This window comes from Arvicola amphibius, chromosome 11 (assembly GCF_903992535.2).
Source record: "Arvicola amphibius chromosome 11, mArvAmp1.2, whole genome shotgun sequence".
In the NCBI taxonomy this organism is placed as follows: Eukaryota; Metazoa; Chordata; class Mammalia; order Rodentia; family Cricetidae; genus Arvicola; species Arvicola amphibius.
This window is the reverse complement of record NC_052057.2, coordinates 47,668,178-47,812,356: the sequence shown is the minus strand read 5'-3', so window position 1 is coordinate 47,812,356 and position 144,179 is coordinate 47,668,178. Positions and strand designations below refer to the sequence as shown.

Sequence of the window (144,179 nt, the reverse complement as noted above, 5' to 3'; positions counted from 1 at the left end):
GATCAAGTAGGTTTCATCCCAGAGATGCAGGGATGGTTCCTGACATATGAAAATCTGTCAATGTAATTTACCATATAAACAAACTAAATGGAAAAAAATTCATGATCATCTCACTTGATGCTGGAAAAGCCTTTGATAAACTCCAACTCCCCATCATGATAAAAGCCTTGAATAAGACAACCAAAGAGGATACAAATTAGAAAGGAAGAAATCAAAGCATTAATATCCACAGGTGTTATGATGGTTTACATTAAAAACCCCAAAAACTTTGCCAGGAATATCCTACAGTTAATAAACACCATCAGTGAAATTGTTGGATACACAATTAACTCGATGGCCTGCACTGCCACTCAATGTCATGAGCTACAGCTGAGAGCCAAGAACCTACTGCAGACAGGGTCTGTGCTGATGTTCAAGGCTCCTGTAACCATAGAAGGCCATGCAGACACCTGAGATCCAGGGCCATACTGACGCTGGGGCAATGGTGACATCCAGACCCAGCTGCTGCCAAGAATCACATTGGGATCCATAGTACTACTGTGTCTGGGGTCTGTGTTGAAGGCCGGGTCCTGCATTGCCACCAAAGATCACACAGAGACCCAGGATTAGCCACAACCTGAGGCCTTGGTGGTGTCCAAACTGCTGCCATGGGCCATATCTGGGTCTGAGGTCCTGCTACAGCTGGGGTCTAAGTGAATACCTGTGGTCTGTGTCACCTCAGGAGGCCTTAGGAACCATACCAGATGAAATCAGAGGACCATGCTAGGCCAGCCCGTACTTTGCTGGCCCTGGGAAAGTTGGCCTTGCCTCTCAATGGGCAGTGCAGCAAGAGAGTTGGCCCCTGCAGGATGGAGAGATGGACCCCATCCCTCACCACAGGCGAGGGTGAACCAGCCAGAGGGCATGCATGTAGGGAAGCTGACTCTGCCATCTTCCCAGAAGCTGATGGCCTCAAGACCAAGACTGACCAGATTGGCTACAACCCAGGTCCCACAATTGGCCTTGGGTTGACCCACACTAGCATCTAGGACCTACTGGAGCTAGTGAAGGCACTGGTCTTGTGGAACAATACAGGCAAGATCTCCAAGATTTGTGGCAACCATAGGATGTCCCAGAGGAATCCCAGTGAGGATCCAGTGATGGTGCTGTACCAGAAACCAGAGCCTTGAACCAGACCAGTGACTCATTGTAATGAACATTTGTCAGTCAACCCAATGGGACCAAGAGGTATACATATGACACAAAAAAAGCCTCCAGTGCCACCAGGGCAAATGGAGAGGGTTGGAGAAGCAGGAAAGAAGAAGAAGCAAAAAGGATTTTCTTTTGTTGTTTTTGTTTGTTTGTTTGTTTTTGCTTTTGTTTGCTTGCTTGTTTGATTTGTTTCCTTCTGAGGGAGGGCATGGCAGAGATTGGGGAGAATATGAGGGGGGACCAGGAGGTAAGCAGAATTGGAGTGCATGATGTAAAAAAGTTAAATATAAAAAAGATTAACTAAAAATATAGTAGTTGTTTGTATATTTCTGACTGAAATAACCCAGACCCAGAAAGACAAACACGTTATGTACTCACTTATAAGTGGATATTAACTATAAATGATAACCACGCTACAATCACAGACCCAAAGAGGCTAAGTAACAAGGAGGCCTCAAGGGAGAAACACATTAATCTTCCTGGGAAGGGGACATAGAATAGATTTCACAGGTGGACTAGGGGCAGGTGGGGATGGGTACAGGAGGGATGCAGGGGTGGAGGGAAAGAATATGGGGAGAGATGACTGGAGTTGAGGGGTATTTGGGGGGCAAGATAGAAACCTAGTGCAATGGAGACTCTCTGGAATCTATGAGGATGACCCTAGTGAAGACTCCTACCAAAGAAGAGTACAGAGACTAGAATCAGGCCAGGCTTCCACCGGAGGGGCTGGGACACCAACCCAGCTAATAAATCTTTGCCTTTCAATTTGTCCTGCTTGTAAGATATGCTGGAGCAGTGGTAGCGCAGAACTTATAGGAGTGGTCAACTAACTGGTCCAACTCCATACCCAGGTCAGGAGAGGGAACCCATGCCTGACACTGCCTGAATTTCAGGAACCAGAAGCTGGAGAGCCCACACGACTGGCAAAAGAAAGAGAAAAAGAGTGGGGAGAGAGGGAGGGAGAAAGGAAGGGAGGAAAAAAAGGAAGTCAATGAAATGATTCCTAATAATATCCTACTACAGCTGTAGACCAGAGCCTAGTATAACCATCATCAGAGAGGCTCCATTCAGCAACTGATGAGGGCAGATGCAGAGACCCACAGTCAAACACTGGCTTGGGGAGCTTGGGGAATCCAATGGAAGTGGGAGAGGAAGGATTGTAGGAGCCAGAGGAAGCAAGGACACCACAAGAACATGGCCCACAGAAATCATCTAAACCAGGGCTCATAGGGACTCACAGAGTCTGAACTCAGAGAGTCTGTTCAGGTCTGACCTAGGCCCTCTGCGTATATGTTATGGTTATGCACTTCGATGTTTTTGTGGAACTCCTAACAGAGAGTAGGACTGACTCTGACTCTTTTACCTGCTTTGGGGACCCTTTTCCTCCTGCTGGGTTGCCTCATCCAGCCTTGATATACAATATGTGCCTAGTTTTAGCATAACTTGTTAGGCCATGTTTGGTTGATATCCCTGCTCTTTTCTGAAGGGAAAGAGAGGAGAAGTGGATCTTGGGGAAAGGGGAGGTGGGGTGGGAGGACTGAGAGAGGAGGAGGGAGGGGAAACTTCCTTTCAATTAACCTTTAGTGTACTTATCCGAAGATCATCATGTCAATATTCAGTAGACCAGAGGGAAGGAAGGAGGGCACAGACCAGGACTCTTGGGTGGCACAGGTATGAGTTATATGTAGCTGTGCTAGTTCATGTCTCCATTTGTCTCCTCTAGACAGGGAACAGTCTTTCAATAGATTATCAGTCCCAAGTGGTCAGCCCTGAAATCAAATCATATATATATATATACACATACATGTAGACACACACACACACACACACAAATAACATTATATGTACTGACTGAGATTATATTTCTGTATTCAGAAATATATATTCAGAAGTATATAATATTATTAAATAATATATATATATAATATGCAGGCCAAAGGCCACCAGTCTGAGAGCAAAGTATGTGTAGGGGAAGTATATGGGAGTAGGTAGAGAGAGGAAAGGGAGGAATGATGTAATTATATATTTTTTAAACTTTTAAAAAGAAAATAATTTTAGCTAGTTCCAGAGTTATAGGACACACACACACACACACTCACACACCCCTGATCTAGTTTCCTAAGTGTCCCCACAGCTTCCTCCAGAGCTGCCCTTGGCTCTGTCACTATGGGCAACAGGTGCTTACACTTCTCTCCTCCAGCACCCTTCTTTCACTGGCTCGCCGCCGCCGTGAGTCAGTCCATCACCTAAGTCTTTATAAATCTTCAGGTCTATTGTCATTCTCAGCCTTTACTGCTCTCGGCTTGCAGCTTCAGCTCTGCTGAATCTCACCTGTGTGGCCAGGGAAAGGCCAGAGGAGACAAATAGAGACAAGAACGGGCACAGCTACATATAACTCTCACCGTGCCGCCAAAAGTCCCAGGCCAGGTCTGTGCCCTCCTTCCTTCCCTCTGGTCTACATGATGATCTTCAGAGAAGTACATTAAAGGTTAATTAGATTTTAACATTTCATGCCACTCACAGAGTATAATTGAGCTTACATAAATGTTACGTCTTATTATAGATTTTGGGTAAGAATCCTTTTTTAAATTGACTAAATTTATAACCCACCTGTTCACTCTTCATTCTTCCATGCCATTATATATTTTACATACCTGGAGCAATCCTACAGGACCCTGGTCAGTAGCTGTGCCCATAACATACAGGCCTACTCTAGAAGAGAGACACCACATTTTACTGACCTTAGATATAGCCATTCTTTATGAGAATTCCCAGACAAAGAGAAAGGGTGTTAAGGACAGGAAATGTTTTTCTACTTTGCAGACAGTATGGCTATACATTGAATGTGTCTGCTCCCTTATTCTTAGGCATTGAACAAATTTACATATATGAAACAGATTCAAGAAAGCCAAATGATTCCACAAATATATACATGTAGTAGGAACCTCCAGTTTGGATTTGCAATCCAATGCATAGCCCTATAAGCTTCTCATGGAGGTGACTTTTGAGGCCACGCATTTCCTCTTCTTGCTCTGTTTTCTGAGGTCAGAAAATACACATCTTCAGATCTATCAAGTGAGATAGTTCAAGTCAGTCAGAGTGCTTGCTCCTGGCTTGACACCCTGACTTCAGTCCCTGGGAGCCATGGGGAAGAGAAGTGACTCTCCCAAGGTATGTCCTCTGACCTCCAAACACTTGCTGCAATTCATGGAAGCATGCGTGCACACACGGAAGATAGAAATAATTTAAAAATAAAAACCCATCATGTTTGAATGTTTTTCTCTCTAAACATGTCATATCTGATTAAGAAATCTGCTTGCTAAGCGTGAGAATGCCAAACACATCCACACAGTAACTCAAACATCCCTCCACTTGCAGTTTCTTCTCCTAGCCTCAAGAGGGCAGCCAGTAGAGCTTGTCCCCCGTGGATACTCAAGACTGCATCCCCTGTTCTATTTCTATATTTAATATTTCCATTAAAATTTAAGAATATTGCTTTTTATAATTTTTGAAATTTTTATTTTTATTTTATGTGCATTGGTGCTTTAGCTGCATGTTTATCTATGGGATGGTGTCAGAAGCCCTGGAACTGGAGTCACAGACAGTTGTGAGCTGCCGTGTGAGTGCTGGGAATTGAACCTGGATCTCTGGAAGAGCAGCCAGTGCTTTCAACACTGAGTCATCTCTCCAAGCCCAAGAAGATTGTTTTTTTTAAGTTATTTCTTCTCATCTACATTTCTTTATGCATACATAGGTATTTACACCTTTCTCAAATCTAGATAAAACCAGATTTAATGATTCAACAAAATGCCCATCCATGGACTATCATCATGAACTATCAGAATGGAGCAAGTAATCATCTGTGAAGTAGACAGTGAGTTTTCTCACTGAACACAGCTACTGAAACCACAGGAAAAAGAAGCACACTGGGAAGGGTCAAAAGAGGGCAAGTTACCTGCTCTACTTAATTTAGTTCGTTATCTTTCCAAGAAGGAAAATGACATCTGCCCCACATGCCACTAAGTAATTTAAGTAATAAAATGGGAATGTCAAGTTGAAACATCAGGTAAAGGTGCTTGCTGCCAAGCTTAAAAACCTGCGTTCAATTCCCAGAGCCCATAGTGTGGAAAGAGAAAATCAGCTTGGACGACTGGTGTCCTCTGATGTGCCTTGCCAAGCCAGACTATCTGAGTTCAATCCCTGGGACCCAATATGCTTGAAGGAGCAAAGCAACGCTAGCAAGCTGTCCTCTGACCTCCACAAATTCACATGCAGGTGTCCCTTTCCACCCACCCACACATACAGGCAAATAAACAAATGTAATTAAAATTTAAAACTAAAAGAGTAAATGGCACGCATAAAAACTTGGAAATAGCTAACAATATTCAAGAAACATTTAAAGAAGACTGTCATAGTTAGCTTCAGCTGTCATCTTGACATGAATCTAGACATGCTTGGGAAGTGGGAACCTCAATTGAATTGTTGCCATCAGATTTGCCCTTTGGGCATATGTGTGGAACATAATTTACATTACCAATATAGGAAGTGCCAGCCCAATATGAACAATTCCCTCCTTAGGCAGGTGGGCCTGGGCTGTTTAAGAAAGGTAGAAGAACAAGCCAATAGGAGTAAGCCTGTAAGCAGCATTCCTTCATGGTCTCTGCTTCAGTCCCTACCTCAGGTTCCTGTCTTGGTTTCCCTTGGTGTATTGTAAAGTTTAGGATGAAATAAACCCTTCCTTGCCAAGGTGCTTTTAGCCAGTGTTTTACCATGGCACCAGGTCAGAAGGCCTACAGCACTGACTGCAACTCCATGCCCCATTGCTGTCTTCACAGTGCCTTTACTCCCCCACAGAGTCTGTGAGGGGAGGAACCACCTGTGAAGACCAGAGGCCACTTATATGTGTTTGCTTGAAAGAGACAGTTTTTAAATACAATACCTAGTATCCCACGAGGGCTGGACAGATATCAGCTCTTTTTAGTGTTACATGTTGGGAAAGATCATATAGCTTGGTGAGTGGTAGAGATGAGCCTAGAGAGCGGAGATCAAGTCAAGTAAAACACTGAGCAAACCACTGGAAAATCGAGGCAGAGCCTATTAAACTGAAAGGAAGAAGATATATATATATATATATATATATATATATATATACATACATATATATATATATATACATACATATATATACATATATAGTATGTAGGAAGATTTTATATATATATTTATATATATACATATATGATGTGGGAGGCTCTTCTGTTTTAATAAAGAAACTGCCTTGGCCAGCCCTTAGGTGGGTGGAGTACACAGAACAAGAAGAAGGAAGTGAGGTAGATGGCTCAGTCAGATGCCACGCCTCTCCTAAGTGAGATAAATCACCATGCCTCGCCTCTCTGGGGCAGACTTGCGTGCCTCTCCTCAGGGAGAGAGACCTGATAAAGCCAGCCACCAGGTCAGACGTGCTGAATCTTTCCCGGTAAGACACCATTCGTGGTGTTACACAGATTATTAGATATGGGTTAGTCAAGATGTGAGTAAGAGGCTGAAAATAATGGGCCAGGCAGTGTTTTAAAAGAATACAGTTTGTGAGTTGTTATTTCGGGTTTTAAGCTAGCCGGTGGCTGAGAGCAGGGCGGCGAGAAGCCGTCCACAGCTCCTCACTACACACACACACACACACACACACACACACACACACACACACATGTATATATATATATATATATATATATATATATATATATATATACATATATATATATTAGGCAAAAGAAGATCAGAGGTATCTGAAGAGGCTGGGTGAATAGAAATTGATATGAGAAAGACAAGATAGGAATTAGTTTCAGGAGAAAGGTGAGATTCACCATAATTGAGAATTTAATTATTCAAGGCCAGCCTGGAATACTTGAGACCCTGTCTCATGAAAGAAAGAAAGCAAGAAAGAAAGAAAGCAAGAAGGAGGGAGGGAGGGAGGGAGGGAGGGAGGGAGGGAGGGAGGGGAGGGAGGGAGGGAGGGAGAGAAGGAGGGAGGGGGCAAGGAAGGAGGAAAGAAGAAAAGGAGAAGGAAGAAGAGAAGGAAAAGGGAAGGAAGAATCCTAGAAAGCTTCTCATTGTCTCCTCTGTGTGTGACATAAATCCTGTGGCTATCATATGAGTCCATCCAAATGAATGAACTGACTCCTAGTTTCCACCAACCTGAAAGCTAAGTCAGCCATCAGGACTGACTCAGAAGGCCTCTAAAGAGCCTTTACTGAGACATATACCTGCATCCGTACTTATTTTGAGCTCAAAAGCAAAGCCTACAATTTAGAATCTTTATATTTTTCCATCCAAAATGCCTGACAGAAAATCAAGCACATACTAGACATCCAGTTATTGGTTCAATTGACTTTCCCTCGTAGAGTGGATCTGATACCTCTTTCACCAGGTAGAGAGGACGGTGGACAGATCAGCCATGCTTTGAAAACATCCCCAGGATTTAAGAGATTGATGACTTCTAAATTCAAGATTAAAATAGGTTTGTTGTTATTGTTACTATTGTTGCTATTTCTATTCTTACCTCTTAGGCACTAGTCTATTCAAAGATCCCACAGGAAGAGACCAGAGTCTTTTAGCGACTCAGAATGAAAGCAGCCCGCCTTCCAGCACACAACCAAGAATTAATTGCCTACTTTGGGGGAATGAGCAGCACCGTTCTATCTCGAATGGGAAAACCAGACCCTCGGGACCCAGGGGGCTTCAAAGTTGAGCCTGCTAAGCTGCATCAATTTAAGGAGGATTTAAATGCTTTGCCCTGCGTTCTCTCTGTCAGCAGTGAGTGATCTGAGATGAGGTCTGGCAGGAAGAGCGTCAGCATCAGCACCATATCAGCGTTGCGGTGTGACCGTGTCGCGTGTGGTGGGCCGGCGTGGTCTATCCTGGGCACCTGGAGTTCAAAGACCGTGGCTGTGCCTCTGCTTTTGCGAGCCTTGATATATTACTAGAAACTGGGGTTGGAGGTTAGCAAGAAGCCTTGTAGTTAAAAACGGACGAGCTTCTCTAAATTTCTGGGGAAATTAGGAACCTGCTGCTGTGGCTGGAACTGACTTCTATTAGGTGCTGTGTCTCCTGCTTTATTAAAACCCCAAATTCTTAAGTACTTGAAAAGTAACAAACCAAAAATACAGCCTGAAGAATTCCTTGTCAATGTCCCTCAGCATCTCTGGTTGCCCTTCTGCTCTGTCCTGACACTCAGTGATAGCCACCCATTTAAAAGGCACAGAAAGGGCAAGGTGGGTGGGGCTCTTTCTTCTTCTAATGAAATAGCAAGCTGCTGCTGAACATGCAGCGGTAAAGCTCCTGAGCAAGTTTCCAAAGCAGCAGTCAGTTAAGTCGGTACATGTGTTGAAGTCTCCTGAGCGCCCTGTGCTGTGGATCACAGCTAACGGGCAGCAGAAGGAGTCCATCGCCAAGAATGGAAGACAAAAAGCCCACTGGCCTCGACATCCGGTGAGCAGCCTATGCAGGCCTTCCCAAGGAAGGTGTACAGGATTCGAAGTTGCTCTTCAGTGTCTGAGAGTACACTATGCACACCACACATGTGCTGAAATACATTGTCATCAGTATTGTAATGCCTTGTGAATAGCTTATCGATATTACTCTGGAATATTTAACATTATTAGTTAGGACTCTAGGCAGTGTGCTACTTGGGTCATTTCCATGAGTATGTATTGTTAACATTTTACTCCTCGGCCTCTTGCCCTTCTGTGTCCTCCCGTTCCTCCTTTGCAGTTTTATTTCTCATCCCAAATAGTTTGCACTTTTATGTCCCAGGTGTCATCTTCTCTGTTCCTCCTTCCTCCCCTATGCTCACATCATATCATATATTATGTATATATGTGTGTGTATACATCTTGTATATCATGTATATATAAATTCATTTTATGTGTATTTGTGTGTGTATATGAGGTTGTGTGTGCATGTGTGTGTGTATGTGTGTGTACTTGTGTGTCCCAGTGTGTGGTGCTCACTTTCAGGTGCTCTTCCGGAGTCAGGTCTGTCTCTCCACCATATGTGTCCCCAGAATCAAACTCTGTCACCTGACTCCTCTGAGCCATCTTATAGTCCCACATGTCTACGTATAGTCTGCATATAAGAAAACATGTAATATTAATATTCTGAGTCTGACTTATTCCTATTAAACATCGTGATCTCCAGTCCCATCCATTTCCTGTAAAATAGTTTCTTTCTTTAAAGTTTAATAAAATTCATTGTATATGTACCACATTTTCTTTATCCGTCTGTTTGTTGACAAACCTCTGGGTTAATTCCATGCCTTGGATATTGCTAGTAGGGCAGCTATTCATGGATGTGCAGGGACCTCTATGCTATGCTGACTTGGAATTATTCATCACTCTGTAGTCTTGTGTTGAAGGAATTTATTGATCATATATCAACCGAGAAATACATATTCTAAAATATACATTTCTTTTTTAATGTTTTATTACTTTTTTCATTTTTTGAGATTGTAATACAAAAACATCATTTCCTCCTTCCCCTTTCTCCCTCCAAACCCTCTCATATTCTGAAGAAACCAAAAGGAATCATATTACTAACTAGCTACCTAAAAATATCGCAATGCGTTAAGTGTAATTTAAATGAAATTTTCTTGCTGGGTTGCCAGTGCTCCTCCAGGAGCTGCAGATGATCTCACACCAAGCATGAGAAGACTCTTGAGTTGCTGATCAGAGTTGTCCAAGAGACTCCCAAAATGCTACAGACTATTGCAACTGCTCGGAGTCAACCCCAGAGGTGAAAGATAAATCTCTATTGCTAGAGACACCATGTTCTTCAGAGGCACATGAGCTGGAACTGACCAGAATGCCTGCTCACTGAGGACCGTATTTCACGGTACCAGCAGGCACCACGCAAGCTTCCAAAGGAGGGAAGCAATCAACAGTCTTGCCCATCTATGACCACACCAATGACCAGCATGTCATGATAACTCCAAGGGTGCAGCAGTGGCAGGCAAACCCTGGTGCTGACCAGTAGCCCTTTAAAATGTTTTTAACTGAAACAGAATTGTGTCACTTTCCTCCTTCCATGTCCTAGGTACTCTCCCCTCAACCTTTCCCATGTGCCCCAACCTTCAAGTTGCCTCTTTGTCCTTTGTTATTGATACATACATGTTTAGGTGTGTGTATGCACAAATAGAAAAATACAGCCTGCTGAGTCCATTTTTGGTGTCTGTGCGTGTATGGTCTCAGGGCTGACAACTCTGTATTAGACAACCGTAAGAAGGGTCATCCCAGACAGAGGCTAATTCCCTCTCTCGCAGTAGCCATTAGTTGTCTATAGTTCTTACAGGTGGGGCCCCACAAAATTTCCCTCCTTCTATGGCCCATGTCCATTGCTATTGCCGTCATCCCAGTCTCACTTATAGAGCAGTTTCTAGGAGACACTGCTTCACAGCAGACCTGGCATTCTGTGCTTTACAAGCTTCCTGCCTCCTCTCTATCCATGTTCCCTGAACCAGAGACAAGAGCGGTGATATTAGTGTAACCCTACAGTCCATTGTTCTCTGCATTGTGCCCACTTCTCATTCTCTGTGATGGTCCCTTTTGCTTCTTTGATGAGGGGAATAACTTTATTTATCTGGGAGATAAGATTTAAATTTAGATTTAGAATGTAGTAAGAAATTATGCTGTTCGAGCAAAATGGCAGAGTAGTAGATTCTTTTCTAAAAATGTCTATGACCTCACTGGTCCTAGAAAACCAGCTAGGTTTTCAGTGCCAGGCATAATTGTCTTCCTGTTGTAGGGGCCTTAGGTACAACTGAAAGTTGTTGGCTAGCATCACGTGAGTGTGACTGATAACTGTTCACAGACATCCTATTCTCAATAGCCAGGAAATAGAAACAACGCAATGTTCAATAGAGAACTGAATAATGAAACTGTGGTATGTATATACAATGAACTACTATTCAGTTATAAAGAAAACTAAATTCCGGGCTGGACAGAAGGCTCAGCAGTTAGAGCACTGGCAGCTCTTTAGAGGTCCTGAGTTCAATTCCCAGAAACCACATGGTGGCTCACAGCCATCTGTAATAGAACACCCCATAATATAATACCCTCTTCTAGCATGCAAGTGTACATGCAGAGTACTCATACATAAAAAATATAATTTTATAATTAGAAAAGAAAAAGGAAATCATGAAATGTTTAGGTAAATTGATGAACCTAGAAAAAATTAAATTATCTTGTGTGGGGCAATCCAGACCTAGAAAGACAAATGCCAGATGTTCTCTCTAATCTGTGGTTCCTAGCTCCAAGTCCTCCACATGATTATATAACATAGGGTAACCTCAGAAACTGGAAAAGTATATAGGGACCATAGGTAGGGGTGGGGAGGAAGGCTGGGGAGTGGGGATGGGGAGGTATGTAGGGGGTAGGGGTGGGAGTGAGGGTGGGGAGGTAGGTAGGGAGTAGGGGTAGGGAGGTGGGACGTAGGAAGTGAGGACATGGGGTATGGAGTGGGAATGAGAAAGTAGGGGTGGGGGATGGGCTTGAAAAGGAAATAACATGATTCAGGTGATAGAAGTGTGAAACAGAAAAATAGGAAAGGTGCTCCAGCTGGGGAAAAGGGAGGAAGGTCAACACAGACAAAAGGAGGGACAAGGGACAAAAGACAGAAACCAAGGTTGTTTCATAAAGCTTCAAGAAATCATGTCATATTTCCCTAAAACTACACAATACATGTAAGTGTGTGTACATTCTGCTTATAGTAGGGAAAGTAAAGCCACTTGAGCTGACAATGGTCTACACAAGAACCAGGGGTCAGCAAAAGCCTCCGCAGCAAGTGCAGGAACCTCCGTTTGAAGGTTTGTCAGGGTAGTTCCAATGACTCCCAAAACAATATAATTACCAATATAGTTGTCTCTCAGGGGTTGAGGGTTAGCTTCTGTTGCTGAGGACATGCGTGGGACACAGCACTTACATGGTTTGAGCTGGGTCTGATCTGCATCTGAGAGCCTCTTTCCTACAATCTAGCTTCTGCGGTTCCAGAAAACACTACACAAATGGCCAAGGGAGGGAAGCAACTACCTGTGCTACCCATCCGCAACATCTGTGACCATGACAATGACCAGCAGCATGGCAAGAAGAACACCCGTTTCTATAACACCACAATTCCAATGTGGAAATCATAACATAGTAGTTACTTATTTTTCTAAGTTTTATAACACTTTCTTTAAAATCTTCACAAATTCATGGCAGATTGAAACTGTATTTTTAACCCCATCATTTCTCACTCTGTAAGCTTAGTGGTGTTAAAAAGCCTCCAGGCTTCCCTAGGAGGATAAAATTATAAGGATAATATAAAACAATGTAAATTATTACTTTCTAGTATTTAAGTCATTTCAACAAAGTAACTAATACTATTTTTCAAACCTATAAAATTTCTTTTTTAAAGTAATAATTTTTATTTTATTTTTAAGTGTATGAGTTTTTTGCCTGAATGTGTGTCTGTGTGTAACATCCCTGCCCATACCCTCAGAGACCAGCAGTTACCAGAACTATTGGAATTAGAGTCATTGTGAGCCACCATGTGATTCTTGGAAAGAGCAGTAAATACCCCTAACTGATGAGTCATCTCGCTAGCCCCCTAAATATGTCCTACTTTCTTCCTTTATAACAAAATGATGGTATCTGAAATTGTATTCTGCTGTACTTGTAATATCTCCTTTCTACACCACGATCACTCCATTCATTATGAACATGCTGGTATATAATTAGAAGTGGAGAGAGGAAAGGGGGAAGAGGAGGGAGGAGGGGAGGAGAAGAAAAGAGGAGGAGGAAACGAAGCTTATTAGAAACGTGTCTGTTCACCATGCACATGGTCCTAAGCTCAAGCCCTAATCCAATAGCATAAATCAGAATTAAAATTATATACTGCCACTTACCCTGCCTATCTATCGTTTACAAGGAAGGTAGATAAGGTACTTTTCTCATCACAGTTACTAAGCAAGCATCACACAAAGATAATAAAGCTATTCAAGCAGATCCGTACAGAAAAGACATTTGTGTATGCCCTTCCCCTACCTTGTTGAGTGCCAAGAACCCCTTCTCAGCACATCTACGTCTCTCTGCTCCATGAGCCTGCCTAAAACAGCCATGAATGGAGTCTTTGCCCTGCCAGAGTGTTTTCAGTTACCTGGTCAGCTGATTTCCACATCAACACTGTGACTTCCCATGTGAGCAGTTCCATGCAGAAGGGAAAGGAGCACGGTTTGCCTGTGGGCATACGCAGGACAGGAAATGCTATGTTCATTCTGTTACACCCAAATTCTGAAACCCAAATCACCACCTTGAGATTAACACCGTTGCAAAAACAGAGTCTTTATTCGTGAGTTAACTCAGGTCCGTCAGACTGAAGTGGCAGCTGCGGCGGCAGCAACAACAGCAGCAGTGACAATGACAGCAACAACAGCAACTGGAACAGCACAGAATAAGGACTCAGAGCAGCGAAAAAATGGAGGGTTATATAGGGGCAGAGACTCGGGGAATTCCAAGCCTCAAGGCTTGTGATTGGCTGCTCCCTAGCACTTGAGGGGAAATTCCAGTCTTCCAGGCTTGGGATTGGCTGCCCCCAGGTGATATAATGGGGCTCTCCAGGCCTGAGGAGGATTCTCAACTGCCAGTAACTGCCTGAGGCTCTGATTGGTCCATTTTCCCTGCTCAGGGATTGGCTAGTTTTGAGTCAGGGGCAGAAATGGCTCAGTTTCTGGGGCCAAACTGTGTTTCCTTACCTTTTAACCCTAATCTTGGGGCCAAGACAAATATCTTTGGTATGTCCTGAATCTAGGGACTTAATGCATTCTTTTGGTCCTAGTTTCAGGGTTTGGGAGCTTTTCTCTGACTCTAGGTTTGGGGACAACTTTCAGGTTGAGTTTCTTTCCTTGGGTCAGGACTTGGATCCTAGCTGTTCAGGGTTTATGTGGGGGCTACAGATCAGACCTTTTCTAAGGCCTGGGTCTGCCATGCATGCATTTTTAGTTTTTCTATGGTTGAATTTGCTACCTTTCTTTTCTTGGTGTTCAGAAGCATTCACAGCCTTATAGGACTATTTTTTCATGGGCTAGGGGTTTAGCTGGATGGTAGACACAAACAGGACAGCATACATGGAGGTATCACAAGACCAGCACGCATGAGGCTCCACATATGATTTCCAATAGTTAAAAAAGGAAAACAAAGAAAATCACAAAGTTGCTGGTATCTTAGAATGAACTGTATATTTTTAATGTTAATACATATATACTGTGACCCCCATTAGTGACTGTTGCAACTTAAATGTGAAATGTCCCTTTATAGGTTCACATGCTTAAACCCTTGTTCCCAGCTGGTGGTGTGCTTTGGTGAAGCTGTGCACTTTGAAGAGGTAGATACCCCATGGGCTGTCTAGCAGGCATAGCTTAATCGCTTAATCCCACCTCCTGTTTATTCTCTGCTTCCTGAGTGTGGATACCATGTGACCAGCCAGTCTCCTGTTACCATCACCATGTCTCCCCAGTCATGATGGAGTGCTCCCTACTGGAACTGTAACCAAAAGTAACCCCTTCCCCTTAAGTTGCCTTTGTTGGGGTATTTTATTCCAGCAACAACAACAAAAAAAGTAGCCAAGACAAAGATTGAACTACAGAAAGCATCAAATAATTTCAACAGGGCACAACTTCAGTCTTATTCTAGGTGTTGTCCCCATGCAGAGAGCAAATGCAGTCACTTTCTGCTTGCTCAGAAACAGAACCTCTCTAGGTAACCCATATTGGCCTAGAATTCAACATGTAGCATAGGGTGAACTTGAACTTGACAACCCAGCCTGAGCTCATAAATTCTAAAATTGCAAACCCAGTTTTGGAGGTGTCACAGCTCAGAAGGAAAAGGTATCCTGGCAGTTGGGAGCCAGGGAATACTGTTACACCTCAGGTGGAAGAGTCTCTGGCAGTCAGGACTCAGGGAATAGCATAGGGCACAGTAAGCGTAGCAGCTTACAGCCCCGCTCTAGGGAAGGTCTCCCCACAGTGACAACTCTGCACCTGCAGGAGAGGACTTCCCTGAAAAGTTGTTACAACTCAGCTCTGGTGCTCCAGAGTGTAGCAGCTCTTCTCTGCTAGGAAAAGGCTTCCCCAACTAAAGCCTTATAGCCCTGCTCAGCTTCTGACTTCTCAAGTGAAGTTGTAACAACTCTGCTCTGCTAGGGGAAGACGTCCTTAGGGAAAGTGTTACTGTCCCCGCCGTCTATGCTCCAGGGAAAGAAGGTCTCATCCAAACCTTGTTCAAGAGATTTATTGGAAGGGAAGAATCCAAGAAAGTGGCTGCCTCTGCCAGGGTGGAAGAAGAGCAGCGGCAAACTGAACAGAAACAGGGCTTATATAGGGCTTCTTAGGGGTGGAGTTTTCCAGGGAGAAGAGGGATTGGTTAGTTTTTTTCCCTGCTCAGGGATTGGTCAGTTTAGTTAGCCAGTGGCAGAGATGGCTCTGACTTTATGGCCAAACTGTGTTTCTTTCACTGGTCCTTTTTAGTTTTTTGACTCTAATCTTAGGTCCAGGGCATATTTCTTTCACTGACTCTGGTTCTAGGGACAAAGTGTGTTTCTTTAGCACTGGTTTTAGAGTCAGGGTGCATTTCTTTGGTTCTGGGTTTGGAAAGGAAGCATTTCTTTCACTGGCTCGGGTCTCAGAACCAGGGTGTGCTTCTTTCACTGGCTCTGATTTCAGGGCCAGGGTGGGTTTCATTGGCTGATCTTTTTACCCTACAAATTTCATTGCTATTTTCTTGATTAATTTTTATTTTAAATTTATTTATTTTTATTTTCATATAAGAATAGATTGTACATTGAGTATATTTCTTTCTTTTCTCCACCCTCTCACCCCTCATTGAGCCCCTGGAGCAGTGGTTCTCAACCTTCCTAATGTTGTGACCCTTTAATATAGTTACTCATGTTGTGGTGACCCCTAATGATAAAATATTTTTGTTCCTACTTCATAACTGTAATTTTGCTACTGTTATGAGTTTTAATGTAAATATCTGTTTTCTGATGGTCTTTGGCAACCCCTGTAAAAGGGTTGTTCAACCACCAATGGAGTTACAACCCACAGACTAAGACTCACTGCCCTTGTGTCTCAGATCTTGACAATTTCACTTATCCTTCTATGCAATATAAGCATGATGGGTTTATGTAGATACAATCTACAAATCTAGGGTCTACAAATGAGAGGAAACCTACAATACTTGTTTTTCTGAAACTAGCTTAATTTGCTTAATATGATTGTCTCCATTAGCATCCATTTTCCATCTAGTATATAGTGTTGCTCTTTGTGACTGAGAGAAATTTGATTTCGTATATAGCTCACATTTTCTTTATCTATGCCTCTGATGCTGTTGGGCACCTAAGCTGGTTCTCTAACAGGACCTAACCATAACATTCTATGCCCTGACCTCCATGGGCTTGGAATAATATCACAATGCAAAATGCATTTAGTTCAATTTCAAAAGACCCCATAGCCTATCATAGTCTCAGCATTGTTTGAAGGTCTAAAGTTCAAAGCTTCTTCTGGGATTCACGCAATCTCTTAACTGTAATCCCCTATAAAATCAAAATTAAAAAGAATACATCAAATGCTTCCAACATATAAAAGCACAGGATATACATTACCATTCCAAAACATAGGGAAGGGAGCATAGTGAGGAAATACTGGACAAGAGCAAGAAGGAAAAACAACTGGGAAAACTTCAAACTCTGCATCTCCATGTCCGATATCAAAGTGCTCTTCAGATCTCCAACTCCATTCATCTTTCTTGATTGCAACACACTTCCTTCTCTTGGACTGGTTCCACTCCCTGTTAGCCAGTCTTCTCCACAGGGACCCACGACTCTGGCATCTCTAACATGTTGGGTTCTCTAAGGCAATCCAGGCCGCAACCTCACAGTTTCATGCAATGGCCTCTTTAGGCCTCCATCCTAGGACACCCTGACACATGCCTGGCCTCAGAAACTCTCCTTAGAGGTAGAGGAAGATTCCAATCCCCCTTTCTTCTGTCCTTCACTCTAAATCCAGAACCACATGGCCCAAGCTGCTGGGTTCTGCAAGCAAAGCTGTTTCTGGGGTTGGAACATGGCCCCCTTGTTCAATTACACCTTTACCAGTTTTCTGGTTTGCATGATTACCTTCAATGCCTAAGCTAGGCTGTCCTGGAACTCGCTCTGTAGATCAGGCTGCCTCTGAGATTTTCTTTAATCCCTTTTCACAGGACGGATGTTTACCTGGGTGGGATCTTGCCCTGAGGTCACCATTCCCTTTATCCCATTTCTTAATCTGTTTATCTCCTTGAACACAAAATTTTGTTCCATCTCACTTCCTGAAGCTCCTTTTTCTCCTTAAATTGTACATTTTGTATTTTTCTTGCTCAGCTTTCTCCTTTTCATTATAAATTTTCATTAGAGTTAACACTAATAAACGTAAGACAGAGTCTTATCACAACAATACCACAGTCCCTGGTACCAATTTCTGTCTTAGTTAGGGTTTTATTGCTGTGAGGAGGCACAGTGACCATGGCAACTCATAAAGGAAAACATTGGGGCTGGCTTAAAATTCAAGGGTTTGGTCCATTACAATCATGGTGGGAAGCATGGCAGTATGCAGTAAGATACTCTACATCTTGATCCACAGGCAGTGGGAAGATAATGCCATGCTGAGCATGGCTTGAGCATCTGAGACCTCAAAGGGTACCCCAGTGACACACTTCCTCCAACCAAGTCACACCTACTACAACAAGGCCACACTTCCTAATAGTGCCACTCCCTATGGGCCTATGGGGCCCATTTTTATTCAAACTACCACACTAACTTACTGTAAAAAATGTGTGCTTATGTATACATGCACACACATGCACATAATCAAACTATTTCATAGCATTCTTGTAAAGCTGTTTTTCTCTGATTATACAGCTATAAGAAGTGAGTCTCAGAAAGACTAAATTTGCCCAAGGCTGCACAGATAATGAACACCATTTGGAACTTATGCCCAAGCCTATCTGACCTTAAAAAACATCGTTTTGGCTCCAGACTGGCGTGTGCCTCACCTTTGGTCTGAGATGGAATTTGGCAGCTTAATGATTGACCTCAGACGCCACATGCGCTTCTCTAATAAAAACAATGCTTGCTGATGAAAAGCCCCAAAGAAGAGACTGGAAAACTTAAGAGTAAATGTACAGAAGTCAGAGCTTTGAAATTTTTCCCATCATATTTCCTGAAAGCAATTGTTCATGAAGATAAGGTGGCACTTCCAGTAAAACGGTGACAGCCCCAGAGATGCTGACTCACTTCAAGTGGAGTGTCATTCCTGGAACCGTGTCCTATCTAAAGCGGCCTGTCGGAACTGCTTCACAGACAATGGTCTCTCTGGTCATGGCCCTCTCCTCTGGCTTCCCTTCAGCAGGAGGTTCACAGGAAGCCCTCTGTCTGCCTGGCGCTCCACCATTGCCCTGAACTAGCGAAGTCAGCATTCTACAGTTCTTACCCCACTACACACTGATACAGTAACAAGGCACTTTAAGTAAACTCCCTTTAATTAAATGAGGTTTGAAATGAATCATTTTTAACAATGTCTCCCTTATTATTTTAGCAATTCTTTTGGATTGTTTAACCTGCTTCCTTGCTCAGAAAGCCTCCCCCCTCCTTCCATGTATATGTAGAGAGAAACACATATGTGCACATTCATGTGTGTGCTTCTAAGTGTAGAGGCCACAGCTCAACCTTGGAGATCATTCCTTGGTAACTGTTCAACTTGGTTTTGACTTGATATTTGTTGGGTATGCTGGGCTGGCTGTCCAGTGGAGGTAAGAAGCCATCCCAAGGATCTGCATGGCTCTGCCTTCCCAGTAGAGCAGTGAGCGCAAGGACACACCTTCCCAGCACTGTGTGTGAGTGCAAGGACACACCTTCCCAGCACTGTGAGTGCAAGGACACACCTTCCCAGCACTGTGTATGCAAGGACACACCTTCCCAGCACTGTGAGTGCCAGGACATCCCTTCCCAACACTGTGTGTGCAAGGACACACCTTCCCAGCACTGTGAACACAAGGACACACCTTCCTAGCACTGTGTGTGCATGGACACACCTTCCCAGCACTGTGAGTGCAAGGGCACACCTTCCCAGAACTGTGTGTGCAAGAACACACCTTCCCAGCACCGTGAGTGCAAGGGCACACCTTCCCAGAACTGTGTGTGCAAGAACACACCTTCCCAGCACCGTGAGTGCAAGGACAGACCTGGGCTGTTTTTAGGTAGGTTCTAGGATCAAGCTCATGTCCTTACATTTGTAAGGTGAACACTTACCAAATGAGCCATCTCCCCAACCCATGAAAGTCAGTTTTGCAGTTTTTGCCATAGAAAGCAGAGTGTCGCCAACTCTTTCTCCAGAGCTCTGTATCCAAGTCTCTGCTATCTTTCTATTTATGCTAAGTACTCATTTCTGCTCTGTTCTTTCTTTTCCCCTCCTCATTCCTCATCTTTCAAACTAAAGACTCAATTTATCCACTCAATGTCTCCTGCATATGCCAATGAGTCACCTTAAATAGATGTTTGAATTCCATGTTTTATTTGGTTTGTGCAATATTTGACACCACTAACTGTCCACTCCTCGAAACATCCATATTCACTGACATCTTCATTATCACTATGTCGGCAGAAAAGCGACAGCAGCCCAGCTCCATTCTGTCACCCTCGACAACCTAAAATGTCCCCCTCATCTTTCAAAGACCTCAACGCAAGCCATATCTGGACTATTGCTTTGGCACAGAAAATAATTTCTGTCCCAGACCCTTTGGAGCAGAGCTAGAGAATTTTATTTCATTAGGCGGTTAGAAGGAAAAGAGGCCTCCAGAAGGACACACTGAGTTGTGGAGAGTATGACTTACCCATGTGCAAGTATCATTTCCGAAAGGAAAGTGAGTCTGTGGGGGGGGGGTGGAATTGCAAAGAATAAGACATGTAGGCATGTCTTAGTTAGTGTTTCCATTGCTGTGAAGAAACACCATGACCATAGCAATTTTATAAAGGAAAACATCCAATGGGGTGGCAATTTACAATTCAGAAGTTTAGTCCATTATCGCCAAGGCAGGAAACATAGCAGCAAGTGGGCAGACACAGTGCTGGAGCAGCTCAGAGTTCTTATATCTTGATCCACAGGCAACAGGAAGTGGTCTGAGGCACTGGGCATGGCTTGAGCATATATGAGACCTCAAAGTCTGCCTCCACAGTGACACACTTCCTCCAACAAGGCCACACCTCCCAATAGAGCCACTCCCATTGGAGGCCATTTTCTTTCAAACCACCTAAGGTGCGGTCTCCTCAAGAGAATCACAATCAATTGTCCCAGCATGAACGCCGTATTTGTCTCTATACTGTATTGGTGGTCCCTGAGCTGCATCGTTTTCTGTTCTGCACTATTCTCTGCGTGTGCAAGGGCCATCTTGCTGACCCATTACATCATAAAAGGTGATCAAGAAACCATTTTCTTCTCTCTCTCCCTCTGTGTGTGTGTGTCTGTCTGTCTGTCTGTGTATCTTCCTGTCTCTTTCTCTCTTAATATTCATTTATTTATTTTATGTGCATGTGCCTGTGTGTGTATGTGCACCATGGGGGCAAAAGAGGACACTGGAGCACCCATCACTGTAGTTCCTAGCACTGTGTGGATTCTAAGAACCAAACCCAGGTCTGTAAGAGCAGTAAACGCTCTTAACCACTGAGCCATCTCCCCAATCCCTTTTCCACTTTCTTTTGATGAGTGAGGCTGGAGGGTGGCTCAGCAGATGCCTTGGGTAGAATCATACTCTGATAAAGCATGATTTCTCCATCCAGGAGCCGCGTGGATGGTACAAGGGCTTTAATACGCATCCTTTCCCTGTAAATGGGTTTCTGGTGTGATCTCAAGAACACTGCAGGTTTCCTGCCGGGAAGGGAGAGAGCGGTTGTGATCGTGCTAGAATTTCCTGCCTCTCTTCTGGTGAAAGGCTTCAAACAACCTCCAGGCAGAGGGGCTCCTTTCTCCTCACGTGCCCCCACATTTACCTGCTTTTCTATCCTGCCACAATTCTCCAATTATTTTTTCTAATCTTCCCCATTTTTATCTGTTAGTGATTTCATTTATCCTTCTTCCTCATGCATCCAAGATGTTCGTTATCCACAAGATCCTGCTCCCAAATATGAAATTCTACAACCTCCATAAATGACTCCATCCTCACTACTTCAAATGTTCCCATTAGTCTACATTTGCCAAATACTGAAATCACATTGAAAGCAAGATTTACACTAATCTTGATCTGGAGCATAGAAAATGTCTGGCGTGTTTGCTGAATGCATTAAGTGTATATGTCTAAGTTTCCCTCTTTAGCCCCAGATAGCAAATACATATGTACATGCTTATATGTACATATTGTATTTGTATACATGCTCGTGCATATGTATGTGCCACTTCTTTTTGAATTGTTGTAACAAAACACTATGACCACGGCAGCTTCGCAGAGGGAGAAGAGTCAACCATCTGCACAGGGAAATGCGCTGAAAAAGCCCCAGGCAGTCAGCTAACCAGGTGACCACAGCGCACCTGACCAGGGACTGCCTACCACAGCGCACCTGACCAGGGACCGCCGACCACCACATCGTACCTGACCAGGGACCACTGACCACAGTGTGCCTGGCCAAGGACCGCCAACCATCCCAGCATCAAGCAAAAGAAGAATATTGGAAGGAATGCATGGCTTGTGAAACCTCCAACCCGACCCTAGTGGCACCAGCTAAGGTGACACCAGCTAAACCTACCCAAGCAGTGTGTCACCAACTGGGTACCAAGTATGCAGATGCCCAAGATCAAACCACCACAATGTAATCTTGTTTTTTGCTTTTAATTTTTTGTTTCATTTTTTGAGACAGGTTTTCTCTATATAGCCCTCCCTGGCTGTCCTAAAACTCGCTCTGTAAACCAGGTTGCCCTCAGACTCAGAGATCTGCCTGTCTCTGCCTCTCCAGTGATGGGACTAAAGGCCTGCATCACTACTGCCCAATACTTTACCGTTAAAACCTTTTAACCTTTATTTTTACTAACTGAATATGTGTGTTCTGCCTATGTGTATGTGTGCACGTGGCCATGGAGACCAGCGGAGGGCACGGGGTCCCCTAGGACTAGAGTTACAGACACTTGTGAGCCACTTGTGGGATCAAACCTGGGCCCTATAGAAGAGAAACTGCTGCTCCTAACCACTAAGCCATCTCTCCAGTCAACATCTTTAAATTTTTCAGTTTTATTTTTTTTTTTTTTTCAGAAGAAGCCACAGAAATCTCCAGTCTCCCCCATGGAAACTTCTCCTGCTTGACTGTTCTAGTAAACTGTGAGAATCTAGTTCCTTGGAAGACATTCCCATAGCTCTCCCCCTCAAATGCTTTCTTCCCATGGCCTTACTCTCCGCAGCCATTTCTTCTCCGTTTCTGAAGTTCCCACCATTCACACTGGGTCCCATGAATTATGCTTTCCTTGCCCTTAGGAGTACTGCGGGCACCTGGCATGATAGGCTCACTCAAGGTAAAGGCAATGACATCTCAGTAACAGGATTTGGCTTTTCCTATAAAGACAACAGAATTCTCGGTCAAGAGCATCCTAGATTTTTAGATGCTCATCATGCAAGGCCACTGTTGCCAGATTTCTAGCCAATATATAGCTTATTTGACTAATTTAAAATTATTGCTAGCATCCCTCAGGCTCCTTAATAAACCCTCTAGTGCTAATTGAGATGAGTGAGAGATCTATATTGATAGTAGGTACCTGATTTAGAGTCTTTCAAATGCTAACTAGCCTCCCCTGGAGGATGTGTTTCTGATTAGGGTACTTTAAATATTAGCAAGCTGGCCCTGAAGGTAAGTTAGGCTAGCTACACACACACACACACACACACACACACACACACGTGGATCATACTTTTCATGCTGAATGAGTTTAATCTAAGTTTCAGGCAATATAATGCCCTATTTTGCAAGGCCCCACAAGCATGCCTAATTTGTCTACTGGGTGATTAAGCCGTGCAGAATGGATATATAACAAATGTCCCATCAGCGCACAAATGAGTGGCTTTACTTCTCTATTTGTCATGAGGACAAAGCCTCTTGGCGGAACTCAGAATTCATTTCATCTGTCCAGACTTCAGCCTTCTGTCTGGTCCACAGTGGCCATCATTGGTCTCAGTCTTAGGAAAGTGCCTGCTTTGGAGTACAAAACACACAAATATTGCTAGTTAGCCTTCCTGGAAGCTTCCGTGCAACCTCCGGAAGACTAAGTGAAGCTAGGTGAGAGCGCTCTCAAGACTTGGGTTCTACTCACACACTTCATGGCAAGATCTCCACAGTGAAGCAGATCCCCCCCTCTTAGGGTTGTCAATTGCCTTCAACCTCATTAATATTCTCATTATTCAAGAGGGGCTGTGGTTGCCATGAACTGTCATAGATCAATTAAATCCTGGGAGTCTCTGAGGTGACATTCAGATCGGTGACAAGGTGAAAAGAAATCAATTTTCCCCTCAGTCTGCAGGTGCCTACCGATTTCCTGGGATGAGTGGCGAACTCTCATTTCAGACACAAAGGCAAAGATGGCCTCGCCTTTGGGGCCAGAGGCTGATTGCTGAGGTGCTGCTGGGAAGAATGGGAACCCCAGGGGTCTTACCTTGCCATTAGGGGCTCCGATACAAAAAGACCTCTTTATTCTGGAGTCAGAAAAAAAAATAGAGGAATGGAATTCCTATTTCACCAATCCTTGAAGTAAAATTACCTCGCACATTTGGGCTTCAAACAGGGATAAGAGCAGCAGCCTTCATTACTCAGCCAGTGCATGGTGGGAAGAAATGTTTTCTGAAGAATGCCACTTCGGTGGGAGGAAGGGAAGGAAAGATGAGTCAAGGTGGAGCAAGTGAGCCCACCACTTAATATATAACATCCCTGACCTATCAGACTTGGCTGGGTAATCCCTGAATGGGCGGGTCAAAGCAAAAAAAAAAAAAAGTAGATAATTAAACAAGCCCTAGAGCATTGAGAGGCCTCACGCTTCCAGCTTGCACTGTGAGCAAGCTGGATAGATGGGCCAGACTTTTAATATATTCTGCTTCCTAATTAGCAATCATGGCTGATTTGTCAGTCATTCTACCCATGATGCATACAACCCTGGAACATAGGGCGGGGCAAGGAAAGTTCAGAAAATCAATTATGCTTATGTTGACATTTCCTCAAGGCTGGGGTGTTGCAAAAAACTGCCTAAATATTATCATTCTCCTTACAAAGGCGCCGGAAGGGAGGGTGAGACTGCAATTCAATATAATGAATACATTTCTGGCTGTTTGGGGAAAGGTACAATGGCTGAATATTTATGAGACTGCTGATGGGTAATGCATTTCATGTGATCTGCAACTGTGAAAGTAGAATTCCATTTTTAGAGCTCACAGGAACAAGTACATGTTCAAGAAATGGAGACCGCTTGTACCTATGTGAAGTCCCATGCAAACGGCTCACGGTTTAGCCTTTTCTTCAGTGGCGGATGGAAGAATGGGAATTTACTGTCCGTCTCAGAGAAACTCGTTTTTCAAGGTCACATCAGACTCAGAGAAGAGGCAGCACAAAACATTCTTCTAGACGCTTGACAGTCAGTCTTCAGTCAAGCCCTACCTTCCATCTCAAGCATTCCGGGAAATCCAGACCTACCTATCTCACCAGTACAGCCTTGGGATTTCTAAAGCCATGAATGCCCCCTACAGGAAGCTTCCCAGACATCCTCTCGGCTGCTGGCCATGGTGACCTCTATCATTGAAACCCACTGCTTCCTGTTTCCATGTTCCTTCTTCTTAGTCACCCCACTCTGCCTCCCGTCCTCCCTCCTTTGCAGAGCTGCGCTCTGTTGGCATCTTCCTTACTGTGGATTCACACCTGGCTCAGCACACCTTGATCTCAGACACCTCGCTTATGTGGTTGACCATCAAAGACACTAAGTAGGCTTTATCTCCATAACTCAGCATGAACGGTCACCAGCACTTTTCACCCCGTGTGTCCCATGGACAAATGATTGTCCCCTTGCCCCACCCCACTCGTCCTTGTGCCCTTCCTGTTACTGCTGGAGATTACTGGCTTCAGAGACTGTCTCTGATACCTCACTCTGTGACGCTCATGTCCTTGAGAGTCCCAACCTCTCTGGTGTGAGGTGGGCCTAGTGATTTACTTCTAACAACTAGAACATGGTGACTTGTGACTGCTCAGAGGAGGTTTTTTAAAAGGTATATTATATTATATTATATTATATTATATTATATTATATTATTATATTATGCTTGTTTCTTTCATTTTCTGTGATAAAGTCTCCTGTAGTTCAGGCTGGCCTTGAGCTCACTACGCAGCAGAGCGTGACCTTGAATTTCTGATCCTTCAGCCTCTGCCTTCTGATTGTTTGGATTAAAGTTCTGCATCACTACATACAGTGTGGAATTACACCATGTGTAGAGTTTATTAAATGTTTTCCATAAACCCTCTTTTCACCTGAGAACAATTTACATGATCCCCAGACATACAGGTACAAAAGATTAAGAATATAAATCAAACATTTACTTTTCTTTTAAAAAATCATTTACTTTTAAACAATTCTTTTTAATTTTGTTTTGTTTTTAAGTGGAGGGAGGGCCTATGTGTGTGCAGGTAAGTGTGGGTTCTCAAGGACAGCGGCATCATCCCCCTGGATGTGACCCATAGGCAGTTGTGAGCAGTTGTGAGCATCAAGGACAGATGACATCATCCCCCTGGATGTGACCCATAGGCAATTGTGAGCAGCTGTGAGCATTGAGAACAGGAGACATCATCCCTCTGGATGTGGAGTTAGAGGCAGAGGTGAGCACCTGCCTGGGATACTGGGAAGCAAAGCATTCAAAGCATTCAAGCAGTGCATGCTCTTAGCTGCTGAGCGATATCTCCAGCCCAAACTTTAAAACAATTCTTTCATGAACTCAATTTTACCATTTATTAAAGATCAAACAGGGTCAGAGAGATGTCTCGGCAGTTAAGATCACTCTTGTTGATCTTGCAGAGGACCTAGGTTTGCTGCTCAGTACCATATGGTGCTGTGAGTAACTCGAGTTCCAGGTAATACCCTTTTATGATCTCCAGGGCCTCTTGAGTGCACATGGTGCACATACATACATGCAGGCAAAACATTCATATTCAACAAATAAAATAAGTGACCTTTTAAAGACGTTTAATATGAAAGCAAATGGGTATTCTAATGATATGGGTATGTTCATTGAGTATTTGCTACTGTAGGACATACCACATGTTCACTGAGTGTTCACTACTGCAGGACATACTGCATGATAAGAACATGTTCACTGAGTGTTCACTACTGCAGGACATACTGCATGATAAGAACATGTTCACTGAGTGTTCACTACTGCAGGACATGCTGCATGATAAGAACATGTTTGTTGAGTATTTGCTACTGTGGGACATATAGCATGATATGAACATGTCCATCGAGTATTTGCTACTGCAGGACATATAGCATGATATGAACATGTTCGTTGAGTATTTGCTAGTGCAGGACATACCACATGATATGAACATGTTCATTGAGTATTTGCTACTGTGGAACATAAAGCATGATATTAGACATGTTCACTGAGTGTTCACTACTGCAGACATACTGCATGATAAGAACATGTTTATTAAGTATGTGCTACTGCAGGACATACCTTGTGATATGTACATGTTCACTGAGTATTCACTACTGCAGAGACATACTGCATGATATGAACATGTTCATTGAGTATTTGCTACTATGGAACATAAAACATCGTCATGGTTCTTCAGAGTTGATGAATACTTTGATTTTATAATAGCCAATGCCACTCCACATAAATACATAACATAAAATAACAACAGTATTGAGTCTGAACCAAGGTGTTTTGGGAAGCATGGGGTCTGATGGCATGCATAATGTGAAATGTGCATGGCATGTATTCAGAAGCAAGGCAGCAGTGAATTCATGCAGTGCAGCACCAGCAGGAACTGCCAGAAATGTTTCATTATGAATTTGGTTGCAAATTAATTTTTGGTTGTAGCATGCTCAGAAGATTTTTACTATTGTCAAATTTTTCACAGCCCTCCTTTTATGTCATTACAACTCACGCTTCAATAGACTTTGATATATAATGTGGAGACTTATTATTTTAAATAGAGATTAAGTAGCAAGAGATATTGACTATTTGTCTGTAGAGAAATAAAGAGGATTTGTTCATGCAATTGCGAAATCTGAAGTCCCATGATCGCCTATCTGCAAACTGGAACACAAAAGAGCTAATGGTACAGTTCCAATGTAAGTCCACAAAGAACCAAAGTGGCCTGTGATGGAAAACTTGGTCCAAGGACAGGAGACTAGTGACTCAGCCAGTCTCAGGCAGAAGCAATTACATCCTCCCATCTTTGTGCTCTATTTAGGTTGGATGATGTCCACTTACATCGGGGAAAGCAATGTGTTTTGCTCACCCTCCAAGTCTAAATACTAATCTCTTCTCAGACAAAATCACCCTCCAAAATATTTAGCCAAATATCTGGTATTTTGTGGCCTATTCAACACATAAAGTTAAACCATCATGTTTATAGTTGAGTGCCTACCCATAGTATATTCTTTGAATATATAATACATTTTGAAATAAAAAAAGTAAATGCATAGCACAGGATACATCAAACCATCTTCTGTGCTTCTATCCCAAAGAAATGAAAGTAAGGTCTGAAACTAAACAGCCACTTGTGTTCACCTACCTCCTTGTGGATGTCATGTGACCAGCTGCCTCGAGTCCCTGCCACCTTGACTTCTTGTGCTGAACTGTGTCCTTAAACTGTGACCCACAGCAAACCCCTTTCCCCTCAAGCTTCATTAGCATTTTATCCCAGCAACAGGAAAAGAAGCTAAGATGTGTTTAGTAGGAGCTAGGGAATGGGCTCTGTCTTACTCAGTGTTCTCTTGCTGTGAAGAGACACCACGATCACAGCAACTCTAGTAGAAAAAAACATTTATTGGGGCATGCTTACAGTTTCGAAGGTTTAGTCCATTGTCACCATGGTTGGGAGCATGGTGGCATGCAGACAGAGATAACGCTGGAGAAGTAGTTGAGAGTTGACATCTGGATCCACAGGCAGCAGGAAGAGTGAGCTACTGTCTTGGCTTGGACCCTCAAAGCCTCAGAACCCACTCCCAGTGGTAAAGATACTCCAACAAGGCCACATCTCTGGTCCTTTCAAATAGACCCACTCCCTGGTTACCAAGCATTCAAATCTATGAGTCCCTGGGGGCCATTCTTATTCAAACCAACACAGACCCAACGGGGATTCATTCTTTAACAGGAATAGGATTTCAGTTAGGCAGAATGAAAAAGCTGTTTCACACCAATCCCGTATTCTCCACACAGCTCCACAGACATAGGATGTGTCAGTTCGTGCTGGGCACTCAGAAGACTACAAGGAGCTGAAAATGCCTCTAGTAGTGTCCTAGTCATCATGAGGTCACAGTATGTTCCCCTCACCCCACATCTGTAAGATGCTACCGTGAGCATCTCTACCTGTCACATGGACGTGTGACCTAGAATTCCATTCGGTGATAAAGATGGCAATGTTTGTGGGCAGTGTATTTACTATGCTATACTTTTATTGTCATTTTAGATTCTTACATCTGTTGCAGGTTTACTGTTACCACGTCGTATTTTGCTGGGAGCAGTCCCACACATTGCTCATTTACTGAGTCTCTTGATTGCATCAAAAGTCAGTGTCGCGTCTCTGTAGTTCAGAGAGCTTGCTGCTCTTTCAGAGGACAGGAGTTTGCTTCCTTGTCAGACCTGTAACTCCAGCCCCAGAAGACCCCAACACCCTTTTCTGACCACTGTCGGCACACACTGTTATGATAAGGCACAAGATGGAGCTTGGCAGGTGGGTCTAAATCACAGACTTGTGAGGGACAAACATGCCATGCAGATGGAGCTTACATGAGGAGTTTTGTTGGGGGAAGGGAAGGAAGAGAGGAGAGAGAAAGGGGGCACAGAGTGGCCTGTTGGGGAGAGAAAGAGAGAGAGAAGGAAAGGAGAGAGACAGAGATGTAGAGAGAGGAAGAGGAAGAAGTAGGTGGCGATCCACCTTTTAAAGGGACAGGGTACTGTCTGCCATGCATATGGGGTGATGCACTCTGTCAGTTCCCCAGGGGGTGAGGCAAAGTGTGCCTGGATGCTAACACACACACACACACACACACACAAATTGTTCAAGACAGAGAGAGACTATCTGAAGGCTGGAGTAGCAGCTCAGTGGTAGATTGCTTTCCTAGCATGCATAAGGCCTTAGATTTGATTCATATCATAATAATAAATTAATCAATTAATTAATATCAAAGAGTATTATTAACTTAAAACTATACATATTCATGAGAAGCTGCCAGACACATGGCTGACACTTTGTACAATATTTTTGACTGTATAAAGTGTAACCATGCAGTTTTTAACAAAATTGCTCCCAGCCTGGGCTGTGGTGGAGTTGGTGGACTCTACCATACATGAAGCCCTGAGCTGTGTCTCTAGCACTGAATAGGACCAGGTATGGCGGTACATGCTTGTGAGAGGAGCACAGGTGGAGACAGGAAACTCAGAAGTTCAAGGTCATCCTCAGCTATGCAGTGATTTCTAGGACAGCTTAAAATATAGGACACCTGGCCTTTCCATTTTCAAATAATTTTAGAGATGTTTTAAAAATAGTTCAGAGTGCGTGTTCATGTATACCATTTGCTCAGCTTTCCATAGTGCTAGATATATATGCTAATAACTTGGGTAATTAGCAAAACCAAGGCATTAGCATAGTAACAATGCCATTAAGAAAGCCTTCTTTTCCACCCAACACCCTTCTCTTTTCCGGGGTCCTACCGGGCATCACGAACTGGCTGCTTACTCTTCTTCACACACCGGAGCACTTCCTCACCTTTCCTTGTCTTCACACCGGGAATGTTTTTTATTGTGGACTTATTTTGGTTTTTCTGGCTTATGACATGAGCCTTTGGGACAAGACTACTGCATAAACTCTGTTTGCTTTCCTCAGAGCACATCAAAGGGCAGATGAATTGAGTTCACAGCAATGGTGGTGCTAGCCTTCATCATTGGCTGAGTGGTGCGTGCAAGGGCTCTCCTACATCATTAAGGGCTGTAAATTGAGATTTGACAACACCCACTTGCCCTGTGACTTCAGCCATCCTGACACCAGTGGTTCTTATGGCTGTGTTTGCCTAGTCAGGTCTGAATTTTTAGGGTACCTTCTGTATAGGGATATTTTATTTATGTTTTAACAAACAAAATTTGCCTGAAAATTAGAGGGCAAAACTAAGACACAGAGACCAGGCAGTGGTGTCACATACCTTTAATTCCAAGATTTGTAAGACAGAGTGAGTTCAAGGCCACCCTGAGCTACACAAGATCAATGCAGAAACAGATCTAGGTGGTGGTGGCTCACACCTTTAATCCCAGCACTAAAGGGGAATATAAAACAGGAGGAGACAGAGGCCCAGGGCCCAGTCTGTAGTCACCCAGCGTTGGTAGAGGTAAGACTTCTCCCATGGCTTGGCTGTTTTGCTTCTGATCTTCAACTTGAACCCCAAAATCTGTCTCTGGGTTTTATTTGTGCTACACTTCTCTTTGTTTAGTGGTTGTTTTCTATATGGAAGGCCCGACCTTTCCCCCATTTATTTGTTTATTTGATTATTCATTTAGATCTATGTATATTCTGGGGTATTTATTTAATTTGTTAGAATTTAATAATAGCTTGTATATTTATTATTTGAATCTTTCCATTTCAGGTTTCAGGAGTCCCCTGTCCTAGTAACATGCTCTCCTAGATTTTCCTTATTTTCTGATACCACAAGCTGTTCTAGTCTCATATTTTATTTTATCTCCCTCAGCTCTCAATTCAACCACTTTTCCAAGGGGCTCTGGTTTCCTTTATTGGAAAATAGTGTTCAGAAACAAATATCACAAAGTGTGGTCGTCAATGCTAGGATATTGTTTCTCGTAGGCCCTCTCAGTAAACAAAGCTAGGAAGTGTGTGTGTGTGTGTGTGTGTGTGTGTGTGTGTGTGTGTGTGTGTAAGCACATATCGATTCTTCTGATTGCAAGACAACACAAGGAGGTCCATTCTCTTCTCCCCTCTTTATCTGTAATCTCTTTTTCTAACAGTTGGAGACTCTTCTCTCATCAACAATGATAGATTCAATACTAGTATCCACAAAAAGTAGCAGCATGATTACCAGGCTGCGCCATGAGAAACACACTCACTGTCTGGCTAACAGTGTGTGTATACAGCTCTTTTTCACCATGTATCTCACATTATCTGCGCAGAAGGATGTTTTCCAAACTATATGAGTGGGTCTTTTTGTTCTCTTCTCTCAGTGTGATTATAATACCTAGCCAGTATATTAGTTTGTATCACTATGACCAGAATAATAGCAGAGACATTTTAAGGGTGAAAGGGTTTATTTTGGTTCAGTTTCTAAGCATTTTCGGTCCATTGTGGCAGAGAAGACATGGGAGCGTGAGTGGACACCCCGCACATGGCATTGACTAGGGGAGCATGAGCAGACACTCCGCACATGACATTGAGTAGAGAACAGAGCTCAGGTTTTAGCCTTCAAAGATCCACTTCTACTTACCTGCTCCCCATAGCCAGACCCCACTTTCTTAGGCCCTCTTGACATCAAAATAGCAGCCCAAGCTAGGGGCTGGCAGTGAAAAACATGAGCCTGGGGTATATTTCAGATTCAAACAAGAGCCAGGTTGCTTTTCTACAGATTACATTTCCATTCTGTGTCTCTCCATTGGACTGTGACTGTGTGGAGGGAAAGGAGTGGATGTTAACAATGCCACAGTTCTAACAGGCTACAGTAAGCATTACCACTCAGATGGGAAAGTACCTGCGCAGTTGGCAGGCAAGGAATACCACAAAGTTACACCGCACAACAAACCTTACTATGGAACTGTAAAGATTTGTCATTCATATTAGTTTATAAAATGCTGATTGGCCAATAGCCAGGCAGGATGTATAGGCAGCTAGACCAGACTAAGAGAATTCTGGGAAGAGAAAAGGCAGAGAGTAATGAAGTAAGTCACAAAATAATCCCACACCAAGTTTGGAATTATGATTAATAAAAGGGTTATTTATTTAAAGGGAAAAAACTTACAGATCACCGTCCTAGACAACAGCCTCCTGCACGACCAGGAAAAGTGTGTGTTTGCCAGAAGCAGAATCCGAAGCAAGAAAGCAAGCGGAGGGCTGCTGCCACTTTTTTAAAGTGAAAGATACCACACCCCAGTGGGCTGGTATCTCAAAGGCTATTGGCTGAAGGAGCAAAAGTAGTTCCTGCAGCAAGAGAGACATAGTACAAGCCAGATGTAGAGGAAACAAGATGAGAATGCTTTACTACAAAAAGGTACCGAGCCACATGGCTAAACAAAGACAAGAATTATGGGTAAATTTAAGTTGTAAGAGCTAGTTAATATTAATCCTGAGCTAGTAAGCCAAGAAGTTTATAAATACTGTAATCCTCTGTGTATTTCTTTGGGACTGAACAGCTGCAGGACCAGGTAGGATAGAAGCTTCTGTCTACAAAACCTCACACAAGAGATTTATTAGGAGCAAAGAACCTGGAGGTTGGCTGCCTCTGCTCAGGCAAGAAACAGCAGGACACTGAGCAGAAGACAGGGTTTATGTAGCTTTTCTTGGGGAGTTGGGTGGGGCAGAACTTGCCAGGGTGGTGATTGGTGGAATTTCAAGTCCAGAGCTTGGGCTTCTTACTTTGTAGGGAGAAGGCAGGGTCCAGCCATTAGGGCAGTTCTAGTGCTCTGTAGGCGGAGATCTGTCAGTTGAAGGTCCTCTGAACCACGCTTTGGAGATCCGGAATGAACTGAGAGGAAAGCCCATGGTAAATAGCTAGGGGAGTAGTCAGTTTTGCAGCTCCTGTGCTGACTCCGAAGGTTAAACCCAGGGATGCTAGAGAGGGTCTGACCTGAACCACTCATTTGTCTTACCGTGCTGCTGTAAACCTTGGGATGGGAATTGCCAAGGGTTCTTCATTGGGCACCACCCCTAGTATTGGAAAAAGGAACACCAGGGCATGAGTCCCAGACCACCTAGCAGGTAGGCAGTGATAAACTTGAGTGCCCCAGTGTGAATGTTTGGACATAGGGGCTGGGTACTAGTTCTAAAGGTTAAGGTATTATTGCAGTCTACAGAACCCAGTGTGCCCTCAAAGCATGTTCCTGAGGAGTTAAAATGGCCTGTGACACTAATGAGAGAGGGGTGGGAGAGATAAGAGTTGGTAGCAATATTTGGATTAGAGTAGTTAACAAGCATCCAGGTAAGAGTCTAATAAACCAATGAGTTAGGCCACAAACAGTGGTCATGAGTTTGCCCCAGGAGGGACACACAGCCGGCATTCTCCACAGTGGTCAGGCGAGCGCTGGTGTATGCAGGTTAAGGTCTGTAACGAGACGGTGTGACAGTGATGTGGATCTCTATCACCTAAAGTGGTGATGTTCGGGATGTGAGAGCTTTGGACCACTTCTTCTACCGTGCCTATGCTTGGGGTTTGAGAGACTGGAACGTGTACCCTGTGTTTTGAGAGCATCTGACGGGCAGCTGTGGTAAGTGCTATAAGTTCACCAATGAACCCTGTCTCCCGTCTAGGGTGCCATGGATCATTAATTAGAATAGAAAAGTAAAGAAGGACGCTTAAAAGAAATCCCACACTAGCTCAGAATTGAGAATAATAACGGGTTATATATTTAGGGGTAGACTCAGAGACCACAATCTTCTGCTGGAACAGGGAACAGTTAACTGAATCCCGCAGATGGTAAAAGAGGCCGGGCGTGCACTTTACATCAGCATAAATAGTATAGGAAGCCATGTCCAAGTGGGAGGGTAACTTAAAAGGCTACTGGCGGTATGAATTCCTACAGCACCTCCCCCTTTTGTTTAAATAAGAGAGTTCTATGCCTAACACAAAATTATATACAATAAGAACAAATATATCAAGCAAGAAACATGTGATAAATGTTTCAATAATTATTCTATCCTAATGAGTTTAAGTCTTGTATAATTAATAACTTGGCCAAGTCATGAGAGGAAAGTAACTATGACTATCTAGTCTTCAACCCCATTGAAAATTCGAGAAGGGAAATAATATTACTTGAGTAAGCAGGAAGTGCAATCAAGTAACTTCCAAAATATGCAACAAATGACAGAAACAACTGGCTACCTGAGCAATCACCCAAATTCTCATTTGCAGTGTTGGAGCAACCAACTTTAGTTAAGGCCTAGAGTAACTGACAGACCATTTTCAGAGGCAGGAAATTTTTTAAAACTGTCTTATCCTGTGTTGGCAAGATTTGACAGTCTTTTTTTCTTGTATCCTGCTTGTCCTGTCTGGACATGGTGCATTTTGTCAGTGGTTGATGAATGGGCAGTTCCTTGCCCAAAGGCCAGTTTTGACAAGAAAAATACAAGTTCCAAGTGGAGTGTCTTCAGGCTCAACATTCTCTCTGGAATAGATGGGTGCTCCCAGGAGCAATCGTGTCTCACTTCAACAAAACCCTAAATTATTTAAATGCCATATTCTACAGCTCTTTGAAGTAGTTGAAGATTACTTATCTATGCAGAATACAATGCCTATGTATCTAAAGAACATGATTAGTCTAACTATAAGTATAACAAACATAGATGACTATTGATCTATAATTCTTAATACCTATGTAACTTAAAGACTAAGACTTCATATTAGGATATTATACAATGAACAACTGTGCAACAAATGAGGAAAATGATCTCAAAATGTAAACAATGTACAAGTATCTCAATCAAAGGTAGAAATGCACGTTGCATACAAAAATGTTTTAAGCAGAGGTAGAAGCATACATGCATTAATATGACAAAATAACTTTGCCTAGATATATAAATATTGTAGATGAAAAATAGAAACATATTCAATATAATTTAAATTTGTATCAATATACAAGAATCTATATCAATGTAAATTGCCTATAAATAATAGCTCACAAGTATTCACTCTATTACTCACTATTATTATTAGTGTGAGTTAGCTCACACTAATCTATTATCCCATCCAATTCCCCCATCTATTTTTTAAAAGAGATCCCTGAGCCTACATAATTTCTCCCCAACCCCCAACCTTATACCAATTATAATCAACCCCTTAATGATGTCCCTAACCCTGAGGACAAACTTTGTTGGGAGAGGGGATGTCATCTTTTAGAATTACTTCCAGCTGTCATGGGGGTGATGTTCTTTCTATGAGATCCTATGAAAGTAAAATGATAGTTAAGTTTCAAGATTACTGTCTGATATAATTGCAAATTGTCTCTAAATATTTGGTAGGGTTTTTTTAGGTTTCTATTTAAAGTTCTTGCCAGATGTTGTTAAAAAAAAAAGTGCACCATTTCAGCTAACCAAGTTGGAACCATCATGAGCAGCTGGTACCCAAAACTGTTGATTAGAGGCAGGGGTCTCTCGGACAATAAGCATCCATATGTAAGAGCAACCCTGGACAGATGCAGTTAAAAAGAAATGGAGGAGAGAGAAAGGTGAGATGGCAGAAGCTGCCACCATGGGAAACTGAGCATGGTAGTTTAGGCCATGGAAATGTACTGAGGCCAAGCTGTCTACAGTAACAGGGCCAGCTTCACTACAACCCGAGCACATGGAGGAAGGGAGGATGGTTGGAAAAATGAACTCTGCTCAGGGGAGCTTCTCTAAGCTCTAAATGGAAGCTGACAGGCAAGAGAGAAGCCCAAGAGAGCACAGAGGAGCTGTGACAGGAGGGATAGGTCACAAAGCTTAAGGAAGCTTCAGGCAGCTCCTAGGCGGAGGAGGTAAAAAGAAACAGGGAAGGTTCTAATGGAGGGAAAGGAGTCAATGTCTTAGTAACTAGTGTTGTCCACAGAATGGGGCCCCAGGAGCCAGAGAGAGGACACTTACAGAATAGGAGAGGGGAGATGGATGGACAGAGTTGCCTGTTTGGCACCAAATGTTAAGCATTACAGCTTGGATGGAAAGGTATCCTGGCAGATGGGAGCCAAGGAATACCACAAAGTCACACCACACAACCTACCTCACACAAGAGGTTTTTGGGGAAGTAAAATACATCAGACAAGCAGCAGCAGAGAACTAAGCGGAAGACAGGGTTTATATAGCTTTTCTTGGTAGTGGTTTTGGGGATTCAGAGCTTGCCAGGGTAGAGATTGGTGGGATTTCAAGTCCAGAACTTGGGTTTCTTACTCTGTAGTGCAGGGGCAGAGTCCAGCCATCAGGGCAGTTAGAGTATTCTTCTGTATATGGAACCTGACAGATGAAGGTCCTCACGGGAGGGGCCTGGCCATTAGTGTCTCGAGTGGCTTACACCTGTACTTAAAAAAAAAAACTCAGAGAAGTATTTCTCCCACTGACCCCTCTAACCTGGCCCCATTCTTTCCTTCCCTTCCCTTTCCAACTATGAGCCTCTATGAGTAATTCACGCCTTCTTTCTTGCTTATCTTTGATTTTATTTCTCTCGCATAAATGAGTATTTCTTACATTTTTGGATCCGTCTTTCTCCCATGAAGGGTAACATGCTAGATACATATTTGGTGGCTTTTTGTTAGTTTGTTTGCCACTTAGTAAGTCATAGAAATCACTCATATACACCAAAGGATGTGACCTTGTTCATTCTGCTTGAAGGGAATGTGGCACTCCTTATAAGTTATTCAACCATTGTCCTACGCATGGGAATTTAGGTTGCTCTCAAAGCCTTACAGCTACAAATAACACTGTAACATATAACTTCACTGTAGCTCCATAATAAAAACTCAGAGACAGATGTTGGGGCTCAACCTGAAGATCAGAAAAGCAAAGCAACCAACCACTAGAGGGATATCTTCCCTCTTCCAAATCTTCAGATGGAAAGGGCGAGATACAGTCTCCACAAATCCTCAGACTCCACACTCCACTGAGTTCCTATCTCTTCTCCGTTATAGTCCTCTCTCTGCCCAGCCATATCGCTCCTGTCTCACCTCCCTAGTGTTGGGATTAAAAGTGTGATCCATCACCACCTGGATTTGTTTCTGGATTGATTTTGTGTAGCCCAGGGTAGCCTTGAACTCACAGAGATCCATCTGCTTCTGTCTCCCGAGTCCTGGGATTAAAGGTGTGTGCCACCATCCTCTGGCTTCTAGTGCCTTAGCTTTGCATTCTTAAGCTTGGGCCCCAACATCTGTCTCTAGGTTTTTATTATCTAGCTAAACTTCAGATAACTATTTTGTGTTTTGAGGAAATCTTCAGGGTAGATTCCTAAATTGGCATGCACTGTGGTGAGTCTAGCCAACTGCTTTTCCCTGGTTGTGACAGTCAATCATCCCCACTGCCAGCTTGACTGGATTTGGGGTCATGTGAAGACACCTCTGGGTGTGTCTATAGAGTGTTTTCAGGAAAGTGTGACTATAGATGGAACATGATTCTGAATGTGGACAACACCACATTTAGATAGATACCAAAGGTGTCCTTTGGTTGGGGCACTGACACAAATACAAAGAAAAACAAACTGAGCAACAATATTTATCTCTCTCTGCTTCCTGACAGGACATGAACAACTCTTTCATGCTCTACCAGTTGTATCCCGTCTCAGGGTTTCTATTGCTGCAAAACGATATCATGACCATGGCAACACTTTATATATGTATATTACATATGTAAGCTTTAATATATATATATATATATATCTTTATTATATATATAATAATTCTTTATTGGGAACTTACATCATTCAAACCAATCCTATTCACCTCCCAGTCCCTCCATTCCCACCCTTTACCCCTGCAGCATCCTCCCAAAAGAAAACACCCATAAATAAAAAATTAAAAAGAAACAAGAAAACCACCTCTATCTTCTGTCTTTCCTTTCTCTCCAGCACCTTCTCTTTCCTCCTGGTGGCATTAGGAGCTGCTGCAATGTGTCACAAAGTGTACCCTGTTGCAAGTGTTCATTGCCATGAGTCATTGGTCTGGTTCAAGATGGTGTGGCTTCCGGCACACCATCTTCACTGAACCCTCATAGAAACTCTTCTTGGGTATCCTGCTACTGCCCTGAGTCATGGCAATCCTCTGGCTGCCACTCTGCTGGACCAGTCACAGATGGAGTCACACACTCCAGCAGGTCACACATGGAGTCCATGTTAGGGAGGGCCAACCCAAGGCCCAGGATGTGGTAGCTGAGCTGCTCAGTCAGGCGTGGGGCAAAATCAGCTCCCCTATGCCTATGCTGCCAGGGCTAACTCATCCACACCCATGGTGTGGGAGAGGGAAGCCGTTTCTTCCTAGCGCTAGGGCCAGCTCTTGCATGAGAGGTAGAGCCAGATATCCTGCTACAATGTCCATCAAGGGGCAGGGCCAGCTATCCCAGGGGCAATGAAGGGTGGGGCCAGCTCAGTAGGGCCCTCAGATTTCAAATGGATGGTTGTTATGGCTCCTTGTGGTATCAGGACATCAACACAAACCCAGCTGCAGCAGAACTCAGACACAGCCCTTGGCACAGCTCAAACAAGGACATCACCATGGCCCCAGTGGCAGTCACCCAGATCAGTATGACCTTGGCAACACAATGGCCCTCAGATACCAATATGGGCCCAGGGGCCAGCTGAGATCGCTGGCATTGGCATGACCTTCGATGGTAAGATGAGTCACAAATATCAACAGAGGCCCTGGCTGCAGTAGGGCCACGGATCCAGAAAAGTGGGCTTAGGCAGCATCATGGTCCCTTGTGGCGGCACAGGTGACCATGCCAATTCTTATAAAGGAAAGTATTTAATTGGGATTGTCTTGGTCTATTATTGTCACAGTGGGAAGCATGGCAGCGTGCAGGCTGACAGGCTACAGGAGAGAGCTGAGAGTTCTACATCTGCCCCCGCAGGAAGTAGGAGGAAACAATGAGACATTAGGCCTGGCCTGAGCTTCTGAGACCTCAAAGTCCACTTCCTAGTGATGCACTTCCTCCAACAAAGTCACACTTGCTCCAGTAAGGCCATACTTCCTAATAGTGCAACTCCCTATCAGCCTTTAGGAGCATTTTCTTTCAAACCAGCACAATGCCCCACCACAATGATGGACTACATCTCTCAAAACCGTGAAAAAAACATAGCCTTCATTCGTTGTCTCCTCCTCCCTCCCTTTGCCTTTCTCAGGTATTTTCTCCCAGCCACGAGAGAAGAAGCTAGCCCAGTGATACTGATGCTTACTCCTCCCAGCAACGTGGGAGGAAGTGCTATTCTCGCATCATAACAGAACGTACCGACACGCTTCCTGCCTTCCACCTCTGATGAAGGAGTCCAAGTGAATTTGAACAAATTTCATGCATTGAGGGAGGGAGGCTGTGTATTTTGAGCTTGCTCACAGTCTTCGCCCACCCACAATTGACCATGAAGTCTTGGTCCTTTCTCTCTCTGTTTCTACAAGCCCTGCAGAGATCTCTTTAGAAAATATGCCTGTGACAAATATTCTCTCCTAGTAGATCACTTGTGTTTTTATTCAGTCAGGAATGATTTGTGAATTTTTTTTGTATCTACTTTTCTCATTCTGGGCTTTTGTTGCGCTCGAGTGCCAAGTCAGAGCTAAAGAAGCCTTCCTTACACTTTTCTTCAGGGGGAAGAAGAGACCTATGTTTTCGCTCGTGTTTACAATGCTCTTGCTTTATAAATTTAAACCCCTAACCTTAGGGCTTTATCTTGTGTGTGTACATAGCGAGATGGCATGGGTCTAGCTTAATCCCCTTCCAAATGGCCACCCTGTTGTCTGACATTTATGAAAATGCTCAGGGATCGCAGATAAGATGCTATTTAATAAACTAACTTTTAAAGCTATAAAAATGAAGAAATTATGAAAACCATTAACAGACAAAATTATTTAAAAAATAAATACATTCCAAAAAGTGGACAGACAGAGCTGAACAGCAAAAGCCGCACTCTGGAATTTGTACAGAGAAGGGTGGTTTCACAGGAGCTTCTCCACAGTGCCCAACACATGCACCCTTGTGCATATCAGGTAAGGGCTGTGTCACTGAGCTCAGCCACCAGCCACAGTGATGCTGAGACCTAATTTATCGAGGCGACATAAGATTCTTAAATATGTGCCAACTGCCATACCCCTTGGCTGGTTTTCTAATCTAACAGAAATACAATAACTCTCACCTGGCAAAGGAGCTGGTTTAGAAAAGCGTTTATTTCTTTGTTTTTCTGGGGTTGCTTTGCATTTCATCCTGCAGGGCCAGAGGCAGAATCCAAAGCTTCAGGCCACGTCTAAGTAGCATCCGGACATCCCTGACACAGTTTAGGTTCTTAGGAAAACAGCAGGATAGACCCGAGTCTTCCAGCCGTGACTTTTGATCCTTTGCTTTGGGCCTCTTACATTTTTGCCAGTTCATTTCCATTCTTCCAGAGAAACTTCAGACACTGAAAACAGTTGTTTGCTTTCAAGGGAACAATTCTGAGATAGAACTCTTTTTACTATGAACAGTTATGAGAACCCAGTAAAGTGTTTCCAGGCTACATTCCATGAGCAACTTGATTCCAGTTAGTCCTGGGTGCTTCTCCACCTCCCACCTGCTAAAACATCCAGGGATGAGTCGTTCAATTTCATCAACACTTGGTGTTAATTACAAACTAGATGATGAATCTCTCTATAAGTAGAACCAGTTTGACATTTAGGGAAGGCTCCAGTACCCCGCTTTTAAGGTGTGCACAAAGTATGTGGATTGAGTAGCTAGGATTCCTACCAAGAGACTTATCCACACCTCTCCGCTGCTGGGACTGAGTCAGCCAGGCTCTTCACTCCGTGTTTATGAGAAGCTTTCCCCAGGGAGTTCGCCTCACATTCATTATCTCATTAATCACCCAGCTACTCCCTCGGAGGAAGGAAAGTAGGGAAGCACCTTCTAGCAGCTCTCTGACTCCCAGGAGGAAATACTCAGACTGGGAGAGAAAAAATAATCTCCTTGTCTGTAAAAATGAGTCCTCTGGCTTAGTCCACAGCTTTCGCCCTCGGTGCTTGGAAATGATGAAAGATTTGAGAGGTTCTTCACTCCTTAGGAAAAAGTAATTGCATGTAGCTAGCCATGCAAGCTAGTAGAGATACGCTGCTATGGGAATTTTAATAAAAGCTAAATTACGCTGTGTGGGAGACCATAGTGTCTCCAGATGTGCACATCTGATGGATCACTGTTAGGGTCCCAGTCAACGAGGCTGCTGTAGGCTGTCCTATACTTGAGCGTGTCGACATGCTCGGTATACATTACATGCACAAATAAAAAAATTGACACTTGAGATACTTTTCATACAAAATTTACTTAATCCTATTAGAAATCTTAGTAGAAGAAGTGTACCAGACATTGCACACAATAGATATCAGAGTGAGATTTGAAGCCAGTACATGAGGCACCATGTGTGCACATGTGTGCGTGCGTGTGTGTGTGTGTGTGTGTATGTGTGTGTGTATCAAGTCCAAAGGTTAACGTGAAGTCTTGTTTCTTGAGTGACATTTTCTTAATTTTGTCTGGTTTATTTTCGAAAAAGGGCCTCTTACAGGTCTGGAACCTACCAAGTAGGTTAGGCTGGCTGGCCAGTGATCCCCAGAGATCCACCTATCTCTGCCTCCCCAGAGCCGGGATTTTATGTGCTTGCTATTACACTACCTTTTTGGTTTGGTTTGGTTTGGTTTGGTTTTTTTATGTGAGATCTGAGGCTGGAACTGAGATCTTCCTATTGGCCAGCACTTTACTAGTTCCTCAGTTCCAGGTGTTTTGAATTTTTTTTTTTTTTTTTACGTTTTTATTTATTTATTTATTTATTTATTTTTTTTTATATTTAAAAATTTCCATCTCCTTCCCTCCTCCTCCCCCCTCCCTCCCCTCCTTCTCCCCCTTCTCTTCCCTCCTTCTCCCCCTTCCCTCCCCTCCCCTCCACCCATACCTCCCCTCCCTCCCTCTCACGGCCAAGGAGCCATCAGGGTTCCCCACTCTATGCTAAGACCAAGGTCCTCCCAACTCCCCCCAGGTCCAGGAAGGTGATCGACCAAGCTGAGAAGGCTCCCACAGAGCCCGTCCATGAAGAACAATCAGAGCCCAGAGCCATTGTCCTTTGCTTCTCAGTCAGCCCCCGCTGTTGGCCACACTCAGAGAGACGGGTTTGGTCGCATGATCCATCAGTCCCATTCCAACTGGAGTTGGTGATCTCCCATTAGTTCTGTCCCACCGTTTCCATGAGTGAACGCACCCCTCTCGTTCCTGACTTTCTCCCTCATGTTCTCGCTCCTTCTGCTCCTCATCGGGACCTTGGGAGCTCAGTCCAGTGCTCCAATGTGGGGCTCAGTCATCTTCCCCATCTGTCGCCAGCTGGAGGTTCCCTCACGGTCCTGACTTTCTTTCTCATGTTCTCTCTCCTTCTGCTCCTCATCAGGACCTTGGGAGCTCAGTCCGGTGCTCCAAGGTGGGGCTCTGTCATTTTCTTCATCTATCGTCAGGTGGAGATTCTTCTTATTATCTTCTCAAGGATCCCAAACTTATAGGCTCGATGTCCTTTAATCATGGCTAGAAACCGAATATGAGTGAGTACATCCCATGTTCATCTTTATGGGTCTGGGTTACCTCACTCAGAATAGTGTTTTCTATTTCCATCCATTTGCCTGCAAAATTCAAGATGTCATTGTTTTTTACCGCTGAGTAGTATTCTAGCATGTATATATTCCACAGTTTCTTCATCCATTCTTCCACTGAAGGGCATCTAGGCTGTCTCCAGGATCTGGCTATTACAAATAATGCTGCTATGAACATAGATGAGCATATGCTTTTGTTGTATGATTGGGCATCTCTTGGGTAGATTCCCAATAGTGGAATTGCTGGGTCCTGGGGTAGGTTGATCCCGAATTTCCTGAGAAACCGCCACACTGCTTTCCAAAGTGGTTGCACAAGTTTGCATTCCCACCAGCAATGCATGAGTGTGCCCCTTACCCCACAACCTCTCCAGCAAAGGTTATTATTGGTGTTTTGGATTTTAGCCAATCTGACAGGTGTAAGATGATATCTCAAAGTTGTTTTGATTTGCATTTCCCTGATAGCTAGGGAGGTTGAGCATGACCTTAAGTGTCTTTTGGCCATTCGAACTTCTTCTGTTGAGAATTCTCTGTTCAGTTCAGCGCCCCATTTTTTAATTGGGTTAATTGGCATTTTACCGTCTAGTCTCTTGAGTTCCTTATATATTTTAGAGATCAGACCTTTGTCAGTTGCAGGGTTGGTGAAGATCTTTTCCCAGTCAGTAGGCTGCCTTTGTGTCTTAGTGACAATGTCCTTTGCTTTACAGAAGCTGCTCAACTTCAGGAGGTCCCATTTATTCAATGTTGCCCTTAAAGTCTGTGCAGCTGGGGTTATGCATAGGAAACGGTTCCCTGTGCCCATTTGTTGTAGAGTACTTCCCACTTTCTCCTCTATCAAGCTCAATGTGTTCAAATTAATATTGAGGTCCTTAATCCATTTGGACTTGAGTTTTGTGCATGGTGATAGATATGGATCTACTTTCATTCTTCTACAGGTTGACATCCAGTTATGCCAGCACCATTTGTTGAAGATGCCCTCTTTCTTCCATTGTGTACTTTTGGCTCCTTTATCAAAAATCAGGTGTTCATAGGTTTGTGGTTTAAGATCCGGGTCTTCTATACGATTCCATTGGTCAACTTCTCTGTTATTATGCCAATACCAAGCCGTTTTCAATACTGTAGCTTTGTAATAGAGTTTGAAGTCAGGGATGGTAATGCCTCCAGAAGTACCTTTATTGTATAAGATTTTTTTGGCTATCCTGGGTTTCTTGTTTTTCCATATAAAGTTGATTATTGTCCTCTCAATCTCTGTGAAGAATTTTAATGGGACCTTGATTGGGATTGCATTGAATCTATAGATTGCTTTTGGTAGAATTGCCATTTTTACTATGTTGATCCTCCCAATCCACGAGCAGGGGAGATCCTTCCATTTTCTGGTATCCTCTTCAATTTCTTTCTTCAAAGACTTAAAGTTCTTGTCAAATAAATCCTTCACTTCCTTGGTTAGCGATACTCCCAGATATCTTATGCTATTTGTGGCTATTGTGAAAGGTGATACTTCTCTGATTTCCCTCTCTGCTTCCTTATCCTTTGTGTATAGGAGGGCGACTGATTTTTTGGAGTTGATCTTGTATCCTGCCACGTTACTGAAGGAGTTTATCAGCTGTAGGAGTTCTTTGGTGGAGTTTTTGGGGTCGCTTATGTATACTATCATATCATCTGCAAATAATGAAAGTTTAACTTCTTCCTTTCCAAATTGAATCCCCTTGATTCCCTTATGTTGTCTTATTGCTATTGCTAGAACTTCAAGCACTATATTGAAGAGATAAGGAGAGAGTGGACAGCCTTGTCGTGTTCCTGAATTTAGTGGGATAGCCTTGAGTTTCTCTCCGTTTAATTTGATGTTAGCTGTCGGCTTGCTGTAAATAGCTTTTATTATATTTAGGAATGACCCTTGTATCCCTAATCTCTCCAAGACCTTTATCATAAAAGGGTGCTGAATTTTGTCAAATGCTTTTTCAGCATCTAATGAGATGACCATATGGTTTTTTTCCTTCAGTTTGTTTATATGATGGATTACATTAATAGATTTTCGTATGTTGAACCAGCCCTGCATCTCTGGGATGAAGCCTACTTGATCGTAATGGATAATTTTTCTAATGTGTTCTTGGATTCGGTTTGCCAGTATTTTATTGAGAATTTTTGCGTCAATGTTCATGAGTGAGATTGGCCTGTAATTCTCTTTCTTGGTTGAGTCTTTGTGTGGTTTAGGTATCAGGGTAACTGTAGCTTCATAGAAGGAATTTGGCAGTGACTCTTGTGTTTCTATATTATGAAATACCTTAAGGAGTATAGGTATTAGGTCTTCTTGGAAGTTCTGGTAGAATTCCGCATTGAAACCATCTGGTCCTGGGCTCTTTTTGGTAGGGAGGTTTCTGATAACAGTTTCTAATTCTTCGCGACTGACAGGACGATTTAGAGCATTTACCTGGTCCTGGTTTAACTTTGGTATATGGTATTTATCTAAAAAACTGTCCATTTCTTTTACATTTTCCAATTTTGTGGCATACAGGCTTTTGTAGTAAGATCTAATGATTTTCTGAATTTCCTCTGTGTCTGTGGTTATGTCCCCCTTTTCATTTCTGATCTTGTTAATTTGCGTGTTCTCCCTCTGCCGTTTGATTAGTTTGGCTAAGGGTTTGTCAATCTTGTTGATTTTCTCCAAGAACCAGCTTCTTGTTTCATTGATTCTTTGGATTGTTTTCTGTGTTTCTATTTTGTTGATTTCTGCCCTCAGTTTGATTATTTCCAGTCTTCTACTTCTCCTAGGTGAGTCTGCTTCTTTTTTTTCCAGAGCTTTCAGGTGTGCTGTTAAGTCACCAATGAGTGCTTTCTCCGTTTTCTTTAAGTGGGCACTTAGTGCTATGAACTTTCCTCTTAGCACTGCTTTCATTGTGTCCCATAGGTTTGAGTATGTTGTGTCTTTGTTTTCATTAAATTCAAGAAAGACTTTAATTTCTTTCTTTATTTCTTCCTTGACCCAGGTGTGGGTCAGTAGTTGACTGTTCAGTTTCCATGAGTTTGTGGGCCTTCTGGGGGTAGCATTGTTGTTGAATTCTAATTTTAATCCATGGTGATCCGATAAGACACAGGTGGTTACTAATATTTTTTTGTAACTGTGGAAGTTTGCTTTGTTACCAAGTATATGGTCAATTTTCGAAAAGGTTCCATGAGCCGCAGAGAAGAAGGTATATTCTTTCCTATTTGGGTGGAATGTTCTATAGATGTCTGTTAAGTCCATTTGGTTCGTTACCTCCATTAAGTCTTTCAATTCTCTGTTAGGTTTCTGTCTGATTGACCTGTCCATTGGTGAGAGAGGAGTGTTGAAGTCTCCAACTATTAGTGTGTGTGGTTTGATGGCTGCCTTGAGTTCTAGAAGTGTTTCTTTTACATAAGTGGGAGCTTTTATATTAGGGGCATAGATATTCAGGATTGAGACTTCATTCTGAAGGATTTTTCCTGTTATGAGTATAAAGTGTCCCTTTCCATCTCTTCTGATTGATTTTAGTTTGAAGTCAACTTTGTTGGAAATTAGTATGGCCACACCCGCTTGTTTCTTAGGGCCATTTGCTTGATAAACCTTTTCCCAACCCTTTACTCTGAGTAGATGTCTGTCTTTGTGGTTGAGGTGTGTTTCTTGTAAACAGCAAAATGTTGGATTCTGTTTTCGTATCCAGTCTCTTAGCCTGTGCCTTTTTATAGGTGAATTGAGTCCATTGATATTAAGTGATATTAATGACCAGTGGTTGTTAACTTCAGTCATTTTTAGTAGTAGAGTTTGTGTGTTTCCCTTCTTCTAGTTGTGCTGGTGAAGGGTCGCTAGATGCCTGAGTTATTGTGGGCGTTGTTGGACTCCTTGGTTTGTGATTTTCCTTCTATTACTTTCTGTAAGGCTGGATTTGTGGCTGCGTATTGTTTAAATCTGTTTTTGTCCTGGAATATCTTGATTTCTCCATCAATGGTGAATGCAAGCTTTGCTGGGTATAATAGTCTAGGCTTGCATCCATGTTCCCTAAGTGTCTGTAGCACATCTATCCAAGCTCTTCTGGCTTTCATGGTTTCCATTGAGAAATCAGGTGTAATTCTGATAGGTTTCCCTTTATATGTTACTTGACCTTTTTCCTTTGCAGCTCTTAATATCTGTTCTTTATTCTGTATGTTTTGTGTTTTGATTATTATATGGCGTGGGGATGCTTTCTTTTGATCCAGTCTATTTGGTGTTCTGTAGGCTTCTTGTACCTTCATAGGAACATCCTTCTTTAGGTTGGGGAAGTTTTCTTCTATAATTTTGTTGAATATGTTTTCTGGGCCTTTGAGTTGTAATTCTTCTCCTTCTTCTACCCCAATTATTCTTAGGTTTGGTCTTTTCATGGTGTCCCAGATTTCCTGAATGTTTTGTGTTAAGAATTTGTTAGATTTGTTTAGTTCTTTAATCTGTGAGTTTATTTCCTCTATAGTATCTTCAGAGTCCGAGATTCTTTCTTCCATCTCTTGTATTCGGTTGGAAATACTTGTCTCTGAAGTTTCTGTTCGTTTACTCAGAGTTTCCATTTCCAGTCGTCCCTCAGATTGTGTTTTCTTCAATACCTCCATTTCATTTATCAGGTCTTGTACTGTTTCCCTTACCTGTTTGATTGCTTTTTCTTGTTTTTCTTGTTTTTCTTGGGTATCTTTGAGAGATTTATTTATTTCGTCTACCTTTTTGTTTGTCATCTCCATTTCTTTATGGCAGTTTTTTACCTCCTGTTTAAGGTCCTCTATTATTTTCATAAAGTACTGTTTAATGTCGGTTTCTTCTATATCTTCTGGGGTAGGGTGTTCAATTCTTGTTGTTTCGGGATGTCTGGCTTGTGGTGATGTCATGTTGCCTTTCATGTTGTTGGAGGAGCTCCTGCATTGGCGCCTGCCCATCTCTTCCCCAAAGAACGATGGATCCTCCTGCAGTCTGTCAGGTCCCCTTGCAGGCTAAGCAGCTCTCAGACAAAGGCCTACCTTGCTCCGGGCAGTCAAATGAAGGAGGGGACCTCCCACCGGCCTGGGTGCACTCAATTCCAGGTCCCCAGAGCCCAAACAGGCTGAGCTGTGGGATTTTGTGGCCCCAAAGACGGGAGGATGAGGCAGGGGGAGGGGGGGAGGATTCTGGGTGCAAGCTGGGAAGGGACAGGAAGAGAGAGGCAGTATCCGGGGAGAATAATCCCTGCAGGAAGAGCAGGAAGTGTGCTGGTGGCAGGGGGAGTTGTGGAGAGTCGGTGGTCCCTCTCCGGGCAGCTGCCGCGGTTCGGGCACTCACTCCTCACTCACCCCAAAGAACGATGGATCCTCCTGCAGACTGTCAGGTCCCCTTGCAGGCTAAGCAGCTCTCAGACAAAGGCCTACCTTGCTCCGGGCAGTCAAATGAAGGAGGGGACCTCCCACCGGCCTGGGTGCACTCAATTCCAGGTCCCCAGAGCCCAAACAGGCTGAGCTGTGGGATTTTGTGGCCCCAAAGACGGGAGGATGAGGCAGGGGGAGGGGGGGAGGATTCTGGGTCTGTTTTGAATTTTTAAATCCATGTTCTCTCCAACACGTGGACTTTCTTCCGGTAATGACATGTTCCATCTTAATTCCAATGAATCTCAGCATTCCAATGTAGGAATTCTGAAACTGGAGTGAATCCACACTTGTTGACTGTGCACTTGTTTGGGGAAATGTTGTTTCCAGACAATGCTGGAGCTCCAGAGTCCTACGTGGAAGAGGAAAGGTAGCTCTTCTGCCCAGGAAAGCAGTTCTGGGCAGCTGAAGACGTGCCAGAGTACTTGCAGCCTTAGGGAAGAAGCTACTGTGACTGTCTCTTAAACACTCGACAGGTTAAACTGTGATTACCCTCACTCAGTATCATGAACTTCCAACTTTGTCCTCTAAAAGATGCAACACGTATATATGGGAAACAGTGGTTTTTATGTTTTGTAGCCATGGTGTTGGAGCCCAAGGCTTGCGCATTTCAGGCAAACACTGTGTCACTGAGCTACATCCTCATCTTCCTCTGACAGGGTTGATTCTCTTGCTGTAACAATTCCCAGTCAATCTAAATCTAGGCTAGCGGGGCCTCTTCCAAAGTTAGGAGGGGGCCCTTGGTTATGTAAATTGGCTATAGGGTGAGAAGCAGTGATGGATGGCTATATGTTCACTACTAAATAAAACCGATCCTCATTGGGCCCTAGCACTTCCTCATGAAAGCAAACTTTGTGAAAATTATGAACCATGCAGATTAAGAAATTCCAGACAAGATGCTCATCTGCCCACCTGGTGTATGATGATGCAGGTGTATACAACCTCTTTATTCCAGGTTCTTTTGTATGCAGATACTGTCTCCCCTCCAGACAGTATCTCCACAGCCATAGGTGGCAACCCTGTCTGGTCCAACTTAGGAAAACCTAGGTAGCAATCACATTATCCACTCTTTGGTCACGTGAACATGTCTATGTATTAGTCCATTTGGGCTGCTGTGACCAAACACACGAGGATGATTCATAAAGAAGAGAAATTGCAAGGTGTGGTGGCACATGCCTGTAGTCTTAGCACGCAGGAAGATGAGACAGAAGAAGAGAATTGTAGGTTCTAAGTTAGTTTGTGCTACTTGTTGAGATCCTACAAAACCAAAAGCACAGAGTTTTTGGGCTAGAGAAATGGCACAGCAGTTAAGAGCACTGGCTGTTCTATCAAATGATCCATGTTTGATTCCCAGCACCCACATGGCTGCTTACACCCACCTGTAACTACAGTCCTAGGGGATATAACAACCTATCCTGGCATCTCTGCACACCAGGTACAAACATGATGTACATACTTTCAGGCAAAATGCCCATACACAAAAAAATGCTTGTAGAGCATTCCTGAATCCGAGTTTCATCCCCAGCACCACACAGACATAGCATGGCAGCACATGCGTATAATCCAAGTACTAAAATAGAGGCAGAACATTCAGGAGTTCAATATCCTCAGCTACATAGTGAATTGAAGAAATGAAGGACATTCTGAGCATGTATAAGGCCCTGGGTTTGACCCTCAGTACCACCTAAAGGCTTTTGGCATTTCTGCTAGCCAAGTATTCTCCCCTCTGATCTATATTATTTAGCTCCTAAAAAATAAAGGCATGATTTAATATATATAGATATAGATAGATGATAGATAGATAGATAGATAGATAGATAGATAGATAGATAGATAGATGATAGACAGATACATAGATATAGACACATTTCTATTCTGAAGGGTTGATAGTGCTTAGGATTAGTGTGAGTTGCCATCCTCCCTGACTTGTTAAGCAGCTGTAGAGAGGTCATCTGTCACACACAGGTCATTGACTGGAATGCCCACACATCAATGCTGGAAGAGTCAGAAGTTAAAGTCAAGCCACAGGTGAGCAAAGTCTGGCCCTTCGTCATGACTTGTTTGGCCCACACAACATGGAAAGCACAGCATTTTGTTTAAAAATAAAAATTTTCAGAGCTAGAGAGGTGGCTCAGCAGTTAAAGGCACTTGCTAGTGCTCTTGAGGGCCCAGCTCCAGTTCCCAGCACCCACGCTGGGCAACTCACAAGCACCTGTAATTCCAGTTCCTCAGGATCTGATGCCCTCTTCTAAGCCTCCACAGGAACCCACATACGCATAGAATACACCCACAAAGACACATACACATAAATAAGAATAAAACAAATCTTTTAAAAAAATAGTAAGAATTTCAAGGTTTTATTAAAGCTGTGAAGATATTTCACCACTTATTTTTGTCCTTGGATCACAACAGCTGGCAAAGCTAACTATGGCCTCTTTACAATGAGGCATGCTGTCTCTGCTTTGCCATCTCCAAGGAGAATCCTGGGTTTCCTTACATCTACTGCCTCCAGAAATTGTGCTGCTTACCTGGCCTCTATCAGCTCCTAAGTTTGGAAACTCTGAGTTAAATGCTTCCTTTATGCCAATCATCTGTGGCCAGAAACAAGGAGCCAGGAGCCTGTAAGAGACAGCATCACCCTGCTCCATCAGCAGGGAGCCCTGGACAGGGAGACTTCAGCAGAAAAGCTGTGGGTACACAGCCATGCCAGGGCACAGCTGATCCATTACACAGACAGAGCGAGGGCATATATATATATATATATATATATATATATATATATATATATACACATGCATCATATAAATCAATAAGGTTATATCATACAGGCATTGCCTGCTGTTTGAATCTCATCTAATTAGGAAATATTGCCTTGAAAACAAATTTAGGAAGTGGAAGAATAATCTATACATAGTCTTTTACTGTTTTCAGGATATTTTGGTATTGTTTGAGTATTGGGTTTTGTTGCTGTTGTTCTTTTAAGACAGGTTCTTACTGTAGCCCTAGCTGGCCTGCAACTCATGGCAATCCTCCTGCTTCAGTGCTGGGATCATAGGTGGGTGCCACCAAACCCAACTAGTCTTTGATTTTAAATGTGAAAATGTTATGCTCTGTTTAAGCCCAACCAACCCCCCCAAAAAAATGTTTCAAAATTTAAACACTCTTAAAGACCAAAGAATTTGGGTGAATATGTGCCGTACAGTACATTAAGTACATAATTATTACCTAATGAAAGTTTTAGTGAATATATTTTCGTGTGTGTGTGTGTCCATCCTTGGGACTATTCTGTTTGATACTTGTTACCATGGAGTAATATAGGTATAAATGGTTTGGTTCAGTTAGTAGGGTATTTACCTAGCATTCAAGAGACCCTGGGCTCAACCTCCAGAGCCACATGAAACTGGAAGGGAGAGGCAGAAGACAGGCCTGGACTACACAGGACTACTCTAAGGCACTATCCCCTGGCCATCTTCCACATTTACATGACATCAACTGTGCCTACTTGGGATCTGCCATTAGAGTGTTGTTATCTCCTTCTAGGAGGAGGGGTGGGCAGGGTCATTGAATCCTGACTTGAGTACCTGTCCATTCCTCCAACCATCTGAATGAAATTCTGTCCCAACTGCATCTGGCCTCATGATCTTGGGAAGAAACTGGAAGAATAAGCTAGGAAGGAATGATGGGAGGAGGCCTTCATCCCTGTAGCTATTGGAGAGTCATCATCCGTTCTACTTGAAGGCTTTCTAGTGAGGTGCTTTGGGGTCACAGACACTCCTATCATAACCACTCACCCGTGTTCTGTATTAAAACCCAACAAACTCATTGGCTCCCTCGGGTGACTGAGGTAGATTCATCCTTTGGTTTATCTTTAGGACCTTAGGTGGGAGGAGGCAGACATTGCTCACGTCTCCCCAGGGAAGGAATCTTAAAAGCAGATTTTGTCTCCAAAACAACAAACAAACAAAATACCAAGCCTATGGATCAAATCAAACCAAAGGGAGAATAATTTTTATAAGTATGATTATTTAAGGCCTGTGCTGTTTATGGTCCCTCTTCTTTCTCTTCTGGGGACCTAGAATAAACATCCAATCAAAGAAGTTTCTTACTCATAAATTCTTTGTGTCATGCACCTTACTAACGTTCTCCTAAGATTTAGGATTTTTGCTCTGCATTAATCACCTCCCTGAACCTTGGAAGTCAGCAACAGTTGGCAGGACTAGTTTCTCCTTCGTCCACCCATTGTTTGCTTTGCTATGTGCCAAATCCACTGACAAATGGGGAGACCTTCCGCATGTCCAGACCTTCCCATCAATCCTTTCCTGGCGCATTGCTCCCTGTATCATCAGCCTGTATATCAGTTGATAAGCTCTACAGGCAGCATGAGGATGCCTTGGTGGCTGCGCAGAGACGACAGTCATGACCTGAAACTGAGAGGCAGAGAAACACTGTGCTGGTATCTTCATACCCATCGACACAGACAGACGTCTGGAAGATCCGGCTGTTAATCGAAAGCACCTTGTTTGCAAGGTTGTTTTCCCTGTGTACTGTTTTGATGACAGTAGAGAGCCAGCTCTTCATATAATCACTGATCACTGCCTTGGTCGCCCAGTCTTTTATGACCCAACTATCACCTAACAGGCAATCCCCTCTTCCACAGTCCCTGAAAGCGCAAGGGTCTTTGAAGCCGTAATCAACAGCTTAGCTTCGCATTCACTTCGAAGCCATGCTAGTCTGTCCTGCGAGGCGCTTCTGTCTCCTTTCTGAAACGAGCCTAGGAGAGTGCCATTCCATCAACATTAAAAGATTGCTGTACCTTTCAGGCCCCTTCATCAATAGTCCTCTTTGCTGGCTCATGTACTTTCCTCACAGGCTGCTCAGCACTCTTCGGAGACATTTGCATATAATAACGTGCGGAAACTGACAAGATAACGGGAACATGTTGAGGCTGTGTTCGCACAAGCCTCAGGATGATCGGAAGAAAAGCTGAGACTCCCCTGCAAGGCATTCTCAATTTTCACCTCTGAATACGTGCACGAATCGACAGTTCCGCTGAGATAGTGCAGACCGTTTCCTAAGGAGCTTCCCTGGCACAGTGACTATGGGGCAAAAGCCGTGCAATTTCTCTTAACGCAGATCTTTGTGCAGTAGATTCGGATGGCAAGGCGTGCCAGTTACAATAGCAGGAGAGAACGAAAAGATGTAGTTCAACAGGAATCAAGTTTAGCAATAAGTACCCTCAAAATTGAGACAGAGTAACTTCAGTTTTGGAGGAAGGGGCAGCTATCAATGTTTCTAGTCTATCTCAAAAAAAAATGCCTATTCAATTTGATAAATTAAATGGGCTAAATAGAATCAATAGAATAAAATGCGTCTACCTGGACTAACAGTGTCCACGCTTGAGGCATGTAAGCATTCAGCACATGCCATCTGCTTGCACTCGCTACAAGACTGCATGAAAGCTGTGCCAGAGGCCAGTGCAACGGGTCAGCAGTCAGGCAAGTGTCACCAACTCGGACTTCCATCCCTGGGACCCGCAGGTTGTCCCCTCTCCCCCGACCTTGACACTAGAGCTGTGGCACATGTTCCTACCCTACCCCCCACACACAAATAAGTAAATTTGATTTCTAAAAGTAACAGGATGTTGAGACAAGATCTTTTTTTTTCCCCCCATTTCAATGGAAGCCACCAGAAATGTGAAAGTCAAATACTAAAAGGCACGGGACATTTGCAGAGAAGATAGCAAAACCGCAGTGTTTCAAGATTTACTCACTACGAGATCAAGGATATAGCAAGGCTTTATACCAGAGCTGGCATCGAGTGGGTAAGGAGTTAAATGCGAGGTCCTGAGGAAGACTGCAGTGGTGCTTTGGTTGCTGGGCTCACAGTCAGAACAGCCTTTCCTTACTACAGCGCCTCAAGGTGCAAATGGGTCGTTCCCATTTATACCACAAGCTAAGCCCAAGAGGACATTCCCAGTTGTCACATAGTGCACTACTCTGACCCTGACTACATTTTATGCTAATTACATTGTGATTTTTGACCCAACCTCTTGTAGGCTTTCTAAAGAATCATGGGAAATCTGGTCCACCAAGATTTGGGAAAGAAAGGGGGTCACAGTGATCCGTGAATATGCTACCCACCTCATGAATATTCATAAAACTTGCTTTAAAATCCACAATGCAGAACCACTGAGCTGCTTGCTATGAGACAACCACTCTAATCTTCTTGGCTCTGCTTCACTTCACTGAGCAGACTTCTGCTCAAATTGTATGTCTTGGCTGAGTTTTCCAAGAGATTCCCCATTAGAAAGCCAAGAAAGAAAGCAGGGAAAGCCACTCATGGCAGCACGCACAAGAAATCCCAGCATTCAGAGGGCTAAAGAAGAAGAGAGGACATTTAATGCCAACCTGGGAAGAAACCCTTTCTTACACAAAGAAAAAGGAAATTAGGAGTTTTATTTCCCCACTGGGAAGAAGGAATGTTACTGTCTCCTTACCTTGAATCTTAAGGATGGTTTTCAAGAAAATGTTTAGAAATTTCACATTCTGGAATGAGAACACGCTACCTTGGGCAGATAAATCTAAAGAAAGCTCAGGCCAGGGAGACAGCAACACCACCTGAACAGCCAGCCCCTGGTGTCGCCAGCCTACCAAGATGTCCCGTGGCTTTGCCTTCTCTCTTCCTCACAGGAATATAGAAAGCAGGGGTAAAGAAAGATCCAGTTTTAAGACCTAAAGAAAACAAAATGCCAGACTACTGGACCATGCAACCATGGTAGGAGGTCAGAGTTCAAATGCAGTTCTGCGGGTTGATTATCTCCTTGGTCTGAGCAGTAATGAATAAAACAAGAGCATTCTTGTCACTAGACATAAGTGGGAAGATTTCATTTGCAGAGACTGATAAGAAACCTATCAGTTAAATCTCTCAAAGGAGGGGAAGGCAACGAGGGTGAAATAGTGACTGTCTTAGGGACGAGAAGAAAACAGTGTTGGTGATTCTTCTTTGGTGTAGGAGGGTCTTCTTTCTATGTGTTGCTTTCATTGGTTAAATAAAGAGACTGCCTTGGCCTTTTGATAGGACAGAAGCTTAGATAGGTGGAGTAGACAGAAGAGAATGCTGGGGGAAAGCAGGCAGAGAGAGAGAGAGAGAGAGCTGCCCGCCATGAAGCTGCTGAATCTTTCTCGGTAAGCCACGAGCTTGTGGTGACAGATTATTAGAAGTGGTTTAAATCAAGATTTTAGAGTTAGCCAATAAGAGGCTAGAACTAATGGGCCAGACAGTGTTTAAATGAATACAGTTCTCTTGTAATTATTTCGGGTAAAGGTAGCCGGGTGGGACGAATAGCAGCCCACTCCTTTTACTACACTTCTTTACCAGAATCCATGTGTGGTGAATGAGAAACCGCCTACTCCACCGCGGTAGGCTTTGAACACTTGGTCTCCTGTTGGTGGCGTTATTTGGGAAAGTTATGGAACTTTTCAGAGACTCGCTAGAGGAGGCTCTGGGGATGGAATTGGAGAACCTATGGCCTCACCCCACTTCTAGCTTGTTCCCTGTTTCCTCTCTTCAGTTGACATACAACGCCTCAGCTCTCTGCTCTGGCTGCCTGATACCTCTACCACCCAATGCCCTCTGGAACCAACTCTTCCTTACAGGGCTTTTCAAAACAGCATAATATTGAGTGTGTGGTACGATTATTACTAATGACATTCATGTAGGCCCACAATGAAAAATAGCAGACAGGACAAAAAAAATACAAAAATGAACATTTGGAAATAAAAGGACCCCTAGAAAGCTTAATGTTACATACAACCAAGGCATGTGTTGAGAGAGAGGCTGTAATGTTAAGATTGGTACCATTTAGAAGAGGCCTTTAGTTCCACACTAGAAAAAGGCAAAAGTGCACTCATGACAAGCCCCCATCCATCTGAGTTTCCTCTGAGTTTCCGTCTGAGAAGGGAGAAAGCCAGGGGTTTTCTGCTCCCAGAACTGCTGCGAACAGGCCTCAGCAGGTCAAGAGTCCATTGCGAACTGGCAGTCACACATGGTAGTGCCATTCACGTGGCTTTGGTGACATGAAAAAACGCAAGAGTGAGGGAGCTGTGGCTTCTTCCTGCATGGCTTCCGGCAGCTGCGGAGGCCAGGAAACGTGTTCCAGGAGGTGAAAGACGTCATTGCATGAGGCAGTAAAAGTGGAGCTTGGGTTGTGGTGGAGACCGCACAAGAGGTACCAGCTTCCACGTAAGTCACATAAGTCACGTTCATATTAATGGGGTAAAATGCCATCTCCAAATGCAACTTACAAAGAAGGGTTTGTTCCGACTTAAGGTTCCAGAGGGAGAGCCCATAATGGTGAGGGACGCATGGCAGTAGGCCAGAGCAGAAAGTTGAGAGATCACATATCAACTACACAAAGGAGGAAGAGAGAAAGAGCTTGAAAAGAAGTAAGATCTCCTCCAGGGATATGCTTTGTCCAGCAAGACTCCAGCCTCCCCGAATAGCATCGTTTATTTTACACCCTGGCAGCAGTCCCTCCCTTCCCTGTCCCTTCCCCCACCTAATCCTTTATTCCCACCCCCAATCCTCTCCTCCATTTCTGTTTAGATAAGCATAAATCTCCCATGCGTATCAACAAAACATGGATATCAAGGCACCTCCCCATATATTAGGGCTGGACAAGGTGACCAAGAATGAGGAGTCGGGTCCCAAAAGTCAGCAAAAGGGTCAGAGACAGACCTGTTCCCACTCTTAGGAGTCCTACATAAGGACCACACTACACAACTGTAACATATATGCAGAGGACCGAGGTCAGTCCCATGGACGTTTCCAGGTTAGTTGATTCTGTGAGTTTTCTTGTGGTGTCCATAACACTTCTGACTCCTACAATCCTCTCCCCTCTTGTGCAGGACTCTCTGAACTCCATCTAAAGTTTGGCTGTGGGTCTGCATCTGTGTCCATCAGTTGCTGGGTGAAGCCTCTCTGATGACAGTTGGGCCAGGCATCAGTCACAGGAAACGGCCAGTTCAGGCTACCTTTCCACTATTGCTAGGAGTCTCAGCTGGAGTCATCTTTGCAGATTCTGGGAAATTCCCTTGTGCCAGAGTTTTACCTGACACTGAAATGCCCCCCTTTGTAATAGTCTCTTTCAGTAAATGCCCCCATTTTCCCTCCTGATCACTCATGCTCCCATCCTCAGTCTGCTCAAAAAATCTCTTCTATTTCACTTTTTCAGGGAAATCTGGGTGCCCCCCCCACGAACCCTTCCTATTACCTAGTCTATCTGAGTCTGTGGATTGTAGCATGGTTATCCTTTATTTTAAGCTAATATCCACTTATGAGTGAGTGCGTACCATGTATGTCTTTCTGGGTCTGGGTTACCTCAGTCAGGATGATTTTTTTTTTTAGTTCCATCCATTTGCCTGCAAAGTTTCTGGTGTCCTTGATTTTAGCATCTGGAGTAATACTCAATTGTTTAAATGTATCACATTTTCTTTATCCATTCCTCAGTTAAGGGACATCTAGGTTGTTTCCAGGTTCTGTGTATAACAAATAAAGCTTCTATGAACACAATTAAGCAAGTGCCCTTGTGGTATGATTGAGCATCATTTAGGTATGTGCCCAAGAGTGATGTAGCTGGGTCTTGTGGTAGATTTATTCCCAGTTTTCTGAGGAACCACCATAGTGATTCCCAAAGCGACTGTACAAGTCTGCACTCCCATCCATAATGGAGGCGTGTTGCCCTTGTTCCACTGGGTGTGGGATGTTTATTACACTTCTGAGTTTGTCTTTGTTGGATGGCTATTTTGTTCCTTGGTTTCTCTTCCCTCTCTGGTCTTCTGGTTTGGGCTTCCTAGATCCCGACTGCCTTTTGGCAAAGTCAAAGACTTCTTCCAAGGTAGTAGACCTAAATATGAATCCCGGGGGAGGGGGTGAGGGTACAGACAAGGGTTATTAGACAGGCTTAAAGAAGTTTAGCAGGCAGTGGGCAGTGTCTTCCCTAGAGACCCAAGGACCAGTCTGGCTTCCAATGAAGCCTCCAGGGCCGTGGGTTCGTGGTACCTTTTAAACAAATGAACCCGTTTACAGTCACTGTGAGTACCAAACTCATCCTTAGCTTCATCTTACCATCCTACTCCTAACTTTTTATTCATTTGGGAGTGGGGTATCTCAGCAAACATGTAGAGCTCAGAAGAAGACTAATAAGAGCCAGTTCTCTCCTTCCACCACGTGAGCTCTGGGAATCAAATTTTTTTACCCAAAAAGTTTTTACCCACTGAGTCATCTTGCAGACAGCCCTCCCTTCCACACCCCCCCCCCACTTTCTTTTACATTTTTTGTAGTACACCTTTATGGAAGTCACTTCAAGGATTTTTCTGAAATACGGCGAGAAAACAAAACATTTATCAAAGTGCCTATAGACCTAGCTTAAAATAACCCAAATGAAAATTAATCTTGAACATCATTTAGCTGTGTTCCCATGATTATGCAGGTCCCAGGGTCTTTCATTGCTTAAGGACATCAAGATGAACAGCAATTATTATTGTGCTTTAAGTGTGATTAAGTCCACAGAGGAATATAATGAATGGTGACTCTGATGAAAGCTTGCTCTTTGTTGCTAGCCTAGAGTGAAGCGGAAAGTAGGGGATGTCCTGAAACCACCACCTCTCATTTTAAGTATTTCTAAGTTAATGTGTATCTCTGTCTGCCACTTGGATGTAAAGGAACAAATATTCTTTCTACCTGGGTACGCTATTTAAAATATTTAAGATTTTAGAGTTCAGTTAATAATACTGAAAAATGACAGTTGTAGAAGTAGCAATGTTTGTTCCTATTTACAATCAGAACAGTAACCATTAGAAACACTGGAGAGTACCGTCTAGTCCCAAATAACCCCTCAGAGGCTTAATATTAATTATAAATGCTCAGCTGATGGCTCAGGCTTATTGCTAGCTGACTCTTAACCCATTTCTATTAATCCATATATTGCTGAATGGCTCATGGATTTACCTGTCCTCTAGTATGTCTTACTTCCTGGGTGACTGGCTGGAATCTCCCTCTCCCTCTGCCCTCCTTCTTCTTATCATTCTCAGTTTGGCTTTCCCACCTAATCTTATCCTGTTCAGCTATTGGCCAACTTGTTTATTAAACCAATCATAGCAACACATATTCACACAGTGTACTTAACATGAGAGCCTGCTCATTGGGGTTTTTGCCAGTTCTCACAGCCAGTAAATCACAAAGAAAATCACACAGAGGTCTACATAAGTCATAAACTGATTGGCCCATTAGCTCAGGCTTCTTATTAGCTCTTGTAGCTTATATTAACCCATTATTTTTATCTGTGTTAGCCACATGGCTCAGTACCTTTTTAAGTGGGGTGGGTCACATCTTGCTTCTTTGGTGGTCTGGGCAGGACTCCAGAAAGAGCTTCCTTCTTCCCAGAATAGTCCTGTTCTCATTGCCCCGCCTCTACTCCCTGTATGGTTGTCCCACCTATACTTTCTGCCTGGCTATTGGCCAATCAGCATTTATTTAAAACATAATTGACAGAATACAGAATTGTCCTGCATCATTAAGGACTATTTCACAGCACTGAAGTCAGGGGCTGCAGATGTAGCATGGACAAAGTCATAAACTGGGTGTGAGGATATGTATCAGTCACCCAGCAAGTAGAGGCAGGTGGGTCAAGGTCAGACCATTCTTGATAATACAAAGCCTATGTCGTGGTTTTGAGGCTAGCCTAGGATACCTTAGACTTTATCTCAAAAAGAAAGGAAGGAAAAAAGAAACCAGACAGATTTACAAGCATTCATTATTTTTCTAAGCAAATTAAGAATCATACTGCTCTTTTAAAAAATAAAGTTATAATCAATTTGGCAAAAATTAAGTCCAGGAAAGCTGAAACTGCCAAAGCCAAGCATATCCAGCTGAACCTATTCTTTTGCAAATGGATTCAGTCTGGCAGATGTGGCAGTTACAAAGGTAATCTCTAAGCCTACACTAGTTCCCCAAGTCTTTCCCACACTTGCTGGAGTATTAGCAATGCCGCATCTCTTGGCAGCGAGACACCAGCTTTGGGGAGGTATAATGCTAATACCTTATGTTACATTTTCAATCCGACATATATGATACTGGCCCATGGATCAATTCCATCTGAGCTCACACGGAGAAGACTGGTGTGGAGAGCGGAGGCTCTCCAGAGGCTGCCACACGCCTGTCAGCAGACTTTTTGTAGGCACATGACCACCGTGGACTGTTCTAGGGTCACCAGGTTAGCACTTTCCTCTGCCTTTCCCCTTCATTTTCATCATATATGTTCATTATACAGGGTAGTTACACAAGGACATTGTCACACAAGCTCTTATTGCACATTCTCCTCCATCTCTCTTGCCTCCCTTTCCTCATTCCTCACTTTCCCACTAGTCTCCCTTGGACAGTTTCACTTCTGTTACACACACACACACACACACACACACACACACAAAGGAAGGAACGACGGAAGGAAGACAGACAGAAAGAAAGAAAGAAAAAAAGATTTTTAAACATTAAATCCCTATTCCTCCTAAGGCCCATGTTGCGGAGACATATCAGATTAGCACTTCTGAGAAGAATTGGTGCCATAAGGATACATTGAGACATGTATCAAATGGAGTTAGTCTTCATTTTAGCAGTGGAGTTGGCCCACTTTCCCCTCTAGAGGGCTTTTTCACTGATGCTGCAAACAATTTAAACTGTTGTTGAACATCTATGCTCTGTCAGGTTCTGTGCTAGGAGCTAACTGTGGCTAACCCTAACCCTAACCCCTAACCCTAGGAAATTAGGTGAAGCAGGGATTGGGGGGGGGGGGGTAACTCAGTGGTGGAGCCCTTACCTCCATGTGTAATGACAGAAAGTCTATGCTAAAAGAAAACAATAAATGATATTGGAAGACATAAAAATGAAACTAACCCAGCCTGGGAAAAAGAGCAGATTCATGTAAGGCTCTTTGAAGGGAAAGCAAACAAAGACGGCAGGCATCCCAGGGAGAGAACAACAGGGGCGGGACTCACTCATATAGTGCATGTAGCACCTATATGGGAACCAGTGATAATGACTCCAGAGAGGTAGGAGAGGACTTGAGATCGGCCAAGGAACCTCCCCATCCCCCCCCCCCCCCCCCCCCCCCCCCCGTGGAACACTTTAGGGAAGACAAAAGGGTTTTAAACAGGACAATGGCACACTCGCTATGAAAGATGAACAAGGAAGATCGTGGAAGTGGGCAGAGTCCTTCCACTGGGCACTTCTGAGCCTTTCCGATGTCCTTGTTTCTCCTAAAGGCAGGATGGAGGATGTTCCTTAGGAACTTCTGAGCCTTTGAGGTGTCAGAGTTGCTGGGTCTTCATTCAGGTACAGCGTAGGATCACAAAGGGCTGAAGTCATGCTCCTGAACTGTGGCTTTGAAGGCTGAGAGTTTGGCTCTCTCCTTCTCACGTATCTGGTAGAGTGTGCCCACAGGGCTGGGCAGCAAGTGACTCATGACAGTGGCCAGCCCAATGAAGCAAACTATGTTGGCTTTCCCTCCTCTGTCTCTCCTCGGGATGAGCTAGGCAGATAAACCTGAGCAGAAGCCTTTGTTCCAGGCTCTGCTTTTGTGGGTCTCAGGTTTGAACTGAAGGCCACCAAGCAGATCCAGGAGAGTTGAGTATGCCTCAAGTAAAGCCTGGCAGTGGATTACAGATGAGGAATGGATTCACTCACCAAATCCACATGAAGCGCATGAGCTCCATGTGCTGGGAGGAGCGATGGAGGGAAATGAGCACGCCCGAGCCCAGGTATCTGGCTCAGGCGGTAGGGTGGGTGCTGAGGCCACAGTAAGCCGTGTGAAATGCATGGGAAGAACTAGAGTGTGTCAGTCTTATTTGCTGTTTATTTTATAATCCAGATACAAAGTACAGACTATGAGGATATTTGACAATGCAGGCTATGAAGTGTTAAATCACCCAAGGGCTAACATCCTGCTGACATTTTCACACGTATAAACATACTTGCACATAGTGCATGTAAAATGCAAGGAAATGAGGCCAAAGACATGAGATATGTGATGTGTTTGGGCCAAGGCTTCAGTGAGCTCTATGTCGCTTACTAATCAAGAGAGCCACTGTGTGCTTCTCCGGGCGCCCTCAGAGTGTGTGTAGTGCACACTTTCTCGTGAACCATTCCAGTGGAACCTTAAACAAACAAGCCCAGTATCGCAGCAAGCCGCCATCTGGAGGCTGATGATAAGAAAACAGGCAACTCACAAAGCCACGGTATGAAATTCTACATTTAGAAAAAGAAAGAATAAAAGAAAAAAAACTTTTTAAAAAGAAATTCCTGAGGAACAATTTTATTTTTTTTTTAAAGAATAAAAGCATAGAAATCCTTTGCAGGGCTTTATAAGGAATATTGATGTAACCCCAAATGCAGCATCTACATGCAGAGAAGAAATACGTTGTGGGCTGCAGTGGACCAGGCTTTCTCTTTTAGGCCACCAAAACCAGCTCCCAAATCATGACACAGACTTATTAGTTTTGAATGTTTCTGGCTAACTCTTATAACTTAACTGTTTCTCTTTATTTACCCTTTGCCTCGGGGCTTATTACCTTCCTTCTGTATATCTAACTTCATTGTTTCTCTGTGTCTGGCTGGCATCTGCCTGGCTTCTTGCTTCAGGCATCTCCCTTGTTCTCTCCTCTCTTCTCTCTCATGCCTAGATTTCTCCTCCTATTTATTGTCTCTGCCTACCTGCCTTGCCTATCCTTTCTCCTGCCTAGCTGTTGGACGTTCAGCTTTTTATTACACCAATCAGGTGCCTTCGGCAGGCAAGGTGAAACAGTTCTAACATTATCTTTACATACTTAAACACATCTTTTCATAATTAAACAAATGCAGCCTAAACCAAGATAGAAACCTTTACACAGTTAAAGCAATATTCTGCAGCATAAACAAATGCAACACATCTCTGCCTAGTTAAGATAATACTGCACAAGACTGCAGTGGCAACAATCTACAGGGTGGTACAGCTACAGAAATAGACCCTACGCTGCAACAGCTGGGTCAGATATGCCTTTGACAGACAGGCCGACAGTGTGTCTGTGGAACACGAGACAGATGCCTGGCTATCATGGGAGGTCACTCCTGGAACCTCCCATATTGTGTGAAACAATATGTTAGCTCTTTCTGTGATGTCTTCCAGTGTGACTGCTTGCAACTAGTACGCTAAATAAAGCAATGGAGAGAAAAAGAAATTCCATATATGCAAGAAAGTACACTTTGGGGCTATTCTGGTTGAGTAGCCCTATTGGGAATAAATTCTTGATGTTTCATATTTAGGAACATCTGTGTGCACACAATATTGGGGATGTAACCTAAATGCAAAGGAACAAGAAAATAATGCATCATGCATACTTTATTCCGAGCTTGAAGGTGACCTTACACAGCATCTCCAGCTCACCTAGTCAGGTGAGATGACAAGATGGCTCCTAGGTAAAGAAGCTTGCTGCTAAGCAACCTGAGGTTAATATCTGGGACCGACATGGTGGAAGGTGAGAACCTACACCTTAAAGTTTTCCTCTGACCTCTACATGTGTGCTGTGGAGTGCTTGGGCCCTTCAGCTAAGGCCTTTAATCCCAGCACTCAGGAAGCAGAGGCAGACAGATCTCTGTGAGTTCAAGACCAGCCTGGTCTACAAGAGCTAGTTCCAGGACAGGTACCAAAGCTACAGAGAAACCCTGTCAAAAAAACACAAACAAATGCATTGTTGAAAAAGCATCTGATTGTGGACCTATGTACTTCGGTGCTGTGCTGGAAGGAATCCCAGTTTGGAGCATTTGGAATTTTAGATTTTTTTCCTTTTGTTGAAAATAAATTTTTCTCACATAATATATCTTAATTATGGTTTTCCCTCCCTCTACTCCTCCCAGCTCCTTCCCATTTCCTCCCATGGGGATTCACACCCTTTTTGTCTTTTATTAGAAAAAATAAAGAAGTTTCTAAGATATATTAAAATATAGCAAAATAAGATAAAACAAAAATTATCACATTCAAGTTGGACAAGACAAACCAAGAGAAGAAAAAGAGCCCAAGAGAAGACACAAGAAACAGAGACCTGACCTATTCGTCTGCACACTCGGGAATCCCATGAAACACCAAGCTGGAAACCATAAGATATACAGAGAGGACTTGGTGCAGACAGTGCAGGCCCTGTGCTTGCTGCTTCGATCTCTGTGAGTTCCCATGAGCTTTGCTCAGTTGACTCAGAGGGCCTTGTTCTGATGTCGTCCTTACCCTCTGGCTCTTACACTTTTACCACCTCCTCTTCTGTTCAGGTGTTTCCTGAACTCTTTCAGGAGATGGATTTGGTGGTGACATCCCATTTAGGACGGAATGGTCCAGGTGTCTGTATTCGGCTGAGAATTGCCTATGTAAGCTGTGTACACAGCACACCCTTGCCAGTGGCATGTCATCTGAACACTGGATTCCAGAAGTAGCATCACATCACTGTAAGCAGCTTTTCCCATGTTCACTGCTCATTCATGGCGAATTGCTGGTAATAACTTGCCCATTGATCTTGATAATTACATCTTGATATTACAATGCTTTTCTGGATTAAATTCATTAAGCTGTTATCACAGGTGCTGCGTGTATTTTCCAGTCTGTTTACCCTTTCGGCTTTGTTTCACATGTGTATGTGTGTATGTGTGAAGGCAGAGGTCTTCATCTTCAACTGTTCTCTACCTTAACCTTTGATACAAGTTCCTTCATTTCTGGACCTACCAATTTGGTTAGGCCAGCTAGGCAGTAAGCTTCAATGGTGTGCCTGCCTCCTCCCCAGAATTAGAGGTGTGCACCACCAAGCTTCGGTTTTTATGTGAGTGCTAGGGATCCAAACACAGGTCTCTGAGTTGCAGAAAAGCACTTTACCAATTGAGCCATTTCCACAGTCCTTTTTGTTAATAATTATTTAATATTCTTATATTAACATAGCTAAAAACTTTCAAAGTAGGGCCGGGCGGTGGTGGTGCACGCCTTTAATCCCAGCACTGGGGAGGCAGAGGCAGGCGGATCTCTGTGAGTTCGAGACCAGCCTGGTAAACAAGAACTAGTTCCAGGACAGGCTCTAGAAACTACAGGGAAACCCTGTCTTGAAAAAAACCAAAAAAAAAAAAAAAAAAAAAAAAAACCAAAAAAAAAAACAAAACTTTCCAAGTCAATTAACTATGATTAATTTTTTTTCTCCTGGTTTGATGCACACTGCACATACCACATATTTTTCTGTTTAGATAGATTAAGATCCCTTTGTGAAAGTGTGCTGATGAACTATCTAAAATTAAGTAACCTCACATGTAATACAGAAACCCAGTTTGGTCATATGTAACTCATATAATACAAAATTTCATTTGCTAATATTTTATTTTGAAATTCTGTATGAATTCTCACACAAGATTAGCCTTTTAGATGCTCAAAACTCTGCAGAATTCATAAATTCCATGTTTCTAAGAATTTGTATGAGGGGCTGGAGAGATGGCTCAGCAGTTAAGAGCATTGCCTGCTCTTCCAAAGGTCCTGAGTTCAATTCCCAGCAACCACATGGTGTCTCACAACCATCTGTAATGAGGTCTGGTGCCCTCTTCTGGCCTTCAGGCATACACGCAGACAGAATATTATATACATAATAAATATTTTTAAAAAAGAATTTGTATGAGTTGTGTGAGCTGTCAGGAATTGAACCTAGGGCTTCACACGCCAGGCAAGATGGGCTTTAATTTGTCGTGAAACGTTAGCCGGAATCCACCACTGAACCGTGGGGGCCTGGTGAACCCTTTAAAGGCAGATTCCTTCTCCTTAGTGTTTATGGGGATGTTGTCCATCTCTAATGCCAGCAACTTCTCTTTTCCTAAAGCCAGGTCATGAAAGTTAAGAGTTCCCACCAAGTAACAAGTTCCAATTTGCTCACATTATCTAAAACCTGGAGGCCTTCCCATAATGACTTCAGGTTTGGATATGTAATGTGTTAGCCAATAAAAAAAACATAGCAAAAACAACAGAGCAGAGGTTTTCAAATTCTTTACTGCTTTTCACAACTACTACTATATGAACAAAGCTCTGAATTACTAATGCTGACACAGACTCCATCAGCTGTCAGGGCCACAGTCCCAAAGCCCAGGAATCTGAATGTTAGATGGAAACGGGGCTTTGTAGAAGTGACTGAGCTGTGACTCTCAGGCTGCAATGCTCCAGGAACATCCAGGGGGGAACGTTCGATGTGATCACACGTGTTCCTTCAGGAGGAAACGGCATGATGGATGGAGTACAGACTGGGGCGACACTCATAGCCTCTGAGACGGGAAAACTGAGGACAGGGTCTGTCCTAGAGCCCCACCGACCTGGGGACAGACCGGTACTGCACTTCTCATCTCCAAACTAAGGAAACTTGTGGAGGAGGGGTGTTTCATTTGGGAGATAAAAGGCCTGATGGCTGGCCAGACACTCAAGATCCGCCATCAGTTCATATTTGTAATTAAGTCACTACATTTTAATGTGTCACCAGCAGGAAACAAATACGGACTTTAGTGTCAGTTATGGTTCTGTAACAAGCACTTTAAAGCATACATTGTGAGCACATGCTTGCAAGCCCAGCACTTGGGAGGTGGTGATAGAGCCTCAGAAATCTGTGGCTATACTGAGTTATAGGAGATCCTGTTTCAGTAAATAAGCAAACAACAAAAAGCAGAAATAGCTAGGGAATTGGCTAGTGAGAAGATAATGAATTATTTAGAAGTTTATAGTTGGCTATGTGAGGTAATATATATGCTAACTGCTTGATTAATTCATTCCATAACAGATTTCAGAATACCATGTTGTAAACCATAATATAAAAACTCCCGTCAGTTTAATAGGAATGAGAGGGAAGAGTAAGAGTGTATGGGGAAATTGTTCAACGTCCAATACATACTTGTATGAAAAAGTTTTCATACGAAAGAAACAAAAGCTAAATAAGAGGGGCAAAAGAGGATGGTTCAGTGGTTAGAGCACTGGCTGCTCCAGAAGATCCAGGTTCAACGCCCAGCACCCAGGTGGCAGCTCACAATTATCTGTAACTCCAAATCCATGTACACCAGGCAATTATGCTGGTGTGCACACATACATTTAGACAAAATACCCATGCATTAAAAATTAAATACAACGAAAATGAAACAAAGTATACTAAAAGGAACTCAACATTGTGCTGGGGAAAAAAAAAAACTTGTTAGAAATATAGATGCTGCCAGGAGTAATGATGTGTACCTTAATCCTACCTAGCAATTACAAAGCAGAAGCAGGAAGATGAGTTCATAGAGCATTCAAAGCCATCCATCTCAGCAAAAGCAACAAAAGGGTGCAAGTGATTCTATCACTGGAAACTCAGAAGTAAGGATCACGGCATATCAGAAAGGGCCATATCCTGCAGAGAAATGACTGGGAGAAACACACATGTCCAGTGTGTGCTGAGAAACTCTGGAAGAAATGAGGCGAGCTGCTGGGAACAAGGCAGAAAGGGGTCCTTTCATACAGTGGCAAGAAACTTAGTGAACTGTCCTGGTGGACGTGATCAACGTGGATACCTTACTGAGATTCCTGATGCCAAAGCAAAGGTGTAGTCCGGTTTCCCCTGCTGCTTTTATTACCTTGTAAATAGGAAGACACCATTTGAGGAAAGGATTGCTGAGCAGAAAGGAACAATGGTGCAGAAAGTTGTCTACCTACCCAGGTAGTAAGGGACACCGCCTTCACCTACCCAGGTAGTAAGGGATGCCGCCTTCACCTACCCAGGTAGTAAGGGACGCCGCCTTCACCTAACCAGGTAGTAAGGGACGTTGCCTTTAGGAGATTTGCTGTCAACCAATGTGTGCTCTGGAGGAGACCGAACCACCTTTCACAAACCGCCTTGGAATGTCAGTGTAGTGGTTAATTTCATGTGCTAACTCAACTGGATTAAGGGATACACAGATAGATGGTTAAGCATTATTTTGGGGTGTGTCGATTCAGATATTTCTGGAAGATATTAGCAGCAGAATTAATAATTGGGTAAAGAAGTATGGGAGAACATCAGACCAGCCCACTCAAAGCCTAACTAGAGAACACCAGAGGAAGCGCCAATGTGCCATGTGTAGTCTGGGGTACCCATTGGCTCTTGCACCTGGACACATCTGGACTCAATCCAATAATCACTGGCTCTCCTGGTTCTGATACCTTCAGGCTTGGACTAAATGACACTACCAGCCTCCAAAATCAAGAGAGCTAATTCCTATCAGAGTATTTTATGTAACTAAACTATATAATAGTTCTGCTTCTGAAGAACTCCAGTCTAAGATTTCAGTAGCACTAACATTTCCACAGAAACAGAATTGTAAGGAAGAAGTGGTGCTAGGCTTTGGAGCTGGCTGGCTCTCTGATGGATTTAGGGGCATCTGTGACTCACTTTCTAGTAGCTTTGCTAGTGTGTACTGTGATGTGCTCCTTGTCAGCACTGGATTCTCCCAACCACTTACAGAAGCAAGGAGCTAAGCGACGCAGTAACGGAGCTTGTGGACCAAAGAGTGACATGGTCAGTCATGTCCAGTGTCACTGAATAAAAGCGGCAAGAGAACTGACCAAGCTGAAGGGTTCTAATCCACAACTCGTGAGCTGCATAAAAGACCTCAAAGAATCTAGGTGTGCCCCAAAGAAAATGCTAAGCAATCCAAAAACAGGACCCTACCCCAAGTAGCTGGACTGGCACGCAGGTTGGATTTTCAAGGCTATGGGGTGGATATGAGAAGAGGGAGGTTACTGACTCAAAGAATGGGACACTCTAAGTTAGAATGAGGACATGCTGAAGACACTGGACTCCTAAATTCTGATTGTCCTTTCATCTTCGCTGTCAACCACAGCTTTTCTATCTTCTGCAGAATTAGTCTTGAGTTTTTAAATAAAGGCTAATGGCCTTTGCCAAGTCTGTACCCTGAGAATGTTTGAGTCTCCTTAGCCTTGACTTACAGCTAGGTTCAAGTACCCACTGATCCTGAAAGTTGAGGTACACAGTGTATGCCTGGCATACGCAAAGCCTTGTAGTTATGCCCAGCGCCACATAAACAAGGTGTCTTGGCACACACATGTAATCTCAGTGCTTCAAAGTACAAGCAGATCAGCCTAAGCCACCAAGTATGTTCAGGGTCAGGCTGGGCTTGAGATAACAGCTGTTTTAAAGGCACAGAGCCTAACAGCCTGTTGGGATTTTTAGAAACAATGTCCTCCTTTGTCTGTCAGTTCCCTGATTCAGGCTCTGACTCAGAGCTGGATTAATATGTCACTGTATTTCTGGAAAATTTTAATATAATCTAATATAATAATAAGATAGGGCTCTTCTAAAGCCTTCTGAGATCTGTGAAGAAACTAAATATGTTCTTGCCCATCTCAGCAGAAGCTAGGAATAAAGATGGGACCACCACGAAAGCTGCCTGAGGGATAGCCTCTTATCTAAGTGCTATGGGTTGTAGGATACATGTGTGAGCTCCCAGAGACTGAGAGAATCACTGTCAGAAATACAGCTTAGACTGATTAAGAAGACAAAACCAAATAATAAAACAGTTACTTTCTCAATAAAAAAAGTTGCTGATAATTCTGCATGATTCAGAATCCTAATGCACTAAGTACATACACAACCTGCCTTTATCTAACAGGGAACATGTCAATGCTCTACAGCCAACAGCTAGACACACCCTAGACACAGGTGCTTTAAGTCAAAGTTAACTATTTGCCAGTAGTTTTCCCACTTCATAACTTCTGTTATTTCTCCTCTTTGAAAAATTTAAGTTTTGGGGTCAGGCCAATGCCACCACTGCCAAAAACAATAAAGGTTATGTGCTTTCTCCCAGGAAAAAAAAATTTGATACATATACTTAAACACAAAATTTTACAACTACAGGATATTCACCCCCATCCTACAGACAGCCCAGTAAACAAATACTCAGAAACATTAGTGAAACATATGAGAATAAGCTAAATACAAAATCGTCTAGAGAAGGTTTGTCCATGAAAATTTCTCTGAAGAAATTATAACAGAACACTAAAAGATGCTTGTGTTTTAAGCTATTTATTTACAAAGTTTTTGCTAATAACTGCTTTTAAAATAACAAAAAAATGTCATATACTAACCTGTGAAGTGCACACACATGGCACAAAAAAAGTCCATCATCAATTAAACTATGAGCAAAGATTATTGAAAATTAAGTAACAAGGAGACTTACAATACCCCTTGAACATATAGGAAATAATACACTTGGCCATAGGAACCTGATCATTCTGTATTATTGACTATTCTGTATTATAATACTACAATAGAAGATAATGGCAGATTTACCAAATACTTGACATTGAATTTCCAATCTTACATTTCATGACAGGACGACAGTCAAAGTTCACCACGCATTATATCTATGCACTTCACCGCAGACTAGCAAGACAGGTGGCAACTTCAGAACGACTATACAGGAAATAGAAGCAGGTCTTAACAGTTCCCCATGCTCTTCTCCTTTGAAATAAAGTTCAATACAGTGGTCAATACTAAAGAAAGATTTGATGGTGGCTAGAACAAAAATAAAAATAAAGCCTCTGAAACAAAAGTACATACTAATATCCGTCTTTGCAGCATATACAATGTTTTGCAATCTTTCTGTCCTTACCTCAATTTTCAAAATATTTTCAATCTTAATTACACAGTTAGAACTGGTATATCTTTCAAAATTCATGTGCTAGATATTTTATAAGAAAACCAACTGCAAAAGAGCAGTTAAGCAATCAAACAATACACGTGAATAAGCTCCCAGAAGTAACCCAGAGGTTTTTACTCAGTAATGCATTGCCATTTATTCTCTGCAGAAATCGCGATACACAAATATGTACTTCCAAAAATTCATTCAAGAAACTATACAAATAGACAGTAGTATTTTACATCCAAGAAAGCTTACTCTATTAGGTTACAAAGCTACTGATTATCATGAATAACTTAAGTTACGGGTCTTTGGATGTGAGAGTCAAACAGATAAATTACATCGAAATCAGTATTTTTTTTACATGGATTATCTTGAAAAATGTAAGAAAAGTAGTTTTTCAAGAACATAAAATGGCATTGGTTAGTGTTGCTTAGACTTTCACCAAGTGCTAATTAGAAGTACCATTTACGTCAGCATCTTATTGAATGAAGTATGAGGTCCCGTGGATTAAGTTTCATATCAAGTGAGTTGTAGATCTACTTAATGTATGACTTCTCCGTTCAAAGAAAGAAGGGAGGCTGACAAGGGAGGGAGATGGAATACCCTGTGAAAGACATGACAAATAAACTTCAATTTTTTTCTTCTCAAAACTTGTGGCAGAGCTCAATGCCATGCCTACCATTCTGACCCTCCCTCTACTAATCACCATGACAATCCAGACACAGTTCCAAACGCTCTAAAAACAAAATGCAAGATCAGAGTAATGGAGCAGGAATAACACACAATTAAAACTAGTTTAGCATTCTGAAACAAAAGCTAGATGACCAATTTACCCAACTTAGTAATTAAGAGCACTGGTATCTTCTCCGGGAGGCACTCATGGTTAAGAGCTACAGGCTGTACGTGATACTTTTTGTAAGTCAGTTACAAGACAAACAGGTGAGGCGCCTGTGTGCTGAACAGAGGACAACTTTCAGGAGCCCCGGCTCACTCCTTCCAGGGACTGGACCTGGGTCTTCAGTCTTGGCAGGAAACACTTTGCCTGCTGGGCCATCTAACTGGTTCTCTTGATTCTTATTTTAAAAGTGTGTAGGTGTGTGCTGTGAACTGCCTAATGTGGGTCCCTGGGAACCAAACTTGGGTCCTCTGAAAGAACAGATGTTCTTAATTCCTGAGCACTCTCTCCAGGCCCCTCTTAATTCTTAAAGCAAAATTAGGAAGAGTAAAAAACTCACATCATGGAAAAGTCATCTATCCTCACAGATTTCTGTGCCATATGCACAACTCCTGTGTGTATATGTGTGTATTTTTATGTGCATTTTACTCCACATGAAATTGAACAGGACAACAGCACTTATCAAATTTCTAAGGAATAGAAACTTATTCTTTCAAAGGTCAAAGTTATTCATCATCAGAATCTTAAACTATAATCAGAAAAACATACAGGAGGTTATAAAACCCAAGTAGGTATAATCAAACTAAAAGTCTACTTTTTAAAAAATGCATATGGGTAACTACCAATATCTAAACCCAGAGTCTGTAAGATAACTGGTTCCACATTTTCATGCAAAAAGGAGTAAAATCAATAGTTCAGAGAGCAACATTAATAAGAACTATCATTCAACTGATGAAATCTGGTGCCCTCAACAATTAAACTCTGGGACCTCCTCTGCTAGAACTTTTATGATTTACTATATAAAAACCATTTTTAAAAATCTACATATTATAACACTCTCCTTTAGATGATTATTTTCCTAAGAAAGAAACTTTTTAATGGAACCTGCTTATTATGAACTTAATAAATTCTTCTGTAAAAACATCTTTTATTTGGCAATATGCAAAAACTAGTTAATCTAATTTACTATAAATTCAAGGCAATAATAAAGCTGAAAATTCAAAAGTCCCAACCCACATAAAGTGATTCAATGGAGAATGTTTTCTTTTTTTTCCACAAATATAAATTTCAAATAGCCAATAAGCTCACATTAAACTCCACAAGGTTTATTTCCATTGGCGCATAGCTCCTAATTCTTCACAAATGTCAAAGGTGACTTCAGAAGAACGGTTTTTTTTTTTTTTTTGAAAAAGTTTTTTAAAAAAATCAGTTACTTCCTTCAGTAATTTTGAAAAAACTAGAACAGGAGGTAGAGTGCTGCAGATGGGAACCAGTAAGACTGCACGTGCCCATCAGAGGGGTCTGGGTGCCAGACACAACCATGCTCAATCCAACTGCAGTGCTTGTGGAAACAGAACTGGCAATCTGTTACAACAGAAATAAACAACTGAGGAGAGAGCATAGAATTCTTAAAGATACAGTCTATATAAAATATTACTACAAATAAATTTTCTACAATTCTTCTAAAAACAATACAACCCATTTACCAATATTTAAAGGCAACAATATTTACAATGGCTATAATGAAAAAAAAACATAAAGCTTTGGACTTAAAAAAATATAAAACCTGCTGGGCAGTGGTGGTGCAAGCCTTTAATCCCAGCACTCGGGAGGCAGAGGCAGGCAGATCTCTGTGAGTTCAAGGCCAGCCTTATTTACAAGAGCTAATTCCAGGAGAGGTTCCAAAGCTACAGAGAAACTCTGTCTCAAAAAGAAGAAAAAAAATTATAATCTAACAAATACTTATTTGCATTGTGTTTATAATTTTGCACATGTATATTATTTTCATTTTATTTTTAAAAGAAATTTGTATTTGTTAAAGATAGGGCCTCACATAGGGCAAGCTGGTTTCAAACTTGTTACAGAGCTCAATAGCCAAGGTTGATCTTCAATTTCTGGTCCTATCTCTACTCCACTGCATGTTGAGGTTATATAGATATATGTCTGGTTAGCACAGTGCTGAGGATTGAACCCAAACCTTGTGCACATGAGACAAACACTATCAAATGAACTACATCTTCAGCCCGACTTTGCATGTACTTGTAAATACACTCGGTTTTTGCTATAACTCTGAATCATTAAAGACATTAACTATCTTTTAAAAAAATAACTTTACTATTATGTTCCTTACCTGCATTAGTTTTATGACACAAAACTAACTACTCATCAATACTAAAGCATCCAGTATGCCAGATACTAAGCTTTTGGCATACATTAATTTCACCCTCACCGTTACTTTAGATTTGTTTTACAGTGAAAGTGAAACTGATCTTTACAGTAGGTAAACAGCAAAACAAGGTTTTGAAAACTTGGGTTTTCAGAGTTCACGCACTTAACTGTCACCCACACTGACATACATATGCGATTTTATATATAATTCAGTTCTCTGATGTATTATTGACCTCTTGTTCATAAAAACTCAGAAGCTTGCTAAGTGATGTATAGCTAAGACCCGACAGCCACTTGATTCCCTTACCCTTAGTATCTGGGTTAATGATAATCTAATGAGAACACTTGCGTACTTTGGTGATGTGACACTGTTATAATGTCTTCACTAACATTCTAACACCCTGAAGGCAGACTGCTTGGGCACACTTAGTATTTTAGAGTCCACAGAACCCTTAGTTGTAAAGGGTACATCCTACTCATCAAGCCAAGTGAAAAGAAACAAACCTTAGTCCAATGTTACTGGCACTTCTCAAATAGAAACATAATGTTTATATTAATAAAGTGATAAGCCAGACCAAAGCATGCTTCTTTACTTATGAAAATTAGAATGTCTCAATTCCAGTAACATTTCACATCCAATAAACTACATAGTAGGTATGCATCTAACTCACTAAAAGCAGGATCTTAGCTGGGTGTAAAGGCACCGGCCCAGTATGTGAGAGGCAGAGACAAGTGGTTTCTGTGTAGCCTGGCCTACACAGTAGTTCTGAGAGCCAAGGCTACACAGATCCTGCTGGAGGAAAAAACGAAAAAGGCCCTTTTCAGTTGCTTTAATAAGTAAAAACAAAGTCCATTACCTCCCTACCCCTGAGTGAGTCCTTAGCTTACTGAACTAACACTTACGGCTAAGGAGGATGTGCTGGACAGACGGCTCACGGCGAGTTTGCCACTACTGGGAGGACTCCTTCCCTCAGAGCTATGGGACGATGAGAGAGCCATCCGCAGAGCTCTCTTGGGAGTTTTGGAAAAAGAGAACGCTCTTGTAACCTGAAGTTTAAAAAGAGTTAACATCAATTAACTAGACAAATTTAAGATGGTCCACAAAAATTTCTCTACACACACACACACACACACAACTAAAACCACAAACATATTTTCACAAATAGGATGTGTTAAAATTCCTTTGGCAGAGCAGTGGGAAAGCAAATATGCTCCAGCCTATTCCCTCTTGCACTTGGAACACTGAAATCCAATGGAAAAGAGAGAGAAGCAGAAGGAAACAGCTAGCCTGAGACACAGGAAATTTAGGGTTTTGTTGGATTGTTTGTTTTCCATTTCTTTTTGTAGTGCTGGGATTGGACTCAGGATTTCTGTGTGATAAAACAAAACAAACCAACCACTCATCACTAAGTTCCATCCTCAGCTAAGACCCATCTCTTATCTTGTCATAGTGTAGTTGTGCATTACAAAACCACTTGAACCCAATTTGTTTACTGATAGGGAAGGAATTCCTCTGAATCATGATCTAACTAGTTTACCTACTATGTTACATGTGTCAAGGAAGAGCATATATAAAAGTAGTGCAGTTTCCCTTTCAAAGGGAAACAAACCTTGTAAATAAAGCAGAAAACTATATAAGGCCATGTAGTGGTTTGAACAGGAATGGTCCCCATAGACCTAGGTGTTTGAATGGCTGGCTTAGAGTGGCACTATTAGGAGGAAGAGTGTCACTGCAGGGGTGGGCCTTGAGGTCTCAGGTGCTCAAGCTAGACCCAGTATGGGCACAGTTCACTTCCCGCTGCCTGTGGCTCAAGATGTCTCCAACACCATGTCTTCCTGAATGCTGCCTTGCTTCCCACCATGATGATAATGGACTAACTTCTGAAACTGTAAGCAAGTCCCAATTAGATGCTTCCCTTTATAAAAGTTGTTGTGGTCATGGTGTCTCTTCACAGCAACAGAAACCCTAAGACAGATTTCAAATGTTCCTTGGCTCTCTGAAACCCTACTTCTACTTTTTTTTTTTGGGGGGGGGGGGGCGGAGGGAGGAGCACGCTATCTTCATAACCCAGGCAGTCCTGAACTCAGAAACCCATCTGCCTCTTCCTCCCACATGTTTCACTTAAAGGCATGCACAAGCACACCCAGGTAATTTCTACAGTTTAAAAGCCCCATCCCGGCCGGGCGGTGGTGGCGCACGCCTTTAATCCCAGCACTCGGGAGGCAGAGGCAGGCGGATCTCTGTGAGTTCGAGACCAGCCTGGTCTACAAGAGCTAGCTCCAGGACAGGCTCCAAAGCCACAGAGAAACCCTGTCTCGAAAAACCAAAAAAAAAAAAAAAAAAAAAAAAAAAAAAGCCCCATCCCAATGTAAGCTGAAAACACAAATAGATCTTGTTTTCTGACTCAGTCATATGCTCTGGCTAAAAACTATTCATGGCATTACTTAAGATGAATGAACACATTTCTATCTAAAACATCAACACTACTTATCAACTCCAGTCTGATTCATGCAATAGCCACTATATCAAGATGCCACAGCAAGTTCTAATACTGTGACAAAGATGCCACTGAACTTTATAATAGCAAATCTGTGAATCACCTCCCAGGACTGTAGAGCAGTTCTGTTGTAGACTGTTGAGTGTGTACATACGTGTGTGTCTGCACGTGCACACAGCAGGTCACAGGGCAATGCTGAGGAATTACTTTAAGTGTGCAAATCTGTGTTACATTTGTTTTATGATATATCTGCTCAATTATGTAAAGATGTGTTGCTATTTTACAAATCTGCGTAAGGCAGTCGACTGGTCTAATAAAAAGCTAAAAGGCCAATAGCTAGGCAGTAGAGGAATAGGCAGTGCTGGGAGGCAGAAAGAATACATAGGAGGCGGAATCTAGAGAGAAAAGAGAGGAGAGAATGAGGGAGAAAGAGAGGGAGATGCCCAGCTGTCAAACAGACACAGAATAGGTCATACAGAATGTAGATGAAGAGAAACAGGTAAATAAGTTGTAAGAGCTAGTGGGACAAGCATAAGATAGAGCGCAGTGGAACAAATATAAGCTAAGGCTTAGCATCCATAACTGCTAATAAGTCTGTGTCTTTATTTGGGAGCTAGTTGGTAGCCCAAAAGCAAGCCTGCTACAAGGCAACCCCTGATATATGATCAGGTACTTTCTAACTTTTACTTTCTTTTATGTTCTGGCATAGAACCACCAAGCAAGGCAGACTGACTAACCACAAGCCTCTGCCATCCCCCTGAACCAGTATCATCAGTGTCTCAGTGCCCAGCCCCTTTGGGTCACAGAGACAGAGCTTGAGAGTTGACAACAGCTCTAGAATACTCTTTTATTGGTGTTGAAGTCAATATTAGCTTAACTTAATGTTAAACACACATTTTAGAAGTAAGTCCAGAATTTCACCACTCACCTTTTTTGAAGTCTTTTTTATTGCTCTAGATGCTCGACTCAATGTACTATCCATATCTTTTGTATTTACTTCAAAAGATTCTGGATCAGCCACATACATAAGATTCTCCTGTTGAAAAAAAATAATTTAAGTTCAAGAAACAGCTGTTTCCAAAATCAAACCATTAAGCATTGACATATATATGATAACGTTTATACATAAAGTTACTTCAGACTCAGTGGTAGCAGGTCCTGGATGTGATCCGTGTAGCCACCCCATCCCACTATCCCCAAAACTGTACTGTGCTTAACATGATATCTGCCCTGAAATACTAACTTGAGGATAATGAAAAATAATTGAGAAAATGAATAGTTTACTGTGGACCACATTGCATAACTCGAATCAGTAGAATATACATCATATAAAAGCTTACTAAACCACCTAAAACTAATGTTATGAATTTAGGAAAGCTAATGCTTAAATATAGTCTGCCACAAAGCCAGTAATACATAAACTTTCCATAAGAGACTCTCACCCCTGACTCCTCAGTTTGTTTCTGGAAGAAACCTAAGGTCCTACAGCAACAGCAGCTAGGAATCACACTGTGTTGAACACTCTTGAAATTGTGCAAATATTCTCTTTTCTAAGAGGAGTGTTCCCAGACTATAGAGTACATCCCCCTAAGGAACAAAAGCCCCCCTAGCGTAATCTAAATAAAATAATAAAAAATTAGCTTTAAAACAAGAAAACTGGGGCTGGAGAGATGGCTCAGCGGTTAAGAGCACTGACTGCTCTTCCAGAGGACCTGGGTTCAATTCCTAGCACCCACAGGGCAGCTCACAACTGTCTGAAAATGCAGTTCCACAAGATCTGACACCTTCACACCAATGTACATAAAATAAAGTTAAATAAATTATAAAAAACAAACAAACAAACAAGAAAACCCTTTGTCAGAACATGGTCCAAGAATGGAGTCATGTGAGGGGAATTCTGAGCAGTTGCGAGAACACGCCAAGAAAACAAGAGTCTTGTGACCTCATTTTCTTCAAAGACAGAATTGCTTTAAGGTGTGTTTTCATATTCCTCCCAGGTGTGGTAGACAGGAGAGAGTTTACTACGGATTACTCGTTACAACTATTGTGTGTGTGTGTCTACGGAAAAATATGTTTTTGCCACAATATAGTACAGTTTCCTCAGGGAACTCTTTTCACCTTCAAAGTATAAACTGTCCGAGGCTCTGAACAAAGTTGCTATTGTAGGAGACTCCATTCTCCCAGGCTCTGCCACCTCTAGAGTACAGACAGTCCTTCTCCAAGTAATTACAAATATTACTATCCAGATTTTGTTTGGACTTTCAAAGGCAAGTTTATACCCCTATGATTTTCATTTTAAATTCATAAATCTAGACAAAAAAAGGCAAGTGACCTCATTCCCCAAGCACTGTAAATGAAGCCACCATTAGCACCACCAGTCTGCAAGTACTAAGAACTGTATACCATCTTGTGAAAGCTATTTTTCTGAAAGTTTCTCATACACAAAGTGGAGAAAACACCTAACATGTCTAGCCCAAAGTACTTACAAAAAGAAAGCCAGATAGTGCTCAGGAGAACTGGCTGAAAAACCAAGCTACAAACTGAAAAGCATACCCTACAGTTACAAATGGCTATTTAAAATGAAACGAACCCCAAAATATAAATGCCTATTTTACTCTCCACCATTAGCAGCCAAATGGCCTTATTTTGCTGAAGCTATTTTAGTTTCTTCATTAAAGTAATCACATTTGGGGCTAGAGATGTAGCTCAGCTCTTAAACCATATACAGAAGACCAGAGTGCAGTCTATTAGCACCCACGTCAGGAGTATTAAATCTGCCTGCAACTCCAACAGATTGAGCACACTCTCTGACACCCAAGAATGGGTGCTCTCACGTGCACACATCCCCACATACATACATATAATTTAGGAAGAGAGAGAGAGAGAGAAAGAGAGAGAGAGAGAGAAAGAGAGAGAGAGAGAGAGAGAGAGAGAGTCATTCTTCCTGCTCCAAACCCACTTTTTACATTTGACACAACTGCTAAATGACAAGACGAATCCAATCCCCAATAGATAACAGCACCTGTAGATGTTTAGATCTGTAAGAAAGACACAATATAAATGACACAGTTTATTTTATTACTTATCCTGATTTTGTCATTATTTCCAATTCCTATTTTACATTCCTTATTAACATACATACACTTAACTGGTCAAACTTCTGCTTAGCAAGCATTTCCCAATTAAGCACATCTTTGTTTCTGAAATGGTTTCTCACCTTTTACACTTAACTCATACTTGTAATTATGTAGAAAGGAATAGGAATATACATCTAATTTCTTAATATTTAACTAATTTTCATAGTACCATGGGGTAATAACTATAATTGAGGTTCTACACTAGTATGATAGTCTTATTTCAAAAACAACTACTCTGAAACTGAAAAAATGGCCCAGCAATTAATACTGGCTACTTTTTCAGAGGACCCAAGTACAATTCCAAAGGACCAGCTGGCATCTCACAGCCATGTATACTACAATTCCTGGGAAGTCAATGCCATCGCTGGTCTCCTGTACTGCACGCATATGGAGTCCAGACATACAGACAGACATCTGTGGAAATAGTTTCTCATCTACTCTTCCTATAGGCTCATATACAAACTTATATGATTTTTTAGATGATTTTTTAGAAGTACAGTTTGGAGCCAGCAAACCAGTCAGTGGGTAAAAGCCTTTGGAAGCCTAATGTCTTAGTTCAATCCTCAGGAACACTGTGGTGGAAAGAGAGCCGACTCCCACAAGCTGTCCTCTGGGCTTCCTTCACGAGAGCACAGTGGCAAACACAGCCCACTCTCCAAATGAACGAAGGTCATTTTTAAAGCCTGTGTAGTTTAGTATCTTATATGGTAGCATTACTACTAAACTTTCTAGGTGTCACTGTTTCTTCTTTAAAAATCATCCTAGGGATCAGTCTGTCAAATTCCAAAACTTCTCCATAGGACTTTAGAGACTGCAGAAATCTATAAACTAATTAAAGATGAATCAACAGCTGCATATTAATGTAATCACTCATGGATACCAAGGGCTCTCAGTATTGCAGATTTCTGTTTCATTATTTTTTGTGCTGGATATTAAAAGCAGGCCTTGGAAATGTGATGCCAACACTCTACCATTGAATTATAATCCTAGTCAAAAACAAACTTCTTAAAAGAATTTCCATGTTTCTTACAAGACTATTCCTACGAGTTTCTTAACAAGTTTTATTAAGAGTTCATTTTCTATACTTTCTGACAACTGTCAGCATTTTAAAAACTGACACATGTGTGAAGCATTATTTGCAACATATGTGTGCAATTTCACTACTTTACTAAGCAGTTCAAAGTTCCACACTAGATTCTCATCAATCCCCTCATAGTCATTTGCCATCGGAGGAGCACACATACCACCTCATTGACCTGTCGGCTTTCCACAGTCAATAGCATAGGTTCTGATTCCTGCCTTGCTTTACCCACAGCACCACAAGTTGAACACAGTTTAGTAACATGCTGCTTCCCAATGGGAATGCAGTTCCATAGCTGTGCAAGCAACATACTCCACATCCACAGACCACATAAACTATAGCGCTACTCTACAACAGACTCTCACAGGATGGACCATAATAGTGTGCAGTCTGCTGGTGGCTAAAGATGCTAGGGATGACTCCTACAGCCGTCAACAAATACATACTGAAAAAGCCTACTATGCTCTGGGAAGTTCAAACATTTAAATACATTTTCTGTTAAGTATGTTTTACTTTTTAACTATAAGTAATCTGTCAATGTTCATTTGACTTGTTCAACTTGTGACACTTCTAAAAGCAGAAAGCTGAAAATTGCAATGGAGAGGACTGGACAATTACTTAAAAAGGACTATGCAAATAGCTGACTAAAAACTCAATGTACATATCAAAGACTCACCTATTTATAAAAAAAGAAAGCAAGGAAGAAGGGAAGAAAGGCGGGAGGAAGGGAGGGAAGGCAGGAGGGAGAGAAAGAGACAGAGAGAGGAGATATTAGGAAACAACCTAAGTACCAATTTGTAAAATTATAGACAAAACTGCCCACATGACTCTGATAAATGTTCTTTTGTTTCTGAGAGCATAACTAAACTACAAAACGACAGCCATGAAGAGAAGGCTGATGGGACAGGGAGGTAAGACGAGGATTAGTATAGCATATTTATTTTTAGTTGATTTGGTTTTACTCTCATGTGCAAATACTATTTTTCAACTTAAGAGTAAGAACTATAGCATAAATAAATACATATTATAAAATAAAATTTATTCCCTGAATAAAATATTCAAGAATGAAAAGAATATCAATTTAGATTATAAAGCTAACCTCCACCTTTGCTCAGATTTTTATAAAATGTTCTTTACAATTAAGGCTTCTAGAATTTAAGACTTTAGGGTTGCCGGGCAGTGGTTGGCACACCTTTAATCCCAGCACTTCGGGGGCAGAGGCAGGCAGATCTCTGTGAGTTCAAGGCCAGCCTGGTCTATAAGAGCTAGTTCCAGGACAGCCAGGACTGTTACACAGAGAAACCCTGTCTTGGGGGGAAGAAAAGACTCTAGGGTCTGGAAAGATGGCTCAGCAGTAAAGATTATTTGCTGTTCTTGCAGAGGACACAATCATGACTCACAGCATCCACATGGCAACTTACAACCATCTGTTAACTCTACTTGTGGAGGATCTGATGACCTCTTCTGGCCTCCACAGGCACTGCACACAATATATATTCGTGCAGGCAAAACATTTGCACACATAACACTCTTAGAAAGTAAGTTTCTGCTCCATTTTTCTATTGCTGTAACTATTACTGAGCATAGAGTAACTACCTGAGAACTAGACAGGGAAAAGTAGTTTCATGGCTGTTTCCTGAAAACAAATAAATTTCTTCTGATCTGAAGAGAAGATATACATAGGGCCTTTTACAACTAATGGGAAATAATCAGGTATGCCAGTAGAAGGCAAAATAACAACAGAGCCGCTTGCTAAGTTACAAAGAGGAAGCACTGCCCCCAGTCTCTAAGCATGAAAGAAGCAGGGAGAGAGGACACAGGCAAATGAACAAAGTGGGGGAGATACATGTGAGGAATCCCAGGCTTGTTACTTCTCACTAAGAATCACAACATTTTCAAGAACACCCTTTGTTTTTAAATCTTTTTCTCTTTCTCAAATTAAATGTAAACAAAATTTAAAACATAGTTCAACCTTGTATTTTTTTAACATAATTCTGAAAACATTGAGAGCTTAGTCAAAGTATGTCAAACATAAAAGAAACCATGGATGAGCAGTTTTTCAATTCTGGAGACAGAAGTGCTGAATCTCAGATTGAAACTACTGAGGTGGTATACACTATCAACTGTAAATGAAAGGGGCTGCAGTTTACAAGTTCGCTTATGAATGCTAGTCCACACACACACACACACACACACACACACACACACACACATTATCTCACATTTCTGGTACCTTAAGCCAATAAAAGCATCTCATTGACACCTGAGTCATCGGCTCCTTCAGATCACTCCTGTAGGCATACAGAGTTCCACAACAGCCCGGAATGGAGCATAACAAGGCTTATTTATTTGGGAATAAATCCACATAAGGGTAGCCAGCCCTGCATCAACCTCCCTTTCCTCTCCCTCCCTTAAGCTAACCTCCCTGACTAGTTATACTTCAGGCTCCCACAGGCAGAAAAAATTACCTTTAGATTGTGAGTATAAAAAAACAAATGAATTACAGGCTTAAACTTGAGTAATATCCAATTCACAACAAACAGTATGCATTTACAACTATCTCAAAAGTGTAAAAAAAAGTCTGAACTCTGAAATAATTGAAATTCTGAATACTAAATATCTATCCCAATAACCTGCAGAATATGTATAAAGACAAATCACATATTAACTTAGTTATAAACAATACTGTCTTGCAAGCACAAATCTCTTCCTACATGTCCTGTGTCTATTCCCCAAGTAGTTATAATTCTGCTTACAAGTTCAGGAAAGCCAAAATAATGCTATTCATAAGCAATGAGTGGCAATAACTAAAATCAAAACATAAAACATTGTTTTAAAAAAATTATTTATGTTTATGGGTATTTTACCTGTATGTATTTGTGTGTGTGTATGTATGTATGTATGTATGTATGTATGTATGTATATGTATGTATGTAATGTATGTATGTGTGTGAACTGAATGCATGCCTGGTGTGCACAGAGACCAAATCTGGGTATCAGATTCTGTAGTACTGGAGATACAGAGGGTTTTAAGGCACCACATAGGTTTTGGGAAAAGAACCTGAGTCCTAAGCAAGATCAGTAAGTGCTTTGTAACCACTCAGCCATCTCTCCAGCCAATGTTTTTTCATTTTTATTTAGAAATGTTTAGTGGCAAAAATACAAAACTGTAGCATAGGGCATTTAATTCTCAAGTTACTTCTAGACTAATAATATTAGCAAAAGGTGACAATGCTTAAGTTCATAACTAGTAAACTGCGCTGTTGGCATTAGAAGTCAGAAATATATATATATATACACGTACACATGTATATGGTAGTTTTTGTTATACATACATGTGTATGTATATATGTATAACAAAAACTACCATCTAACTGATAACATAGATCATGCAACTAAAGGTACATGCTGGCACTGGGTGGTGGTGGCGCCTTTAATCCCAGCACTAGGGAGACAGATGCAGGGGGATCTTAAGTGAGTTCAAGGCCAGCCTGGTCTACAAAGTAAGTTCCAGTACATTCAGGACTGCTACACAGGAAACCCTGTCTCAAAAAACAAAACAAAACAAAAGGCAAACAAAAATACACATGCTAGCAAGAGACTGGAAATTCTGCTGTAAATATTTTGAGTTAAAACTTTAAGCAGACTGAACTTTACATTTTGAAGCAAAAGAATATGGAGCATCATATCAACAGGGAGAAAAGATTACAAGGTTTTGGGGGGATTTGTTTTTCTTTTCCGGTTTTTCCAGACAGGGTTTCTCTGTGTAGCCCTGGCTGTCCTGGAGTTCACTCTGTAGACCAGGTTGACCTCAGATTCACAGAGATCTGCCTGTCTCTGCCTCCCAAGTGCTGGTATTAAAGGTGTGAGCCACTACTGCCAGGCAACAAGAAAGAATAAAGATGATAAGAATAAAGATGCCTGAACCCTATAGTCAGCTATACAAACATCAATAATTGTTCTTGGCTTTAGTTTCACATTTTTTAAATGTTTTCTTTCATCCATTTACATATGGTTACAATAAATTAACAGCACATACAATAAAATAACCATACTTATTTTACTCATTTAAGCAGCAAATAGCTGGGTGTGGCCATCCTAGCACGTGGGAGGCTAAGGCAGGAGGACTGCTGAGTTTGAGAACTCCCTGGATTGCACACCCAAAGAAGGACACATTTGAGCAACAACAAAAAGAGCAAACTTCAGTTATTTAGGGTACCAGGAATAGAAAAACCTACTGATTCAAATAATTAGATTGCCTTTTTAAGAAATATCAGTTACATGTATATTTATACCTTTTGTACATACATATTTAGAAACATACTTTTTTCAACATAGCAAAATATTCTCAAATAAGACATGAACTGGGGGCTTTAAATTTTTCACTATGTGTGAAATTTTAAATGCAGGAAAGAGCTTAAAGCTGATGCCACTGAATCTTTGAATGTATAAGCACTATTCTAAGGAAAAAAATTTCAGCAGACTGGAATAACCATGTTTAAGTAAGAATCAGAACATACGTAAATGTTTGCTGCCATCTTGTGGATAATTACAATTTCTGAAATTTCCTGCATTTGCTGCTTGGTTATTCATTTTCCATCCAGTAAGAAAATAAAAATATTTTTAAAAATTCTCATTAGCTTTGTATTTTAGTATTATAGCTACACACCTTGAAAGGACTGCGTAAGCATCCTGTTTCCCAACAAGCCATATGCAAACTTCAACATCATTGTAAGGCATGTGTAACTATGGTAAATGTTATTCCACGACAAGGTTCAAATCAACTCTTATTACTACTACTAAGCAGGCTCTATCTATCACAGCAACAAGATCCTATCCTGTATCATTTCTGCAGATCCTGTATGAAGATCTTCCAAAGGAATCTTAAATGCATCCAGCATCTACTAAAGACTCTCAGATTTCTGGCAATTCATTTACTTCCAGTCATCACACCCAGCTCTTCTTTGTAGTTTGTCTGCTATAAAGTTATTTTGTCTTAATGATGGTAACTAATTTAAGAGTTGCTATGAGAAAATTGGATTGGTAACTTGCCTTGATAGAAAAACAACATGCTACAACCTTCCACTGCTTTCAATAAGATGGTAACAAAACGCTCTCTTTTAACTACCACCAAGCATCCCTATTCCAACCATCTGAAATCCAAAACATTGCATAAAACAATGTGCACTTAGTGCTGAGCTCAGGAGCAACTGATCTCAGACTTTCAGATTAGAGATATATCTGACCAAAATCTGCAAATGTTCTACAATATGAAAAACTAGCCAAAAGTGTGAGACACTTCTGGTTCCAAGCACTTTGAAAAAGGAATATTCTGCCTGTACTAAGCATTTCTAACACCGCCAATGGAAATTATGAGACAGGAAGTGAAAACACAGTAGCTGAGATGGCTGAGCAAGAGGCACAGTGACAGGAAACAAGATCTTCCTCAGTGTTGCGGACAGCAGATGAGAGCAAACACTGTCTGCTTTAAACTTAACACGGGCAAGGTGCACCAAAGACGGCAGTAACTCAAGCTACTCTTTCTTCAACTTGAAGCAAAGTGGAACCATGTCTCTGACCTGGGCAAGAATTAAGTCCAAGCCTTGGACTTCAAAGTCACCAACAGGAACACCATGGTGAAACCAATGCTGGGCAAAGTCACAAAACCAGGGACTAAACTGCTAGAACCATGCTGACTAGCAGCAGGAAGACCACCTCTACCAGAAGGATGGTTAACTGGGATCTGGAATCATCTGGGAGGCGGCCCTCAGGAGGGTCTGTGGAGCAGGACACCTGACTGCTGTGGGTGCTGTGCTGCACCACTCTGGTATCCACAACCGTATAAAAGCAGGGAACCAAGCGCAGCGTTCATCACTCTCTGCCTCTTCACTGTGGAAGCAACGGAACCAGCCACTTGAAGCTCCCACTGCCGTGACTCCCCACCATGACACACTATACCCTGCAACCTTAAAACATTTTTAAAACAAATGTTTTAAGGAAACTCAAGTTTCAAAAATACAGAGAAAAGATCCACCACTCAGCAGTGACACTTAACAGTGATGGAAACACTTTTAAAAGTCACTGAGCAGAAACCATGCGCTATGTTAAAAAGACAATAGAAAGCTTCAGTGTCAGGCTAGGTCAAACGATAAAAATGAAACACTGAGCTCAAACGCAGCACAGTCAAAGGAACCAGAAGAAAAAAGGAGTAAAAAGAGCTTGCAGAGACTTTGGGCCAGCAATGCGCAAAGACTTTCAGTGATTTGACAGGGCTGGAGAGACGGCTTAGTGGTTACAAGCACTAGCTGCTCTTCCAAAGGACCTCAGTTTGATTCCTAACACGGCTCACAACCATCTGCGACTCTAACTCCAGGGGATCCACTGGTCTCTTCTGGCCCCCATAAACACCAGGACACAAGCATACATGCAGACAAAACACCCATAAACACAAAATAGTAATTTAAAAAAAAAAATTTAAACATAAAGTTAGAAAATGACTTGCAAAACAGCTACATAAGATTTTATATACACAAAATTACCTTAAGTCAATATGTCAATATTTTAAAATGTTCTATTAAAAGAAAAAGCATCTACAAAAAAAAAAAAAATCACACAGGGCATAAGTTCCCAAAGCCTCTCAATGAACTGCCACTACAAGAGCTAGAAGGTTAAAAGGGACCATATTTGAGTCAGGGACTCAAAGATTATTTCATGTACTTAAAATTTTTACAAACTCTCCCAAACAACGTCATTTGAATAAAACTAAAGGCTCTCTTGTATCCCTGATTGGCTTGTCATGGAGGTGTGGTCAGCCTGACTGCACTGTGCACGTGACATAGTTGGAGAACTTACAGCATCCGCTTTACAAATGGTGTTGGCGACATGTCGGCATAGCATCTTCAGCCAGTCTGCTTTTGGAAGCTCCTCTGATGTCATCTGGAAGCTGAGCAGTACATTGGCCTGCTCTGTTGGTGGCCTCACCAGCAAGGCAAAAGCATTATGGCAGTCTAGGGTGCCAAATGAACAGTGTTACTCCTGAATGTCTAGAAATTTTCATTTCCACCATTTTCCACAGACCAGTAAAATCAGCTTTCTTTTCCCCCACCCCTGCTTTTAAAAAGGAGCCAACAATAACCTGAAAATAAAAATAAAAATAAAAAATAAAAAGTACTCTTTGTGACATTTAAATTCTTCAATAATAATTTAATAGAAATCTAGCATTTAAATTTCAAAATTAAAATGGCAACACAAACACTAAAAACTTACAAAAATCACATACAAAGTGTACAAATATTAAAGAGTAACTGCTTTGTAATTGAGATACTAAAATAATCTATTTTAAAAACACAATGCCAAAAAAATTTGAAAAACCTGAAAACAAACAAACATTAAATTCCTATTAAAGAATATGTGGAAACGGGAATTGTAAGAAGACAGTTCTCTCCATCACATGGGTCTCTGGGTTCAAACTCAGGTTATCAGGCTTGATGGCAAGTGCCTACACCTTCTGAATCACCTCTCTGGTCTCTCTACCTCCCTAGTCTAGATCGTAAAGACATCTCCCTGATCTATATCTTAACACGAACATTTTCACAACTACAACTCCCCCAAACTCAAATAATTGTCTCATCATAGGCTCTAATAAACACAGTTGAATAACTAAGAGAAAATAGCTTTGTAAGTTACTGTGGGCTGGAGATATGGCTCAGGGGTAGAGTGCTTGACTAGCAGGTGCAAGGCCCTGGGTCTGATTACCAGCAACACATGCCTTGCTGCTCAGAGCAGTGGATCATTGAAATAGCTTAACATTATTTAAATAACAAAAAAAAGATGTTGCCTAAAATATGGCCATAAACACGCAACACTAAGTGCTAGCTAAACAGATAATGCTACTTTGGATAAATGTTCATTTTGAGCGTTTTCAGACCTACAGAAAAATCACTCAAATACTCAATACTAATACGTTAGAAGGAAAAGCTTTCGTTAGGCCAGTGCTGCAATATAAATCAGGAATGACACCCAAAAGCTGAGCCAAAGGAAGGCCTGTCTCCAGCTGGGACCCTGGCTCTGAGCATCGCAGCTCCGCTACGAGTCTCCAGCATGTGCTCTCAGACAGGATGAATCGCATCACCACAGGACACAGCAATGAAACTAAGAGAATGGACTGAAATCTCCAAAATTATTGGCCAAAATATCTTTACAAATAGATTATCTCAGGAATTTTGTTGCAAAAGAGAAAGGTGGCACACATGCTACACAGGTGCACACACAAAATGTACACATGCCTACTTATTTTTTAACTATTATTTATTTTTGAGATAAGGTCTCAACACATACCATAGCTGGCCAGGAACTCACTATGTAAACCAGGCTGGCTTCAAACTCAGAGATCTGCTTGCCTCTGCCTCCCCAGTGCTGTTATTAAAGTGAGCCACCATACTTACCTTTTCCATGTGTATGTATCTATTTATCTGACCCAAGGCCAGCCAAGCTTACCAGTTACTGTGGGCTATTTATTCCACATACAACTACTCTTTAACCTTTACCTTTCTAAAAGAAAATTGTGTGGGTGTCTGTTCCGTGCACACTCACTTGCTAGACTATGTGTGCTTTAGTGGATGATTTGTGGGAGTTCTTTTCTTCTACCATGTGAGTTCCAGGGACTGAATTCATGCCAGTCTTGGCAGCAAGCTCTTTATAGATCAAGTCATCGTGCCATCACTACTACAACTCCCTTCCCAAATAAGCATCTTAAAAGATATCCCTGGGACTGGAAAGATGGCTCAGTGTCTGTCTGGGATCACTGGCTGCTCTTCCAGAGGACATGGATTTATTCTCGGTACTGACATGATGGTTCACAACCATCTTAATTCCAGTCCTAGGGATCTGGTGCCTTCTTTTGGCCTCTGTGGGCACTGTATGAATGTAGTGCTTAGACATGCAGACAAAACATCCACACGTTATTTTTTTAATAGGGGGGAAAAAAGAAAAGATACTCCTAGATGCACCATTGGCAAGGAAAAAAAGACATTAAAATATATGGAGCAAACAAGACCAGTGATTATGCAGCATGACTAGAAAGAGAATAAGACAAACTAAGGTGCTATCTAGCTGTGCACCGTATTAATGCACAACCATTTAAAAGGCCTTTGACTCTTAGAGGCAGGTTGAAACAATGAAAACATCAAGTCTGTACCTAGAGAAGGAGTTAAGAGAGATGTGCAAGAACGGTTACTTTAGGACACATTATAGTTGAATCACACATGTAAAGATAGTTTATCCATTTAAAAAGCAGTAACAGCTGGGCGGTGGTGGCACATGCCTTTAATCCCAGCACTCAGGAAGTAGAGACAGGAGGATCTCTGAGTTCAAGCCCAGCCTGGTCTACAAGAGCTAGTTCCAGGACAAGTCCCAAAGCTACAGAGAAACCCTGTCTGGAAAAACCAAAACAACAACAACAAAAAGTAGTAACAGTAGGAAATCTAAGCTTCAGTGAGGACAAGCTGTTCTTATTTAGTAAATCCTTTCCCCATGAGCTTACCTTCCGTCTCTCTTATGTCCAACACCTTCTTAATCTGTGAAAGAGGCATTAGATGAATATGCTTAAGAGAAGCAGGTGGTCGGGTGCGGTCATGAGGACTTCTAAAAGTACCGATAACCTTATGCCGTTTTCTCGCTATCTGATTGCAGAGGGAAAGTCATAATCATTATTGTGATAAAACCAAAAATTCACACATTTAAAAAAAACAGCACTAATCACAAAAATCTATATGCAACCAATCTGATGATTAGCCATTCCAGTTACTATGCGATAAAAGCGAGAGACCATGACAAAAAGCACACATGTAATTGTATAGCCAGATGCTCATGTCCGTATTAGGGAACGTTCAGTCAGAAAAACAGGCCTAGGGATTGGGGGTGTGAAAAGTCCAAGGGCATGGAAAGACTAAGAAGCACAGCAAGAACAAGAACAATGGCAGGAGTCTTGAACAAAAGCTAGGAACCTCAGATGGAGAATAGTTGTTCTGAGACAGCTGCCCTGGCTTCAAAGGTGCTAACTGTAGTTTAAGGGGAGTATCTGAAATATCTCCTAGTGACAGAATAATACAGAGGAAGTATGAAACAGCTTCTAGTCTCATGACTGCTTACATAAACGGACAAAGGGAAGTAATTAAGCATACATTCAACACCTGAAATCCCAACTCTAAGGAGGCTAATGCAGGAGGGGACCTTCAGTTCGAGGCCAGCTTGAGCTACACAATGAGACTGACTCAAAAAAATAACAACAACAACACACACACACAAAGCAATAGAGATTATAAAGTCAAAGTGCTGTATGAGGCTATAACTTTACCTTAACTGGATACGCAAAAGGAAGAGATAGGTAACTGGAGAAGAGCAAAATCAGAAAGATCCTGTGATTCGTGATATAATGAGATTTTGCCAAAAGAAAAGAAAAAAGAAAAGGAAAAAAAGAAAAATCTCCTTTGCAGTAAAACAGATTTTGCTGAAAGGAATTAACATAAAATGAGTGCAAATATTTACTTGAATTGAGACTGACCATCATGATTAAGACAAATATGTTTAAAAATACATTATGTGGTATTGGGCTAATGAATAAGATGAACAGCAAGACAGCGCATCACATTCCCACTAAACACATATGAAAATGTCGAGTCTATACATCACGTAACTATACCAAATATTAATGGTTCACTTCCATGGGCATAGTGAAAGTAAGCAACATATACTCTAATTCCTCCGCAATGAATGGACACACTTTTTATTTGGCTAACCAATACATACCACTACTTTTGAAAAAGAAAACCAGAAGAGCATGAAAATCGATGACACAAACATTAATAAGTCAAGGATGATTTGAAAAAGACTAAAAACATAGATAAAATACTCAAATGGAAAATAAATCCTTAAATCTAGATTTAGTTTAACATTAGATATCTGTCATATTAAAGACAGTATAGGTTTTACTGATATTTAACTGTTCCTAATATATAACAGTGATTGCTCTAGGTCAGAACATTAAAAATAACTTTGTCTCAAATTTGCTAAAAGGTCTATTTTTCTTTTTCTATTTTTGTTGTTTGATCTTTCTTTTTCTTTTTCCCGAAACAAGGTTTCTCTGTGCAGCCCTGGCTGTCCTGGAACTAGCTCTGTAGACCAGGCTGGCCTCGAACTCACAGACCCGCCTGCCTCTCTAACGTCATGAGTCATCGCTGCCTAGCTCAATTCAGTTTTTCTTAAGTGAAAGAATAAAGGTCTAGCCAGGCAGTGGTGGCGCATGCCTTTAATCCCAGCACTAAGGAGGCAGAGGCAGGTCGATCTCTGAGTTCAAGGCCAGCCTGTTATACAGAGCTAGTCCCAAGACAGCCAGGGCTACACAAAGAAACAGTTTTGTTTTTTTTTTTTTTTTTTTTTAAAAAAAAAAAAAAAAAAAAAAAGGTCTATCTGGGAGCTTGAATATTGATGTCCAAATTTAATATTAGAAATACGGCAACTGAACAGACATAGTGACATATGCCTGTAACCTCAGCACTTGAGAGGTTAGGTACCTCAAACCAGCCTGGAAGATATAGGAAGATCCTATCTAAAGCAGCTGGGGTGTGGGTACACATACCAGCTACGAATGAGCTGATGAGGAAGAGGCAAAAGGATTACAAGGCCAGTCCTTACTAGACTCAAAATGAAAGACAATAAGAGACGAAAGTTTCTATTCAAACAACTGAGATAAAATCTAAGAGGATGTACTGGTTAGTTCTATGCAAACTTGAAACAAGTTAGAGGCAAAGAGGAGAGACCCTCAGTTGAGAAAATGCCTCCATAAGATCTGGCTAGCGCAAGCCTGTAGAGCATTTTCTTAATTTATGAATGATGTGGGAGGGGCCAGTCCATTGTGGGTGGGGTTATCCCTGGGCTGTGGTCCTGGGAACTCTAAGAAAGCAGACTGAGCAAGCCATACGGAGCAAGTGATTACGCTCCACGACCTCCAGCTTCCTGCCTGACTTCTTCCTTTGATGATGAACAGTGAAGTGGAAGGGTGAGCCACATAAAGCCTTTCCTCCCTGAGTTGCTTTTGTCCATGGTGTTTCACCACAGCAATATAAACCCTAAAACAAGGGAGGGAGAAAAGTCACTGGGCGCCATTAGGGTGAATTGAAAGACCAGGGCCTGAAAAGGTACAGGGATTGCTTACAGTAGAATTAAAATAGAAGGGAAGCCAGTGAGCCAATTATGGTAAAATATGAAGAGGCCATAAAAATAAAAAAATTTAAAAAATCAAATCACTGTTCTACTAAAAGCGAAGATAAACTCCACAACAAAACTCTAAGGAGATCGAAATAACTAAACCTAACAGAATGGGGCCAGGAAACCTAGAGATTTCAATAGGAAAAACCTAAAGAAGTCGTAACAGAAACAGCCAAAAGGAAATACAGTTCAACTGTATACAGCTAAGCCCCTGTTAATGCAAATTCAGGTAAAACAGGATTACAGATGACTCCTGGCCTTGTTCTCAAAAGCAGAGCAGGCTGAGGCTCTGACTGCAGGGTCCGGCAGTCCCCAGACACCCACTGCATGACGTTTATGATTTTCTTCACTCCAGGATATGGTCGATTGTGTATCATATTATCACTATCTTGTGCTTTTTCTAACATTACTAGTCAAACAAAAGTATCACTACTTAACCTCTAAGTACAGAACCCTTTAACAGAGGCAGGTCTTGAGATTTACTGCACCTATAGCTGCTCTGTGCATAGATACCTTGGTCTCTAAGATTGGCCTGTGTTTTTTATACTTTAAATAATGGACATGATGTAAGAGGTAGCTCTTTAAGGGAAGCAACACAGGAAAGAGATAAAGGAACGGATAGACTTTAAAGAAGTCATTGTGAGTGGTGCCATCCTCGGGCTGGTGGTCCCAGGTTCTATGAGAAAGCAGGCTGAGCAAACACGAGGAGCAGCCCTCCACAGCCTCTGCATCAGCTCTTGATTCCGGGTTCCTGTCCTGCTTGGGCTCCTGTCCTGACTTCCTTCTATGATGACCAGTGATGTCTAAGCAAGCCAAATAATCCCTTTCCTACCCTAGCTGCTCTGAACATAGTATTTCATTACAATAACTAAGATACTTCCCCTCATTAAATTGGTTATTTAAAAAGAAATGTTACAAGAAGGGAAAGAAGCTTAAAAAGTACATAAACTTAATTATCTGCTTGTGGGGTGTTATGAGAAAAATATACCTACTACAGTCAGGATAGTTTTGGAATTAAAATTATTACATCCCATCAATAAAACCTTCTAACTGTAAAGAATCACTTGGCATAGTGGCTCATGCTCGTCATCCCAGGTGACTTGGAAGGACTGCCCCAGATTCAAGGCCAGCTTGGGCTACAGAGTGAGATGCTTTCAAAGCAGAAAAAAGAAATGAAGAGATTCACAGTACTAAGTTATCAAGTTAGCTCTTCAACTGATTTCATCTTTACTGCAAAGGGGAACTTACATTTAATTAAAACAAAGACAAAACTCAGTTAATTTGTAGATCTTGTATAAATATACATAAAAACACAAGTCTCCCAAAACTCATAATTTAAGCAATTATCTGTACGGAATTTTGACTTAAGATATGACATCCGGAAATTTGCCAAACTTAATATTTTAGACTTTCTCCCAAAAGCATTTCACTGAATGAAATCAGCAATTGATTTTAATTTCTTCAGCAAATAACTAAATGTACCTCAAATTTCTATACTGTACTCTAGTCAAAGCTTGATTTTAAACAGTTAGGGAAATGACAAAATACCTCAGTGTTAAAGTACACTGAGTAAAAATTTACCTCGAGGCAGTCATTGAAGAGGAAGAGAGTGACCTGCTCTCCTCGGTCACAGGGGTACTCGCCTAAAGAAACTGTTTCCACTCTTTGTACTAAGCTTCGATGAGAAGATAATAGATTAGCCTGTGAACATAGATAAAAGTAGTCAGATGTTATCAAGTAACTTTTACAAGTTGTAGTTCAAAAGTAGCACTAAGACTGCTAATATATTTTTAAAGATCTGTTTCTATTATTCTTATTTATGTATACATGTCTCTTTGAGTATATGCTGTGTGTTTAAAGGAGCCCTCAGAACCCAGGCGCTGACTTCCCTGTAGCTAGATTACAGGTTGTGAGTCACCTGACATGGATGAAGAGAACTGAACTCAGGTCCTTTTCAAGAGCAGCAAGTGTTCTCACCCCCGAGGCATCTCTCCAGCCTCAGACTATTGATACAGAAACTACAGAAACCTCATTAAAGCTCAGCCAGTAAAGTTGCTTGTTGTCAAGTCTAATGGCCTGAGTTTAGTACCCAGGCCCACACAATGGAAGGAGGGAATGGACTCCAAAAATCTGTCCTCTTGACTACCAACCTGTACGCTATGGTGTACAAGTACACCGTTCATGGCATGTGGCTACACACACACACAAATAAATGTAATTCAAATCAACAACAACAAAAGAAACCTCATTAAAGCAATAAAAAAATGGTAATCATCAAAAAATACTTACTGGGCATCCATCTACTTCATAAACTACATCAAAAATTTGTTTCTGTGCTTCTGTTTTTCTCTTATCCTCATTGATATGCCTGAAAAATTAATGCTTATTCTGTAAAACTTCAATTAAAATAAACATGAAATCAGCATATGAATATTTCAAGTCACAAAGTCTGACTTTCATGCCTTAACTTTGATACATGATGAATCAGACAAACATTCCTTCAAAACATTCTATGGATATTAAAAAATATTCCACAGATCTTTCAGAAATGTTATGTTTCACTGAAAATATTTTACTCATTTAGTCAATAAACGCCTCCTAAGATAGTTAGCTTGCATATTTGATGATAACAAAATTCTGAGTTTGAAACACTTCTCAGTTAAGCTTTACACTTTATTCTCACATGACAAGGCAGCCACTCCCCTGCGAAGACCACCACCACACTTGTACAGAGAATGATGAGCCCCTTTCGCCTTTCACCTTTGTGCCCAAAACTAAAATCCACCAAAACAGAGACAATTCTCTTGAAATTAGGAAATGCATAATGATAAAAAGTCCTACACTTACTGGACTAGAGTTTTAGCCAGCAACTATGTCCTATTAGACACTCGAGAGTTTACACAGTGAGCAGCTCATGAATGCACGAGGATGGGAGCTCTCACTGAGAGCGCACGGTCAGTGTGGAAAAGCCTGCACTCGCAGTGCAGATCCTCCTGGAGGACAGAATGTCGCTGTCGCAGGAAACTTCACAGCAAGAAAGTATCCATCTGGAGCTCACATCTTGCTCAACATCAGCAGGGAGTCTTGAGAATATTATAAGTCATGAAGGAAAACGTATATGGACTCAGGATCTTGTTCAACAGAACATTCATGAAACTATCAATTTAAGGAATGTTTAAAGACATCTCTTCACTGCATGAAGTTTAATTAATATGAAAAAATCATTCAAGTAAATAAATATAAAACATAGTAGTATGAAAAAGGACCTATGATACAAAAATGTATCTTTGTAAATCAGAATTTAAAGGAAATCAGAAAATTCTACGGAAAAAAACCATATGCATGTGAATGGCATGAAAAAGCCTTTCTCTAGGGCCCAAGAAAAGTCTATTTGTGCATTAATAGCTATTTTCTTCTAGACCAGTACTATCTCTTTACATACAATTAATGCCAGAAGTAAGTAGCCTGATCAATATACTCTTACAATACTTACCATTTTAACTATGACCAAACTACTAGAAGAATAATTTAGGTATTTTACAAGTTATTTATTGATACTCTTCTAGTTATGACAAAGATATCACTATCAGTCTAAATCCAATAATAAAAACATGGAATCAGTGAGCAAGATGGACCTATGGGTAAAAGCACTTAGAACATGCAAGCCTGACAACACTGAGATCAATCCCAGAACCCACGAAAAAGGGGAAGGACCTCTCATGTGCTCACACGCTCATCATAGTCTGTCTCTCTCTGTCTCTCTCTGTCTCTCTCTCTCTCTCTCTCTCACACACACACACACACACACACACACACACACACACAAATACAAACAATATTTTAAAGTAAAATATAAATTGCTTACGTCATTACTTCTTTTAGTGATCCAATAGCTTTTTCTAAAGTGCTTTTGTCAGGGTTTTCGTCAGCTGTATGCTTCTTAAGATCTGTAATAACAACATGGCTTTTTCTATAACTAAAATCAGTACAGTGGTTTTCCACCTACACCTTAAAAGTACATCAATCTTGATGCAGGTTAACTATTTGCATACGTAACGTCTAACCCTATATTGAAAAGAAGTTTGCTGCCAGGAATGTCAGAGCAGTCTGTGATCCCTATTACCTAAGGAACTGGAGATAGAAGGACTGCAAGTGTGGAACAAACTTGGCCGCACAGAATTATCCTCTTTCAAAACAACTAAGGTTCAAGTTTTGCTTAATATGTGTAAGGTCATGAGTTTATTCCTTAGCATGATGGCACATGCCTAGAATCCCAGCACTTGAGAGGCAGGGATGGAAAAATAATACTGTAGGCCTCCTACGAATATACCTAATTAGAGATGCCACATTTGTGTTGATATTTAAGAACCCAATAACTGCCATAATTACATTTAACCTAAAATTATTACTCAGCATAAAACCTGTTTTAGATATAATTTAAATAACTTAAAAGCATAACTTATATGTGAAAAATCATTTTGAGTTCCAGAATAACCAGGGTTATTTAATAAAACAGTGAGTAGCTGGAGAGGCGGCTCAGTGGCTACAAGCACACACTGCTTTAGCAGAGGGCCTAAGTTCAGTGCCCAGCACCCAAACTGAGATGCTCACACCTACATCTCCAGCTCCATGGGATCGGATGCACTCTTCTGGGCTCTCTGGGCACACAAACTCACATGTGTACCAACAACAACAACAACAACACTCAAGCATATAATTAATATTTTTTTAAACGATCAACAAAGTTTTAACCTAAAGTCTCTGAAACACTATCTTCTTCCATTAATGTCTCTAAACTATTTTACTAATAAAATTTTCAGAATATGTAGCACTGATTTTTTTTTTAACATTGCTTTGTCTCCCAGTCACAATTAGATATTCCTAGGTTTCTCAAGCTACAATGCTGAATGATCCTGTTATCTCAATACAGATTCTTTTTCAATTTGATATGGGGACACATGGCCCCATCACAGAGAGCATTTGGTGACCTTAAGAGCATTTCTGCTATTGTAGAGGTTCCTTTTTAACATGCTAACTCTGTTTCTCCAGGCTTTTTTGGTGGTGGTGGAGAGGAAAGGGTGTGGTGTGAATGGTTTTTGTTCTTCCTTTGTTAATTTTATACAGGGTTACTCTAAGTCCACCAGGCTAACCTCGAACTCACAGAAATCTGTCTGCCTCCCAAGTGCTGGGATTAAAGGTGTACACCACTATGTCTGGCTCTTCTCAGGTTCCTTACTATGTTCCAACACTTAACAGTCTTACCCATTTAACACCATATCCAACTAATGTTTATTATGTGGAAGAATCCAAAAAGGCTTAGAAGTTCATCTTGAACTCAGAAGTTAGTCTTGACAACACCTGATAAACTTCTATTTAACAAAAGTCTTCCTGAGAGGCAGACATTGGCTCCCGTGTATAATCCCAGCACTAGTAGGCTGACTGGAGGAATGCCTGGAGTTAAGACTGGCCTAGGCTAAAGTAAGACACTGTCTCAAATAAATAATAAATAAAATTTAAAAAGAGAAGCTAAGTATCTAATAAAATAATTTGGATATGCAAATTTGATTTTAAAAAGATCAGCTTAGAAAACCTAAAAGTTGGATTATTGTAACACTCAATATAATCTAGACAATAGGATAGGATTAAAGACTGGGGAAAACATTCATATAGCAGTAATTTCAACTACAGAGGTCATCTGGAAGAGGAAAAAATCCCCCTTTTGTTAGCACTGTCATTTATATTACCCAAACATTTCTTTGAAAAAATAGATTAAACAACCAATAAATTAACTCCTGAGTTTCATACTTTAATTTTTAAAATAAAAAAAACTGACATTACCCTAAAAAATACTTTAGTCAACTGAGTATAAAATGCACAAACAAACATGTTTTTAACCAGAAGTAAAATTTAAACCTAAAAGCTGTGCTAGAAAATCCTCTTGCCGCGTGTAGTTGTAGCACTCAAGTAAGAAGATGTGGTCCAGACAGGCTCTCCTGGAGCCCAGGCTGTCTCAGGCCTGCTATACAGGTCCTCTGCTTCCTGTCCCCAGGCTGGGACTACAGGCCGCAATGCCAGCCCAACTGAACTACATCCCCAGCTCCAATCTCAGATGTTTTAATAGGGGAAATATAAAATATAAAAATCAAGAGCACTAGGAACTTGGGATATATAAGTCCTCTTCTTCTGATGATTCTGTGGGAATTCTGTTACTTGAATAAATAGGTTTAAAAACCATGACACCAAGAAATATTAGGAACTTTTAAGCAGAAAGTGACCACTATCATAACAAGGAATATTAGATAAAACCAAGTATTAGTAACCTTAGAGACTGCTTTTCGAAATTATCATAAATTTGATACCTACATAAAAACAATCTTTAATGCTAAGATCTAATAAACTCTGAAAATAAAAACAAAATAAACTCTGAAAATAAAATTACTGACTCTTTAAGAAAAACATGTTACAGACTAAGGATGGGCTGTGGCACAGTGCTTGCCAGCATGCAGCATGCAGCTGTGGGCTAGAACTCCAGCACTATAGAAACCTATTAATCACTGCAATCAGGACAATGGAGAGGCAGATGTTCAAGATCATACTCAAGAAGAAAAGAGGGAAGGGAGGGAGGAGGAAGAAGTAGGAAGAAGGGAGAGGAGGGGGAAGAAGAGGAAGAAGAAACTATTACACTAAAATATCTAAAATTAAAAAAAAATCGGGCTGGAAAGATGGCTCAGCGGTTAAGAGAGCTGACTGGCTTTCCAGAGGTTCTGAGTTCAATTCCCAACCACATGGTGGCTCACAATCATCTATAATGAGATCTGCTGCCCTCTTCTGACATGCAGGCATATATGCAGACAGAACACTATACATATACTAAATAAAATTTAAAAAAAAATTCAAGCAAACCAAACCACAATAAGCAAAGTACCATTTAGAAGTAAAGCAACACTGGGTAGCCGCTGTACTGGCCGGATGAGAAGTTCCACAAGGCTCTGCCGACCACACTCTGGTTTAGCTTGATTTATCTAAAAAGAAGTAATTTATTATACACAAAAATAGTTCAAAACATTCTATCACAAATATCCTCGACTAGAAGGTGATGACCGAAGGTAAAGGCACTTGCTGCCACTGCAGACACCCACGCTCAAGCCTCAGAATCTACAGGGTCAAGAACCTCTGGCCCGTACTTGTATGCACAAGCACTGAGATGAACAACCATGCATGCACATGCACAAAACATATCAATAAATAAACCAAGAATCTATGGAGAAGATGTAGAATGGCAGCTACTCTTTGGCAGATCACCATGACTCAATAATTAAAATTCTGTCTTGGTCAGCAAGATTAACAGGCTACAAAGAGTGTGTTCCTCTCCACACCTGTACACACACAGCTTTCTTAAGCTCTATAAAAGACTACACACATCACTCCTGAAGACGTTTTAACCTAGCAATTGCTCTGACACCGCTGGCTAAAGTAAAGCACTGATGGGAGAAAGAAAATCATTAAAGGCAAACACGGCATCATTGGAATACCAATAGTGTTTCAAGAATTAATCATTGGTAACATTATTTCCTTTTAAAATCACCATATGGGCCACCATATGCAAGGTCCTGGGATCAATCCTACAACATACCTATTCACTCCACTGTGTCTCGGCCCCTCTGTAAAATACCACATCTTCTAAATCTAAACATCATAGCCACCCATAGGAACAACTGAAACTAACACCAGTATTAACATTATAAATTACTATTTTAAATAGTATCTTAATGAATTCTTTCATAAGTGATTATCAGAGTTTTGTATGAAAGAAATATATATTACCTTGAGAAATGCATGAAATCTGGGCTTCTGTTTTTCACATTTAATAATTGTTTCCTTGCTCATTTCAAAGAAGTTTACAAACGGAGGATAGGTTTTTACTAAATCTTTTGACTAGATACAAAAAAGAAAAAAATCAATGTTATGTCACCCTTAGACAATGAATCTTTGTGACACAATTAACAATCAGACGTATAAGCAAAAGAAAAATTTTAACTAAGTTTCCTCAATATTTCTATTAAATGCACAAATTTGTCTTACAAGTGTGTGCGTGCGTGCACACACACGCATGCACACTGTTGATATCTCTTGTTTTCACATCTGTTTCTGTTGAATTTGCTCTCTCAATTAGGATTAAACCAGAAAAACCGCCTATCTGAGGGTGTGGCTCAGGCTAGGGTGCTTACTGAGTGATCATCACACATTCTAGAAGGGAAGAAAGAAAGACTTAAGACTGGGGGTTAACTAGCTCAGTGCTAAGAGTGTCTGATTATAATAAAAACATATGTCTTCGAGACTCACTATGTAGCCCTGGCTGTCTTGGAACTGGCTCTGTAGACAAGGCTGGCCTCAAACTCATAGATCCACCTGTCTCTGCCTCCAAGTGCTGGGGAATAAAGGTGTGCGCCACCACTGTCCAGCACATGCAAAGTTTTTTTTAAAAAAAATCGTAAATATATATAACCATTTGAGGAAAGCAAACAATTTCACATAAGTCACTAAACAACTGTGAGATAACTAGTGTCCTAATGATGAACTTGTATAAAGCTGGGAATACAGAAAGCATGTTTCAAAAGTCAAGAACAACTCCAGCATATTCCAGAACCATGGAAATCTTAAGTGGCATTTTCAACATTTTCTCCCTGATAAGTCTGAAATCTATGAGGCTGTAAACAAACACTTACATATTTAAGAAAGACGTCACCAATGCTTTTGCTCTCATCCCAATTAACAATAAGGTCTTCAAGATCATCCTGAAACAGAACAAATCAAAACACTTAAATTCGACAGCTCCTTATACATCACATACCTTTTATGAGATCTTTTGCTGGGAAAAAAAAAAATCACTTTATGTAATACCTTAATGGTATGTGTAAACTCCTTTTCTCAACAGAGAACTAAACTTTTGTCTACAAAAATTAACCTTTGAATTAAGAAAATATAAATAGCACTGTCAGACCAATCCTAATTCCCCAATATGACTAATAGTTCAATGCTTTGTCTTACTAATTATAAAGCTGATTGGCCTTATCAATTATGAAAAAGCTACTTTTAATACTGTTGTTATAGCAACTAATTTAATACAAGTCATTAAAAATTATAACCTGTAACATGGCCAAGCAAATTTTAGCAAAAGGGACAGATGGTAACTACTGCAAGGCCATATGACTTTTGTTACCAGTACTCAGTTCTGCAGTTCAGAAGCGAGCATAGAAAGTAGACAAACGGGAAGTGAAGAGACTGGCACAGGGAGTCCAGTGAGAGCCTTTATCAGAACTCTCCCCTCAAGCTCAGAGGAGGCAGAGACTGTAAGAGCCAGGAGGGGTGACTCTGAGAAAGCAGCATCTTCCAGACCAAGAGGACTGAACACACATGAACTCAGGGACTGCAGCAGAATGCACAATACTGCACATACACAAGCCAGACAAAACCCCAGCACTGAGGAGAAACAAGTCCTACTCCTAGCCAAAAAGTTATTTGGAACTGATACCTTCTGTGAAACAGAAAATTAGTTTTCGGCAATGGACTGTCACTGGGCATACCAACCACGCTTCAGGACAGGCCTCATGCCCAAGAAAGAACTGGTCAACACAAAACAGACTCCATGAGATTTTCTTGTTCGCGGGCTTTTTGTTGTGTTTTGGTATATTTTTTTGTACTGCTAGCTTTGTGTTTGCTTGTTTCTTTGCTTTGCTTGGATTTGTTGTTGTTGTTTGTTTTTGAGATAAGGAACAGGAAGTTAGGTAAGCAGGGAGGCAGGGAGCACGTGAGAAGTGGGGAAGGAGAAAGAATATTATCAAAATATCTATAAAAAGTATAAAAATGAACTCTACTATAAGACTCTTTACCAGAACAGAGGACTAAATGCAGTCTATGAACTATAGTTTGCTAATTTCTGGTCCATAAAATTCCTCAATCCTCCTAAAACATAAAATATTCATAAAAACTTGAATGGGGAGATGGCTCAAGTGTCTAAAGCGCTTTTTGCTTTTGCAGAGACCCCAGATTCAATTTCCAGCCTCCACACCTGGAACTCCAGATTCCAACTTCTGACCTCTGTGGACACCAAGCACATATGTGGTATGCATACAAACGTGCAGGCAAAATATTTATCCACATACAAATAAGTCTTAAAAATGCTTTTCTTGCACAACAGTGATGGCACATGCCTTTAATCCCAGCACTTGGGAGGCAGAGGCAGGCAGTCTTCATGAGTTCGAGGCCAACCTGGTCTACAGAGTGAGTTCCAGGACAGGCTCTAAAGTTACACAGAGAGACCCTGTCTCAAAAAAACAAAAATAAATAAATAAAATAAAATTTAAAAAGTTAGTCAAGACATTTACAAAATTTAAGCGGAGAGTAGTGTCTTAAACCTGTAATCCCCACTTGAGCAAGGAGGATCACAAAGCCAGCTACATGGTAAGACAGAAGTTTCACATACAAAACTTACTTTCCTAGCTAGGAAGAAATGCCTGAAATGGAGTCTGGACCAAAGCTACACAGAGAAAGCTTGTCTCAGGAAAAAAACAAAAACAAAACAAGACAAAACAAAACAACAAAAACAAGTCAGTAAGAAGAAAAGGAAAAACAAAGTGGAAAGTTCACAAAACAACAACAAATAAAAACAAAAACAAAACCACTATGGAGTTCATTTTGTGTTGGCCCTACTCCTGAGTATGGGTTCTCCTCTGGAATACAGTTGATATGCCCAAGTGGGGTTCCACAGAAGAAATACCTGAACTGTTACAATAAGTAAACACAGCCTCCAAAGAGAATGCAATCGACCTTCAATGCATGTTTACCTTTATCTTCATATGCACATCAAAGATATCTGGGATGCTCCCAAAAATAGTCTTGATCTCCTCTGGTGCAAGAATAGGTCCACCACGTTGCCCTTCTTCTTCTAAGGGCACCTGAAATAACTAAATGCGGCTCTAGGTTAGCAAACTGAGAGAAAGAAGGCTAATGTACAAACAGTGACGAACAGTGCTGGCAACATCTAAGAAGCCGAGGGGAAAACCTCTCCTAAATTTCACAGGCTTTTCTCAGGACACTGCACTCTCACTCACGTAATCATATACTGTTACGAATAGGAGGGTGTTAGGTGCACTGGCTGCTCTTCTAGGGGACCCAGGTTCAGTTCCCAGCCACCACATGGTGGTTTACAACCTTCGGTAACTCCAATCCCAGGGAATCCAATGCACTCTTCTTGGTTCCACTGGCACAGTGGCAAAACACCCATAAATTAAAATAAAAATAAATCTTTTTTTTTACAAAAGAAATCTAACTAACAAATACATTATTAGAATTAGTAGAAAAGTAACTCTTACTTTATGTAAGGAAGAAAGTAATAAGCTTTCTAGACATATAATAGTAGTACAATGCTAAATGTTTTAGGAATAGTAGCACAAAAATTCAATAGCAAAGAAACTAGATTTCCAAATCTATTATGAGAAAACCTGAACTCTGCCCACTTATTGCTGTAACTTTTTTTATATTTTTATATTGTCAGTGTGTGTGTGTGTGTGTGAGTGAGTGAAAGCTAGAAGGGGAGATGTAAAGATGGAAGGTAGGATGGGAAGAGGAAAAACCTGGGTGCACACATGCGACAGTGCACATGCAGAGGTCACAGGAAAGCTTTGAGAAGTCCATATTCCCCTTCCACCATGAGATCCTGAGACCAAAGTAAAGTCTTTTGAGGTAAGTGCCTTTTTTACTCATTGAGCCATCTCACAGTAGGTCCTGCTGTACCAGTTATAAGGGGAAAAAAACAAACAAACAAACAAACAAAAAAAGAAACCTCGAATAGCAAATACACACATAAGCACATCTTATTCATATTACCCAAAAATAAATCTAACACAAAACTTAAACTGAGCGTGGCTGCTGACAACTTTAATCCCAGCATTTGGAAGGCAGAGGCAGGTAGATTCCATAACATCAAGGTGAGCCTGATCTACATACCAAGTTCCAGAGCAGCCAGGGCTACATAGGGAGACGCTGTCTCAAAAGTTAAAGAAACTTAAAGAATGTAAAAATCAGTGCCATATAATACAAGACCATTTAAACACATGTATAAGTAAGATACATATGCTCAAAACCAGAGAGCTATGGGTGAAACCAAAGACCAAATCACACACAGTCATAGACTGAAACTCAACACAGTGAGGATGACAACACCACCCAAAAGAAAACCCAATATCCTTTAAAAGAACAAGACACAAAATCATAGAAAGAAAGCAAGATGGGGAGAGTCTTTTGGAAAGTTAGCACTGATGTGGAAGGGTCTTCTGTTTGAGTTGATTTCATTGGTTAATAAAGAAACTGCCTGGCCCATTTGATTGGCCAGACCTTAGGTGGGCGGAGTAGACAGAACAGAATGCTGGGAAGGGAAGTTAATAAATCGCCATGCCTCTGCTCTCTGGGGCAGACTTGCGTGCCTCTCCTCAGCGAGACAGTTGCCATGAAGCCAGCCACCAGGTCAGACATGCTGAATCTTTCCCGGTAAGACACCACTCGTGGTGTTACACAGATTATTAGATATGGGTTAGTCAAGATGTGAGTAAGAGGCTGGAACTAATGGGCCAGGCAGTGTTTAAAAGAATACAATTTGTGTGCTGTTATTTCGGGTAAAGTTAGCCAGGTGGCCAGGAGCCGGGCGGCGGGAAGTGGCCCAGAGCTCGCTACTACATAGCACCTTACTCGTACTCACCTGAATGATTGTTGCCAGGATGTTGACGTAATTACTCTCCGTCTGGTAGAGCTCTCTCGCCACTTGCCACCTGGCTGACTGCTTTGGAGGAGCTGGAGTGGAACTCCTGGAGGACTTAGTACAAGACTTGGGTGTTTCTGGAAAGGAAGAGGGGGTTAACTGGAAGGCGGATCTAACACTACACAGACTTACTAGCACCACCATAGAGATTTCTGCTAAAGTAAAATTTCCTGTGGGACAAGGCCAGAAAAACACAGTGACCAAAAAGATCATTAATTCAGAGCTGAAAATACAGCTCAATGGGAGAAAGCTTACCTCGCAGATGTGAAGTTCTAGGTTCAATCTCAACACCAATTAAAAAACTGATGGAGATTTTAATAATAAATGGCCGATAGTCTTTAAATCTGCCAAGGTCATTAAATTAAAAGGAAGTTTCCTAGATGACAGGAAACTAAATGATGAAAATAATGTGTATCCTGGGTTGTATTCTAAACTAAAATACAAACTTTTGTTATCGCTGTTTGAGTGGGGGGGCGGGGGCTAGAAATCAGGGCATGATTAAGAAAACTAGAGAAATCTAAAATAAAATACTAGAGCGGTTCGTGTTATTGACGCTATAACTGCTATGTGGTTATTTAAGAAACGTCTCCAAATGAGCTGTAGTGGTGTATGTCTGTAAGCTCATCATTCAGGACACTGGAGGAATGCATGGCTTCCCCAACACCCAAGGAGTACAGTACTACCCCGTTCCTGTCTCAACGCAGGGCTGGGAATGCACCTCCCCAGCACGTGGGGTCCTGAGAGCAGGTCCAGTACTTAGAAAGCACTAACACAAAAAAGGAATGACCAAATACAGACACCTAAACATTTAGAGCTAAAGACCTATCATGCCATCAACTTACCCCCTCACAGAGCACAAATGTACATGGAGGAATGTATGTGTAAAGACTTCTGAATAAATTGATTCTAAAGAAAACATGGCAAAATAATTCCATGTAGAGAACCTGAAAAATCACAGGTGTTTAAAAAACTACAATAAAATAGAAAAAAATATGTTAAAATACTTCAGCATAAAACAAGAGGAATCCAGGCACTATGGTGTATGCCTTTAATCTCAACACTCAGGAAGTAGGTGAATCTTTATGAGTTCGAGGCCAGCCTGAAGTGACTTTCAGGACAGCCAGGACCATGTTAAGAGACCCTGTCTCAAAAAGAAGAAAGTAAATCATGAAAGAGGAATGGGTGGGCTATGATTATTACACTATTACAAAAATGTGAATGTCCTCTGCACTAATAGAGGGCCTCTTTCACAGATAATCAAATAGCTCTGTGGTTAAGAACACTGGCTGTTTTTACAGAGATCTAGGATCAATTCCTAATACCCCCACAAAAGCTCAGAACTGACTAACTCCAACTCCAGAGTTAGTTCCAAATCCCTCTTCTGACCTCCAGAGAGCAGCGGTTCTCAACCACACTCTGTGTGTGTGTGTGTGTGTGTGTGTGTGTGTGTGTGTGTGTACGTGTATGTGTGTGTAGAATGACCCTTTCACAGAGGCCACACATCAGATATCCTGCACACCAGACATTAGGATTCTGAACAGTAGCTTAATTACAGTTACAAAGTAGCAACAAAATAATTTCACTGTTGGGGTCACCACCTCGTGAGGAATTGTATTAAAGGGGCGCAGCATTAGGAAGGTTGAGAACCACTGCTCTAGAAGCACCAGATAAGCCCACGGTGTGCACACATGCATACTGACAAAACATAAAACATTCATACACATGAAGTAAAACTTTAAAAAATTAACCAAAAATTATTAGTTCAAAGTATCTCAACATAGAAACATCTAGTCCAACCCAAAATAGGAGAAGACCAAAGAATTAGTATGTTTTAAGCATGTATCATGAAACAAAAATTGGTTCTTTTCTTCCTATCATATGATTAGAGCACTTCAGCATCACATGTGCAGCTTCCTAGGACGGCTTCACGGGAAAAAAAGAATGCTCCACAAAGATTGAAAAGAGTAAATAGTCCTAACCCTTACCTACTTTTACACAAATATTTTTAAATATTTTTATGTTAAAACAATGATGTGTATTGTGAAGCTCTAAATTGTTTGAAAAACCATTCCCCACAGGCCCTACATTATTTCAGGCTACACTCAGCAGTGCCATGAGCCTCAAGAGACTTGAATGCGGAACAGTCTGCGATAGAGTGATGCTAAATTACACTGTGTCGAACTGGGGTCCGCCAGCTGGAGACCTCAAGAGTGCATTCGCACATCTGCTTTAATGGTTAGTTTTCTTCTATCTCCTAAACTGCATATTCAAGCCCTAGATTTTTAAGATCGGCTCCTTACTACCTCAGGCCCTTGTCCACTACAAATACAGCACCAAGCCAAATATGGTCATGCAGGCCTGTGACCCCAGTTACTCAGATGGTTGAAGCAGAAAGATTTCAAATTTAAAAGCTACTCACTTTCCACCTGACTAAAACTGAACTATCAACTTCAAAGACAGTGTCATTTAGGCCGAGGCACATCTCTTTCATTTAAATTACTACTGAAGCCACACGTGGTAGCACGCACCTGTAACACTGACTTAGCACGCACCTGTAACACTGACTTAGGAGGTGAAGACAAGAGGATTAGTTAGTTCAATGCCAGTCTTGGCTATATACAAAATTCAAAGCCAAGATGGGCTATGAGACCGCCTCAATGAAACAAGGAAAAGAGTCACTACAGTACAAAGCACTAAATGACTTTTAAAGCTGAGATGTGACATGTTTCAATTTTTCCAGTTTTAAAAGGCTTATGAATCCAAAATGTACAAAGCCAAAACTCAAAATGGAGATGTAATACAGGAAACCACAATAATAAAAAAGCCCCATGTACAAGAAAAACTAAGGAAGGAAGAATGAGAAAAGGCACAAGAGTTGAGTGTAGTGCAGAGGTTCAGAAGTTCCCATTGGTTAAACTTAAGATTCCTACTACAAAAGGAAAGAATGTCTCAAGTTAGCAGCTAAACAGAGAAGACACTTTCAGGGAACATCAGCAGACAAAACTAAAGACATGGAATTAAATGAAATCGCTAGAAAAATACAATGAAGAAACTCAGAAAAACCATAAAGCATTTGGAGTTAAGAGATGGAAAGAAAAGTTATGCAAAGGAGAAAGAAAGAAGCTACATCACAAAGCCCGGGAAGGTTGGAGAAATGCATCCATGAAGGAGTTTAGCTGTCAAACTCTGAGAACTGTGAATTAGATAAAGACCATCTCCCAGGCAGAGAAATTGTATGCAGTATGGACTGCTACTCAATGAAGTGAGCTGAAAGGACAGGAGAAACAAGCAAGGAGTTCATGGATCAATCAGAACATGCTATGGAGTCTAGGTTTTTTGTGTCTTAAATATAGAAAATACTACATATTTACAGAGAGAACTACTGGTGATCAAAACAGGGTTATAGTCCTCCTGTCAGTTCCACATAAAGTGACATCACCCTCTTCTGACTTAACTCCACCTATTCACCTTATTTTCCCCATAATAAATGTAACATTTCTTATAACTATGGTGGTGTGTTCCTAAAATCCCAGCACTTGAAGAGCAGGGTGGTCAGCAGTTTAAGACTGGCCTAGGCTACCTGAGACCTTGACCCCCACCAAAAAGCAAACCACCCTTTAAAATAGCTGTCACTCTCCAGCTATAGCCCTGGGCAAGTCATCACTCCCTGAACCTAAGTTCAGTGGCCTGCAGATCAGACACCACCTATTACAAACCCACACAAAAGCATTACTATGCACAGTGGACATAGTTGATTTTTGGGATTTTGTGTGTGTGTGTGTGTGTGTGTGTGTGTGTGTGTGTGTGTGTTGTTTTAAGACGGAGTCTCACGTTGGCCAGACTGCCCTGAACTCATCTTCTGGTCTCTACCTGATCAGTACTAGCATTACAAGGGCTATGCTTAGCTTTCCAAGTATCTTATTTCCTCAACTAGAATAAAGTTAATTAACAGAAAACCCTTTCCTATTTATCCACTGTAGTAGAGATTTGTTCTTTTAGTCATTTCAGTCCATTCCATTTTAAAGATTAATTTAGTAAGATGTGAACTACCTCCATAGTGAATGCTGGACTCGGGTGTGTTGGAGATATCAAGGAGTGAGCCAATAGAAAGGGAATGCTCAGCCGAGGGCCGCTTCCGGGGTGGGAAAGGGGAGAGGTCGGTCTCTCTGGAGAGCTGAGCCAGGGTTTCTCTCAGCCTGCGTCTTTTGCGGTTGCTGTTTGGAGTGCTCAGTGACAGCAGAGACACCGACTTCTTGAGCTCAGGAGTGTTCGTCTAAAACCAAAGCACAAAAGCTCAGTGTTGTGATGGTTCTGACTGAGACAGGAATGCAAAAGAGACATCCCAAGTGGCAAAACTCCAAACTTTGTACAATGATTCTTAGAATCTTATAGTCTACTAGACAATTCAGAAGCTTCATAAAACAGAATGGCCAAGACACCACTATAACTGGCAGCCTAGCACCTCTTTTTCAGAGCCCCTTCTCCATGAATTACTAGCTACTCATTTTAGGGCATGACCCGAGAGAGAATGAGCCACACATTCTTCTCCTTGTGTCCAAGCATATAGTGAGGGAACTAAGTACACGCCAGTATTTCCTGAGAAACACTGCCAGCTCAAACAAGGGTTTGAGAGCTCTCTCATTGCATCTAAAGCACACCTGAAACTTCACTGGGAACAAGACCAAAGAGTACAGAGAGGTAAGTACAGAGGTCTTACCGAGGACACATGAAGTCTACAATCTTATACTTGATATAGCATTCAAAAATAATTTTCATTTTACTGAGGCAGGGTCTTGCTGTGTAGCCTGGGCTCACCTGTTACTTCACTACACTGCCAAACCTGGGCCTCAAACTCTCTGGAAAGCTGCTGAAGCCTCCTGAGTAACAGGATTATGATCATGTACATCCACTCAAACTTACTAAATCTCAAACTGAAATAACTCTTCCCATAAATCTTTCTAGAATTTGTTTAACAGTCATCTTTCTTGCCGGGCGGTGGTGGCTCATGCCTTTAATCCCAGCACTCAGAAGGCAGAGGTAGGCGGATCTCTGAGTTCGAGGTCAGTCTGGGCTACAAGAGCTAGTTCCAGGACAGGCTCTAAAGCTACAGAGAAACCCTGTCTCGGAAAAAAAAAAAAAAGTCCTCTTTCTTGATACCCAACATGAAAACAAGATCTTTCTTGCTTATATTCTACTAGGAAAATTATCTTTTTAATAACAATGACTCACAGTTCCGAATGATAAGTATGTGGCTCTTCAGGATATTAAGAACTCTGAGTCTTCCTATCTACTGAAATTTACCTACTGCTTTTCTTTTCCATAACTGTTTAAATGTCACTCTCAACTACTTACTATTTTAAAGTTGTCTCAAACTTCCCTCTTTCCCTCGTTGTTCTACTTAATGTCCTCACTTGGTTAGTCTAGAATGCTGGTTCAACATTCGCTAGTCCCATTCAACCCTGCAGAGCCTCTCAGACTGAGAATCTCTACAATACTTGAATACAACACACCTCTGATCTAGTAAGGTTCAAGTCTCTAAAGACAGGGGTGTTACTGTTGATGCTGGTATCATCAACAATCAGCAGAGAGTAACTTGTGTTATATTAAATGTCTTTGTTAGGGTTTCTATTTTTGTACTAAAAAAAACATAATCAAAAGCAGCTTGGTGAAGAAAGGGATTATTTCATCTTACAACTTACAGTCAGTCCATCCACCAACCAGGGAAGTCAGCACAGGGCCCTGGAGCAGGAACTTAAGCAGAGGCCACGAAGAAGTACTGCTTACTGGCTTGCTCCTCGTGAGTTGCTCAGCCTGTTTTCTTATGGTTCCCAGAACCACCAACCCAAAGGTAGCAGAGACCACGGTGAAGTGGACTCTCCCACGTCAATCAAAAATGTCTATGACAAGCTTGTCCACAAAGCAATCTGGTGGGAACATTTGCTCAACTGAGGTCCTTCTTGGCACGTGACTGCAGCTGTGTGAAGCTGACATAAACGCGTGAGGACAGTGAAGCCGCCTCTGCACTGCAGCTCCACAAAATTACACAGACTAAGAATGTGGGTATATTCAACTACATGTATGCAATTATACCATGATTTCTACATGTTCTGGAAACAAAAGAATCAATTTTTTACAAAAAAAAATCACAGAGCCAATAGCTCACGAGCAAAAACACAAAAACATACCTTTTCATACAAATACATCGTCTCTCCGGCACGAGCATCCATTTGAATGCTTCCCCAGAACCACTAGAGGAGAAGAAAGTATTTAAGTTAAATCAAAATCTACCTCAGCAGAGAAATTATCGTACTGTTAAAGCTGGCTAATTTCACAAGTTACTTGCCTCTTGCTTGACAACAAAAAGTTTCTTGGAAGGTTCAAATGGAAGTTCCTTTACTGCATTCTCCTCAACAATAAGGTGGGTGCACCTCTCATCCCCAACCGGTAAACAGCTGCCTCCTAGAGAACAGGACACAGCCACACAATCAGCCAGACAACGGCTCCCCACCGCCATCTCTACAGCAGCTATTTATTAGTAGTGGTTAAACACGTCTGGGGAGAAAATGTAGACAACTTTTATGATATCAGCCTTCTCTAATAAGGGCTTCAAGGGTTCATTCAGGGCAGATAACCATGGGTGGTCGACTTTCAGGAAGCACAGGTGCCCGCTCCCTTTCTCCTTTGATGTATGGCACGGCACACTGGGCACACACGGTGGGCTAGACCCTCGTCTGAGCCGCCGCACACACCGCGCCATCTTACCTTGCATTTCAGTCATTTCTTCCATACTGTTTTTCTCTTCATCTGAAAATCCCAGGAAACTTAAAATGCAATCTTGAAATGGAGGAACTTTAAACTCATTTCTAAAGTCATCAAAGTCTGCACAGAAACACCTAGAAACAAACGCACACTTGCTTAAATTCATACAGCATCTCAGTATTACATAGGCCTTAGTATACGGCATTTCTTGAAAATATTTTACGTAAGATCCTGAACTGTTCACAACTGCAGCTGGCTTTTGGTTTTGTATATTTTGTTGTTTTTTTAAAAGAGAGAGGATTGTCTGGGATGTTGCTTAGTAACATGTATAGGCCCCAGGGGTCCATTACATCAGAACAAATGCAATCACAGACAACCTTCACATCAATCAAATCCTGGCTGTTTTGGAATTTATATCACAGATATTCTCCAATTTCATGAAATTTTACATGATGATAAAGTGCCACAGCAGAGAACGAGTGATTGGAGAGTTAGTAAAACAAGACAATTGCAAGCAGCAATTCAAACATCAAGTAAAAAGAAACTGTAATATAATCCAAATACCTGAAAGCATTAAGCTATTACCTAGTAAATTTTAAAATGTGTATGATAAGCACACAATTTTAATTGTATGTGTGCACATGGGAGCCGCAGTGCACACACGGAAATCCAATCTCTCCCTGATATGAGTCCTGGGAATCAAACAAGGGTCAGGAGGCTTGGTGCAGGCACCTCCACCACCAAAACATCGACTGCCCAGTCAAAGTATTTCACAAAAATCAGCCTGTGAGACGACTCAGCAGGTAAAGACGCGTGCCACGAGTGCCTTACAGTGTAAGGTCAATCCCTAGAACCAACTCCATAGAGTCCTCTGACATCCAAAACTGTGCTGAACCATGCATGCCCACACATACTATCATGCATACACAAAAAATTATTTTACAAAGTAAAACCCAATGATACCAATTCTTTCAATTAATTATTTCATAATCTATGTTTTATTCCCTAAGCTATTCAAAGACTAAATTTATTTTTTTCCTTATGATCTACAAATTTAGTTTTTGTTGGCATATGGCTTTATCTTTAAAAACAAAAATTAAAAATCACACATTTAAAAAAGTAATATGCTGGATTAGAGAGATGGTTCAGCAGTTAAGAACCCTGGCTGCTATTCCATGGGACCCAGGTTTGATTCCCAGGACCCACATGGTAACTCCAGTTCCAGAGGATCTGATGCCATCTTCTGGCTTCCTCAGGGACTACACAGTTGTGGTGCAACAACGTGCATTCAAGTATGTACACACACACACACACACCCCAATTTTTTTTTTTTTTTTTTTTTTTTTTGGTTTTTCGAGACAGGGTTTCCCTGTAGTTTCTAGAGCCTGTCCTGGAGCTAGCTCTTGTAGACCAGGCTGGCCTCGAACTCAGAGATCCGCCTGCCTCTGCCTCCCGAGTGCTGGGATTAAAGGCGTGCGCCACCACCGCCCGGCCCCAGTTTTTTTTAAATAAGTTGAATTCACACAAATTATTGGATGCCTAAGCACTTACTGCTCATCCCGTCTTTCCCATGCTTTATAAATCCACTCTGGCTTCACAATGGGAGTGCCCAGGCTCACAGCAACCTAAGAATATTAACATCAACAACAGTATTTTAATAACTGCACTCAAGGAAGTTCTTCTAAACAACTGTGCAAAAATCTTAGCAGAATTTGTTATTTTTGTTATATTTTGTTAAAGATAAAGTAACTATAAATAAGTCCACGGTACTCATTTATTTTACTTTCTTTTTATTCTTTGAGTCTTTCACATCACACCATTTGTTTTTCCATCCCTTCCTATCTGCCCTCTTCCCTTGCAATCTCCCACCATTAAATAAAACTTAAGAGAAAAAAAAAGGTCATCATGGAAGCTGCAGTGTAGCACATGTAACCCTCTTGTCCATACATCCCTTCTTCCAAGTGTTCACTGCAACAAGTCATCGGTCTGCTTCAGGCCTCTTTCTGCTACACCATCCATGCTGGTGTATTTCCTCACTGGGACTCCTCTTGGATACCCTGCTGTTGCCCTGTGTAACAGAGATCCTGTGGCTTTGGGTCTGCAGGACTGGTCCCTTTACGTGCTCCAGCCAATCAGAGATGGGGTGGATGTTGGGGGGAGCCAATCATAACCCTGATTCTGGGTCTGGGTAGCTGCAGGGCTGGTCAGCCCTCTAGCTCTCCCTTGTCCTCACCACCAGGGTGAGCTCTCCAGCACTGTCCCAATCTAGTTCATCCTTGCTGTAATAACCAAGGAGTTTGGCCAGCTCTCTTGCTTTCAAGCCCTTAGGGTCAGCTCTCCCAGACCTGGACTATCAAGGCCAGCTCCACTGTGCTGCCCAGAGAAGGTCTAGGGGCCATTGTCCTGAACACTGCAGCTGGTGAGGAGGCTGGGGATAAGAGGCATCTCTCCCAGGCCTACACCACCATATGGCAGATTAGGGGCAGGGCCAGATCTCCCACACCCCTCTCAATAAGGTCAGGTGTATTGTGCTGCCCAGGAGAGGTACCCAATTCTTTTATTCTATTTTCTTTAGACATAGTTCTTAAATTTATCCTTATTAAACTTTGAATTCTCCTTTGTTTCCAGTTTCACACCTTGAAAGTACTTACTGGCCAACATAGGACTAAAAAACAAAACAAAAACAAAAAACAAAAACCATGGGACTAAGTCACTAAACTCTCAGGAGTTTAAATTATTAGGTGAAATAGAGAAAAATGGCTCAATGCCTGCTATCAAGCCTGATGACCTCAGCTCCAACCCCAGAATCAACGTGGAAGGGGAGAGCCAAACTCCTAAAACAGAGGTTCTCAGTAGGGGAGGGGGCTGCCATGGCAGTGTAGCCAACACCACAATCTGACACTGACCTTGATATTATTAAGTTAAATATGAGGTACTGTGTAGGATCTTGTAGCTATCAGAATAATCTTGTCTAACTTAATGTAGCATGATGCAATATTACAAAAAAAATTAAAAGCAGTGTATATTTTTGTATTTCTTTCTTTTGTTAGGATATAATCTTCAAACAAAGGTGGTACATATTACCTGTGTTTTATGAGCAGCGTCCTGTTTGTTACTTATGGAGTACCAAGTGGACAACTGAAAAGCTTTCCATGTGTACCACAGAACTGACTTATAATGAATGTCATTTACCAGCCCAAATTTTGATACTGTTTGAAGGGTAAGTTGTCATTACTAAGTGTGATGCTACTGGACAACATGCAACTGAAAGACAAGTAAGATTTCTTAGAATACTGGCATTCACAGAGACAGAAACTAAGTGTTGATCTGAAGCAAGAGAAGGAGAAGCCCTGAAATTAAGAACAAAAGGGTTAATAGATGGATTATAAATATAACTGCACAGTAGATGTAGTTTGAACTGTGAGCTTAAAATTACTGAAGTTTTTGTATATTTTAGGTATATTTAATCACAATAGGAAATTGTAAGTCTACTAGTGATAGTGGACAATGTTACTTTCTTAGCACATAGGAATGAATTAGGTAAGTAAATTTTATTTTCAAACACACCTATGATATTCTATACACTTCTACCCTACACCCATTGCTAACTCTCTATGTTATGCTCTATAACAGAGATACTCAGTTATACACGGGGGCTGACATATCAGAATAAATCCTGCATATCAGATATTTACATTAGGATTCATAACAGTAGCAAAATTACACTTACAAAGTAGCAACAAAATAATTTTACTGTTGGGGTCACCACCATATGAGGAACTATTAAAGGGGCGCAGCATTAGGAAGGTTGAGATCCACTGCTCTTGAGGCACCAGACATGCACACAGTGCACACACACGAACAAAACGATCACACACAGCAGCATTAAGAAGATTGAAAACAACCGTTCCATAAGCTTTCTTCTGATATCCACATGTTCAACATGATACATACACAAAAACAAATTTAGGGGAAATTCAAGTCAATGACCATTTCCTACATAAATATACTGAGAATGTGGGGATGAATGATGAATTCCAGTTAAGATAATTTAACTAGGATTAGTGACATGAACCAGTGGTTAGGAGAACTTGCCATGCAATCCCCAGGTCCTCATGAGTAGAACAAACCTATGCCTGCAAGTTGTCTTCTGACCTCCATATATGGGCCATGGCACAAGCACACACCCACATGCTAACACAGACACACAAAATAAATAAAATGCAAAGTTCAACTACAACTTAAAATAGATTTCAATTCTAATAAATTATTTTCAGCTGGCATGATGGATAGTCCAATAATCCCAGCACTTGGAAGGCTAGACTAGGATATGTAGGTAGACATTGTGGCCCACATCTTAATCCCAGCACATGGGAAGCAGAAGCAGGGGATCTCTATGAGTTAAGTCAACCTGGCCTATACCATTGAATCCCAAGACAGCCACAGTAACATTAACAGAAATTCCTTCTCACTCAAACAAACAAAACAACACAATAAGGCCAACCCTGTGGGTGCAGGTGTGGGTGAGAGTTGTCCCCATGAACCATCTCATCTGTCTTGTGGCATGAGCGGGGAAGAGTTGCCCCACTCACAACGCCTGAGGCAGGTGGGAGAGCTGTCCCTGTGGTCATAAGAGCAGAAAAGTGCCTGGTGTCCACTAGCTGCAACACCCTGCACCTTACCAGGGAAGCACAGCAGAGCCAACCTTGTTAGCGCAAGTGTGGGTGAGCCATCCCCAAAATTGTGAGCATGGGAGAGCTGTCTCCATTACCCATCTGTCTTGTGGCAGCATGGGTGCGGGAGAATTGCCCCCCCCACTAGTATCTGGGGCAGGGAAAGCTGGCCCTGTGATCCTAAGAGCAGGAGAGTCAACTCTGTTAGTGCAGGTGTAGGTGAGCCAGCCCCAAAGTTGTAAGCATGGGACAACTGTCCCCATTTCATATCTGGTGGACCAGCCCTACCCAGGCCCAATCCCAAAGTTATGATTTGGCCCGCCCCATTATCCACTCCATCTATGATCTACTGGAGCACATTAAGGGACCTGACACACAAACCCAAAGCTACAGGATCTCCACAACACAGGGCAACAACAGGATATCCAGGAGCCCAAGCCAGGGGTAGGGAAGTAGAAACTAGAGGCCTCAAACCAGACCAAATGACTCTCTGTACGGAACACTTGCAAGAAAGGATATACGGACAAAGGAGTCACGGTGTGACTCATGGTGCCACACTGCAACTTCCATGAAGAGATTCTTAAGTTTTCCCTTTGTAGTTCATTTTAATTATGTTTTTTCTTTCTTTTCTCTTAAATTTTGTATTATTTGGGGAGTGTGCAGGGGCAAAGGGCAGATGTAAAGGGCTGAGTAAATGAATGAATTAAGATAATATGATGTAAAAGACCCAAAGAATAAATAAAATTTTTGAAAAAAATCAGGCTGTAGGCAAGCTTGTAGAGCGGTTTCCTAGATTTTCTTCATCAGTGATTGAGAGATATAGGAAGAACCAGCTCATTGTGGGTGGTACCACCCCTGGGCAGAAGGGCCTGGGGCATAAAAGCAGGCTGAGCAAGATATAGAGAGCAAGTCAGTGAGCAGCATTCCTTCATGGCTTCTGTATCTAGGTCTCCGTCTTGAGTTCCTGCCCTGACTTTCTGTGGTGATCAACTGTGATATGAAACTGTCAACTGAAATAAGCCCTTTACTCGCCCCCCCCCCCCTCAAAACAACCAAACGAAACAAAATGACCCTGCCTCGGGAGAAAAATACTTTCTCCTGTTTCTTTTTTTTAAATAGATAATCCTTTCTTTTTAATATACGATAATTAACATGTGCAAAGACACAGGATCATTTTATAAAAGGCTATGTTCTTATAAAGTCAACAGTGAAATATCTGTTCTCACAGTTCTTTTTTGTTTTTTGTTTTCTATTTTTTTGAGAGAAGAGTTTCTCTGTAGCTTTGGAGCCTGTCCTGTCTTGTAGACCAGGCTGGCCTCGAACTCACAGAGATCTGCCATGATTAAAGGCATGTGCCACCATCGCCTATCTCACAATTCTTGACCCGCCTGTCTCTACTAGTCATACAACATTTGCCAGCAAAACCCATCTCCCAGCTCTCACCATCTCACTCACCTTTCAACACCTAACTTGAGTTTCACTGCCTTCTTAAAACCTAATGGGCCACAATCTGTGATTTAAACCTGTCATAAAGATTCCACTTTGCTTCCCTTTTTTTAAAAACGGACCCAAACAATACAGGCTAACCAAACCACCTATGCAGTCAAATAAGACCTTAAACTGCTGACCCGCCCTTCGCCACCTCCCACATGCACTACTGGGAAAGGTGTGCAGTGCTGGGACCTAATGAGTCCTTCCTGCAAGCTGGGAAAGCACATCACAAACCCTTTACCAAAAACTCCAATGGCAAAAAAATCTGATCCTCAAAAACAGCAGAATCAACAAAAGAGTAATATTAAACCCATACCACCCAGGCATGGAAGAGCTGGACGGGGAAACAGGAGGATACTAACGAGTTCAAAGCTAGCACAGCCTACAAAATGATTTCTAGACTGCCCTGGACTACACTATGAGAACATTTCAAAACAAACATAAACAAAAAACCATTACAGAGTAATACTATATTGAAAAAATAATATTAAGTTTACATACCCTGAATTTTTCTCCTTGCGTGCAATTTGCCACTAGATGTGTTACTTTGGAATTACATTCTTTTCGAATAACTCCACCCATATGATGAACCAATGTCACCAATTTCACCTCAAAAGAAAATATGACAAAATTGATTTTAAATAAATCTGTATTAATAACTCATTTAGCATAACTACCTTACAAAATTTATACAAATTTGGATAAATGTTAAATTTTATATAAAAAATTAAAGAGTAGCTTACTGTTGTTGCTACAGGCAAAACTATACAAACAATATACAGAGTATTAAGTTAATAGACAACTGACTCTTAACACTGCCTAAATATACATTTATTGCTTTCATTTTCACCTTATTTACTTTTTACAATATTGAGTATCAAGGCCAAGACCATACATCCACAAATATATTGATTTATTTTTTCAAGAGTTTATTTATGTGCCTGTGAGTATACACACAGAAGCAGGTATTCAGAGGCCAGCAGCAGGGGTCAGTTCACCCAGAGCTGGTGTTATAGGCAGCTCTGAGTTGCCTGACATGGGTGCTGGGAACCAAACTCTTGTCCTCTAGGGAACAGCAAGTGCTTTCAACCACTGAGCCAAGTCCCCAACCCCAAATATACTGACTTTTAACATCAGGTTATATAACATCAATATTTGTCACACAAATTTCAGCAACATTTACTGGTTTCAACTTACTGTGAACCAGAAAACTGTTTCTGTGATGTCTCTGCGGTGGTTAGAATAAAGTTTTGCTTGCATAACAATATCAATTCTGCATATTAAAAACGTCAATCAGTTAACCAATGTAACTGATCATTAGCAGGAGAGTAAAATTTTCTATTAATTTACATGCCAGCTAGCACTTACAAAACATCTTTTTTTTCTTAACAAAGCTCTTAAGAACTTTTCTTTAAAATTTAGAACCTGATGTCACAGCATTTTTTCCTTTAAGAATTTTTAAATGAATTCATGATACCAAAAATAAATAAATAAATGTAGTAGAATCTGCATTACTAGGAAAATGTCTTTGAAGCTACATCATCGTACTTACGAGCTCCTCCTTCTTCCTGAACCCAGTGAAGCACAGCACCAGGTTCAGCATGCTGGTACAGTACAGCGGCCGACAGGAGAATGGCACGGGCTGTGGAGGACACATCATTGTAAACCTGTGAGCTTCCTTTACAGTTAGGATTTAGAAAACATTTCCTCAAGCTTAATGATTTCTCTTCTTGCCAATTAACTTTTCAATACCCAAGGTTTACTTGAATTTTCCAATAACGCGGAGGAAAGGGGAATAATAAAAGTCAGACTCTAAACTCCACATTTAACATCTCCCTGCCAGGCGTGGCTGTATACTCCTGTAATCAGTCTCAGCATTCAGGAGGCTGAGACAGGAAGATTGTAAGTTTAAGACCATCCAGGAATACAAGGCCCTACCCTCAAAATACAGCTTAAAAATGTAACTGGGCATAGGGGCAAACCCCTTGAATCCCAGCACATGGAAGGCAGAAGCAGACAGATCTCTGAGAGTTCAAGGCCAGCCTAGTCTACAGAGTGACATCCAGAACAGCCAGAGACACACAGGCCTTGTTTTCCAAGGAGGGGAAAAACACTTGCTGGCAGCCTGATGACCTGAGTTTGAACCCTTTCACCATAATGAAAGGAGAACTGAATCCTCCAAGTTGTCCTATGACACACACAAAATGTTAAAAATTGGGGGAAGGGGGTTAAAATAATATTCCTTATTAAAATCCTACAAAAATGGATATGGCACCAGCTTTAAATGGAAAAAAGGAAGGTTTATGTTTACACATTTCTGGAAACCAAACCTCTGCAAATCTGTCCTAAGGTATTACATGTGTCATAAGTAAAGCCATATGTATGGGCTTTTACATACACACATTATATGGCTTTCAATAGCCTTGGGTTTTGACTACTAAAAAATAAAAAGGAATACATAAGAATAGTCCCTATTAATTATCTTTTTGTTGAGGGAAAGAGAGCCTCAAGTAGCCTAGAACTCACCACATAGCCAAGAATGCACTTGAATCCAGATCCTTCTATTTTCACCTCCAAGTGCTAGAATGATAGGCCTGAGCAACCACACCCAGCAACCATGAATTATTCTAAGTGTTACATACACTCAACAATTAACAGGATTTTTCTAAATATAAATTTTCAAAAATTTCATTAGTAAAAATGTATTCTTGAAAAGTCACGGTAACTGTGTATTTCTCACCTCTCCCTTTTGGGCACAGCTGAGTATAACTGGAGGTCCAACAATTCTACAGTCAGTCTTGCGCAAGTCATTGAAGACAGAATTCTGGAAGTCAGTGACTACAAACACATTCTCAAATTCTGGGGAATCCAAACTTCCAAATTCTTCCAGTGAGTCCATCTTTACACAGGGCACTTTGATTTCCTATATTTTTTTTGTTTTATATTGTTATTATAAATAAAAAACATTCATAGGCTATATAATATACATGACTCCCTAAAAATGACTCCTACACTTTTTAGACATCTTTAAAATTTGTAGAAAACTTAAGTGTTAAAGTATACAATTACCAATATAGCATACAATAGTGAAAACCTGTTATTTCTCTACTTCTGCGTCACATATCCCCAACCACATCAAGAATACACAGATGGATAAGGGAAAGACATAACTTAGTAGGATCTATGACTCAGCGGCCTGTAAACCACCTGGCATGCACAGTGAACTCCGAGTGTCAGAGCACCAGAAACTTTCCTTTCTGCTGCTGTAGTCTTAGTTTTTGACAGTAATGGGGACTGAACCTAGAACTTTGAGCATACTAGGCAAGCACTCTACCAATGAGCTACTGCCACCCCCTTATTGGTTTTTGTTTGGTTGGTTTTTGGTTTTTTTAAACAGGGTTTCTCTGTGTGGCTTTGGAGCCTGTCCTGGAACTCGTTTTGTAGCCCCACGTTGGCCTCAAACTCACAGAGATCGGCCTGCCTCTGCCTCCTTAATTAAAGGCATGCACCACCACCACTTGGCCTATTGTTTTTCTGAGGCAAGGTTTCACGATTTAGCCAGGCTAGCCTGAACTTCTCTATATAGCCCAGGATGGCCCTGAACCCTCAGCAACCTTCCGGGACTGCCTGTGCAGTGATGACAATTATAAGCCACCATGCCCCACTTAAAAAGAAAGTAAACATATTTTACTAATACCAACTGTATTAGGTTTATAGCCACCATTTTTATTCTGATCAGGAAAAATAATACTGTACATACACTGCTATCTTCAAAAAATAAGAAAAAATTATCTTAGAACACCACAGTTAATAAAAGGTTTCTAATTGACATTCTCATTTCACTACACATGCCGCAAAGAGGTCACGAGCCAAGTTGGCTGCAGAGGACAGATTTACAATAGTATACAAAGGCAAGGATCTTAGAATGATTTTAAAAAACCAAAAAATTAACATACTGAAGATCCCATGTAATTCCTGTGTTAAAAGTCTGAATGGAGCCAGGTGGTGGTGATGCACACCTCTAATCCTGGCACTCGGGAAGCAGTGACAGGCGGATCTCTGTGTGTTCAAGGCCAGCCTGGTCTACAGAGTGAGTTCCAGGACAGCCAGGACTACACAGAGAAACCCTGTCTCAAAAAAATTATTTGGAATTGATAAGTAAATTATTTGGGCTTTAATTTGAAAGACTGGAGTGATGGGCCAAATCAGCTATCCCTGAAGTTCTTATATTGAACCCCTAACCCAAAACATTGAAGCCTTATCTCACAACCGGATTGCATGTGGGTAAGGATGTTAAAGAGGCAACTAAAGCTAAATGAGGTGCCTGAGTAGCCTTCGTCCAATCTGATTGGGGTGTTCATAAAAAATGTGAACATAACAAGGAACAGCAAAGATACACTACATAGAAACAAGGTAGGATACAGTAAAAAAAAGAAAAAAGAAAAGAAAATGCCCCGTGCAGCACAATAGAGGTTTCCAGACACTCTAAACCTACTGGGACTGATTTTGTTTAACTCCTAAAACTGAGAAAATTAAGTCTGTTGTTTAAGATATCTAGTCTGCGTTACTTTGTTAGAACAGCCCCAGCAAACTAATGTAAATCAAGGGCAGGGTGTGAGCTCAGTAGTAAAATGCTTGCGTAGCATGCACAAGACCCTGGGTTCAATCTGCCAAAAACATAATAAATGATGATTACTATGGAGATGGACTAGAGAACTAGACAGATTACAAATTCTGAGGCAAATTAATTGATAATCACTATTTATTGATATTAGTAATTTGGAAAAACAACAAGAACTTAAACAAAATTAAAGGGAAAAGTACGAAAACATGTAAAGAAAATTATCAGATTATTGTATATTAATATTACATTCTTTATTTAAATTAAATAATGAAGTCTCTAAAATTTGGATTTATAATAGATGCTATAGTTTTGGCCTTCAGAAACAACCCAATTCTAAGAATAGGCTACTTCCTACATTTCTAATTCAGAGTGCACAGAACACCTGATGCTGATTCCAATCCCAGAGTGAAGCAGTTCAGCCGAGGGAAGTGAAGCATGCCACATGCAATGAGATGCTTGACCTACCTACCATATTAATAACACCTTTTATTAATTTTTCATCCGATTTTCCAGGACAACTTTCTTTTATCTTTATAACGGGGACTTCCATTATCTTAATAGTCTGTAGAAAAGAGACTTAAGTATAAGAAAGACAGGTGGGTGAAGAATCTCTTTAGAAGTAAACTCCAAACCCCATCTCCTTACCTTTACTGCCTTGAGAAGATCTTCTTGTTTCCCAGCTTCTTGGACCAGTATCAGTCTTGTTTCAACCTGAGGCATTTCTTCTATTAAAATGTAAAATGTTTCAATATGTTAGGGTACCAACAGCAAGCACTTCCTCAACCTTCTTCCTAGCTAGAAAGTCTTCTACCTGAGGAAGGTAGAACATTCCCAGAATGTTAAAATAACCTAATTTGCCGGTCAGTGGTGGCGCACGCCTTTAATCCCAGCACTCAGGAGGCAGAGGCAGGCGGATCTCTGTGAGTTCGAGGCCAGCCTTGTCTACAAGAGCTAGTTCCAGGATAGGCACCAAAGCTACAGAGAAACCCTGTCTTGAAAAATACCAAAAAAATAAATAAATAAATAACCTGATTCTGAGTTTCCTACAAAAATATTTGACTATGTATCACTTTTAAAAAAGAAATGATACAAGCAGGCGGTGGCACCTTTAATCCCAGCACTCGGAGGCAGAGACAATAGGATCTCTGAATTCGAGGCCAGTCTGGTCTACAGAGCGTTCCAGTACAGGCTCCAAACCCTGTCTTAAAAAAAAGCAACAAAGCCGGGCGGTGGTGGCGCACGCCTTTAATCCCAGCACTTGGGAGGCAGAGGCAGGCGGATCTCTGTGAGTTCGAGACCAGCCTGGTCTACAAGAGCTAGTTCCAGGACAGGCTCCAAAGCCACAGAGAAACCCTGTCTCGAAAAACCAAAAAAAAAAAAAAAAAAAAGCAACAAAATAAAACAAAACAAAAGGAAAGAAAAAGATAAACTGTAGCAAAAGGCATACAAACAAAGAAATAATTCTGCCCAAGAAGCATTATCAAGCATGTCCCTCCTCCTTAAAGTACAGGGAGCTTTAGGATTTACAAACCACCTACAAAGCAGTGAGATAAGGGGCTCATCCCATAACCACAGCATTACAGCTAGACAGTCTCAATACAAGGAAAGCAGTATCAGCACTAAGACTCCCTTTTTCAAAGTGGGGAAGCATTAGCCCACATGATGGACAGAGAATACAGACATAGTGCCCGACTTACTCAACACACAGCCTCTAACTTAACTGTTACATCAGTGACAGGAAAAACAGCAGTCAGTACTTGAGGATTAAACAATTCTCTTTCTTTATAAAGCAGATAATAGGCTTACCATCAACATTTGAAGAAGACACCATGCACAAGTTTTCCTTGGAAGTTTCAGTGACTTTAGAATCAAAAATAGAAGAATCTGCCAAGTTAGTTATCTCAGTAGGAGACGTTAATGCACTGTTGTCAGCCATTGTTTGTACTGTTTTGTGGAGGCTGAAAAACAAAATTTGGAATTTGAATGCATGAAACAAACCTAGTCACTGAGCAACAAGCTTTAGAGCAGTGGTCCTCACCCTTCCTAATGCTGCAACCCCCTAAAACAGCTCTAGAGTTATGGGGACCACAACATAAAATTACTTCGTTGCTACTTCATACTGTAATTTTGCTACTGTTATGAATCGTAATGTAAATATCTGATACACAGGACATCTGGAATGTAACCACGACAGGCTGAGAACCACTGCATTAGAAGCTGAGCTTGTGGTATGTAGAATTTATCCACTGGGCCCAGGTGGTAGAGGATGGTCATGCCTAAAATCAGAAGGTGGAGGCAGAAAGACCAGGAGTAGGAGGCAACATGAATTCAAAGCCAATTTGGGGAACAAATTGGGGAACCTCCATCAGCATAGGTTTCTTTTTCTATAAAATAAAGCTGATCAAAACTGGCTTATAAAAATACAGTAACGCTGGGCGGTGGTGGCACACACCTTTAATCCCAGCACTTGGGAGGCAGAGGCAGGCGGATCTCTGTGAGTTCGAGGCCAGACTGGTCTACGAGAGCTAGCTCTAGGACAGGCTCCAAAGCTACAGAGAAACCCTGTCTCAAAAAAAAAGAAAAAAGAAAGAAAAGAGAAATACAGTTAACAGGTAACAACAGGCATTAAAAGAACACAGAAAACTCCCTGACATAAGCACACAAAAGGTGGTCACAAATATTTCCCTTTTTCTTCTATATTTCTATCTTCAATCTATTTCTCTTCCTAAATATCTATACAACATCCGCTTACAATAATCCCATCTTTATTCTTCGACTCATTCTCCCTGCCCAAAATGCCTGTCAGTCTCAAATCCAAAAACTTCATTGTCAAACTAAATTTCTGAGCAGTTTTCAAGTTCAAATTACAATGTACTTTATAACTGTGCTCGGCCTAGCATGTGTTCTACCTCAGTAACCACTTCTGACTTATGGATTTCTCAGAACCTTTCATAGGTAATTATACAGCTTACATATTACTGCCATTTTTATATTAATTCCCAAACATCTCTAAGATTTGACAAGACAAATATAAATTAGTGCCAGTATAAATCTGAACTATGAAAAAAAGCTCTTTTAGATATCTAGGATCTAAGAATTGAAAAGTTAGGCAAGCAGGAAAATAAAGTTTAAGTTTAAAGTTAAAAGTCATACTTCATAGTCTGAGTTTGTAGCTCAGTGCCAGTTCTTGAAAAGTATGCTGCAGGCCCTGGGCTTTATATCCAACTTGGGGGAGGAAGGCAAATTTCTTAAATAAATATAACCAATAGTCTCATCTTTACATCAGAGCTCATGACTGATCCATTTTTCTCTACTTCAGATTCATAAAGGGACTGCTCTACATTCTTAGTAAAGAAACAGTTTAAACTGTATACTTTGGGAAAACAGTAAGGTATGAATCTTCATTTCTCAATGGTGATTGGGTAGCACAAAACATACACACTACAGACCTACACACAAGAAAAATCATACACTTAAAAGTCAGCCACCTGTTTCCTGGCTCAGCTCTCCATTAAATCTCTATTTCTGTATAAAAGAAGCAGACATAGATTACAACTCAAATCCAGGTTGTGATAGAAAATGAGTAGGTAGGGCTGGAGAGATGGCTCAGAGGTTAAGAGCACTGGCTGCTCTTCCAAAGGTCCTGAGTACAACTCCCCACAACATGGTGGCTCACAACCATCCAAGATGAGATCTAGTGCCCTCTTCCAGCCTGCAGGCATATATAGCACTATATACAAAATAAATAAATATTTTTTAAAAAAAAGAAAATGAGTAGGTATTTTGAGATGACGAGTAACAATTCATTTTATACAATACTCACAACTCAGTATTGTTTACTGTATCCAGGGCAATCATTACTCTAAAGCACTGCAGAAGTGCTCCAATAGTTGTCTTTACTCAGAAACTACAAATTCCATAGTCTTCTTCCTACATCTCCTATAAATCATTTTCAGCGAAAAACACAAGGCTCTAAGTCACTTAAAGAAATCTCACAACATAATGACTTCTACACAACATAATGACTCAGCCACCATCAGAGGAGCTTGAGCCATTCGTAGATGGAATACAGACCCACAGCCAGACACACACAGAGTGAGACCCTAAACGGATGTCTCCACCAGAAGAGGATGGAGGACACCAAGGGAAACAATACCCTCTAAAACAGGACTGGCGCGCATATGAGCTCACAAATCAAATGGGGTCCCAGCACTGCGGAGGAGGTTGGCATGATGTCCCATCCCTAACCAAGAAGCTGTCTCCAATTGACAACCACTCAAAAGAGAAATATAGTGTTCTCTTGAGTCTCACTGGGTACAAACCACAAAAGGCACGCCACACTCAACAGTAGCTGCCCAACTGAAAACGAACTCTGGCATTTTTGTGGAAATATTTTGCCTCACAATACTTTGTCAGGGAATGTTTTTAACCTTACTGGTCTTTTGTTGATAACCTACGGTTTCCCATTTGGGGCTTCTATAGGTGTTCTGTGCGTATCTCTCTCTGCTTGTCATGCTTTTTCTTTATGATCCCTTACGGTGTGTTTTTTTCTATTCTGCTTTGTTTTCCTTTGTTTCTTTTTCTTATTTATTTTCTAAAGAAAGAGAGAAAAAGAAGCTGTGGAGTTGGATGGTGGTGAAGTGGGATATAGGATTCAGACTGTATTGTATGGAAAAAAAATCAAAAAAAAGAAAAAAATAAGACAGTGCCAGTGTGCGCCTTTAGTCCCAGCACTCGGGAGACAGCAGCAGGTGGATATCTTTGAGTTCGAGAACAGCCTGATCTACAAGATTTGAGTTCCAGTACCGACAGCACTGTTTCACAGAGAAAGCTTGTCTTGAAAAACAAAATAAAAACAAACAAAAAACAAATCAAAACTTTCTAATAAATCAAGAAGACCATTTGAGAAACTGGAGAGATAGCTCAGCAGTTAAGAGCAATAGCTCAGCAGTTAAGAGCAGTGGCTGCTCTTCCAAAGGTCCTAAATTCAATTCCCAGCAACCACATGGCAGCTCCCAACCATCTTTAATAGGATCTGCTACCCTCTTCTGACATAAAAGTTTACGTGCAGGCAGAACATTGTATACATAATAAATGAATGAGTGAATAAGTGAAATCTTTTAAAAAAAAAATAAAACAAAAGATCTAGCTGCTCATGGTATTGAAAGCTGTACGGTCACATGAAACCTGACCTCAGAAGAGCCAACAGCAGGAATTAGTGAAATGGTTAGTAGAACACAGTGCTTAATCGAGGCTAGAGGGAAGGCTGGGGTGATTAAATTCACTGCTCTTCCAGAGGACCAAGGTTCACTTCCCAGCACCCACATGTCAGCTCACAACTACTTGTAACTCCAAGATCTAGCATTCTTACACAGATATACATGCAGGTAAAACACCAATATACACATTTTTTTAAAAAATTAATTCATTAAATACAACTTTCCACCAGGCAGTGGTGGTGCATGCCTTTAATCCCAGCACTCAGGAGGCAGAGGCAGGTGGATCTCTGTGAGTTTGAGGCCAGCCTGGTCTACAGAGCAAGTTTCAGGACAGCTAGGGCTGTTACACAGAAAAACCATGTCTTGAAAAACAAAACAAAAGGTTAGTAAAGTGTACTTTGAATGTTTCCAATAAAAGAAATGATAAATGCTTCCAGTAACATAGCCATTACCCTGATCTGATCATATCTGATCATTACATATTATATAAATGTACTAAAATATTCTAGGGCTTGAAGTATACCTTAGTGAGAAAGCATAAAGAAGTTCTGGGTTCAACCTCTCAGTTTCAGAAAAAAAAAAAAGTCAAAACACAGCCCATAATTATATGGCAATGCCAAGGCTTCACAATATATATAACACACATAATATATGTATAGGTATATTATACATGTTTTTTTACGACACGGTTTATGGTTTTTCAAGACAGGGTCTCTTTGTGTAGCCCTAGCTGTCCTGGAACTCTGTAGACCAGGCTGGCCTCAAACTCACAGAGATCGCCTGCCTCTCCTCCTGAGTGCTGGGATTAAAGGCGTGCACCACCACTGTCAGGCTCTTACAATCCATGTTCAGTGATACTTTCGTTTCCATGACCCTCTTTAACTTCAAAGGCTTAACTGTATATATCATTTATTTCCAAAACGGCTTCCAAATTTACAGTAGAAGAGCTACACGGTAAATCATGCTATAACTAACGTCCTACAATCGGATATCAGACTGGAATGCATCCGTTGCTTTTTCTCATGTTCACATAGGCCAGGGGCTTTTATAAATAAACACAATAGAATCAGGGATCACCAAACAACACATCTTTGTCTGGGGATGTAAGCTTTGCAGAAGTATGCATGACGTCATCCCCAGGTAACCCGTAAACCAGGCAAGGTGAAAGTACACCTGTAATGGGAGGCAAGCTCATCAGAAGTTCAATGTCACTCTTGGCTCAACAGTACAAACCTATGCTGGGCTCCCTGACAACCTGTCTCACAACACATTTCTTTTAAATTGAGTTTCCTCATAAAAACGTTATCCAGGGTAAAGAACCAAATTCCAATAGTGAACGTTATTAGAATTGTGATTAGTAGGTCTCATTTACTTAGGGTTTAATATTTTTCCAGGAATTATTCTAAATCGGTTTCCTTGCCATTCGTTTAACCTTTGCAGCCATCCTAACAGTCGAATACTAAGTACTGCCGTATCCAGTTTGTGGCTAAGACAGTCACTCAAGCGGCTTCTCCAAGCCGGGTCTAACTCCACTGATAGCGCTTCCCTAACCACTAACCACACACAGCTGTGGCCAGGAAGGGGGCGGGGCGGCCTGTGTTTTATATTTAAAAAATCGAAAATCGGAATTCTGCAGGAATTCCAGTGGGAAACCACAAAACAATCAGGGCAGCTCAGGGCTGCAGCGAGCGGGCGGGCGGGCGGCCAAAATCCCGGTTCCAACTGAGCCCTTCACCCCGGGGCGCCCGGCAGCAGCAGGACAGGGAGGAGGGTGACCCGGACTCGGACCCCGACGACGGAAGACCGGGCCGGGACAGAGAAAGGGATGGAGGGTGGAGGAGGGTGGCGGAGCCCGTGCTGCCCACCGCGGCGGGGAGGAGGCCTCCGACGCCGACGCCCATGGCTCGGGCACCGCATGCCCTCCAGTCCCGCACACACCACGCAGTCCTCACCACGCTTAAACGGAAAGAAGAGCCGCTCCGGCGCCGTCCTCCGCTATCCTCACACCCTCACGGCCCTCACTGGCGCCATGGCTCGAGGGAGGCCGCCGCCGCCGCCAATTCAAAAAATCCGGCCGCTCTCTCCGAGAGCCATGCTGATTGGCGCCCTCGGCCAACCTCCTCACCATAGGCTGGAGCCCCGAGGGCAGTGCTGATTGGTTACAGCCCAACGCCCGCCTCCAGGCGGGGCCGGTTGATTGGCTGTGCGTGGCTTTCAAATAAACTAAACGGCTGCAGCGTGCGGACGTCACGGAGTGCCCGGATGTGGCCGCGAGGGGGCGGTGGCCCCCTCCAGAGTTGCAGGTGTCTCTGTGGTTACCGCTTGTTTACTCAGTAAACAGCGCGCTTCCTGAGCACCAGTCCGTCTCTACCATCGCCTCCACCTTCAAGACACAGCACCAAGCGCCCCAAGTCGTTCCGCTCTTATTGCCTCCCAGGTTCTGTTTTTAAAGCCAAGCTTGCATCCGAGCAATTTAAAATTGTGTGAGGAGATTCTAGAATCTCCGGAGACAAAAATCGCCTCAGGGTTGCTCCTCCCACCCCGCCCCAAGCGCAGGAAGGTCCTGGGAAGTCAGGACAGACAAGAAGTGACCAATTTTTTCCTGGGGTCAGTATTGCTCTTCTGTAAATTGTTTCTACAATATTCTACTTTCTAAACTGTTCTACAATAGAATCGTTTAAGAAAAATGCACTTCTACTGGGTGTAGATGTGACCCCAACCACTGAGGAGGAGGATACTGGAGGTGCAGGACAAGACCAGCTTGGATTACACAGGGTGACCCTGTCTCAAAACAACTATCTTTAGTTAGAAAAAAAAACAAAACTACCAAGTGAATGTTGACTTAAATGAAAGGGAAGTGAATCTGTTGCTAGGCCCCCAAATCTCAATAGAAGGTAGAAAACTTTTTTCTTCAGATTTATTTATTTTAAATTTTAATGTGCCTGGGTGGTTTGTTTTTTTTTTTTTTTTTTTTTTTTTTTGCCTGCATGTATGTATTTTCCCTGAATGTATGTGCAACGTATGAGTGCCTGGGTGCCCTTGAAGGTAAGAAGAAGCAGGCTGGAATACCCTGGGACTGGAATTTCAGAGGATTATGAGTTACCTTGTGGATGCTAGGAATTGAACCCTGGTCCTCTGTAAGAACCCTGGTCCTCTGTAAGAGCAACAAGTGCTTTTAACTACTGAGCCAACTCTCCAGTAAAAGCTACTACTTTAAGAACAACTATATTTGTCAGACTCTGTAGCAATTTGAAAAGTTTGTCGTGTACTTCAGAGAATAAGTAAAACTGTCTGTAATCATAGTTTGTTTGTTTTTTTTTGTTTTTGTTTTTTTCTGCTTACCAGTATATAAGACCTGCCTTTTACTACCATTCTGTAGTAGCCGTTAGGAAGAAAGAAAAAAAAAATAGGCTAGGCATTGAAATTGTCCTCTGGAGCTTGCTTGCATACTTAAGATTGGGTGTGGCTGGCATTCCAAACATTCTCATCTCTAAAGTACTTTAAACTGGAAGCAGCCTGCTTCCTTTGGGATTGCCTTAGGGAGCCAAGCTTCCCCAACTGTCTGATGAGGATGTAGGAACAGTTATGCAGCCTTCCAAAGCTTGTGCAGCACATGCATGAGAAATGAGGAGGAGATTCCATCTCGCATTCAGGTTTTTATTTACTCAGCAGATGTGTATTAACCGTCAGAAAGCCATTGTACTTGCTTGGGGGTAAAAGCATAAATTAGAGCCAGACAGTGGTGGTGCACACCTTTAATTCCAGCTCCTGGGAGGCAGAGACAGGTGAATCTCTGTGAGTTTGAGGCCAGCCTAAGCTACAGAGCGAGTTCCAGGGCAAGTTCCAAAGCTACACACAGAAACCCTTTTCCAAAAAACAAACAAACAAAAACCCACCAAGAATGAGGTATAGGTCCTGCCTGTAGAGGCTTCAGTGGGGTGTGGTGGTGCGCGCTTGTAATCCCATCATCACAGAGTGGCTACAGTTTAAGGTCATCCTTGGGTGCACATCAAGTTCCAGGCCAGCCTGGACTCTGAGACCCTGTCTCAAAATATAAAGGAATCCAGAAATAACAAATGGATGTAAAGGAAAACAGTGTTGTTGTGGTAAAAATTAACCAGCATCAGCCACAGCAGGTGAAAAACAGACTTACTAGGCATGGCATGCAGAGAAAATGGATATTTATTTAGTGGGTTATGGAGGTGAAAAGGAAGGGAGGGAGGGGAGAAGGGGGAAGAACAGAGAGAGGCAGAGAGAGAGAGAGAAACGAGAACCAGAGAGGGGGAGGTGAGAAGTGGGGAGAATTGTGAGAGGCAGAAGCTGCCTCATGGGGAGGGGGGGCGCTTGTCTCTTTGGGAGGGGACTATTTTAGACAATTACTCCTATGCTTTCTTCTGATCTTTGTGGGCATCAGACACACACATGATATTTATACATTCATACAGCAAAACACTAATACACATAAAACCATGTTAAATCTAAAAGTGTTTTTAATGTGAAATACAAAAAAAAGACATGTACATTGCTCTTGATTAAGCAAGTTCCAAGACAAACAAGGTTACATAGGATACCCTGTCTCAAAACATAACTGAAGAACAATTGATAAAACTCGGAGAGAGAAATTGGGCTTCAACCTGAAGATCTGAAAAGCAAAATAGCCAGCCACTGGTTCTTACCTTGACCTCAGTCCAAAAATGGCAATCCTGCCTCCAGGAATCTCAGAATGAGACTGTGTCTGAGAGCTATTTCTTCCCATTTTATAATCCTCTCTAGTTCTGGGATTAAAGGTGTGCACCTCCCAGTTTCTATGGCAACTAGTGTGGCTACTTGGATTAAAGTTGTATGTTACCACTGCCTGGCCTGCAAGGCTTGACCAGTGAGACTGTTTTACTCTCCCAATCCCCAGGCAAGCTTTATTTATTAAAATACAATTGAAATGCTGTTGTCTGGGTTTCTGTCCTGCCTGGTTTCTGTCCTCCCACCAGGTTCCACAGCCATTTAGCCCTGAAGAAATCACACAGAGGTCTATATTAATGATAAACTGATTGGCCCATTAGCTCAGGCTTCTTATTAACTCTTATAACTAATATTAACTCATTTTTATCTATGTTAGCCACATGGCTCAGTACCTTTTTCAGCGGGGCAATCACATCTTCCTTCTTCTGTGATTGGGACAGGACTGGGGAGGAATGGGCTTCCTCCTTCCTAGAATTCTCCTGTTCTCACTGACCCACCTCTACTTCCTGTCGGGTTGTCCTGCCTATACTTCCTGCCTGCTACTGGCCAATCAGCATTTATTTAAAACATAATTGACAGAACATAGACAATTGTCCCACACCAAAATGCCACTACACAAAACAAATAAAAATGTGTATATATGTATATATACTAACATATATGTGTATACTAATAGATATACACCCCATACCAACTCCAACTATGCAGTAAGCCAGACCAAATCAAATTGAAAAAGTATTTATTTGAGCAAAGATGTATTTGAGCAAAGCAACTCCCGGATGAGTTCTCCAGTCCCAGAGCTTGAGGCCTGAGAAGTACCCACAAAACCAGGTAGATCTTGTAGATTGTAGGTGAGGGGTAGCTGGTTTTGTGCCCAAGTATGGTCAAAAGATGAGCACTTTAGGGTGGATACTTGAGTGACTGGCAACTTCAGAAGAAGCTGCAAAAATTCAGAACTGGGCTTTTGATGATTTTCCTTTGTTCAGAGGCTCTCTGAGCCAGTGGGGTTTGGTGAGAGAAACAGCAATAGGGCTTTCTGGATCATACAGGGGTGAGCTGGAGGTTCCAACCAAACACATGCCATATATAGATACCAAAGTATATATGTACACACACACACACACACACATACACATATTTATGAAAAACAGAAAAAAAGTTAGCAAATATTTTCATTATTTTGATGTATATCTATGACTTATTTCCTACAACACAGGCTAGGTACCTGAGTATACTTTTTAAAATTTATTGTATGTGTATGGATGTTTTGTGAATATGTGTGTCTGTATACCACAGTCATACCTGGTGCCTACAGAGGCCAGAAGAAGACATCAGGTCCCCAGGAACACCATGTGGGAGCTAGGAATCAAACCCAGCTCCTCTAGAAGAACAGCCAATGTTCCTACCCTCTGATCCATCTCTCCAGCCCTGAGTATTTTTTATAAACCAGCCTGTAATGACTGCACCTCTTCTTTTTCCTTTTTAAACTTTATCAGTTGTTCAAGTTGGCATTCAAGAACTTACAGAGTACTGTTTACAGTGATATTTATAGCACTGATACTAACTGTTTGGACCAAAAACAGCCATATTCTAAGAGTTTTGTATCAAAATAGATCAATAAGCTCAGGTTGACTTCATTTTCTCTCCTCCCCACCCCCATGTGAGACAAGGTGGTGTGGTTCCCAGCCTGGCCTCTAGCTCACTACCTCCCTGAATATGACCTTGAACAGCTGTTCCTCCTGCCTCTATTTCCCACTGCACTGGGATTACTGCATTACCACCACACCAGTTTATGCTGTACTGGATCCAACCCAGGGCCTTGTGCTCGTTAGGCAAGCACTCAGCTAACAAGCTAGAGCCACAATCCATTGACTTAGTTTTCTTATATCTGATGTTTTATTTATTTTTTTTTTTTTTTTTGATTTTTTGAGACAGGAACAACTCTAGCTGTACTGCAACTCACTCTGTAGACCAGGCTGGCCTTGAACTCACAGAAATCCACCTGCCTCTGCCTCCCTAGTGCTGGGATTTATTAAAGGTGTGTGCCACCATCTAGATGGCTTATGTCTGATCTTAATGCGATTTTTTTCCTATTTACTAACTTGGTCCTAAAAGCTTCTACTTTGTGTATAAACTAGAATAAATTACCTACAGAGAAAATAGTACAACTGAGGGGTTTTTTGTTTGGTTTGGTTTGGTTTGGTTTGGTTTGGGGGTGTTTTTGTTTTGTTTTTGTTTGCTTGTTTGTTTTACCTGAGACAGGGTTTCTCTGTGTAACAGTCCTGGCTGGCCTGGAACTCACTTTTGTGGACCATGCTGGCCTCGAACTCAGGAGATCCACCTGCCTGTGCTTCCCAACTGCTGGGATTAAAGGAGTCTACTACCACCACCCAGCTTTAGTTTTCTTTTAAAATACCTAACACCTTCTTCCCCTTTGTTATGCCCAAGTTTCTGGTCCCCAAATGAATTCACGGAGCCGGATTTCCAATGCAAATTACATGAGGGTTTTTAATTCAAACTTAAGTTTGTACCAACACCTTTCCAGCACCCCAACAGGGTGGGTGCTGAAAGTGTGGTAGGGAGCCCTGGGAGGGGAGAACTTCTAAAGGGGAAGCGCCTTAATCAGGGGAGTTCATGTCCTGTCCTCTTGGGACTGAGAAAGGAGGGCATAGGGTAAGGTAGTTTGGGGGCAAGAAAACCTAACAAAGAGCCATAAATTACTGACAAGGTATCTTCAAGGACAGGATGCCTTCTAGGAAAATCTAGACCTGGTTAAATTTTATGGCCCTGTTCCCTAGTTCCTTAACTGGCCATTTTCAGGGTATCTGTTCAAATTCTGGTATGGCAGCACATTTCTGAAGTTGAGATCGGCTCATACTTCATTAGATGAAGCCCCTTCTTTAAAATGGAGTTTGCAAAGTCAGGCCCTCTTATCCCTCCTTTCTTTTGACTATGAGAGCCCAATCATAGGCCTCGATCTTGCTTTAATATGAAGAGGGGCCAATAACCATCCTTCTCTTGTTCTCTTTTGTATTGTTTGTTTTTTGTTTTTTGTTTTTTTTTGTTTTAACATGGATTTTTTTAGTACCCTGGAATGATCAACATAGAAATAACATTTTTTTCAATCCAGTGCTGCACATAGTCCCCCCCATGTAAGGGAGTTTTCTTTTGAATTAGCGTCTCAACCAGGGGTTACAAGGTGATGTATTCTTGTAACTGCTTCCGACTGACTTTGGGACATCGCTGTCAGGGCCTAACAAACATGAAATGCTAGTCAAAAACAAAGAGGGGATTTAGGAAATGGGGTATTACCGGGAGCATCTGATGCACGGACTCTGTTGAAGAGTTGGAGCATTTCCATGGGCTGGACTGGTTCACATCATCTTTCAGCAAGCCCAGGGTTCACAGTCATATGGAGCAGATTGTAGTCGCAACTGATGCTTGATGTGTCTGCCAGCCAAGTGGAAACCTGTTGAGATAAGTTTAAACTAGGAACAGAAGTTCAAATTTATGTACTTAAAGAAAAATAACACATTTGAAACTTTTAGGCCCATATTGAAAATCATAGAAAAAGCAGATAACAGGTATCTGTAAAACAGCAGAAATACACTCATATCTTTGAGTCCTAACAAACTGTAAATTTAGGTTAAAAGCATGTAAGCCTATATTCAGAAGACAATGAAAAAAATTTTAAATCTTAAGCTTGTGACCTAAACAGTATGTATCATTGCTCTATCAGCTTTATCAGAGCTATAACATAGAAGGAAAAAGAAATCTGAAGCAATTTTATTTAATTATGTATGTTTACCGTTATAATTTGCACTTATATCTTAAATTATCTTTTGAAACCCTTAAAGTTTATGAACCTTTATATCTCCAGACCTTTATATGTCTTAGAACATTCTTCTGATGCTGCCAAGCTAACAAAGCTATTGCCATCAATACTGTCAGAGATCTCAAAAGGATAAATAAGTACAAACCAAACAGCCTCTGAATCTATAAAAAAATAACGGGGACCAGCCCATACACAGTCATACCCAGGTCTCCATAACACTGGAGGCAGAAGTATCATAACAGCAGGCTTCACCAGACCCATAAGGTGAGAGATTCCTGTGGAAGAGAGACACGGAAAAGACTGACCAGGCAAAAGTGGTACAATCAATTCTCCAATGCTCATAGTCTGGGTTGGTTCCTGGCAGCTGGTTATAGCATTGGGGCATCTCACCCAGTGATTACAGTCATTACCATGGTGTCCCATAATCTTTGGAGACCTTGGGTTACTGCTGGGATCTGGGAGTCTCTGTCTGATATAAACTTTTTAATTATTATTTTAAATGTCATATTCTGCAGATATCTGAAGTATTTTAGTGGTGCCGAGGTATATCTGATTAGACAAACTTTGTTACTAATTACTTGTTTTAAGCTTGACTTTAAAAACCTATACAGGGAACTGAGTAAGGCTTATCCCTGCAATTAATTATATCAGTATCTTGAGGATATCTATTAACCTGTATTTTCTAATTGTCTGCACTATGTTAATAGCTTTTTTTAAAAAAAATATTTATTTATTTATTTATTTATTATGTATACAATATTCTGTCTGTGTGTATGCCTACAGGCCAGAAGAGGGCACGAGACCTCATTACAGATAGTTGTGAGCCACCATGTGGTTGCTGGGAATTGAACTCAGAACCTTTGGAAGACGAGGCAATGCTCTTAACCACTGAGCCATCTCTCTAGCCCTGTTAACAGTTTTTTTTTTCTTTTTTTCTTTTTTTGGTTTTCCGAGTCAGGGTTTCTCTGCAGCTTTTTTAGAGCCTGTCCTGGAACTAGCTCTTGCAGACCAGGCTGGCCTCGAACTCACAGAGATCCGCCTGCCTCTGCCTCCCGAGTGCTGGGATTAAAGGAGTGCGCCACCACCGCTCAGCTTGTTAACAGCTTTTTTAAGACTAGAACTTTACACTCCATGTTTATCAGGTTTTAGCCTTAAAACTCCTTTTAGTATTAATATCTTGGCTCCACAATTCCCTTTCTCCTGCTTCCTGATAGTTCTCTACACTGCCTTCTCATACAAGACTCCATGTGGTGGCCATGCTGCTGCTTCTGCCCTGGTCTCCAGTCTACACTTGCCCACCATCCCTACTTCATTTCCAGCCTCAGGCTTTTCCAGTCAGGACCTCCACTGCCTGTTTCTTTCTCCATAGAGAAGGCAGTCCCACATCCAAGGCTGGTCTTGAGAGTGATGACCCCAGGCTAACATAGCAGGATGAGACCCCTCCCAGATGCGAGAGAGACAGACAGACGGAGAGAGGGAGGAAATTTAACCATCATTTAAAAACAAGAGTGGACCTGTCTCTCTTGGCTTCAGGTAGGCATTGCAGTGTTTAACTGAGTCAATGCCTGAGGTCTTATAACTTGTCCAGAATAATATCATTAATGAGAAATAGTTGTGTCGGGACTGGAGAGATGGCTCAGAGGTTAAGAGCATTGCCTGCTCTTCCAAAGGTCCTGAGTTCAATTCCCAGAAACCACATGGTGGCTCACAACCATCTGTAATGAGGTCTGGTGCCCTCTTCTGGCCTGCAGGCATACATGCAGACAGAATATTGTATACATAATTAAAAAAAAGAAATAGCTGTGTAAATAACAACTCATATGGTTTTAAGCCTAATGTCCAAGGATTGTGATACCTTACAGCATTAAAAAATCGCATCAGTTGCTGTATTCTTTGGATATCTTCCTGCTGGGTCTTAAGACTGTACAAGCAGCTAAAATTAATCCCTTTTTTAACTGTCAAGATCTCATGAGAATCTTTTTCTTGTGGGTCATCTGGGCTTGAGAGAAACCCGTGGCTCCTCTAACTTCTTTTGTTTCTCAGTTGTTCCATGCATGTGAGAATAATTCAAAGGACTTGCTTGACCATGACTTCCCTTGAAGTATGGAGATTTTTTTCTTGCTACCACTCTGTGGTATAAACCTGATGCCATGAGAGTTCGCCAGGTGGGATCAATCAGTAGGCCTAGACATGACAAGTGAAAGATGACACAGCTAATGTAATGGCAGTCATTTGTCTTGGAAGAAAGGATTGACTAGTATCACCTTAATGAAAGAAATTCATATATCCAAATGGCATACATAACAAATAAATATTACCTGTGTATGTACTGCTAAACTGCAGGGCTTGGTAAATTCTCAAGTAAAACTTACAGACAAAACAGAAGACAGTCTTCATACACTTAAATCAATCTATTATAAATGATACTTTTGGTTTTGAATATGTGTAAGTGGCAGCTAGAGACAGAGCTTTATATTGTAATATAAATAATGATTCAGTAAAAGGAGCTTTGATGGATGTTTTGAAACACAATATGCTCGAGTCTAACATGGGAACGTCAAGTCCACCTTGAGAGGTTGATGTATTTCTTGTATGCAGAAGAAGGATGAATACTGTTTTCGTATCCAATCTGTTAACCTGTGTCTTTTTTATAGGTGAGTTGAGTTCATTTACATTAAAGGATATTAATGACCAGTGATTGCATATCTCCTGTTAATTTAGTTTACATCGTTGGTGATGTTAATTTGTGCATTTTTTTTCTTCTTTGGGATTTTCTGTTATGAGATCAGCAATTGACTGTGTTTTTGTTGGTGTAGCCATCTTCCTTGGGTTGGAGTTTTCCTTCTAGTATTTTGTGTAGGGCTGGGTTTGTGGCTAATATTTTTTGGATATTTTGGGTTAATCTTTTGTTAGATTTGATGTTTCTTTAACTGATGAGTCTGTTTCCTCTATTGTATCTTCAGCGCTTGAGAATCTCTCTTCCATCTCTTGTATTCTGCTGTTCATGCTTGTGTTTGTGGTTCCTGATCTTTTCCTCATTATTTCTGTTTCTATAATTCCTTTGGCTTGTGTTTTCTTTATTGTTTCTATTTTAGTTTTCAAGTCCTGAGTAGTTTCTTTCATATGTTTGATTTCTTTTTCTTGGTTTTCCTTAAGGGATTTCCTGATGTCTTCCAATTTTTTGTTTGTCTTTTCCTCAATTTCTTTAAGGGAATTTCTCATTTCATCTTTAAGAATTCCAAACATTCTCTTGAAGTTATTTTTTAGGTCATTTTCTTCTGGTTTATCCATATTTGGTTGTTCAGGTCTTGCTTTTGTAGGGTCTTTAGGTTTTACTGGTGTTGTGTTGCTCTTTGTGGTGCAGTGTGTGATCTTACCTTTTCTATTCATCTTTTCCTCTAATAGGTGTGGTTGGGGCTGGCTGAGATTCTGTTGAACAATCTCCTAGGTGCCAGTGAATCCAAAGCTCAGATGGTTGTTCCTCATGGTACAGTCAGTGTCACAGTTCTAGTTACCCCATTGGTTGTCTGTGTTCCTGGACATTGCTCAGCACTTCTGTGCTTTGCTCTGCTCCCTTGCAGTTTGCTGTCTCAGGCCTACTTTGGCCTAGGTTGCCAGCTTTGCCCTGTTTCTGTAAATCCTGGTCTGGATCCCCTCCTGCAGAAGTCCCAGGCTTGGAGTTGGACCTGTTGATGGAGGAGAGTTATCTGTCTATGTTACTTTCATTGGTTAATTAATAAAGAAAACTGCCTTGGCCCTTTAAGAGAACAGAAAATTAGGTAGGCGGAGTAGACAGAACAGAATGCTGGGTAGCAGGAGTGGGGAGACGCTTCAGGCAGTTGCCATAGTGAGTCGCCATGTTTCTCCTCTCCGAGATGGACGCAGGTTAAGATCTCTCCTGGTAAGCGATTCACTTCGTGGTGCTACACAGATTACTAAATATGGGTTAAAGCAAGATATGAGAATCAACCAATAAGAAGCTACAGATAACGGGCCAGGCAGTATTTAAATGAATACAGTTTCCATGTAATTATTTTGGGTAAAGGTAGCTGGGTGGTGGGATACAGCCCCGCAGCTTCCTTCTACAGATTGGCGCTCCAACGCGATGAGCTAAATCCACTTAAAAACTTGAGAGGGCTTTAAATAAAGGAGAGAGAGAGTTTAACACAGCTTTTTGCTGTTTGCTGGGACGTGCCGTAGAGAGATTTCCTGTTTCGGCAATAGCAGCAGAGAAAAAGCTGAGTCATTTTAAAACGCGGCTTCCTGGTGCTGTGCCGCCAGTGTGAACTCTGCCTTTAAAGTATTTCAATGGCTTTTATGGGCCTGGATGTTTGTGTGCCCGCTCGGGATCAGAATGAAAGTACTCTGAGATCATGCCAATGGCTCACTGCTCCCTGCCTGCACCTGGGCAGATGGCGGAATCAGGCTTAGGCGAGCAGGAGAGCATGGCGGATTTCTGCCGCCATACAGAGAGATGTTTCCAGGCTGCACGGTGCTCTGTGCATCAGATTTGGCTGTAACTTGGATGAAAAGAGTTTCTGTGCTGCACGCTCAGTCACAGAATTAAACTACTGAGTGCGGCTCCAATGTGGACTGCTGTGTACCTGAAACTGTGTGCGGCTCAGGGGCACCAAATGACTGAGGCAGGAGCGGCTCTGGCTCTGCTCCGCGATGCTGAACTGTGCTGACCTCAGGCAGGAACTATTGTAATTACCATGATAACAGTGCAGTTAAGGTTTAGACTTGGCTGGAAACAGGCAGTACCATATTACCTCTACATGGCGCAACTTAAGTTTTTATGAAGTGCTTAACCTTTTAGGAAGTGCTCTTGGATAGTAAAGAATTACAGATTCACAATAGGACAGATTCAGACAGAAAAGACCTTTAAATGGCTCACAATGTTGGATGAATGTACGTAGGCTTGAGAGAGAGAGAAAAAAATATAAAAAAATAAAGTTAATGCCTTAAAAAAGGGTAAAGTCTTTAAAGAGATAGAATAAAGTAAAGTGATAGAGTGAAAATAAGCCATGTAAAAAATGGAAAATTCACAGAGAGTCTGGATTATATATTTTATTGTGTTTTCTTTGAAATTTTTGACTGTAAAGGAGCTAAATACAGAGAGACATTTCATTATATGGGCTGCCAGGCTAGACCAGAATGGACATCTTAATGGTATGATTTCAGAATTTGGATCTAAGAATGTGATGCTTTGGAAAAGAGGGTCTTCTTTTGTTTTCACAGAGGATGACACCCTGTGGATTGCTTCTATCCCAATATGGTATGATAGACCACGCCCTCCTGAAAGGTTGCTGTGAACACCCTCAAAAAATTACTTCGCTCAACTGCCGACTGAGATGTACCTAGCACACAGGTTATGTTCTATGGAAGACCTAAATAACAGCGCCCCCATTCAGCAGGAAGCAGTTTGGAGAGATTACTATGTCCATATTCCCAAATATTGTTTATAAATGTTCTTTTACATTTAAAGGGGGATATGATATAGAGATGAATAATTTGCATGGTATTGATTTTAAGGTCAATTTTGTTATATGTCTATGTATTTCTGCTCTTGATTAAGGTATTGTGATTGTGTAGTTCATTTAAGAATGTAATGTATAATTAGGAAATATAGGTTGTTAATGGATAATCATCAATAATAGTCAAGCTTGTAGTCATGTTAGATTTTCTAGTTGTGCATAGATATATTTTCAGATAGGCATTCTTCATATTCAAAGACTACAGAATATGGCATTTAATGTTTTAATAACTTAGGGTTTTCATGACAATGAGACACATCTGCTCCTGGCAACACCAATCTACTTCAAGAGGACGACGGGCATCGAAGAGGCTCCTTATGGAGTTTGATAGCCATTTGGGCAAGAAACTGCTCTTGCCTGGACTGTTGCATAAACTGGACACAAAGAACCCGCAGAGAGAGGACTGCTGAACTTGCCTAAGGGTGAGATGGTCTTTCGGGGTTCCTGATTCGTGAGGGAGTCTGCAAGACGATCTGCAGGACACAGCAGAAAGTGACTGAACTGTCTTTGGAATTTCCTGCTTCATGGAAATGTCTGCTGGACACTATGGGCCTGAAGGCCGAAGATGGATGCCCCAACGGTACAGAGGAACTTTGGGTGACTGTCCAGGCAGCGAGTTGTCTCTGTCATTTCTAGAGTTTGAAAGTTGCATATTTCTTGTTTACTTAGGTAGTCTTATATCCTTCTGGAGTCTTTGATGGAGTTGAAGAATAAATAGATAGTTATAGCTTTCCTTAGATATGATAAAAGATAAAATAGATCTAAATATTGTAACTGTAATACTTGCTTGATAACTGTTTTGTTATATGTAATTTTGCTATGTTAAAGTTGAAGCCTTTCTTTTTTGTTTAAACAGAAAAAGGGGAAATGATGGAGGAGAGTTATCTGTCTATGTTACTTTCATTGGTTAATTAATAAAGAAAACTGCCTTGGCCCTTTAAGAGAACAGAAAATTAGGTAGGCGGAGTAGACAGAACAGAATGCTGGGTAGCAGGAGTGGGGAGCCGCTTCAGGCAGTTGCCATAGTGAGTCGCCATGTTTCTCCTCTCCGAGATGGACGCAGGTTAAGATCTCTCCTGGTAAGCGATCCACTTCGTGGTGCTACACAGATTACTAAATATGGGTTAAAGCAAGATATGAGAATCAACCAATAAGAAGCTACAGATAACGGGCCAGGCAGTATTTAAATGAATACAGTTTCCATGTAATTATTTTGGGTAAAGGTAGCCGGGTGGTAGGACACAGCCCCGCGGCTTCCTTCTACAACCTGTTCTGGTGGAGATCACTGACTCTGAGTCAGGTCGCTGGCTCAATCTTGATCTGCCA

The 144,179-nt window shown here is 41.6% G+C and overlaps 1 protein-coding gene across 1 annotated transcript; it reads right to left on the bottom strand.

The window, feature by feature from the left end:
- Window positions 1–70,819: 70,819 nt before the first annotated feature.
- Ect2 (epithelial cell transforming 2) lies at window positions 70,820–130,823 on the bottom strand. The gene is made up of 25 exons (XM_038347598.1): window positions 130,697–130,823; window positions 125,332–125,483; window positions 124,171–124,250; window positions 123,995–124,087; window positions 121,642–121,824; window positions 120,454–120,543; window positions 119,403–119,510; window positions 114,289–114,362; window positions 112,741–112,871; window positions 112,322–112,437; window positions 112,164–112,226; window positions 110,029–110,251; window positions 105,919–106,055; window positions 104,009–104,128; window positions 101,891–101,959; window positions 100,989–101,099; window positions 100,090–100,186; window positions 97,030–97,111; window positions 95,454–95,532; window positions 94,746–94,865; window positions 90,442–90,580; window positions 87,753–87,907; window positions 77,611–77,718; window positions 75,088–75,231; window positions 70,820–71,724 (listed from the first exon to the last, which is right to left on the bottom strand). Exons 2-25 carry the CDS (start codon window positions 125,459–125,461, stop codon window positions 71,635–71,637), a joined length of 2,742 nt encoding a protein of 913 aa, XP_038203526.1. The 5' UTR covers window positions 125,462–125,483; window positions 130,697–130,823; the 3' UTR covers window positions 70,820–71,634.
- Between the last annotated feature and the right edge of the window lie 13,356 nt (window positions 130,824–144,179).

What these genes read in the sequence shown, in the direction of transcription:
- Ect2 (XM_038347598.1), bottom strand. Translation starts at nt 125,461, where the DNA reads ATGGCTGACAACAGTGCATTAACGTCTCCTACTGAGATAACTAACTTG. An exon ending in TAAAAGGTGTTATTAATATG is followed by an intron (nt 121,825 to 123,994) that starts GTAGGTAGGTCA and finishes AAAAAAATATAG; the next exon opens with GAAATCAAAGTGCCCTGTGT. An exon ending in GGACATAAGAGAGACGGAAG is followed by an intron (nt 87,908 to 90,441) that starts GTAAGCTCATGG and finishes TTGGCACCCTAG; the next exon opens with ACTGCCATAATGCTTTTGCC.